The sequence below is a fragment of the Jaculus jaculus genome, chromosome 4 (genome assembly GCF_020740685.1).
Source record: "Jaculus jaculus isolate mJacJac1 chromosome 4, mJacJac1.mat.Y.cur, whole genome shotgun sequence".
In the NCBI taxonomy this organism is placed as follows: Eukaryota; Metazoa; Chordata; class Mammalia; order Rodentia; family Dipodidae; genus Jaculus; species Jaculus jaculus.
In genome coordinates, this window is record NC_059105.1 from 179,889,611 (window position 1) to 180,033,789 (window position 144,179).

The following is a 144,179-nucleotide window of genomic DNA, read 5'->3' on the forward strand; positions in this document are numbered from 1 at the left end:
GTTTCTCTTGTTTCCAAATCTGCTCTATGCTAGGAAGGGAGATGTATATTCCAAGGCTCTTAAAAGATAGTCCAAAATGAAAGGGCAATTATTACTATAACTTATGTAGTAACATGAGCTTCTCTACATATACTATTAGTTAACTGATGATAAAACACTGAATGTCTTCAATGTAAAGTCAGAAATAAGAAAAGTATTTGGTTATATTATTCCAACCCAACATTTCTTTGGAGGTCCTAATCAATGAATAATAAAAAAAATGAAGGCATATAGGGTAAAAATGCAAAGTTGACTCTATACGTGGATTATATAATTGCATAGAAAATTCAAGAAATCTATACTACTGGAAATAAGGAACTTAACACAATAAGGTAGTTTTGTGGACCAAATACTTGTGCCTCTCCAAACTGTATGTTGAAATCCTCACCCTCAATGTGATAGTATCAAGATGTGGTTTCTTTGGATAATTCACTTCGTGATAGCAGAGGCCTTATAAATGAGATAAGTACTTTTATAAAACACATGTGAGAAATTATTTCCTCTCTCAGACATGTAAGGATACAGGACAGCCATTTTCAATCCAAAAACAAAACAAAACAACATCAACAAAAAATCCACAAAAACTATTCTCACCAGAAACCAGATCCATAGGCACTTTGAACTTCCCAAACTTAAGAATTAAAATAAACTTGCTTAATCTATGCAGTATATGGCAAGCTATTATTGCATTTCCAACTAAGACAATAAGTTATTTTTTTCAGAATTGTGATTCTTAGATACACAGCAATCAATTAAGTAGAATCTAAAAACATTTAGAAATGGAAACTTCAAAGTATCAGAGAAAGATAAAAGAACTAGGTAAATGAAGAAATATACCACATTCATGGACTGAGTCAACCCAAACTCAGTATCAAAATATCAATTCTCCCACATTTATTTACAGAGTCAGCACAATCTCAATAAAAATTCCAAGAGGACGCTTTGTAGAAACGGATATAAAATTTTGTGAAACCCAAAAGGCCCAAAATATCCAAAGTAAACAGAGGAAAAGAATAAATTTGAAGGATCTATGCTATTGTTCTCATTTCTGTGTACAGCCACATCAATTCAATCATAAGGATGACAAGTAGATCATCAGGACAGAAAAAGGTCCATCTCTTTTGTGTTGACACTCATCTGGTACTTAGTAAGGACCTCAAAGCAATCCAATGAGCAAAGTCTTGTGAAGTATTTTTATGTATCTGCACATTTGTGTGTATGTATGTATGAGCATGCAAGGGTCTCCAACCAATGCAAACCAATTCCAAATACTTGAGCCCCTTTTAGTGTCTAGTTTTACATGGGTGTTGGGGAACTGTCAGGCTTTTCTGCAAGCAAGCACTTTTAACCACTGAGCCATTTTACCAGTCCTTTAAGCAATTCGCTCACTTTCACCTAAACATAACAGTTAAAACTATAAAGCTGCTATAGATAAATGGAGCGAATAAGTCGACAATTTGAGTGTATGAAGATTTCTAAGACAGAACAAAGTACTGAATGCAGCATATGCAGAATGCCCAATATGGCAAACAAGACAAAAATAATGTTGGGGCAAATGTGGGCATCCACTTGTTAAAGTATAGAATCATCTCCCTCAAGAAAATGGATGAGAAACTCCAGTATGCCAAGAATATAAGCACAACTGCTTTAGACAGACAGCAGGAGAGACCTGAAGCACTCCCACTCCAGCCCTGATGCAGCTAGCAACACCAAGTGCTCTGGAAAACAGAAATCTCTACAAAAAAAAAAAAAAAATGTGGTTTACCCCACTCGCTCACTTTAGAAAGGGGACTCTGGGGGGGCTGCACTACATGTGAAAGACAGAGCGATGTGAGGAGACTGCGTCTCCCTGGCAGCACCTAGGTGCTTACATCTTGTGCTGTTCCACTGCCCTCTGCTGGACCAACATCTCGCAAAATGTAACTAATGAATCTCCTGCGTTGCATTCACTTCAGGTGCTGGTTCTACACAGAATACCAGGCAACAGGAGATGAAAAAAAATATACACACACACATATACATAACTACATGCGTACATTTGAGACAATGAGAGAAAGAGGCAGAGAAAGTGAGAAAGAGAAAGAAAGAGAATGGGTGCACCAGGGCCTCTTGCCACTGAAACGAACTTAAGACACAAGCATCTCTTCGTGCATCTGGCTTTATGTGGGTACCTGGGAAATGAACTCAGGTCCTTAGGCCTTGCAGACATGTCCCTTAACCACTGAACCATCTCTCCATCCCCAGGTTCTATTTTGCAGGTAGACAAGGTAGCATTTGTTGCAGAGAAACAGGATATGGGTGAAGTACAGAAAGAGGAGAAATTAAAGATGAGTCCAAGTTTTAGCTCAGCAAACAGGTAGTGACATCAACTAAGATGGGAAGAACTGGTAGGGAAGCATGGATTTTTAAGTTTTATTTATTTAAATAGCTTATTTTTATTTGAGAAACAAAGAGGCAGATAGAGAGAATGGTCACACTGGAGCCTCTATCCACTGCAAACAAACTCTAGATGCATCTGGCTTATGTGGGTTCTGAGGAATCGAACCTAAATCCTTAGGCTTCACAGGCAAGCACCTTAACCACTCAGTCATCTCTCCCGCCTGGGAAACATAGATTTTTATTGCTCAATCAGTTACTGTAGTTGTACTGGCAGTACATGTAAAGTCAGTTTTGGGTTTTGCATGCTAGTACCTTGAGAAAATATATAATCAAACAAAAATAGAAGAAACTACCATGGTGGTAAGTTTGGACTCAACTTGTAAGATTTATTCATGGAATTTCATGTCTATGTTTTGTTTTTTTAAAAAAAAGTTATGTTATTTGCAAGGAGACTGTGGTAGCTTGATTCAGGTGTCCCCCATAAACTCAGGTGTTCTGACTGCTAGGTCCCCAGCTGATGGTAATTTGGAAATTAAAGCGGTGTTTTGTTGGGGGCGGGCTTATGGGTATTGTAACCAGCTTCCTCTTGCCAGTGTTTGGCATGCTTCCCTGTTGCCGATGTCCACCTGATATTGGTGAGGAGGTGATGTCCACCTTCTGCTCATGCCATCATTTACCCCCACCATCATGGAGCTTCCCCTCAAGTCTGCAAGACAAAATAACCCCCTTTCCCCCACAAGCTGTTCTTGGTTAGGTGTTTTCTGTCAGCAATGTGAACCTGACTGCAACAGGGACCGAGAGAGAGAGAGAGAGAGAGAGAGAGAGAGAGAGAGAGAGAGAGAGAGAGAGAGAGAGAGAGAGGGGGAGGGAGGGAGGGAGGGAGGGAGGGAGGGAGGGAGGGAGAGGGAGAGGGGGGGGGGAGAGGGGGGGGAGAGAGAGAGTGGGGGAGAGAGAGAGTGGGGGAGAGAGAGAGAGGGAGAGAGAGGGAGAGAGGGAAAGACAGACAGAGAGACAGACAGACGGGGGGGGTATATATAGATATGAGTGGATGCACCACAGCCTCCAGCCACTGCAATTTAACCCCAAGATGCATGTGTCACTTTGTGCATCTGGTTTTTCATGTTTATTTCTAAATTACTCTACAGTATATTTAGCCCAAATCGCCAGGGATAAATGACAAGATTTTTTCCAACTCCTGCCACCACTAAGATCCCCATCTTGATCCACTGTTAGGGTGCATACCCCAGAGTGGGATATCCTTAAATGTTGTAATTGGCTTCTAGGTTCTGAGACACCCAATTAAAAGCAGTTTATGGGAACAAAAGGTTTATTTTGGCTTAGAAGTTTCACCATGACAGAAAAGCATAGCAGACTGAGTGGGATCAGTCTTATCTACTGGGCTTGGAGCTGGGCCACTGGACTACAAAGCCCACGCCCAGCAGCACACCTCCACCAGCAAGGCTCCACCTCCACAGCAGCCACCAGCTGGCGACCACGAACTCAAAACTCAACAGTCTCTGGTGGAACAGCTCATTCAAAGGACCACAGTTAATTTGGCTAGATACTGTGAGATTCTTCTCCAAAACTGAAAGTACCAGTCATTAGCAGAGTACAAGCTATCCTCTGACTTCATATTAGAATTACGCAACCTATTTTTACCACCTATATGTTATCGTGTTTTGACTCTTAATTCTTACATTAAGTATTTTCATACTTGTTAGCCTCTAGGATTCTTTAAATTTTTGACTATTCATATTCCATCTTTGGGATTTCTAGTCATGGCTGTGGGCCTTCAAGATAGCCCATGATCGCTGGTGCATGATATTTACGTGCAAGTATATTTCCTTCCTACATCAAGTAGGCTGGCCTATAAAACCAACAGAATACCAAAGAACATACAGGATGTGAATTCTAAATATTAAGAGATACTATGTCTTCTGCCCTCCTCTTAGTAGACTCGCTCTGCAAGAAGCATACTGTCCTCTCCACACAGCTTTCTGGAGAGGGTCCATGAGCTAACCAACAGCCCCTAGCCAGCACCACCTGGCCAGTTGTGATGGTTAATCCTCATTGTTGACTAGATCTAGAATCACCAAGGATAATACAGAGGCATACCTCTATATGTGTCTGTGAGGGCATGCCCACAGACTTACCCTGAATGTGAATGACACCATCCCATGGGTCCCTATGGCCCTGGATGGAATAAAACAAGCAAAAGGAGAAAACCAGCCAAGCACTGAGCTACTTCCTGTCAGCCATAAGGCAAACTGTTTTCCTCTACCACATGTTCCCACCACCAAGATTTTTTACCCAAAAGCAGAAGGCTAAGCAACTGAATTCTCAAAAACTGTGGGCTAAAATAAGCCAACTCCTCCAAGTTGTTTAGATCAAGTATCACAGTAACACAAAAGCTAATGCATTAGTTGTATGAATGAGTATTCTTAAAAGGAAACCTTCCAATTTAAATCAAGCATTTAGGTCCATGTAAGCACAACAATCGTGTTGACCATAGTATCATGTGACGTTGCCACACAAAGCATGGAAGGCTATTCCTCTATGATCTTGATTCACTCAAACTGTCCTAATACTCTAGCCAACAGCACTGCAAGACAATTTTTATATAGCAAGACAGTCAACCAATATCCCACTGGTTTTGTTGGTGAAAAAAGAGGAGCACTGTTAATTTTATATTTTGAAAATGTCCAGACTGCCTTCTGAAAAATAAACATTTTACCCAGCTATAGCACTCCTAGGCATATATCCGAAGGAATCATCTCATTTCCTTATAAGTACGTGCTCAACCATGTTTATTGCTGCTCAATTTATAATAACTGGGAAATGGAACCAGCCTAGATATCCCTCAACTGATGAGTGGATAATGAAGATGTGGCACACACAATGGAGTTCTACTAAGCGGTAAAGAAAAATGAAGTTATGAAATTTGCAGACAAATGGATGGACCTGGAAAGTATTATACTAAGTGAGGTAACCCAGGCCCAGAAAGCCAAGCGCCACATGTTCTCTTTCATATGTGGATCCTAGCTACAGATGATTGGGCTTCTGCGTGAGAATGAAAATACTTAGTAGCAGAGGCCAGTAAGGTAAAAAGGAGACATAAAGGGAAGAGAAAGGAAGGGAGGAGGGTACTTAATAGGTTGATATTGTATATATGTAAGTACAATGATTGAGATGGGGAGGTAATATGATGGAGAATGGAATTTCAAAGGGGAAAGTGTGGGGGAGAGGGAGGGAATTACCATGGAATATTTTTTTATAATCATGGAAAATGCTAATAAAAGTTAAAAAAAAATAAAAATAAATAAATAAACAAAACAAACATTTTAGGGCTGTAGAGATGGCTTAGTTGTTAAGGCGCTTGCCTATGAAGCCTAAGATCCATGTTTAACTCTCCAGATCCCATGTAAGACAGCTGAACGAGGTGATGGAAGTGCACAAGTTGCACATGTGTACAAGGTGGTACATGGGTCTGGAATTTGACTGCAGTGGCTGGAGACCCTGGTGCACCAACTCTCTCTCATAAAAAAATGTACAATAATCACAACTGTCCTTCATTTTCTGGTCCATGGTCAAAGGGAGTGTAAACTAGTACTTAAGAGGTTTTTTTACAATCTTGACCACATAATATTTCCCTGTATTTTCTTCTAGAAAGTTTTACACTTCAATGGAGTTCAGGTTTAAGGTTACACTATAATCAGAGCAGATCTAGCATGCTCTTTTAGATCTTTTGAATTAAGGAAATTTTAAATTAAAAATATATAGCATCTCCCATTCTGTAATATAACATCTATGAAAAATCAATTTATTTGAGCTCATATTTCTAATGAGATTCCTACTATAGCCCTGCTATATATTTATTTGTTATTGAGGTGTTCCACTGTATTTTTATCCTTTAACTAGAAGTCCAAATCCCACAAAATGAACTACACATTCTTTTTTTTGTTTTTTTTTATTTTTAGATAAAGAGATAGAGAACTGGTGCACCAGGGGCTCAGCCACTCAAACTGAACCCCAGACGCTTACACCACCTAGTGGGCATGTGCGACCTTGTGGTTGCCTCATCTTTGTGCATCTGACTTATGGGGAATCTGCAGTCAAACATAGGTACTTAGGCTTCACAGGCAGTTGCCTTAACCACTAAATCAACTCTTCAGCCCTATGCATTCTTTAGATAAGTGAGTTTTGCAGTTTTCTGGGAACTCTCAAATTATTAATTTATTTGAATAACATTTTAAAAATGCACCATTTTTCCCACTGCTACAAAATGTAAACATCACTATTTTTACATAGCAAATGTTGCATACCATACATTATTTTATGCTTCTAGTTAGTCTTCCTTCCATTTTTCTTCCTTCTTTTTTTTCTGTTTTTCAAGGTAGGGTCTTACTCTAGCATGGACTGACCTGGAATTCACTTTGTATTCTCAAGAGTGGCCTCGAACTCATGGCGATCCTCCTACCTCTGCCTCCCAAGTGCTGGGATTAAAGGCACACTGACCACCATGCCTAGTCTTTTCTTTTTTTCTCGGTAGGTTCTCCTTCTAGCTCAGGCTGACCTGGAAATCATTATGTAAACTCAGGGTGGCCTTGAATTCACGGCAATCCTCCTACCTCTGCCTCCCAAGTGCTTCCTTCCTTTTATCTTACTGAGTAGCATATTATGGAATTGAACTGGTGTTTAAAAAACAAAGTGACAGGACTGGAGAGATGGCTTAGCAATTAAGTGCTTGCCTGTGAAGCCTAAAGACCCCGGTTCAAGGCTCGATTCCCCAGGACCCACATTAACCAGATGCACAAGGGGGCACACACATCTGGAGTTTGTCTGCGGTGGCTGGAGGCCCTGGCGTGCCCATTCATTCCCCCTCTCTCCCTCTCCCTCTCTCTCTCTCTCTCTCTCTCTCTCTCTCTGCCTCTTTCTCTCTCTGTCTGTCGCTCTCAAATAAATAAAAAAAAATAAACCAAAAAAAAATTTTTAAACAAAGTGACAAAAGCCAGGCACAGTGGCACACGCTTTTAATCCCAGCACTCAGGAGGCAGAGGTAGGAGGATTGCCGTGAGTTCAAGGCCACCCTGAGATGACAGAGTTAATTCCAGGTCAGCCTGGACCAGAGTGAGACCCTACCACGAAAAACCAAAAAAACAAAAAACAAGCAAACAACAACAACAAAAAAACACAAAGTGACCTCTGCCTCAGGATGCAGACAGTTAGAAATATCTAATTGCATATTTAAGGCCAACAAGAACAGCATGAACTTCATGCTCAAGACTTCATGCTAATAATACATAACAGACCTGGGACTGAAATAATTGGTCCAAAACTACCCTGAGAAAGAGAAGCGACTCCCCACCTCTGGCAGGTGAGCCTCACAGCTGGCAAGCTGGTGAAAGTGAAGGACATCACAGAAGACTTCTTTCATTGTAACTTGGGGCACACATCCTTGTACAGGCTCTTCCTTCACACTGGCTACCTGGCAGATACTGTACAGAAAGAACAGACAGACATGCCCTGCATGGCACAGAAATTAAAAAAATAAAAAATCTAAATTTGGGCTAGACAGATGCCTTAGCAGTTAAGGTGCTTACCTACAAAGCCAAAGGACCCAGAAGTTTAAAAAAGCTAAATTTACCTAAGAAGAAATTTACATATATTATTTTAAACTTTCAAAACTTAACTTAGGGAGTGTGATATACAGTCCAAAGGCGAAGGTTCTATTCGTAGCTCTGAATAAGCTTGGCATGCTGGTGCATGCATGCATGGAGGTAGAGACAGGATTATAAGTTCAAGGTCATCTGTAGCTAAATAGTGAGTTGGAGGCCAGACTAAGCTATGAAACAGTTTCAGAGAAAGGAAAAAAAAAAAAAAGACAAGAACCAAGCTCTGATGCTTTCATTGAAAGAAATCTCACTCTATGCAACATTCCCAACAAAATAAGAGGAAATACCTTCCAGCTTTTATCACCCCAAACCAGAACCAACAATGGCATTGGAAGAAAAATCCTAGGCCAATATCCCCCAGGGAACAACACAGATGCAAAAACCAACAACACAATTTTAGGAAGTCAAATCTGAGCAATGTTTGAAAATGGTAATATATAATTCATCTACAAAATGCAAAACTGTTCAAAAATCAGTATCATTCACCAAGGTAAGATCAAATTTAAAAACTACTTAATCATGCCAACAAATATAAGAAAAGTTAAATATTCAAGAGAAGTCTCAGTACCAAGGATTATAAAAAAAAACTACAGATGAATCTATAGGAGAAATTATTCTCTCAAAGATCAGAATGAAGGCAACTAGAATGTCCTATTTTATAATTTTGACTTTACACTCTAGACAGTTCAATGAGATGGGGAAAAAAAGATTAGAAAGAAGTGAAACTGCATGCTTTCAAGTGACATAACTCTTTGTAGAAAAATCTAAAGGGTAAACAAACCACTAGAATTCAAAATGACTTTAGCAAGATTGCAGGATACATGATCAGTAATATATGAAAAGTAAATTGTATTCCCATATATAAGGAATAAGCAACTGGAATTTGAAATTACAAAAATGATATACTCATAGCAAAACCCCATAAATACTTCACTCTAAATTTAACAAGATACATGCAGAATAAAAGAAATAAAAAGTAAGATATAGGGCTGGAGAGATAGCTTAGCAGTTAAGCGCTTGCCTGTGAAGCCTAAGGACCCCGGTTCCAGGCTCGGTTCCCCAGGTCCCACGTCAGCCAGATGCACAAGGGGGTGCACGCATCTGGAGTTCGTTTGCAGAGGCTGGAAGCCCTGGCGTGCCCATTCTCTCTCTCTCCCTCTATCTGTCTTTCTCCCTGTGTCTGTCGCTCTCAAATAAATAAATAATTTTTTTTTTTTTAAAGTAAGATATACTACATTCACAGATTTGAAGACTCACTCATGTTAGGATATAAGTTCTCTCTTAATTGATATTTAATTGACTAAGGCATTTCCAATCAAAATCCTAGCAAGCTCGTGTGTGTGTGTAATTTTAGTTAGTTGTAGTCAAAATTGGCAAAAAACACCCAGGAGCAGCCTGGGGGAGAAAAGGATTTATTTTGGCTTACAGACTCAAGGGGAAGCTCTATGTTGGCAGGGAAAAAACTATGGCATGAGCAGAGAATGGACATCACCTCCTAGCCAACATCTAAGTGGGCAACAGCAACAAGATAGTGTGCCAAACAACAGCAAAGGGAAGATGACTACAGTATCCAAAAGCCTGCCCCCAACAATATACTGTCTCCAGGAGACTCCAAGTCCCAAACTGCTACCAGCTGAGGACCTAGCATTCAGAACACATAAGTTTATGGGGGATACCTGACTCAAACCACCACATTCTGCCCCTGACCCCCATATACTGATAATCATCCATGATGTAAAATACAATGCATTCAGTCCAACTTTAAAAGTCCCCATAGTTTTTATCAATCCCAATGATGTTCAAACATCTCCATAGTCCAAGGTCTTTTGACTGTGCTGCTAAGACCAAAAAACAAACAAAAAACAACCTGTAATGGCACAGAACAAACATGCACACTGCAAAAGATGGTATTGATCACAGCAAATAAAAATTCAATCAATACAAGATTTAAAACAAATTTGTAGCTCCAAGTCTTGACAAGTGTAGCCACTGACAAGTCTCCAAGTGTAATAATTCTAACCAGTAATCAGTCTCTGGAATTTCAATTCTGTCCCTCCAGCTTGACTGCTCACAGCTCCAGGTACACTCCATCTGGTGCCAGTAGCTCTCCTTGGCAGCCATCCCACAGTGCTGGCATCTCCACTATAACCAATGGTTCATCCTCATGACCCCATTGGATCCCCACACAATCTAACAAGCCTGCTTCAGACTGCCCATAGCCATTTCAAAAACAACAACAACTCAGATCCATAATTTACTATTAGCAGACCAGAGACAAGGAGAGAGTGCAAAAAGGGAAACCAAAATGAAAGGGAAGAAGGAAGACAACCAGCCATGGCTTCTTTTCTAGCACTAGTTCTGATACTACCTCATATCTAATACTCCTCATAAATTCAAACTAAAAATTCCTGACATCATTCTCAGACATACTGAGAGCTAGAGAAATCCTTTTAATCTTTTTATATGAAATGAAAAAAAACCTCTCTTTACATTCATTTTTATTAAACAAATAAGGCTGGTAGTAAAACATTTTTATTATTTAATGCATAAACGTAAGTCCTTTTATTAGAGAAATTGTACATATTGGTGAATATGGTCAATGGTCATGTCTATGGGTTAATTCTTTAAAAAAAAAATCACAGCCACTAATTAGGATTCTCTGCCTTCTTCATTACATTGTGAAGTGTCTTGTGTAGTCATATTCTATTGTTGGAATGACAGCTTGTACAAATTTCAAAAAAATTAGAAGATACCTGAAGATCTTTAATTAAGGAAAATAAGATTTACAAATTGTTTTATGTTCAAAAGCTATACAGTACAATAATATATCAGACAAATATATTAAAAAATCTTTTATCAAGTTTATTAGTGAAATTCTATCATGCAACTAACACAAGGCTAACTTTAAGACTACCTGATTATCTGGTCCCATATTTGAATTTGAAATTTCTTAATGAATAATTCATATAGGTTCAACTACTTTGACAATTATGCAGACAAGACTGTCCATTTTAAATATAAAATCAATTCATTTACTTTGATCTTTTTGTTGGTCAAGTTTTCTAGAATTTGTATGAAGTTAAAAGTGAACCAGAAAAAAAAAATGCAAGCACTGTACTTAATGAAAAAACCAAGATAAAATGATTCTTCATAAAGGACTGAATCTAGTTTACATATTTACCATTCACAGAATATGCTATATTAAACTACTTTAATTTTCTTCTTGTATTGCAGCTAGAAGCATTACAAGCTTATTTAATTTTCCTTTGGAAACTAAGGACTCTATGAAAATATTCTAATATCCTAGTTAGCAAACAACACAGAGATGAAAAGTTATAAATAGCAAGATTCCAGAAATAAATAATTTGGACTGAAATTTCTTGGCATGTTTCAATGTCAAATCAACCCAAAGGTCCTCTGTGGAACACATACACTTTTATCAACGCAAAACTTATTTCTATATTTAAAACGTGAATATCGGTCTCTCAGTCGACATTTCACTGAGTGGTATGAACCATTACACCTCCAATACCAATCTAGTTTCAAATTAATGTACTTGATAGCTCAATTCTTCACTGTGGATGCTTGCTTATGGAGAAAAGCTTTTTAGGATATGGCAAATTTCTTACAAATTCATGTTAATTTGCTACTCTTGTGAACCCCAGAGAACTGAGGACCAAATCCATACCAAGATAGAAGAAAAGACAATTTACACAGAAGAAAAGTTAAAATGTTTTATTTTAAAAATACCTAAAGCAGAGGCTGGGGAGATGGCTTAGTGGTGCTTGCCTGCAAAGCCAAAGGACCTCGGTTCGATTCGCCAGTACCCACATAAGCCAGATGCACAAAGTGGCAGATGCATCTGGAGTTTGTATGCAGTGGCTGGAAGGCCTGGCAAACCCATTCTCTCTCTCTCTCTCTTTCTCTCTCTCACTCTGCCTCTTACCCTCTCTCAAATAAATAAATAAAAATAAATTAAAAATGTCTAAAGCATTTCTTGTACTTTGATATATAATTACTTGTTTAACTTGAATTCTTTACTACAGAGAGACCACAGGAGAACACATCCTATCATTATCATTACATTTACCTGGTTCTCCACATTTATGGTATTATGTTAAATTAGAAATATAATTAAGGAAAACATACACTTGTTACTCTAAATTAGCAGGTTACCTCAGTAACATGGTAGAGCTAACCAGTACTCAAAGAAACAAGTTTTCATTAAAGGAGTAGTATCACTTAACTTTCACAACACAACACATCTTAGATAAATTCACTTCCAACTAGGACTTCTAGATATGAGGAGCTAAAACAAGTTATAGGTACTATGTCAGGAAGGTTACACTAAATTTCCAAAAGAAAAAATGAAAAATTCTTAGATGCCATTTTGGCTCCAAGCATATATTTAGGTAAGGATACATATGAACACCAAGCTCTCCCCCTCCTTCTGCAACAGTCTCAATAATTTTCTTCATCACTTCAGCATGCCTAAAAGCAAAGAAGAATCTTATTAGCATAGGTCAATGAGATCAAAAAATAAAAAGCACTTTTTCATTTATAAAGAACCTATCTTAATTGCTGGGGAATAAATATTAATATAATATTCACCCTTCTATTTATTCTCTAACTCAGACAGTTGAGCCATGCTGACTATTTTACTGGGGCAGGGGGTAATATTAAAAAGTTATAACCATCACAATCAACACCATAAAATTGGTCATTTCTGATGATGGAAATAGAAAAGGGAGGTAGAAAACTAGAGGAGAAATTATGCCAAAGGATAAATGTGAAACAATGGTTGCTTGCTCTGAAAAGCATATATGATCAGGTTTTAAAAATCCCCCAAATGTGATTTTAAAGGTTATTTAGCTTAGAATAAAACTGTAACTAGGAAGGTGTCAAAAAACACTTATTATAACTAGGAAGTTGGTTTTATTTTCTTTGTATTATTATGTACAAAATTTCTGGCTTTACATGAAGAAGGTCTTAGCTAAAGTTTTTGTTTATACACACATCCACAGATAATTGATATTTACCCTAAGCTACAAAAAGCACTGGTATCAAAGCAATGTACAAAGAGACAATTTTTCATACACTTCCTGGCTTAAATGATGCTGCTTTAATTTTTATAACATATCAAAACAGGCAGTTACTCAAAAAGCCATGTGTGAGCACTAAGGTAGGCCATGGAAAAGTATATGTCCCCATTTCTTCTAGAGCCTCCAGCTTTCTTGTTATATTTATATCCCACTTCATAATGTAATCAGGTCTTTTTTAAAAATGTTTTTGTAATTACCAGTTATTTATTCCTTATTCTGAGCTGGGTAAAGAAAACTTACAACTCAGAAGGCGAAACAACTCTATTTGATATGAATCGTGTAAAAACTGGGGGCTGAAGAGATGGGGGCTTAGCGCTTAAGCAGCCTGCCTGCAAAGCCTAAGGACCCAGGTTCTATTCCCCAGTACCCATGTAAGCCAGATGAACACGATGCTGCATGTGTCCAGAGTGCATTTAAGCAGCCTGCCTGCAAAGCCTAAGGACCCAGGTTCTATTCCCTAGTACCCATGTAAGCAAGATGTACAGGATGGTGCATGTGTCCAGAGTGCATTTGCAGTGGCTGGAGGCCCTAGTGTGCCCATTCTCTTTCTCTCTCTGCCCCCTCTCAAATAAACATATAACTACTAAAATATTAAACTATAAGAGGAACCAACAGATTAACTGTCAAAAAAAGAAACACTTTAGATAACTCAAAATAAAAGCAGATGCTTCATAGGTTGTATTCTTGCACTCACTAAAAGAGGGGTAGAATAAATAATCTATCCATAAGATACCTCAGCCTGGGGCCCTATTTCTGGTCTGTACTGTGAATGGGGAAACAAGAAAGAACAAAGGAATTACCTTTCACAGAAATGTTAAAGTTCTTGCCATAAATAAATTAGAAAAGTGAAAAAGGCTTTCTCTGAAATCACACGATAGTATTAAAGGTTTTAAGCTTTGGTGCCCCCCCACCCCCTTGGGACAGGGTTTCATTGTGTAGCCTATGATCACCTCAAATTATGATCTAGTAATAGGTCTCAATCTACCAAGTGGAGTGCTTTACCACTATGTCTGCCTAAAAACAGGTTATTCTTTAACTAGAGGGTGAGGGAAGCTAAATCAATGTCTCAATGGATTGTTCAATGGCACATCAGTATTTTCACTGAAAGTAACCATGAGAACTGTTAACACAATCCAAAGAACTCTGCATGTAACTTTTTTGTAAGGAAGATTCTGAACAAATCATGTGCATACATTCAACTTCACTTTACTTCACCTTGTGAAAACATGACAGCACAAAGAAAATTCCAAAGTATACAATGCACTTAACTTGAGAAAGCTAAAGGTGTCCTAACTAAATAATAAAGGAGTAAAGAAACTCTTCAGATATCTCTTTCACTAAGCAGTAAGAAGATAGCCACTTGTCTGGAAAAAGCACAAGCTTAACTCTACACTCCATATTTACAAAAACATACATTTTTGCAGTAGTAACCGTGTCTAGAAGATGAGGGTTTAAATCCAAAACAGAGTCTTCTAAGCTAGTATGGCTGCTAAGAGGAATACGATGACCGACCAAGATCTACTCTATAACTAAATACACAAACAAAACTTCTAATGTATTATATATAAATTAGTCAAGTCTATCTGTTTTCTCACATATTTAACTAAACACAGAACTAAGAACATTTCTAAGTTACAAGAGAATTTTATTTGCATAAAACATAAAATTTTCTGCGTAGTATGTTTAGATTCCCAAATATGAAGCTCATGAAATGCATACACACAGACGCAAACCTTCCCTGTGGTAGTCTGGACGTCCCCAGTAGCCTGTACCAGGTAGTGCCAATTTGGGACATGGAACCTTGCTGAAGGAGTTGCTGAGGGTGGACTTTGGGGTGGTGTAGCCAACTTACCCCTTGTCAGAGCTGGTGTCACTCCTGTTGCTTTCTGCCCACTGCTGTGGTAAGAAGTGAGACCCATCCTGTGCTCTGCCATGTTTTTCTGCCATAATGAAACTTCCCCTCAAGACTAAAGCCTAAGTAATCCCTTCCCTTCCAGGGGCTGCTTTTGGTTGTATGTGTTTTTTACCACAATAACGAGACTCTAACTACAAAAATTCCTGTGTCCCCATGCACACATATATGTTACAAACCTGCATGGGTGAACTGAGCACATAGGAGGTGGTGGGAGATGAGGGTGATTTTCAATGGTTACTGTTTTCTTCACATGATCTTGACTGATGTCTTCATACATGTGCTCAACTGTTAAGGGCTGTCGTTGCTGAAAGCATTAAAAAAAAACTTGAAATTACTACTTTAAAACTTTTAGCCTAAAACTCAATGTTATGTTTACCTTCCCATTTTACATCATTTGTAATATATAACTAAAGAGTATTTAAAACCACCAAATTTGGGTGAATATTTATAATTTACTTAGAAAAAGGCAGAGGTGGGAGTAGTAGTCCAGGCTCTCTGACATTAGCTAACACTAAATGTAAAAAAGATGCCACAAAAAGACATTAATAGTTATTAAAATATTTTAAAACATAAAGAATTCAACCCTGGGCTGGAGAGATGGCTTGGCGGTTAAGCGCTTGCCTGTGAAGCCTAAGGACTCCGGTTCAAGGCCCATTTCCCCAGGACCCACATTAGCCAGATGCACAAGGGGGCGCACGCGTCTGGAGTTCATTTGCAGTGGCTGGAAGCCCTGGCGCACCCATTCCCTCTCTATCTGTCTCTTTCTCTCCCTCTCTCTCTGTCACTTTCAAATAAATAAATAAAAAATGAACAAAAAAAAAATTTAAAAAAAAAATAGTAATTCAACCCTTAAGCATTTTTATTTTCTTATGCCCTATTTATAGCTATAAGAATGATAGTTTAAACAAGTTAATCTTGGGCTGGAGAGATGGCTTAGTGGTTAAGCGCTTGCCTGTGAAGCCTAAGGACCCCGGTTCAAAGCTCGATTCTCCAGGACCCATGTTAGCCAGATGCACAAGGGGGCGCACGCATCTGGAGTTCGTTTGCAGTGGCTGTAGGCCCTGGCGCGCCCATTCTCTCTCTCTCTCTCCTCCTCCTCCTCTCTGTCATTCTCAAATAAATAAAATAAAAATAAACAAAAAGAAAAAGAAAACCAAAAAACAAGTTAATCTTATTTCAATTATTCTTTAATTGAACTTAGATTAACAAGTCTTAATGGGAATACATACATACATACATACATATATATGAGACATGATTATTTTGTAGATGCTTACATATCCAACAGATTTAACCCCAAATAAAATGTAATGAAATATACATAGTTCAATTTCTTTCATATTTTGAAGTGATAAATTTAGAAGGAAAGGAACAGAAATGTAACAGGTTTAGTTCTTTTAAGAATATTGCCACATTGAGGGCTGGAGAGATGGCTTAGCAGTTAAGCGCTTGCCTGGGAAGCCTAAGGACCCTGGTTCGAGGCTCGACTCCCCAGGACCCACGTTAGCCAGATGCATGTGTCTGGAGTTCGTTTGCAGTGGCTGGAGGCCCTGGCATGCCCATTCTCTCTCCCTCTCCCTATCTGCCTCTTTCTGCCCCTCTCTGTCTCTCTCAAATAAACAAACAAAAAATAACAACTAAAAAAAAAATTAAAAAAAAAAGAATATTGCCACATTGAAAATTTAGTTTATTCTAAATGAGAGTCATCAATCATAAGCTTGTCAAAGAATGATTCTAAAATAAGACTACATATACACATGGACTTAATGGAATTAAATTCAGCAATTTAAAATATTTGCGTTAACATATATTTTTCTCACTTTACCTCATCGTAGCCAAATAACCATAGTCGTGGTGTTTGATAATATTTATCGTAAGTGATGTACAGGTCATAAGTTCTGGTTTGTAAAATAGCATCTTCACCTCCAGCATCAGCTCTAGCTTTACAAGCCTCTACTGTTTTCCTGGTGTCAAGGGTAGCCTGTCACACATAGTGGAAAAAATTTAAGGCCATTAAAACATATGTGGCATTCTAGCAAAATAAACTTGCCCCACTACATAGTTATTAAGGCTGGCTTTATTAGTAAAAATGTTAACTCTCAGGTTCGTTCATTAAAAATTTACTTTAGGGCTGGAGAGATGGCTCAGCAGTTAAAGGCACTTGCTTGCAAGTTTGACGGCCTAGGTTCAATTCCCCAGTACCCACATAAAGACAGATGCACAAAGTGGGCACATGCATCTGGAGTTTGTTTGCAGCTGTAGTCCTGCCATGCCCATTCATCCTCTCTCCTCTCTCTCCCCCTTTCTCTTGAAAATGAATATTTTTAAAAAGTAACTTTTAAACATCAAATTTACAAACCTCATCTGTTTCCAACAATCCACTCTCTTCATATTCTGTTATAAAAAGGAATAAAAGGTTGTGTTAAACTTAACTTTTTAAGGCTTTAGAGTTTACAGTTTGAAATGTATCAGAACACTAGAATGAACTTTTTAACTTCTGACAATTTCATGGTCAGATCTGTAATTGTTGTAGATCTCAGTGTAAGAGTTTTCTTCTTTCCTTGCCAAATCCATAGCTTTTTTTTTTTTTTTTAACTTAAAAGAAGTACTATAAAGCTTCTCTTAGGCATACTGAAATTACCAGCATCAATACCACTGGTGGCAGGCCAGCCATTACTGAGAAAAAGGAGAGTTACTTGAACACAAGCACTGTGTATCACAGGAGGGGGCTCAGTAACAGATGGTTACTAAGGGACTATCAGCCACACGGACAGCATGCACAGCATAAACATGCTGGACAAAGGGATGACTGTCATGGAAGGAAGAGTAAAACAACAGGAGACTACATCATTTTACTGAGAATAACATGACATTTGTTTGGATAGAAGCACCCTCTGGGGTAGATAATGCTGCACCCAAATCCACAGGTTGTTAGAGAAAACTCCCAGTGTGGGGTACTTTCCAGCGAGCTGTTGGCTTGGGGGGCCTCTGAGGTCCCTAAAACAATACAGCCTTTTGCCAATGCTCTTGATTTCCCATAAGAACTAGATGGCCCTATTGCTGAAGACACCTCATGCTTTGGTTGCAGGACACTGAGAAATCAAGCTATAGCTAATGGAAGCCTCCTTCCTGTTCACTTACAGTCTTAACCAGCAGTGAATCCTGTAAGCTACACAACTGGGTAACCAGGTAAGATGTGCCTACTAGAGCAATAGTAGCATGTCTACTATGGAGATAACCAACTGCTGTTCGCTTGAATTTGAGGATCCCTCCACAGGAGGGCGTTAATACCTGATACTGAAAACCTGGTCAAAAACCTATACTGACTGAGAAGGTCTTAAGTCCTAGAAAAAAATGACAGCTGAGTGTTCAGCACCAAATGAGCCATCTCTCTCACACCCTTTGAGGCTCAGGGACCATGTGGAATAGGTAGCAAAACAAATGTAAGAACAAAAGGGAGGAATACTTTGGAATGCTGTCTTCTAAGTACAAAGTGACAGTGGCATTCATGACTTTACAGCAGCTGTGGTTACCTACCTAAGACTTGCATGATATTGGCCCAAAGGACCCCATCAACACACTGTCTTAGATGATAAAAAACGAGTACTCCTCACCCCTGCCCCAACCCCCCAAAAAAACATCAAAATAGAAGAGGGACTAGTTAGAAAGAAGAAGGGATGCAGTAGAGAAGATATGTAAGAGGGGGAACTTCTAAGACATTAAATTTTCCTGCCCTTCTTCCCATCTTACTAGCTGCTTTCCCAGTATCTCCTATGCTGGTTCCCTTTCATCTTTACCTAAGATAAATAAATAAATAATGAAAAAGCAGCATTTTAGTCTCTGTGCTAAAGGCTCAATCCTTGGACCTTGTCTCTACTTTATCACACCCTCTTAGTATGAGCTCACCATCTCAATGGCTTTAAATATTGATCAATCCACAACTTACTAGTACTGACTACAGACTTAGCTAGCTTTATTTTATGGCTACACTACATGACTGATGGGTACTGCAAATATACATGTCTAAAAATGACCGAACTCCTGTCTCATTTACATCCCAACATCCACTCCTGCAGCAAATTCCTTTGGTTCTACCCTGAAAATATGCCTATAATTCTGTTTCTCCTATCAATGTGATGATCCTAGCCCAGGCCACCATCACTTCTTGCCTATATCTCCTATTCCTTTTCAATCTATTATCACTATAGTTACAGAGATTTTGTTAAAATAGTAATGCATGTGACTTCTCTCCTAGAAAAACATTCTAATGGCTTTTTTTCTGTCGGTGAGTTAGTGAGGGCACGGTACGATCTGGCTGTCAGTACCTTTCTGACTCCACCTCTTTCAGGACAGTCGTACAAGTTTCCCTCCTCAGCACCTCTGCACTCTTCTCCCAGACAAACAATTAGTTTGTTCACTCACTTCCTATCAGTTCTACTCCCAGTGGTTTTTTTTTTTTTTGACCAACCCAACAAAATACTAAAACATTATGCCCCCAAATGCCCTTTCTCTTTTCTCCTTGATTTTTCTAATACTGATAAACATCTAACACCTTACCTATTTTGCTCATTTTTGTTGTATTCCCTACTCAGAATATAAGTTCAAGAGATTGTGTCTGCTACTGTCTCCAGCACCAGATTCATTCCTGATATTTAGCTACTGTTACCATACAAAAAATATTTATTGGAACAGATTAATGAAAATTACCTTTTATATTAAGTATCCTCTGCACAAAATTTTGAAGCAAAATTCCACAGATAGCAATTCTTTAACTTTATAAAAGGGAAATATAGCTAGCATACTAAAAGGCTTTAAGATACATAAGGCATTCCCACAGCCTACAATTTAACAGTGGTATAGTCACTAGATTCTCTCCACCCACTAAACAATACCAGAATAGACAACTATATGCCATTTAGACAGAGACAATTTAGAAAGAGTATTTGCGCATGGAAAAAGAAAATGGTTAAGTTCAGCTTCTATCAACCATGAGAAAGTCAAGTCAAAATAAAGCTGACCAAGTGGACTAAAGTTGAGATCTGGGCTGGAGGTTAGATATGGAAGTTCTAAACACAGACAAGCTATGCTGTCTCTGTCTCATTACGGTTTCCTTAAGGGATAGTAGTTTGACAGAAATAAGATTAAGTATCATACTAACCTTATGAATAGGTTTACAGTATTTCAAAGCCTTAAAATATTCTAGGAAACCACAATGATAAGCACTTAATCTTTAACATCACTTACAGTTCTCTAGGAACCAGTAGTTATATCCTGGCCCTTCATTATGACTGTTCTCTGCTTCCTGGTCCACTGCCGTGTGAATAGCCATTCACCATATACCCCAACTGCTACAAACACTGTCATTGTATCATGCCTTACCCGCTATAATTTTGTTTTATTTGTTAACTATTTGTGGGGCAGGGGAAAGAATATGAATGAAGAATGAAAATAAATGGGCATGCCAGAGTCCTTACCACTGTAAACAAACTCCAAATGTATGTGCCACTTTTTGCATCTGGTTTTATGTGGATACTGGGGAATCAAACCTAGACCATCTGGCTTTGCAAATAAGCTGTTTTTAACCACTGAACCATCTCTCCAGCCCTACTTCCCCACTATAATGGGCTGAAAGGCCCTAAAATTCTGAGTAAAAATAAATTTTTCCTTCACTGTTTCTGTCAGCCATTAGCAGCACAGGGTTGTGAAGGTAATACTCTGTTTTGCTCTAATAGTGGATTCTGATCTCTTGTAATAAATATTCAGAAACATAATAGTTCTTAACTGGTAACCCTTGAAGGTCTGTTCAGAATATTAGTGAACAAAGGGGGATTCCAATAGTTCTAAAGGCCCCATTAAGAATCACTATTTTAGCCAGGTGTGGTGATGTTCATCTACAATCACAGCACTCTCAATGGAACTAAATTCTTCATCCACATAAATTCCAAATATTCTAGTATCTATTGTCTATAGGGATTAAAACAATCTTAGAATACAAATACCTTCCATGTCTGCAGCTTCTCCCTCATCTTCCTCTTCATCCTCTTCACACAATGCTGAGCAATCTTGAAGTTTCATACTGTCCTTTGAAATTAATTATATCTGAAGTTACATATTTCTTTTAGTTCAAACACTTAGTACTAAACATTATCATTTAATGCACTATAAATTCATCTCCATTAAAATAAAGAGTAAAAAGGCAGGTTTTGCTCAAAAGTCAAATACACTGGGGGTGACAAACCCATATATCAATTGTTAAACACAAAATGTTAAATGATATGACTGAAAAGTATCAGAGATATTATAATACACATCAAAGTAATAATTTAGTTATTTTAAAGTAGATGCCACTTGGACTCTCAATGTAAACAATATTCTGAGTTAACTAATTAGTAGCAGAAAATTAGCTTGAAGTTACAAACATATGTTCATAATTTGAAAACTTATGTATTCATAAACCACAATACATTTATAATTTAAAGTGAATTAAAAATACTATAAGTTGTTAACAATATCTCAGGTGAATTAATTGAAAGTTATCAGACTTTACAATGATAACAGGAGATGTTCATTAAATTTCTTAATACTGTCTATCATAAAAGAGTAACACTAATTAATGATAGGCTTAATATAGTTATTCTGACAAAATTAAATTTCTGACAAAACAAAATTGATATAGTTAAGTGAATATTATATATAGGCACAGTACCACATGAGCTACATTTTACTTAGGGATGGTTTATTTTCCCTAGGAAACAAATCATGCTGGTACATACTCATAATTGACACAACAGAGCAAAAATTAACGACCAAGATTAACACTTAGATCAGATGGAATGTATTCTGAAGACCAAGTTATAACAGATATAACATATTCTAGTCATAAATTATTAAGTATTAGTCCTTTAGAGAAACATAAGGACATTTAGCATTGAAATAACCACTATTATTTTTCTTAATTTTTTTAAGTCAGGACTTTTAGCTTATTCAAACAGGAAACCCCAGCTACTTCGGAGACTAAAACAAGAAAACTGCAAGTTTAAGGCTTGCCTGAGCTACACAGCAAATTGAAGGCTAGCCTGGGCAACTTAGTGAGACCTTGTCTCAAAAAAAAAATAAAAAGAGGTCTGCAGATACAGCTCAATTACAAAGCACTTGCTTAACACTGTGACACCTTAGGTTCAATTTTCAGGACCACAAAAATGTAATCCACATTACTTTGCCATTTATCACTCTAAATGTAAAGCACACACATAAACAGCCAGAATAAACAAGATTTTTTGTAGCACCATAATCATTTTTGAGATTTCTTTAAGATCTACAAAGGGTAGAGATTCAAAAAGATAAAGTCCCAGGCCAATGAACTGAATGCTAATCTCACATAAAAAAATGGAAATAACAAAACTTATTTTACTTTCTTACAGCATGTGAGCATTTCTGTATGAACACAAGTGCTTTAAATAGTAACTGTTGTAGGAAATGTTTCCTTGGGACACTAGGAACACAATTATTCCCATCCAAATACTCCAGCCTCTAAGAGATTTGACTATTAAAATAAAATCTAAAAATTAAGAAAAGACATGATGCTTACTTCAGCAACATATAAACTAAAATTGGAACAATGTAGAGGGGACTAGTATGGCCCTGTGCAACTTCAAAAGATATTCCATATTTCTTTCTCCATTAAAAACATTAAGAGTAAAGGTATTCTGTATTTTTTTCATATTATTTCAAGAAACCATATAAACATATGAAGACAACTGAAATCATTCTGAGAAGAACTGATATATACAATTTGAATTAAATGAAAAATATCAGTACAAAATCTTCCCTATTTACATATATTTACTCTCAACTCAAAATTTACCTATTAGTCATTGAAAATGTCATACTTTTGGGTAATGCTTATACATTTAAAATTTGAAAAACAATTAAAAATAAGTATTACTAGTAACTGAAATTAGTAGCTAATATCAGTCACAGCCTCATTTCCTTTTCCTGGTAGTGGGATTATACCAGGGTCTGGAGTACGCTAGGCAAGTACTTTATAAGTGAGCAACATGCTCAGACCAAGAAATGGTTTTTTTAACCATACTACAAAATTAAGAAAGGTAAGATAAGTATTAGAGATCAGTAAAGTTTTAGCATGTTAATATAGAAAAGTGAGGGAAAAAATAACTCAAGTCTAAGAGTTTGATAATAATCAGTTTGGCTAAGTGTTAACAGTGATCTTAAAAATTGTATTCAGGCAGACTAGGAAGCTGGCTTTAGAAATTATTAGTTAGTTAACCAGTACCTTGCTTTCCAGTGTAATCTCCTTAACTGCTTCAGTTATTCCTGTAATACCTGTTTAAAAGTCAGCATAAAAATGTAACTAAAATTAGGTTATAAACATCCCATTTTACTTGAATAAAGCAATATAAAACACTAAAGTTATCTAAATACTCACAACTTCTGAAATAAGGCAGATAAAAATGACTTACTGAACCCTCAGTAACCAAAAAAAAAAAAAAAAAAAAAAGCCTCAAAATATAACAATGTTGTAGTATTCCATTAAAAACTAACTATGGGGCTGGAGAGAAGGCTTAGTAGTTAAGGCATTTGCCTGTGAAGCCAAAGGACCCAGGTTCAATTCCCCAGGACCCACATAAGCCAGATGCACAAGGGGCACATGCATCTGGAGTTGGGTTGCAGTGGTTACAGGCCCTGGCATGCCCACTCTCTCCCTCTCTCTTTCTATCTCTCTTCCATCTCTCTCTCTCTCTCTCTCTCTCTGCTTACAAGTAAGTAAATAAAATTAAATTATAAAAACAAACTATGGAAGTTAGGCACAACCAACAAGGAAAACCAAACTCCAATGAGTCTAACAAGGATGGTCTAATCTAGAGGTGCAATGCTGTCTGTGCTTGTGTCGTCCACCGCAAGGAAGCGAAGAGTAATGCTCTTTAGAGTGAAGAAGAAACTGACCTAAGAAGGTAGCTCCTTTGCCTATGAAGAGTCTTAGTTTTCTGTCTGCTTCCTTTCAATGAAGAGCAATAATTTCATGCCACATGGAAACTCAGACAATGTCTGGAGGCATTTCTGATTGTTCGAATTGGGGAAAACTACTGGAATCTCCTAGGTAGAGGCCAGAACTACTACTAAATATTCTACAAAGTACAGGAAATATTACAATAAAGAACTGTGTGTAGCTCCTAGCTTCCTTCCCATTGGCCAGCTTTCAAAATGCCAGAAGGTACTATGTAGGCTGGTAGGGGAGGAAAAGAAGGCTCACTAGTCTTATCCAGTGATGGACACTGCATGCTACATGACCAACCTGCCAGGCAAGAGTGCCCATTGATGCAATACTGCATGACTGTTATAAGAGTAACCAACTGCTTTCTGATTGGATTTGAGGCTCCTCAGAAGCCTCGTGCTAGAAATCTAGTACAAAGCTTGTGACTAGGGAGGTCACAGGCCCAAGAAATTATTGCTGTTATTTGACTAAATGGGTATGTTGTGTCCCATTCAAGCTGCTCTCAAATATTTACGCCTATAAATTAGGGCTGCTCTCAGGTCTGATAAGTGATGTTTTTCTTTTAAAAATATTTTTATTGGGGCTGGAGAGATGGCTTAGCGGTTAAGCGCTTGCCTGTGAAGCCTAAGGACCCCGGTTCGAGGCTTGCTTCCCCAGGTCCCACGTTAGCCAGATGCACAAGGGGGCGCACGCGTCTGGAGTTCGTTTGCAGAGGCTGGAAGCCCTGGCGCGCCCATTCTCTCTCTCCCTCTATCTGCCTTTCTCTCTGTGTCTGTTGCTCTCAAATAAATAAATAAATAAAAATTAAAAAAAATATATTTTTATTTATTTGTTAGAGAGAGAAAGACAGAGAAAATATGGGCATGCCAGAGAAAACAAACTCCAGACACATACACTGCTTTGTACATCTGGCTTTACGTGGGTGCTAGAGAATTAAACCCAGGCTGATAGGCTTTGCAAGCAAGTACCTTTAACCACTGACCCACCTCCCTAGCCCCAAAGCTTCTTTTTACAGTGGGCAGCAACTACTGAAGAGACTCAAAACTTAACGTGTTGAGAATGACTGTTGAATGCCATGAGATACTTACATCACCCCTCGAAGGCTCACGGCACATTACGGAAAAGGACACGGAAAGAATGGAAGAGCCAGAGGATGGGGAGGAGTGTTGTAGAAGGCTGTCCTCTAGACATGACATGAGCTTGCATTCATGACCTCATAGGGGCTGTTGTTATCTGTATAAAACCTGTAATACTGGACCTATCAATCTTCTGTCATGGATGGCAGAGGAGTTCATGAGGCCTTCATCCCTCCCTTAATGAGTTACTGGCTGCTAATGGTTGTTGGGCGAGAGGCAGACATTTTCTTCAGTGGTGGTTACCATGTTCTGGTAACCCCCACCCATGCTCATGTAAGCAACTCTAATTAAACTAAATTGATTTAAAAAGACATCAAAGAATAGTGACTAGTAGTTGGGAAGAAAGGGTTCAATAAGGGAGAGGATATAAGAGAAGGTGAGGGAAGTGTGCATTATCAAAATAATTATACATGCATACAAAAGTTGCATGTATATCTTAAATATATCTTAAAACAATAAGTTTTAAGATATATTTAGGGTTTCAAATAACCCATATAAACACACACTTAGAAAATGCTTAAACTGGCTGGAGAGATGGCGTAGCTATTAAGGCACTGGCCTGTGACATCTAAGGACCCCAGTTCAATTTCCCAGGACCCATGTAAGCCAGATACACAAGGTGGCACACACATCTGAAGTCAGTTTGCAGTGGCTGAAGTCCATGGCGTGTCCATTCTCTCACTTTACCAGCCTGCCCCTCCCCCCCGCAGCTGACTCTGGCACACCAGGACCTCCAGCTATTGCAATCAAACTCCAGATGCACACACCACCTTGTGTGCCTGACTTACATGGGACCCGGAGAGTCAAACATGAATCCTTAAGTTTCACAGGCAACTGCCTTAACTGCCAACCCATCTCTCCAGCCCAAATTCATTTTTTAATATTTATGCCATTTTTAATATTTATGACACAATTCCCATATAAAAATACTATGACATGTTTAAAGGATTCAACAATCTCCATCTTCATAATGCATTCAGTACTTAAAGCTTCTTTCAGTTGTCATTCAACAAATAATGGCTAAATATTTCTCCATGCCAGTTAAGAAAGATTTTAAACAAATTAATATGCAGTTGAGTAGCTTTGATTGGATTTATTTTTTCCCTCTTATTACTCAGAAATAACCATAGAAATCTGTATGATATAAATGATTTTATTCCATTTTTTCCAGTTAGAATTCCTATTTCCTTAAGGTTAAAGTCTATAGGACAAAACTGTGCCTTATATATAATCTTGTATTTTAACCTCACGACTATAATAAAAGATTGTTAAAAAGCTTAAAGTACTCTTAACTACACTCCTCTTACCTGTGTTATGATATGTATCTACCCATCCCCCGTCACCATCATCTTCTTCAATGATAGCTTCCAATTCATCTGAATACTCCATCTGTTTGCACCTTTTATAGCATGGCACTATAAAAAATGGCAAATGCAGCAACTAGTACACAATGTAAAAACAATCTACTAGAAAGAAGCAGCTTATTCCACAAAACAGATTTATACTATCAAGATCTTATGTGAACATATTTCACTTCTAATTAAATTAAGAGTTATGTTCAGCTCAAACATATATTTTAGTCACTTGAATTGTTCCCTAAGCTCTTTGTCAGAAGACAAGAAAGTAGACAGGCTCTGGTGTGAGCATTCTCTGTGTTCCTTTACCATGATGCTCTGTGAAGAACAGCAGGCTGAAGCCAGAGGACACTGATGAATTTCAGACTAGTGACACTAATGGCTTTATTCTCAAAATATCCAAGTACCATCTGTCACACTCAGAGGTAGTAGAGGTGACCTCTGGATTGTAAGGCTAAAGAAATTGACAGTACAAATTTTGTAATTCATAATTAAGTTCCAGTTACTTACCATGGATGAAACAGTTTCAAATTCAACAGCTAAACTTTACTTCCTTATGCAACACTGGTTCCAGTTTTTTCATATAGAAAATGTTATCAATTAATAAGTAGTATTATTATGTAACCCTAAAATTGACCAATCATAAGGTAAAAATATGATAGTCAAAAAATTGCTAATCTCCTGATTGAACAATCATAATATAAATTATTAATCATCAAACACATAATAGGAAAGTAAAAATCTGCTAGGTTTTTTGTTGTTGCTTTGTTTTGTGGTGCTTCAGATCAAAGCTACTGAGCTATATTCACAGCTATTTATTATTACTAGTCACAGGATTTGGAAAATGGGGGTCTTGTTTTCATATACATATAAAGTTCAGGCTGGCCTCAAAGTCCAGACAGTCCATCCTGCCTCTACCTCCTAGATGCTGGAATGATGCTATACCTGGCAATATGCTTTCTACAAATTTTTATGAATTACTTTCCCTTTTCCCTACATGAGGTAAATGCGAATAGAAATTAATACACTGTTATATGATTCTCTTAACTTCATATCAGTAAGAATATGCATGGATTTCTGCTGCTATTTTCAACATAGTGTGCAAAACTTACTAATGTATACAATGATAGAATTCTTACCATTTTTTGTCACCAAAAATTGTTTCCCTGTTGGTAGGTATGCCTTCACTTTCAATTCCTCCCCTGTGGCCCTTTAAAAAGAGTGAAAAGCACCAAAATACAAAACATATTTTAAAAGTCAAATATGAAATAAAAGATAGTACATGTACACCTCAAAACTACAAAATCTGTATTCCTGTGAAAACTGTTTTAGGACTGGTTGGAGATTATCTGACATTCAATGAAGTATGTCAGGGTACAGAAAAGCGTAACAGCAATATAAGTGAATTAAAAAACGCATGGAGTTGGAGAGATGGTTTAGTAGTTAAGGCATTAGTCTGCAAAGCCAAAGGATCCTGGTTCGATTCTCCAGGACCCACATAAGCCAGATGCACAAGTGGGCACAAGCATCTGGAGTTCATTTGCAGTGGCTAGAGGCCCTGGCATACCTCCTCTCTCTCTCTTTCTCCATCTTCCTCTCTCTCGAATAAATAAAAAATATATTTAAAAAAATGCAAGCTGACATAAAAGAATTTGTGTTTCGTATTGGACAAAAATGGTAAATAACAGAACTATTATGCTTGCCTCTAAACAAAAGGAAAAGGCTGGTCCTAGGCAAACTGTATCCTCTTGTATAATCTCTCATCTTTTAGTCCCAAAGTACTGCTCATCTTGTGATTATGGTGAGGGGGGGAAAGCTGTATGGCATTACATACAAAGTAGAGGGTTGGCAAGATACTTCTTCCTCAAGAAGGGACTGGAAAGGGTAATGAGGGAGAAAGGGAATATGATTAAAGTATACCAAATACTTGAATGAAAATTATAGGCCCTTCATTCTTTAAAAAAATTGTTTATAAAACTTTTCATTTTGTACAATGAATATAAGCTATCGTTTTGAATTCCTATTTAAAATTGGAAATAAAAGATAAAACATGGTTGAGTCACAGAGTACTACAGGACAGTAAATGTACACCTCAGAACTCTAACATGAGCTACTGATTAATCCTCATAACTATGAGGTAGGGAATATCAAAGTTCCACTTCATATAGTCAAGGAATTAAAGTCTAAAGAGGACCAAGTTGCTCAGTCACATGAAAAGAAGTCTAGATGACGCAGGATGAAGCCTCGTGATCCTAGAACTCCTACCATGTGGGTCAAAACCACGATAACATGTCTAAACTAGTGGGGCATCTGTCATTAAAGGTTTACCCAGATTCTTCTGTGGACTATATATGAGACTTGGCCAGAACTGAGGCAGCATGTGGAGTATGCACAGAATAAATGTGTAGACTTGAAATTCTGCTGCCTTTTCAAGCTTCATTTTATAATTCAAATCACAGATTTCAGCACAAGCCAAAGCCAAGTATCATCTGACAGCCGCTACTCTTCTTTCAAATAACCCTAATTGTCATTCAATAATATCAAGGCAATGCCTAAAGTTCTGAGGAAGTTAAAATAAGATCATCATAGTCCTTGTGCACCTGAATATAGTAGCATAGAAAGAATCTGTTTCTAGTACTGATTTAAAATTAATTATTCCTTGGCTCCAGTAATTCAGCCCAAAGGGTGGATACTGGCATGGGGAATGGCTGAGTTCTAAGTTACAATAGAACTATTTCAAGAACCATAATCTATAAAAATAGAACTTTAAACTAACACCTATTAAACAATACTGTCCCTCCCCCAAATTGGTGTACAAAGCAGATATCCAAACTACTTAGATAAGTAAAGGCTATAACAAAGAAATCACAATAAAGAAAATGCACAGCTATCATATTGAAGAAAATCTAAAAACAAACATAGTTTGGGAAGAAAATTTAGGAGAAACAGATACACTGGCACACACAGAAAAAAGCTTCTATGAGGCAAACTTGATTTTTAAAATTCGAAACAGAAACACAATCAGAAAATAAATGAAGCTGGTATTTTGGCATCTCTTAGTACATAAGGGTTAATGCCCTATGTGATAAAAAGCTGTGGCAACTACTTGAGGTATATATTACTATAAAAATGAAGGAAACAAGCTGGAGAGATGGCTTAGTGGTTAAGGCATTTGCCCGCAAAGCCAAAGGATACCAGTTCAATTCTCCAGGACCCATGCAAGCCAGATGCACAACGGGGCACATGCACCTGGAGTTCGTTTGCAGTGGCTAGAGGTCCTGGCACACCCATTCATTTTCTCTCTCTCCTTCTCTCAAATAAATAAATAAATAAAATATATTTTTTAAAATGAAGGAAACTACAGATGAAGGAATTTTCTAACTCTACTGGAAGAGGGTTAACTTGTCACCCTGATCTTCATACACTAATCTACTGTACAAATGGCCATAATTCTGAAGCCACCTTCAACTACCTTTTCTAATTTTCACCTAATACTTACCATTGCCATGTTGGACAGTGGTGGACTAAGTGATCTCCAGCTGCCACAAACTACTCAGGATTTGGAAAGCATATGAAAAAGAGCAGAAAAGAAAACTTGAACATCACTGAATAAAGAGTGCCCTGCATAACTTGGATACTTAATAAGCAATTAAAATGCAAACAGTACCAGACTTGCTTCATTAGTCTAAATATTTTCAATTATTTTGAATTTTGAAAATTATTTTTAAAATTTTTATAAAAATTTAAATTAAGTTTGGAAGAAAAACATTTTGAGTGCTATATTTTAATTCAATTTTTATCATCAAATCATATTCAAAATATGAAATTCCTAAAGTCAGGCTACAGAATTTCAAATACCAAAACCCATTTTATAACTAAACAAAACAGACTTGTTAGTGGCTAAAAGCCCAATGAAGGTCTTGGAAAAATTAGTTGGTACAGGTCTATAACACAAACCTACTCAAGTGTTTCACAATGTAAGTTTCTTCTTCCTCCTCTTTTGTATTTCTTTTTTTTTTATGTTGGGCTTAAACCCAGGTCCTTGGGCATGCTAAGCAAGAATTCTGCGGCTGAGCTACAACCACCTCCCCCAGCACTGTATTTTATTTTTAAAAAAATTTTTTTGCTCATTATTTATTTATTTACTTATTTATTTGAGTGTGACAGAGAAAGACACACCCACACACACAAACAGAGGGGGAGAGAGGGAGAGGGGGAAGGGGAGGGAAGGGGGAGGGAGAGGGAGAGGGAGAGGGAGCGAATGGACATGCCAGGGCTTCCAGCCACTGCTAACAAACTCCAGATGCGTGCACCCCCTTGTGCATCTGGCTAATGTGGGTCCTGGGGAATCGAGCCTCGAACCGGGGTCCTTAGGCTTCACAGGCAAGCACTTAACTGCAAAGCCATCTCTCTAGCCCATATTTTTAAAAATTTAAGTGATGGACAATTTGAAAGCTTTGTCAGATTTTTAAAGGAATCAGTATAACAAAGTACCAAACAATGGGGGAAAAAAATCTTAAGAGTTTTAGACTAACCCTGACAACACATACAGATTTAGGTTAGGGATATAAGCTCAGTTGGTAGAGTGGTTGGAGGAGGCAGATGTATTGTAAGTTCAAAGTCATCTTTAGTTACATGGTGAGTTCCAGACCAGCCGAGCTACCTGAGACTGACTAAAGGGAATGTGGAGAAACAAAGAAAAAAAGGAAAGGAAGAGAAGATAAAGAGAACAGAAGAGAAGAGGGAAGAGAAGGGGAGAGGAGAAAGGAAAGGAAAAGGGAATAAAAGGAAAACAAAAGAAAGGGGGAAAAGTTAAAGGCAAAAAAAAAAAAAAAGGTGTCCTCTAGCAAACATAATAATTTAACAAAATGCAAGCCCAAAAGTTACTAATAATGAAAACAGTAATACTGCTCTCAAAAGACACTAATTCTAGCTGGGCATGGTGGCGCACACCTTTAATCCCAGCACTCAGGAGGCAGAGGTAGGAGGATCGGCATGAGTTTGAGGCCACCCTGAGACTACATAGTGAATTCCAGATCAGCCTGGACCAGAGAGAGACCCTACCTCGAAAAACAACACACAAAAACAAAACACACACACACACACACACACACAGAAAGACACTAATTATCCAACAGTCGCTCTGGTAGTAACTATTAAAAAATAACAATATCACTGTGACGTAAAGCTACTTAAAATACAGTTGTTCTAATTAGCAATGGCCATTGTTACTTGCCTCAAATATTAAAATAACGTGTAAAATAAAGTCAAACTTCAAATTACTAATTTTGCTCGTAGTAGCTTTCTCTTAAAATGATTATTCTCCTGCGAGACTATCAATATATAATGCTAATCTGAAAGACAGTGAACATCTACATTTTGATGAGCAACATCATTCCTTAATTCATAGAGTTCTATTTAGATACACATCCAACCTTTATCCTAAACAAGACAATATTAGATACTGACTGCCCCTCTTTTTAAACATAAATACCTCCACTTCTCACAACGCAAACAAACAGATAGTGAGAACAAATTAATCAAATCAATTCAGTACATAGTATTTTTCAAAGTAAACCTCACCTTTCTATCTCCCCCCCCCCCCACGGCTGCACAATACAGATAAAGCCAGGGAATGCAAAACAGCATACTCTCACCTCTTCTCTTGATTTCAGATACAAGAAGAGCAAGTAAGTTCATGGGACCCTTACAAACAAAAACTGACTTCTACTTGGCATCCAAGGTATTAAACTCATGATGCCTAGGTCAGAACAGGCCCTTTCAGAGAATGTATAGCCTGAACATTCTACAGAAGGGAAAAAATGAGGCCTGGATCTAGACATCTCAATTCATTTGCTTAAATTAGTAATTAGAGAAGGTAGCTTTAGGTAAATGATCAGTTCAGTAAAAGCCATTCTTAGAACTCAGAATAACCTGGACTGAAGAAGGCTCACCATAACTGAAAACTAAAAGATCAGCTAATTTTCTAGCTTGAGATCTTGAAATTTTTAGCTGCAGTCTCACTATACAACAAGGCGTATTTCAAAATGTTCTTTCAAAACATGAATACAAAAAAATGAATACAAGTCTACTGCCAAAGAATAATCATTTCGGTAAAAGCTGAAGATCAAAAAAATAAATTACTTGCTTTTTATTAAGAACAAAATAAGTCTGATGCAACCATAACTATTCATAAAACTACAGTTTCCAGGGATAAGTTAAGTGAAAGAGAACTCTTGTAATACAGACTTGGTAAACAAGTGAAATGATTTCTCAAGTCATCATCCTAGGTGAAAATAAACTACAGACAGCCTAGCCTGTTTAAGAGCAACTTCACTATCATTTATTTAGACAAAGTGAACACATGATGAAATAAAACCGTTGTCAAGTATTAATATTTAAGGTAAATATTAAGAGAAAAACGAGTATGTAAGCAGTGACCAAAGTTTCCAAATACAATGTTAAAAAAATTCATATTTGGTAGAGACAGAGCCAAGCACTAAAGTCCATTACACAGTTCGATCTAATGTAAGTAACAGATGCATGAACTTCTAATTAAGAATCTTTCCCATTCCCTCTTACACCTTCATTTCTAAACAAAGGATAATTACAGGGAAATATGACAAGTGGCAAACTGAAGGGGAAATAAAACTCTCTATCTTGTCTTCTATGGGAAATAGAAATTGCCATATATCATTAATAGTCACAAAAATCTCATTGTACTCAAAAAGCTCAAGATGTTTTCTTGCAAAGTAGAAAAGACACCTAGTCTAATATAAATGTAAACATAAAGGCCTCAGAATATCTTCAACACTCACCTCTTCTGGGGTGATTACACCTGTTTCCTTAAATTTTGATTCCTAAAGAGAAAAAAAAGAGAATAACAGTTTAATTTACATTCTACTAAAGACGTATCTTAGGTGGCAACTACCTGTACAGGTATATATTGAATCCAGTGTATGTGCGCATGCACTTGTGTTGGTATGTGCTACATATGTATTACTGATATCTGACTACAAGGATATACAGGGATATAATGTAGAAAAGCTAAATGAAAATCATTGACACAATTTGATTAAGATTTTAATAAAGCACATTTGTGAAGAAAAATATGCAAAGGTTTAAATAAGCACGAAGTCTTACAGTAACCCTGTATGATGAACAACTTTTAAAAATTTTACAGCACTATTAATACATCCAAAGTCTTAAACTGAGTAACATTATGAATCAAAGGCAGATGTAATTTATTTCTGTTCTCTTTTTGTTTTAAAGACAATCTTGTTAGTAGCCCAGGCTGGCATATAACTCCTAATCTTCCTGTCTCGGCCTACCGACTGTTACAGGTTGTGCATCATCACACCTTGCAGCTTCCATGCTCTCCTCTAAAGTATGAACACTCTTTACTAAATTTTTCTAAATTTCCAGCTATGTGCAAGATTTTACAGTTATTACAAAACTGAAAAGACTTATTTAAGAACATGACGGTCATTCAACAAATACTTATGTAATGCTGCTATATGGCAGCAATATTAGAGGAAATGGGATACATAGGTCTGAATAAAATATTATCAAACTTATCTTTGTCCTCAAAAGGAGTTAAATTCTAGTTGAGGAAGAAAAGCCAAGTGGTAATAAGCATCAGAGCATGAATAGAAAATGAAATGAAATGAAAGTGTCAGGTGGCAGGGGAGAGATAACTATGAAAAACAAACAATAGAAGGCTGGGGAGTACATCCGGGTCAATGGGTAGCATTTGCTTGGCAAGCATGACTTGACTTTGATCTCCAGAAGCCAAGTCAGGCACAGTGGCAAGTGCATGTAATCCCAGTGCTCCAGAGGTGAAGACCAAGGCTCACTGGCCAGTTCCAGACCACTGAAACACCCTGTCTCAAAGGGTGGATAGTGCTCCTGAGTGACACCTGAGGTTGTCATCTGGCCTCTACACACCACACACACACACACACACACACACACACGGGGGAGGGGGACAGACACCATGTCTGTCTTGAGAAAGAGCATCTCAGGCTGAATAGAACAAATACAAAATCCATAGCAGCCAGGCGTGATGGTGAATGACTGTAATCCCAGCACCTGGGAGGCAAAGTTAGCAGGATCACCATGAGTTCCAGGCCACCCTGAGACTACACTGTGAATTCCAGGTCAGCCTGAACTAGAGTAAAACCCTACCTCAAAAAAAGAAAAAAAAGGGGGGGGGGGGAGGCGGGCTGGAGAGCTGGCTTAGTGGTTAAGGCACCTGCCTGTGAAGCCTAAGGACCAAGATTCAATTCTCCAGGTCCCACTTAAGCCAGATGCACATGGTGGCTTATGCGTCTGGAGTTCATTTGCAGTGGCTACAGGCCCTGGCGTGCCCATTCTTTCTCTCTCTGTCCCTCTCTGTCTCTAATAAATAAAATCTTTTTAAAAAGAGATTTAGCTCAGAGGTAGAGCATGTCCTTAGCAAGCAAAAGGGCTGGGTTCAGTCCCTACCACCCAAAACAAAATGAAACCAAACAAAATCCCATAGCCAGAGTCCGCTTTTTGAGTACTAAAGTAACTACTAAAGACTGGCTTAAGTAACTGTCATGTTGGGATCGAGTAGGAGGTGTGACTGGGACCACTACTGATCAAATAGAACATTGATGATCACTAAAAACGTTGGTCTATTTACTACATGGATGTTATCTAAACAAAATATGCCTTTTGTGAATTTTTCTTAAGAAGGCCATCATTTCTTTGCAAAGATTTCCTTTGCTTTCCTTCATCTAGTAGGGAGCTATAAGGATTCTTTATATAAAACGGTAGTTTGCACAACAGGGGTACAAGGAGCGGCCATGACTTCTGCTTTCTACTATGCTAAAATAGATTTCTTATATACTGATATTCTATCATTTCAGTTTGGTGAGCCAATGAGTCCACAAAACAACTGTACATTACAAGTTCAATTCAACGCAACTGGCCTATAAAATTCGTTAACATGCAAATTGGTGACGAATATCAAAACAAAAACAAAGCAAAAAGTGTCTGCCACTTGACTATTACTGCTCCCTTTTCATCAAGCCAAAACAAAGGCAAGAAAAAAAAAAAAAAGAATTGCACCCCAGAAGTTATGAAGATTGGGATGTAGTTCTAGAGACTTATCTCGGAAAATAGTCTGGTCAGTGCTTTATACCTAATGTGTCATGTTTTGCTGGAGAAATGTACAGTTTCCAGTATATTTTCAAAAACTGCATCCTCAGAAGGGCCAAGCTGCTTTCCTATCGCTTCAGTCCAAGCAGCCCGTTATAGCTACTTTAAAGCTTGGGGAAGAGAAGTTTAGCTGTAGTTTTTATTCAAAGTGACCGCGTTTATGTCACCATTCCCTGGGGCCCTCCGAAAACCTCGGTCCCAGCTTCACCTGATCCTTGAGATTTTTTCTATGCCACTTGGAAGGGGGAAAGTGATCATTAGCTCTTGACGTCATTTCTAATAACATATGTCTAAGCCCTTGTGTTCAGAGACTTCTCATGTTAGGGTTTAACTTTTTTTAGGGAAAAAAAAAAAAAAAAAAACACCTCTGCTCCCGACCACCTTTCAAGCAGATGTCCCCATATGGACAAGGAGAGGTGCGTGGGGGAGTGACACAGCGTCGTCGCTCAGGTTTGACCCAGTGCTGTGGATGGAGGGGGGATGAGCCTTGCCAGCCTTTCCTGCGCCGTGCACGACGCTGCACGTGGGCCCCGGGAGCCCCGCACCTCCTCTGCGTCGTCCCGGTCCCCGAGTCCGCCCGCAGCGGGGACCCGGAGCCCGCAGAGCCGCGCGCTTACCTTGAGCACCGGGGTCAGGTACTCGGCCACTTCCAGAGCCTTTCCCTTCACCGTGTTGATGACATTCTGCATGGCGCGGACGCGGAATCGGGCGGGCGGCCCCCCACCCCGACGCGGGGTGGGGTCGGGACGGCAGGCCGGACGGCGCGGACGTCACACTCCGCCCACAACCCCCCCACAAGCCGCGGACTCGCACGGGCCCCGGCGGTCCGCGACCACAGCGCGCACGCGCGCACACCGGCACGCACGGGCCGAGGACCCCACAGGGAGCGCCGGGCTGGGCCGGGGACGCGCGCACCGCTTTTCCGCTCGCGAGCTGCCTTCCGCCGCCGTCCCCTGCACTCACGCGCGCGCGCCCCTGGCGGCTTCCCCTTCCTCTCCTCACACTCCGCGCCTCCTCTCGGCTGCGCCGCCACCTGGACGTCACGTGACACGGGCCTCCCCGGCCACGTGACGCGGGCAAGGCCGCCGCTCCTCCCCCTCCCTCGCCGGAAGCGGAACGCCGAGCGCGCGCATGCGCCGTACTGGCGCCCGGAGCGCTCGTTCATTATGAATTTATTTTTTCCCTCCCCTGTCCCCATCTCTCCTCCCCCTCCCCCCCACGTCCCCCTCGGGTGAGTCGGCATCCAGCTTTGCGTTCCGTCGGCTCGGTGTCCCTCTCATGACCTTCCCCTCCACCCCTCCGCTTTTAATGGGACCCTCACGCGCTGCCGCGCCTACGACGGAGCTACACAGTCACCGCGGCATCGGCTCTGTGGCGTCCGTTCTCCCCCTGAGAACCTCGCCCCCGAGCCACTGAGGTAACAAGGTGCCCCGCGGGCCAGCCGACGCGCGTGCGCAGGAGGGGGCGGGTACACGGGGGAGGGGGAGGGCGTCGCGTGGGGCCCACTGCGCATGTGCGGTGAGACGGTTTTGTTTTTTTTTTTTTTTTTCTTCCTCTCCCCCTCCGCTCCGCCTTCCCAGTGCGCTGGGAACCACAGGTCTCCAGTGCGCCTGCGCGCAGCTGGGCTGCAGTTTGCGCTTTTCCTGGAGCTGCCCCGCCCACTGGTCCATTCAATGGGCCTACTTTGACGCTTTTTAGGCAAATAATGACCTGCCTCGAGTTACCTGTCCTAAGAGGGACCTGTTAACTCCTTCGAGTCTTAAGATTTTCATCTGTGTTGTGTGACCTACAGAGAGGTTCCACGTTCCAGCTGTTTCCATTGTGGTCCTACGTTAACCCGTATGGACAGCAAGTTGTGTTCCCAGCAAAAGTTATTTTTCCTACCCCGAAGAAGGATGAGCTGCCACGGAGGACAGACAAAGAACAGTTCCAAAAGCCATTCCTTTCAGAACAAAATTTCCAGTAAGAATAGATGGACTACCACCTCCCCCCAACACGCACAGTCAGTCCCAAGGTGTCCAACTCACGTGGCTGAGTCATCTTTTCCAAAGGGGCCAACCCTTTTCGAACCTCTAGGGTACCCCGTCTTCAGATCGTGACACTTTTCTTCCCTTTCTCCATAGTTTCTCCTCTACTCAACTTTCTTAGTTCTGATACAGCAGTAACCCAACATTTAATTTTTTTCCTTTTCTGTTAAGCACCATCCATAGTATTTGCCTTGTTCTTAATCTTTAGGTCTACGGACAAGGTTCCTCATGAAAGTATTCTTTTTAAGACAACTAAAAGACAGGGGGATGGAAAGAAAGTGCTGCAAGCGCCCGAGGTCATGCTCCTCAGCTATTTATACATTCCTGCTAGGCGTGGTATTCATTGCTTTAAGTTCAAGTCGCATCTTACTGGTAAAATACTCTGCCAACGAAGGTAAGACAGGCCATACATATGTATGGAGTACTTATTAATACACCTTATCTATCTTCCCTTTGGGTTCTTTGTGTGTAGAATAAAGTACCTTAAGTACTTTGCTTCATGTAAATGATAAAGCATGTTTAATTTTTATTATTCAACCTTCCATGCCTTGTCAAGAAAAATTTTTGACACTTGGTGAATTTAGGCCACTCAAGTACAAAAACCAAACTTTTTGTATACAGCATACATCTAATCACCACAGGTATTTTTGGGCCAATAGCAAAATGTATATTTATAGATAGCGTATATAGGAAATAGGATATATTTGTTTGGTTACTTGGCATTTGTGAGGCAACATTATAATTATTTTATCAGTGGGACATAATGAAAAGGTTTTGTGTGTGTGTGTGTATATATATATATACACACATATATATATATATATAATTAGATCTATTTTTTAATATAAGAATTTTAGCAAATACATTGAGTCACAAAACTGTATTGAGTATGTCTCACTAATTAGCAACACATCACATCATGACCTCATGAGATTAATGATAACCTGGGAAGTCACATGTGTATGTAAGTCTTGACTTCAGTTAATTTTTTTAAATTTATTTTTGTTCATTATTAATTTATTTGAGAGTGACAGACACAAAGGCAGGGAGAGAGAGAGAGAATGGGAGTGCCAGGGCCTCCAGGCACTGCAAAGGAACTCCAGATGTGTGCGCCCCCTTACGCATCTGGCTAATGTGGGTCCTGGGGAATCGAGCCTCAAACCAGGGTCCTTAGGCTTCACAGGCAAGCGCTTAACCACTAAGCCATCTCTCCAGCCCGACTTCAGTTAATTTTTATCTTCCAGGCCCCATTCTAAGTATTAGTAGTATAGTTCAAAGAGCATAAGACATAAAGACATCGTTAAGAACTCACAGTTCACTAGACGAGACAGAAATGTCATTGTAAACACATTACGAAACTACATTTTAGTAAGTGGTAATAGAAATATGTTGAAGATAACTAAGGTACTCTAAAGGAAGAAATAATATATTCTGTCTGGGAGAAGTTGGTGAGGAATGCATAGTGCTGAGGGAACGCTTCTGATTAAGTAACAGTTGAGCCTGAAGAAGACAAGGTAGATAGGTTTACAAATCAGACACAACAGCCTAGAAAGGAACAGACACATTAGGGAAAAAAAAGAGGAGGTGGAGAGAAGGCTTAGTGGTTAGAGGTGCTTGTATGCAAAGCTTGACATCCTGGGCACAATTCCTCAGTACCTACAAAGTGGTGCATGCATCTGGAGTTCATTTGTGGTGGCAAGAGGCCCATACTCTCTTCTCCCTCCCTCCTTCTCTCTACACCCCCTCTCTGCTTGCCTCTTTCTATCTGTCTCAAATCAATTAGTTAAATTTTTTTAAAAAATATGTTGTTAAAGATAATATGTACTTCAGAATTATTGAGCATAGCATGTAAGGACTTGGAGTAGAGAGTTAACTTGAGGGAAGGAATACATTGTTAAAGGCTTCCTATGCCCTGCCACAGAGCTGGAATTGTACTTCTAGATCCTAAAGTCTGGATGATAAGCTATACAGGAGGATAAAATAAGAGCTTGTGATGGTAGCTAGACAATAGAGGAAAAGACTTGAAAAAGGGTAACAGAAATTATTGCAAATTCAAGATATGGATGATAAAGACCAACAGCACTGTAGGAATATAGGATAGAGTCAAGAAGTATTCAGAACACAGAAAAGATGTGACTTGGATAATGTATTGAATGTGTAAATTGTAGAAGATAAAATACTGGATAGCTCAACAGTTTACGCTTTGAGGCAGTTTGATAATGATTTCAGCTAAGATAGGGACTATAAGGAGGAAGAGTAAGTTTGGTCAGATTCAAAGAAATTATAATTTTAGCTGTATACCTTTCATGCAGCCATGTCCTCATGAAATTAGTGCAATGTCCTAATTCACTATAATGTCCTATGGTGTCTAGTACTGAATGCTCATAAAGAAAAAATCAACTAAAGCAGTAAAAGGAAGTAGTTACTCATATAAATATATGTAGTGAACACTAAACTAAATGTTCCAAAATATCCATATAAGCATTATCACATTTAAATTGAAGACTCAAAGATCCAGGAGCTCATTTGTGAAGAATGGTAAAAATAAGAGACACAGGGAATTATAAGGAATGCCAACATTTAATTGGCATAGCAATGCTCAGTGGCATTAAGAAGAAGTTGTTAGAGGTGGGCTTGGTGTATACCTATAATCCCAGCGCTTGAGAGATGGAGCTAGAAGGACCATAAGTTTAAGGCAGCCTGGGCTACATAGGGAGCTTGTGGCAGGTCTGGGCTATAAGAGAAACTTAAAAAAAAAGAAAAAAAAAAAAGGCAAGGGAGTGACTGCCAAAGAAGAAAAAGATTATTAGATGCATTAGTTATTTTTCTCTCTCTCTCCTTTTCTTTTTATTTGTTTTTATCTATGTGTGTGGGCACACCCAGGTCTCTAGTTACTTCAAATGAGTGCCCCTCTAGCATTTATGTGAGTGGCTGAGGAACTGAGCCCAAGACAGCAGGCTTTGCGAGCATCTTTAACTGCTGAGTCATCTCCCCAGCATCTGGTTACTTTTCTTGTTGCTGTGGCAAAACACCTAACAGAAACAACTTAAGGAAAGGTTTGTTTTATCTCACAGTTTGAGAGGAATACAGTCCATGTTAGGGAAGGCATGAAGGTAGCAGTGTGAAGCAGCTGGTCATATTGTACCCACATTGAGGAAGTAGAGAGAAGTAAATGTGAATAATCAGTTTACTTTCTGCTTTTTCCTCTTATTTGATCTCATGCTGCTATCCAGGAAAGGTAGTTCCTCCCTTAGTTTGGGACTTCATTGACGAATACTGTCCTTTACAAAAAAGTGAAAAAGAATAAAGGTAGCTAATATATTAAATGAAGTTCAAAATTCAAAAAAGCAATGCCAAATGGAAGACATTTAATATAAGCAGAGTTAAATCTAGTTTCTTTTATTTGTTTTTATTAGATATGGACATATTTAGTATGTAAATAACACGTGTTGGTACCATCCTTTCCCTCCTCCCTGGCCTTTTTCTGAAGAGGCCCTCCTCATTTGGCATGTAGGTCAACCCCATGGGGATTGTGGGTCAGGCATTATGGGGCAACAGTCAGTTATGCGGGAGAGGCAATGTCTCTGTGCAAAAAGTCCCAACTTGTGGCTCTAACAATCTTCCTGCCCCCCTTCCACAAAATTCCCTGAGCCATGTTGGATGCATTTTAAGTCTACTTCAGCGATGGGCACTTAGGAGCCTCTGGATCTCTGCTGTGGTAGGTGTTGAGCGTCCTCAGTGTCTGTCTCCTTCACCCTTGTACTGATACCAGATTCGAATCTAGTTTGTAAATGAAAAAAAAACAAATCTTAAGTACATATCAACATATCTAGAATAAAATTTACAGTTAAAATTTTCTGTTGCATTTCAGAGAACAAGTATGACTATCTTCCAACTACTGTGAATGTGTGCTCAGAACTGGGGAAACTAGTTTTCTGTGTCCTTGTGTCACTCTGTGTTATAAAGAAAGGTGAGTCTTGATATATATGTTTGCTAAAAATTACAGAATCAAAAAAAAACAATGGTAGCACTGGAGGAACATTTATAATTTAGTCTAGTCCACACACGTTTTATAGGTAGAACAGGCTCAAAGAAAATCTTAGGCAGGGATGTGTTGAAAGGAGTAGCAGTAGGGGACTTACTTCGTTGTTGCCAACGCTGTATCTCCTCACATGCGCCTGTGATGGTTCTGCCCAGTAACTTAGTTTTTATTCCAATTCAGGATTGTTTTCACTCACTCTGCTTGTCTGACTTGATGTATGTTACATTGCAAAACAATTGCCATTTCCTACAACAAAACAGTGCACTGAACATACTGATTAATTGGGGGTGTTAATCTTTCCTCACATGTAGAATATTAGGCTTTTATGCAGTATAGAGGCTCTTACTATGTACTATTCTTCACCTCACTTCCCCAGTTATGGGTCTTTGCACTTTCTTTTTGAGCTTTCTTCCCTTGTAAAGTTAACTAATTTAGAGCACTAAAGAACTTATGTAAGAAGAGGTATTTTTGTGCTAAAGTGTTTCAATCAGGATGCATTTCTGGCTTGTTGAATACATTTCATTATTCCATGAAACTTCCATGTTACTTGCAGAACTTAAATGACTTTGTGTTCTTTGTCTGCATTTTATGTGCTCTGTTACACTATGCCCTCCTAAGTCTTTAGAAATCTGGAGCTGGTCAACTCACAGTAACGTTAGTAAAAAGTTAACTGTCTCTTGTTCCATAGCTATGAATTTTCATTATTAATTCCCTCCCCTCAAGGGAAAAGTAAAAATGTAAGAGCGTGACTTTTTGTTTAATCTTATTTGCTCTAAGTTGTTGAGATCTTCTTGGTCTCAGGCTTAGAGAATAAGAAAGTCCACAAGTGAGTCCCGAGCCACCTTAAGTAATACTTTCACTTTAACAGCAATTAGGATAGTCAGTACGACTGAGGGTGCTGCTGGTTGCCGTGGATGGAGCACAGCAGGTGGGTTAAAGACAGATTGCTACTATCCATGTGCTCTTGTTTCTGGAAGCTAGTACTCACTCATGGAGGCAACTTTGTAGGATTGTATCAGTAATCAGCTACAATGTGCTTTCTCTAAAAATGTAAGCATTCTCAGTCAAGGTCATTTATTGCCATATTTATTCCCATAGAAAATCATCAAAGTAGACATTTGAGATGTGCTTCCTGGAAGGAATTCTCTAATTTCATGAAATGGTCCATTCCTGGCTTTCTCTATTTCCTGGATAACTTGATTGTCTTCTATGTCTTATCCTATCTTCAACCTGTAAGTAAAACTATAACAGAAAAAAAAGAAAGTAATTAAAAAGGTACAGAGAGATGATTCTCAAAACTGATTTGTATTTTTGATCATTTCTTGCTTGTTTTAGTTTCTTGTTGCTCTCACTGGCCTTTTTGAAAAGTTCCCAGTTCTGTCTGAATATTGAATTATCTGTCACTTGCCAGATTATCCTCACTCTTAGCAATTGCTAACTGTGTTGACTGCTGTGGCAGAGCTGCTTCCAGACTCAAGGAATCAGAGCCCCTCCCTTTGTGTAACTTCAATCATCTATCTATAACCAGCCTCTAATCTCGGTCGTGACATCACCTTCACTCACACTTCCACAATTCTCTCAGGAAATTATACACTTGATCCAGTCTGTTAGCTACACCTGTATTAATGTAGCTTATCTACATTAAAAGCCATTTGTGTGGCTTTTTTTTTGTTTTATCGTTAATACACAAATTCTTTGAGAGGAGGGATTATATCATCCCCACAGTAAGACCATTTGTAACTGATGATACCAGGAATATTCCTCTCTCACAGCATCCTTTGTGTCAGTTTAGAAGGTATTGGTTTTTAGAATTAAAATTCAGTCTTCTCCTTTTACCTCTCAGTTTGGGTCACATGCATATCCCCTCATATTTTATAAAATGAAAGTTTCTATTGTGGCTGTGAAGTTTTTTGAGAATAAAAAAGCATTTTGATTACAAATGAGTTTTTTAAAAAATATATTTATTTATTTATTTGAAGAGGCAGGTAAAGAGAAAGAATAAGGGTGCTGGGGCCTCCAGCCACTGCAAATGAACTCCAGTCTCACACACCACCTTGTGCATCTAGCTTTATGTGGGTCCTGGGGGAATGGAACCTGGGTCTTTTGGCTTTACAGGCAAGTGCCTTAGCCACTAAGCCTTCTCTGCAGCCCACAAATGAGATTTTTATTGGCACTGATCCTCCATGTGAAACCTTGCAGATAAAATCAAGTTTTAGAATGGAATAAGAAGGGGGAGGCTCAGTAGAGTACTATAGTACAAGACAGCATTTGACACTGTTCCACAATATAGAACTAAGACCTCATCTTTTAGTTACTCCATCTGAAAAATAGAAGGAAAAACAAGCCAGCTCAAAGGCAGGGAGTGAAGTCACTTGAATACGAGAGCTACTTTCAGCTTTGCAATTCATGATGGTGATGAGTGCTCGTCAGTGTAAATTCTCATTCCTGCTTTGTTTATCAGATCTGAGCATTCCTGTATATACCAATTATTCGTCTTCTATAATAAACATTGCTTGTATTTTATTTGAAACCAACAGATTAAGTAAACTCTTAACCTTTCCTTCATGAATAGTACCAAAGCACATAGCAGCGTCCTTATTTTTCTTCAGTATTTATTGCTTTATTCTTCCTGATTGAATGCAACCACCGATATTATGAAACAAATCACATGACATACTATGTGCTCAATTTCTGTGCATGATTCTGTTTAAGAAATTAAATAGAGGTACATGGAGGTTTTAGGTCTAAGAATTGTGACTGCATTTTTTTATATAGTGTTGTCATGAGTTTTTAGAATCTGTCTTGCTAGCCAGGCTGCTTAGTCAATGTGTTTATACTGTTATTAATGTTATTCAAGATCACCACTACACTTACAGTGACTTTGCTCAACTCTTAACTTGGGGTTCACAAGCATTTGTCTTACTTTGTCTTACTCTGAGAAAACCAATTCATAGTCCAACTCAAGTAATAAATGCCTAGGAAAGTAAAAAAGCTGATCACCTTGATTTGATAATTACATATTATATCCATGTACCAAATTTTCTCTTTTATTTTTTTTTAATATTTATTTATTTGAGGGTGAGAGAGATGAAGAGACACATATATAGAGAGAGAGAATGAGCACACCAGGGCCTCCAGCCACTGCAAAGGACCTCCAGATGCATGCACCATCTTGTGTATCTGGCTTACATGGGTACTGGGGAATCAAACCTGGGTCCTTAGGCTTCATAGGCAACCACCTTAACCACTAAGCCATCTCTCTAGTCCCACTACTTTTATTTTTAAAGTATTTTTTTTCCCCCGGGGGAAAACAAACCCTCAGCTTAACACCAGTAAGTGGATACAACCTTTACAAAAAGTCCATCTCAAATGTACCAGATGAGATACTGGGTTATTTACATATGATGACAGGAAAACATTTTGATCAGCTGAAAACAAACTTTTTACAATTCCTTGACTACCTTAAAGTCAGAAAAAAATTAAGTAGGAACTAAAATTTATTTCACAAAAATATTGCTTATAACTCAACTGTGACACAACCCATCCAGTTATTTTCTCTCACTGTAGATACAGGTTACACATATAGTGTGTGTGTATGTATGCACACATAGAGCTATATGTCAAGCTTTTTTAGTTAAAAATATCTCAAGGGGCTGGAGAGATGGCTTAGTGGTTAAACGCTTGCCTATGAAGCCTAAGGACCCCAGTTTGAGGCTTGATTCCCCAGAACCCATGTAGACCAGATGCACAAGGAGGTGCATGCATCTGGAGTTCTTTTGCAGTAGCTGGAGGCCCTGGTGTGGCCATTCTCTCTCTCTCTTTCTCTTTCTCTCTTCCTCCCTCCCTCTCTCCCTCTTTCTCTCTCTATCTATTGCTCTCAAATAACTAAATAAAAATAAATACATTTTTGTAAATCTCAATATAAAATATATTCTTAAAATTATTGCTAGTTTTATTATGTTTACTTTATTATTTAGCTGTATTTGAGTCTTATTTACCGTTATTAGCAGCTATATAAAATCTTATATTCTTCATTGTTTGAGTTCTTGAGACAAGGTGTTTTACAATCTACTTCAGGCTAACCTTGAACTCAAGGTAGTCCTCCACCAACCTTCTGAATCTAGAATTGCAGATAGATACTACAACTCTTTGTAATCAGTTTATAATTGCAATAGCAAAGAGGAAATCAAGGTGAACTATGTCATAAAATGATTTTTTTTTATTATTTGTATTGCTTGATCCAGTTATAGGGACAAATGATTATATTTCATGCTCTGTGAGCAAAACAAACTGAAATTTTTAAAAACTGAAATATAACCATGATCACAAAGACAAGCCATGGTAAATTGTAGCTAACACATTTCTAAGTGCTTAGAATAACCAGGATCAAATTAAAGTTCTGTGTTCTGAATCATACCAGCTCAACCAGAAAATGGATTCAATTCCTAAAACAGAAAAGATGTTTAAATGTCTGCCTTAAGTTCTCTTGATGCTTAGATGAGCGTGGCAGAGTTTGTCCTCCTCACCCGTGCAAGTAGCTATAGGTGTGAAGGTATAGCACGGTAGTGGACTTGCTTGTCTGAGCCTGTTTAAGGTACAGCGTTTGATTTGCCAAACCAACCACACACAAACATACTCTACAGAGTCTACCAGGTACTTTGATATCTGTGAAAAGTATGCTTCATAGGGATGGTAACTGTTCATTTCTAGACCTAGAAATCTCTAGAGGTTATCAGTATTTCCAGATCTATATATAATTATTTGGACAGGCATTTCCTGAACTTAAACACATATTTTGAAAGTCTAGACAATAATTCAATCATATCTGTGTAAAGTTAACAAGCAATACAATTGTAATTTAATCCCCTAGTGAAATACCTGCCCTAATAACCCTCTGCTTTTTGCCTTGAAAGCTTTCTGTGTCAGGTAAACCACCAAGCTGGGGGATTGCTGAGCTCACTGCTTTGTTTGAATTGTAATTCTGTCTTCTTTTTCTTTCTAGGCCATGGCTGTTATCTTCTCAAATTTTAGCATTATAACAACAGCTCTTCTATTCAGGATAGTGCTGAAGTAAGTAATTTACCTTAGACGCATATGTCACACTTTAAAGTGGTCCAGCCTGATTTCAGATAATTTACTAAGCACCAAGCCCACAGAATCCCAAGGCCCGGGTTCTGTTCCTAATTGGCTTTGTGTATCAAGCACTATGTATTATAAAACATGTGGAGAGCAACTGTAGCACTAGCCTGTGCAAACCTCTGCCACAGGTATGTGGAATATCTTGAACCTCTCAAAAGGAAGATTGCCTTGTAGTTCATGGTTGAATGTTAAGAAACCAAGTTTTCTTTTTCCTCCTCCACCCAGTCAGTTAATTTGTTTGAGACAGAATCTTACTCTGTAGGGCAGGATGACCTTGAATTCCTTAAACAATCCTATAGTCTCAGCCCAGGTTTTCTACCAAAAACATCATGAGCTTTGTATGCATAATCTCTGTATACTAGTAGGAAGAGATCTTCAAGATTTTAATATGTTTGTACTTTGGAGTTGAAATGATAAAGAGAAACACATATTCTGTTTGTAACCATTTGATATGATACATGCAGACAGTTTGTGTGAGGAATATATTCAAATTATAACTAAGAAGAATCATGGGTTTAAAACTTTAAAAAACGCTGTTATCCAACCTTGGTCTCTTCAGGGGGACCATTGATAGTATAAACATTTCTCAGCAAATGATCTCTGCTGCAAAGCAAGGTTAGAATGTTCCAAGGCACACAAGTATATAGAGATGTACCACTAAATCACAATTTAATCTATTAGTAATAATGATGGGAAAAATAAAACTAACTCCTTATATTTGTTGTGCTTTTTTAAAATTTTACATTCTCCTTAATGTCGCTTTCTCTATATGCTAAGTGATAGGTATTCTTTCATAATTTATGTGGTTAAAAGGATGGATGGCTGGCACACCAAGAGGGTAAATATTTATTGAGTCTTTGGTGCATGTCAAATGTAAATTATGTAGAATTCTAGAAACATTTCCTTTTACTGTGAGGAAACATTCAATTTGATAGTTAAATGAGGGATTAGAAATATTATATGTGGTACCCTTTAATTATTAGAGTTCATTGATATTTGCTGTATCATGCTCATCATGTTCTTCAGTTTGGTTGTGATTTATAGAATTAATTTTGTCAGTAATCAAGAATGCTATTTCAAAAATGTTGTGAAGCATTTGAAATTAACATGAAATTCACTTTATAGGCTAAAAATATACTTCTAAGAAAATACATGGGAGTAATAATATATTAATTACTCTGATAAAATTAAAAATATACATCCATTAAGAAAAATATGGTTCCAACATATAACAAAATGTTTACTAGTTGAGTAAGGGAGTAGAGATCTCAAAGACATGATTTTTCACAGTAGACACTTCTTTTCCTATAAAAAGACATTTCACAAGTACATATAACATACCTGTTATGTAATATACAGATATTATTTCAAAGCTCCCTGAATTTTTAAAGAAAAGTGATAAAATATACATTGTCTGACTTGAAGTTGGTGAATCGTTCCAGCTACAGGTTGCAGTTCTAGGTGCCGGGTTTCGAGAGGGCTTATCTTAGCCATTGTAAGTGGGCAGCTCCGTAGAGTTCGGGGTATTGCACCTGGTATACATGACACTTGTCTTTCATCTCACAGAACTGGATACCTGTAGGTAGGCGGCGGGGTTTCTGTCTGCTTGCTTGTTCTGTCATCAAGGCTCATCAGTGTGGTTGGCATGAGACAGCAGATCCTGTGTAAGCTGCATGCTCCGTGATCTGTGTCTACCTCTCCTTTCAGTTTAAGATCAACACAGCTGCATTTTATGTTGTTTGTTTTGTCATTTATAGTGTGTGTGGTTTTTCCCTATCTAATGCTGTTTGTGGATCAGACAGTGGTCTGCTAGCACATGTTCATGTATTTTGTCATACCTCACTTTTTAATTTATTTTTAATTAAAACTGTTGCTTTATACATGATTTTAAGAGAGTTACAAAATACCTTTCCTATGCAGGTAAAAAATAAGACTACAGGGCTGGAGAGATGGCTTAGCGGTTAAGCGCTTGCCTATGAAGCCTAAGGACCCCAGTTCGAGGCTCGGTTTCCCAGGTCCCACGTTAGCCAGATGCACAAGGGGGCGCACGCGTCTGGAGTTCGTTTGCAGAGGCTGGAAGCCCTGGCGCGCCCATTCTCTCTCTCTCCCTCTATCTGTCTTTCTCTCTGTGTCTGTCGCTCTCAAATAAATAAATTAATTAATTAATTTAAAAAAAAAGACTACAGTAGTAGTGGGAGAAAACAAAAAGTAAGTCAGGATACTAATGTAAGGGTTATGTGGAGGAATCTGAAAGTGAAAAAAATAAAACATCACCACCTAGACATCCTCTAGTCTGTTCTACAGAAATCCTCTGTGAACATAGGGATGTGTTCTCTTGAGTGTGATCACTGGTTCAAAGCAGGAACTGTTGCTCTAGCACCTTAGCATAGTTGAATGCTTGAATTTGTTTTGGCTTTAGGAAATAACATCACTTAAAGATTGTGATTTTAGGGTAAAAGATCCAGCATTATTTTACCTACTTACTATATAAATTGCTCTGATTTCATCAAGGAGACACTATGGGAAAAGATCATTAAAAATTGCATTTTAGGGGGCTGGAGAGATGGCTTAGTGGTTAAGCGCTTGCCTGTGAAGCCTAAGGACCCCGGTTCGAGGCTTGGTTCCCCAGGTCCCACGTTAGCCAGATGCACAAGGGGGTGCATGCGTCTGGAGTTCATTTGCAGTGGCTGGAAGCCCTGGCTCGCCCATTCTCTCTCTCTCCCTCTATCTGTCTTTCTCTCTGTGTCTGTCACTCTCAAATAAATTTTTTTAAAAATTGCATTTTAGGGCTGGAGGGATGGCTTAGCAGCTAAGGTTTTTGCCTGCAAAGCCAAAGGATCCCAGTTCGACTCTCCAGGACCCAAAATAAGCCAGATGCACAAGGGGGCGCATGCATCTGGAGTTCCTTGCAGCAGCTGGAGGCCTTTGCATGCCCATTCTTCCCCCCCCCCCGCCTCTTTCTCTCTCAAATAAATAAATAAATAAAATATATTTAAAAATAAATTTAAAAAATGCATTTTATCACAATTACACTGGGTGTCCTAGAAATTATAGTAAAGTTAGGTACTATTAGAACAAGGAGAAAAATATTAGTAATGCCATTATTTTCTCCAAAATTATTACTTAACAAATGTTTATGATTTCTCATCATAAGACTATCACTGGTAACATATTCAGTGCTGCTAGGAAGTGTATTCTGTAGTTTTGTGAGAAAGCAATTGTGTGAGTTTTTTCACTTGTTTTCATGTTCTATTACCACCAAATATGGTAGAAACAATAAAATTGCACTAGTTTGATACAATTTGAATGTAACAACTTACTTACTAGGTAAAGTCATAATAGAGAATCATTATGTATCTCTAAGATCCCACAGGCTGGTTCTAGGACTCAAAGCTTGTGGATGCCCAAGTCTCTTTATTAAATGACACCACATTTGCATGTAACCTACCTACTGCATTGTCCTATCACTAATGAATACTAAGTAGTGTAGTACAAATGTTATATGTGTTTATATTTTATATTGTTTAGGGAATAATAAAGTATGCATGTGATCTTACTTCTTAAATACTATTTTCAACCTATAATGGAAAGTGCAGGGGAAAAACTCAAGGATATTGATGGCTGCCTGCATATGTAGTAGTTACCCCTTTATTGATGGGAGATACATTTCAGTGCCCACAGTAGTTACATAGAAGTATAGATAGGAGTGGAAACTGTGTAAGCTGTTTTTTTTTTCTTTATCTTATATACGACATACATATTTCCTGTCTGAACTACTTATTGCACACTGTGGCTATAATTTTTCCAGTTAGAGATGTGACATTGAAGCTAATAACAATTTGTTCTTATAGATCTTAGCAACCTCAGCATACATTTGTATCTTTCCCTATGAATTTTAAATCTTTGACCATCTCACTTAAAGGAAGCATTTCACAGCATCTCTCACATGTCTGAACTGTCAGAATCACTACTTTTGCACTATGGGGCCAATATTAAGTAAAACAGGGATTGCCTCCACACAAACACTATCTTTCTGATAACAGACACGTGCTGAATGATAGACAGGCAGGTCATGTACAGCACAGATACACAGGCAGAGAGATAATTCACATGGAGGCTAGGGCTAATCCAGTAGCCAGAGATTTTGTCATGCTTCTCAAAATAGTGGACAATTTAAAACATGTTTATTTCTAGGATTTTTTTTTCATATAGTATGTGCAGGTTTACATGGAAAGCAGAACTGCAGATGAGTGGCCAATACTGTGTGTTCTTGGGTAAATTGAATGAATTTACTTTAACTTAACATTGTAAAGTATAAACAAACACCTGGTCACCATTTCACTGTTGAGCTAGGTCTTTCTTTGAGTATTTGCAGTGTTTGCTGATTGGCTTATGTGAGACTGTAGTCATTGCACACCATCCATTTCTGTTTGCAGATACAATTTAAGTACATCAAATCTTTGGAAGTGCTTCTTTAAATAGAACCTATCTGTTGTAATTACCTTCTCATTGCTGGGACAATATACTCAACCAAAAGTAGTTGGTGGGAGGAAAGGGTTTATTTCAACTTACAGTTTGAAGAGGAACCTTCATGATGGCACAAGAAAGTAGGCATGAGCAGAGGCTACACATTACATTTTGCCACAGCAGGTGGAAGATAGCAGCAAAGGTAAGCTGAACTAGCGCTGGCAAGCTGGGGGCTAATAAACCTCAAGGTCTGCCTCCAGCAACACACCTTCTCCAGCAAGGCTCCACTCTCAAATTGCTACCAATTAGGAACCTAACATCCAAAACACATGAGTTTATGGGGGTCATCTGATTCAACCATCACATTCTGTCCCAGGCTTCCATAGACTCATTGCTATCTCAAGATGTAAAAACGCATTCAGTCCAACTGTAAAAGTCCCCATAGTTTTTTTAAATCCCACTGTTCAAACATCCCTAGTCCAAAGTCTCACAACTGTGAGCCTGTAAAATTATAACACACATCATATACACATAATGGCACAGAATCAACAATCACACTGCAAAAGATAGCATCAGGCAAATTGGCCAAGGAAAGATTGAACAAATGCAAGATCTAAAACAAGCAAAACAAATATCAAATCTTGAAACTCCACTTCTGGCACATAAAACCTGCAGATTGGTGGTGATCTCTCAGTTTCAACTGAATGGGGCTATAGTCTATAGTTTTGGGACTTTCATTTCTTTCTGTGCCATGTTCATCTGCTCAGACCAGTCCATTTCCTTTCAACTCACACAAACTTCCACTAGCCTAATCTTAACAAAGTTCTTCCCCTCATAAGTCAAACCTCCAGTTCACAGTTTCTACTGCATTTAAGGTCTTGCAACTCTCAACACAGCAGTCCGTCATGCTCTGCTTACAGCACTATAAAGCATCTCAGTCTACCACGGTTTCAAATACTTCTGCATTCCTCCCACAGATCAGTTCCAGAAGATCAGAAGCCACATAGTGAGGTTTCTAGCAACAACAACCTCACTCCTCTTGTGCCAATTTTCTGTTGTAGTTACCTTCTCATGGCTGAGACAGAACACCTGACCAAAAAGCAGCTGATGGGAGGAAAGGGTTTATTTCAGCTCTTAGTCTCGAGGCAGGAGAAAACATGGCACCAACAGAGGCTGGCATCACTTCCTTTCCACTGCAAGTGTAAGATAGCAGCAAAAGTGAGCTGAGTTAACACTGGCAAGCTGAGGGTTAACAAACTTCATGGTCTGCCACCAGTGACACACCTCCTCCAGCAAGGCTCCACCTCCCAAATTGTCAACAGCTAGAGAACAAACACCTAAACCACATGACTGTATGGGAGACATCTGATTTAAACCACCACACCATCTAAAACTTGCTTCTCTATCAACCCATTTACAGTTACCACGCCTATATGTAATTTTCAGGTAGCTTTTTTTCTGAGCAATTTGCATTTAGCTAGTCTTTCCAAAATCATCTATTTAGTTTTCATGAGAATATCAAGCTTTTTTAAAATAATTTATTAGTCATGTAATTGTTAAAATCTATCACAACTAATGAGGTCCTAGGGTGAAAACATTTAGGAGAAGGTACCTGTGCACAAACAGTTATCATGGGATCAGAAGCCCTGAGCCCTGTAGCTACACACATTCAGCTGTGAGCATCAGGCCCTGTTAAGCTGGGGCAGTGGAGGGTCAGTTAAGTGAACTCCTTTTGTGTTACGCCATCTGAACCAAAGAATAAACAAACCATAAATAACCAAGTCATCACTTATAAATGCACAAATCTTTGGCTGACTTTATAGAGTAGTTTAGGAAACTTCATAATCTTTTTCTGAAAATACACCATGTCTCCTCTTCGTGGCTTTTCCCATCTTCACCTAATTGGTCTTAAAGCATCAAGATTTTGTTCTCGGAGGTCTTGCAGACTACCTAGTGCTTCTCTTCCTTGTCCACATCGAGCATTCTTTTTGCTCTAGGATAAACTTTGTGAGAGTTGGAATGGATGTCCCTGTCGACTCAAGTGTGTAGTTAAAATTGAGTTTGCAGCTTCAGCTCCTGGCAGGAAAACTCCTGCTACAGGAGGGCATGTCACTGGGGAGGACCTGGGTTCCAGCCCAGCAGTATAGAGAGGAGTTTGGGCTCTGGGGGCCCTGCTTGCCACTGGTGTGCGTGCTTGCTGCTACAGCTGTATGCGGCAGTTTGGTGGGTTTTTCCTCTGCTGGGACCAGTGAAGGAAGCCAGCTTCTTCCACCACTGATGGAACTTGCCATGGATTTAGGAGGTAAAATAAATCCTTTCCTCCCCTAAACTATCTGGTTGACAATTCATCCCAGCAACCTTGGAGCTGACTACTACAGCCATCTCATTCAGTCTACAGTCATCTTCATTCAGAACAGATGTGCACTTTCAGGTGCCTCCGTGTGCTTCATGGGTCATGTCAACACTGCTGCCGTCAGGTAGCTCTCCTCATTACAGTGTAGCCTCCCTCGGGAGGAAAATGAAGCCTGTGTACTGCCCCAGTTCGCCTGATATATAACTGCTAACTAGATGTCTGTTGAGCTGAGCGAGTCATCAAAGTGGAAACACATCTTCTGTATTTCAAAGGTTTATTGTTACTCATTGTACTTGAATAAAGCATTTGTTGGTGTTTTATAAACGGAACTAGTACCCCAAATACAGGTTTTGTCCCTTCCCTTATCAACCAGCAGTTTGCTATGAATGGTTTATGATTTTGTAGGTCATGATACACGGCTTTGAGAAATCTCCTTTGTACAGGAAGTTTACCTGTATAGAAGATTGCTGATTCTCCTACACCAGGCTGAGAACTGCCGCTATAACTGAACATTAACATCACTTTAAAAGTGTCACAGGTCCAGGACAGCTCCGGGAGTGGGGGCTTGTTTAAACCTGAAAATTAAAAAGTAACCCAAAAAAGAAATTAGTGAAGCCTTTATGACACAGTAATGATAAAAATTTAAAAATAAATGTTAGGCACCAACAAGCTTCCTTTGAACTGAAATTGGAAATGTTAGCAAAAACTAGGTGTCATTTATTCAACCAAGTATTCCAAATTTCTGAGTTTTCCATATAAGCAAGTGACATAGCAAAACTCCAGTAAAACCTTGCTTTCTCATCTTTGGACAGGCGTCATCTAAGCTGGATACAGTGGGCTTCTCTCGTGATTCTGTTTCTGTCTATTGTGGCGCTAACTGCCAGCACAAAAGCTTCACAGCATAATTTGGCAGGACACGGATTTCATCACGATGCCTTCTTCAACCCATCCAATTCCTGCCTTCATTTCAGAAGTGAATGTTCCAGAAGGGACAATTGTACAGCAATGGAGTGGACTTTTCCTGAAGCTAAATGGAACACCACGGCCAGAATTTTCAGCCACATCCGTCTGGGCTTAGGCCATATTCTTATTATAGTCCAGTGTTTTGTTTCTTCGATGGCCAATATCTATAATGAAAAGATACTGAAGGAAGGGAACCAGGTCACTGAAAGCATCTTCATTCAGAACAGTAAACTCTACTTTTTTGGCATTGTCTTCAATGGGCTGACACTGGGCCTTCAGAGAAGTAACCGTGGTCAGATTCAGAACTGTGGCTTTTTTTACGGCCACAATGCATTTTCAGTAGCCCTCATTTTTGTTACTGCATTCCAGGGCCTTTCAGTGGCTTTCATTCTGAAGTTCCTGGATAACATGTTCCATGTCTTGATGGCCCAAGTCACCACGGTCATCATCACCACAGTGTCTGTCCTGGTCTTTGACTTCAGGCCCTCCTTGGACTTCTTCCTGGAAGCTCCATCAGTCCTCCTCTCCATATTTATTTATAATGCCAGCAAGTCTCAAAACGTGGAATGTGCGCCTAGGCAAGAAAGGATCCGAGATCTGAGTGGCAATCTATGGGAGCGTTCCAGTGGGGTAAGTTGTGAAAATAGGCTATGTTTCTTCTGAAACTTACAACACACTTAAAAAAAAAAAAAAAAAAAACTCAGCAGCAGATTATAAAAAAATGTATATGTGCTTACATTTTTTGACATGAAAATCAACATTCACTAGACTTCTGATGCTTGTGAAGACTGTAATCAGTCTCTCAAGGATTTTATATGTTGATTGTATTGTACAGTGTTACATAATCAAAAATCTGAAAGACAACTCAAAGCTCATTGGACCCCGTCTCCGTAGTCTTAGGATTAAAGAGATGAGGTAGGTAATTTACAAGTAGCAAGTGAAAGATCCAGTAATAGAGTTATAAGGTATAATTCTTAGTTTCTTGCTCTTCCTGCTGCACAGGAGTTGGGAAAGTAAGCCTCTTGATAAATCTTGTTTAATGGAAGACCTGGCTTCTTCATCTTCACTGTGGTTATTTAGACTCACAGTGTAGCAGAAGGGAAGGCCTTGTTTATTTCATCAAGAGATGGTTTTTAAAAAGACCTCTGTAGCGTGTGTGATGGTGCATGCCTTTAATCCCAGCACTCAGGAAACAGAGGTAGGAGGATTGCCATGAGTTCGAGGCCACCCTGAGACTACATAGTGAATTGGGCTAGATTAAGACCCTACCTTGGAAAAAAGAAAAAAGAAAAACCATCTCTAGGGCTGGAGAGATGGCTTAGCAGTTAAGGCTCTTGCCTACAAAGCCTATAGACCAGAGTTTGATTCCCTAGTACGTAGGTAAGCCAGCTGAACAAGGTGGCACATGCATCTGGAGTTCGTTTGCAATGTCTGGAGGCCTTGGCATGTGTGTTCTTTCTCATCTTCCCCCCACTCAAATAAATAAATAAAATATCCTTTATAAAAAAGACCTCTGTAGGAGGTGAATAATACTTTCTAGAAAAGATTGCTCATGCATATATACTAGTTTCTTATAATTGTTTGGAAAGGTCTTCATTCATTTTATGTAAATGAATACTGATCTTTTGGGGTTGAAGTAAGTAATTTGCTTTAAATGAAAAATGGAATGAACTCTTCTGTATACTTTTAGATTTGTAGTTTTCATGAACTCAAAGGTGAACTCTTTCACTCTTCAGGAAAATATGTTGCTTATCTTCCCAGGGTGTTATGTCTCTGAGTTGATGATGTAATAGATGAAGAAATCAGACCCTTTTGTTCAAAACCTCTGAACTAGCCAAAGGGTACACTCAGAAGTGCCTTACTCTTTCCATGAGCTGATAGTTCCGTTTTCAGTAAAATAAAATCAAATTAGGTCTGCTTACTAGTTTGTATGCTTTCCTCCCTCCTTCAGTCTTCTCCCCTTGAGACCAGCAGGTGGTGCTTCTTGCTTTGCTCTTGGTGAACCTGCATTCAAGGTCTGTTGAGTGCCTTTTACTTTTTAGTCACTTTATACAGTTTTCTACAGTAAACGTTCTCAATGTCTAACTTGTCCAGATTATGGCTACACCTACGTGAAATAAGCCTTTGATTTATATATTTAGTAATCCTTCTCATTAGTAATGGTCAAGAAAGCATCCATTCTAATTTTAATTATTGATTTCATGTGTTTCATTTTAGGATGGAGAGGAGCTGGAGAGACTTACCAAACCCAAGAGTGATGAGTCAGATGACGACGCTTTCTAATTGGTACCCACATACTTGGCAGCTCTGCAAACTGTGTTTATACTTGTAACATCTGCAGCATTTGTCTTCTCACTCTGATAAACTCTTTACATAAATCTAACCACTCCTGGACGGTTCTATCCAAACCTTGTAGTACCTAAAGGGTGACACGTGTCTAAGGACTAGAGCAGGAATGACAGCATAATGCCTGTATCAGTAGCACAGTACTGAACAGGTCAGCAGGATTGGTACAGGTTACTTTGCTTGTCCTCTAAGTTCCAGAAACCTTGTGGAAATCATGTTAAGTGGACCAAACCGTACAAACACCCAAATGGAGATCAGTTTGGCAGGTATTAACCATTAGGTACTAGTGTGCATGCCACAGTGTCCTCTATTTTTATATATCATTATAAATATTGTGTAGGTTGTCCCTCCAATTTTGAGATCTTAGATGTAGTTATTTCACTTTTAAAGTAATGAGACTGTAACTTCATACCTGGCTGTGCCATAGTCTTGGGATGAGGGTCTGTGTGAGATCTTTTGCTGAAAAAGCACATTTTCCAAAACAAAATTTCAGAATCGTGATTTTTAGGAATTCATGGGAAACTTTATTCTCAGCAATTTAGGATTTGGTTAAAAGCTATTTGCTCACGTCACAGTTACTGCTTGTTTTGTAAATCACTTAAACCATTGTGAGGTTTCCCTCCCTCTTCAGTTTGTACATTTTCAAAATCTTACATCACAACTTTTGTGTTTGTAGGTTTTGCAGAATTAATAAGGCATTTTATTTTGTGAGTTGTTAATTGAAGCTTGTGACTGTTATGTACTTGATATAATATCCTGCTTGCTAGAGTCAAGGCAAGGGTGTCAAAACTAATGTGGAAAAATTGCTTTTACAAAAATCTCTTTGTAAATACCTGTTGACTTTTAATGAAGCAGAATACTGTTACTGTACATCTAGGAAGGCCAGTCATCAAGAGCCATGTTGCAGAAACAGTTCATACTCATAAATAAGTACATGGTCTTTTTGTCAGGCACTTTTGCATGCTGCCAAATGACTCTTCTAGGTATAGCAGCCAGGTGACAGATAATTAACAAGTGAGAAAACAGAGTAATTTGTCCCAGGTCATATAGCTGGATGGTGATGGAAACAGACTTTAACTAATAAGCTTGTAATTATTCAAAGTCCTACACTGTAAATATGAATTATAAGATATCATACAGCCTTCACATTCCTTCTTTCTTCAGTTTTCATGTATTTGTATGTAAGATAATACTGTTATTGAATCCATCTGTCAACCCCAGAAAAACATAATTGCCAATAATTGGTAAACTTTTTTAATTAAAATAATTATTAAACATATTGTGTGTGTATATTCTGTCATGTGAGTTGGGATGTGGAGTTCTTTTAACTTTTAAAATATGAGGTAAAAACTATAACTTTTAAGGCTTTTTTTCTGTGAGTTAGTCATAACATCCAAGAATAGCAAAGTTCTTTACCTTATCATAGGCATTCTCACTAGTTAGATGAAATGGAAAATTATGTATACTAGAGTATTTAATTTTAGAGGTAATGAAAGCAATATATATGAGGAGCTCACTCTTAGGAAATATAGCGTACAAAACGTTTATCTTACAGAATAGATAAAATTACAAAAATATTCTTGCAGAAGTATTTCTTAAGGAATATACTAAATAGGATATTTTAGTAGTCCATGGAGTTTGGTTTTTCTTGTTTATAGTTACTTTTTTACAACCATCCTGTTTTGAAAAACTCATATGTTGCTCCAAAGGTTTGTTTGTGTCAACTTACTGAGAGGAGCCAGGAAAGGAGAGGAAGAAAGAGGAGGAATTAAGAAGTGAGGTTCTGACGACTGACGTGGACACACCGGAGTACTTCAGGGCCATCACTGTCTTGAGGAGACAGTTTGAAGGTGCTCTTAGAATGAACAGATTATGTAACAGAACAGTTGTCATATGGAAAGAAAAGTAGGCGTTCCCGCACTGGAGACCAAAATACAGTAAGATTGACCGGGGTGATCATTAAATTCCTTGCATGTATAAAAAGACCCTCTCAACAAAACATACTTTACAACCGTAGTAAATAAAGCAAGCGAGAATGTGTATATTGGCTATGAAAGGAAAAGAGAAGAAAAGGTGCCTTAGACCAAGATCCCAAAGCCCCAGCTACTCCATAGGTTTCGAAGCAAAAGGGACTCAGAGAAAATTCCTCTGCTTATAACTAAGTCTTCTCCTCCTCCTCTTCCTCTTCTTCTTTTTTCTTCTTTCCCCTCCTTCTTCTTCCTCCTTTTTTATTCTTGCTCCTCCTTTCTTCTTTCTTCCTCCTTTCTTCTTCCTCCTTCTTCCCCCCTTTTCTCCTTTCTCTTCTTCCTTCCTTCGTTTGTTTTTTGCCTCAGTCATTCCTTGGGTGGAAGCCTGACTGCTTGTGAGGTGGATTAGACAGCTGTGATCACTGCAGGGTGCTCTCACTCCCACAGGCCCACCCACGGAGAGACACACAGCCCATGTCCTTGCCTCCTTTTCCTTCTCTTTTTTAAATTTTTATTTATCTGCAAGCAGAGGGGGATGGGTATACCTGGACCTCTTGTCACTGCAAATGAACTCCAAATGCATGCCTCGCTTTGTGCATCTGGCTTTATGAGAATTGAACCTGGACCATCAGGTTTTGCAAGCAAGCAACTTTAACCACAGTTCATTCCTTTTTCTAACCTATGTCTAATTTTATCTTGATGTTCCAGGGAGAGACAAAGCAGAGAGGATTAAACACAATAAGTAAGAGAATGATTTTCTAAAGCTTAGAATGAACCTTCTGAATCAACAATAACATTAGCAGTCACTTTTTTGGCCTTATGTGATCAGAAGCAATAGTTGATCACAGCTCAGATCCCCAGTAGTTGGAAAACAGGCCCGCATTTGCCTATTTGGGTGCAGCTGTGTGTGATCTACTCTAAGAACACGAGAACAGCTTCCTGCCACAGGCCTAAAGGGGATGGGTAGGTGCTACTGTGTTAAGCGCTGAAATTAGCCAATATTAACTCCTTCCTTAAAAGTTGCCAGTCTTCAAAGTAGCTGCATGAGACAGGTGCCAGCAGTGCAGGTGTTGCCCACACAAGGAAACAGGATCCTGGGGCTCCTTAGTTTGCCATCTTACCTGTATCCTCTGCAAGGAATTTTTACTTTATGAAAACTTACTGTATATTTTGTCTTGAATTTTCACTCATTCTCTGTCTTGCGTAGTGACACATCTATTTACTTTTCCACTTGCAATAGTTTTTAGGGTCTGGAACCCTCCAGAAACTCCACACAGACTCTTAAAAAAAAAGTCTTGCCTCATAATTTTCCTATTACTCAATTTTAAATCAAGGGTGGCTTCTTTGAGGTTTTTGTTCATATTTTTAGTTTGCACACATTGGGTTAGAAAATAAAATTCACATTATTTTCTGTTAATTTTTTTTAATGTTTCCTTTACCATATTTGTGCATGATTCATGGGTACTTAAATAGAAGGCAAACTCTGTTTTCTTAGTACAGAATTTATTACAGGATGTCTGACACTTTCGTGTTATTATTTTTTGTACTATTTATTTTTGTGGGTTTTGGTATAGAAAGGTACATGCTAGTTATAAAGTTATAATTTAACTGATTTATACATGCCCTTAATTAAAACTCACCATTTTTCTCATTAAATGCTTTTTAATTTTAAGTTCTACTTACACAATACTGCTAGTAATATTGCAGGCATATTTTATAACATATGAAATATTAGTAATGTGGCTTATATGTCATTAGCATTAGTTATATATTTATAGCATACATATTTTTGATTAGCTTATTAAGTATAGTTTGGCTTGATTTTTAGAACACATTTAACTTTTTATATATAAAGTTAGTATCGTCTCCATATTTCAAACCAGTCTCGAAATTTCTTAAAATTGTTAAAATTTATTCTGCTTACATTTCTAGTCTAAGTATAGTGATTGTTATTGCATTTTTGAAAGAAAAATTACAACCTTATAAATGTATCGACTGCAATAATTAGTCACTGATCATTTTCATTGAAAAAAGAGAAACTTAAGATACTGTCTATGTTCCCAGCTATCACAAGTTCTGGGCATTATTTTGAGATCTTTTATGCTATATTTCATCTACTGAAATATTTGTGTTCTTCCATGAGTTAAGCAATAGCATTAAAAATAGCTGTAGCCTGGAGGCAGTAGTGCAGGAGTTACCCATGAGAAACTGTGTGGTGATAACTTAACATTCAAGCCAACAAATCACTTAAGGATCATTTAAAGAAATAATGGTAGGCTGGAGAGGTGCTTGCCTGCGAAGCCTGTCGACCCATGTTCTACCCTCCAGATCCCATGTTAGCCAGACACACAGAGGTGAGGCAAGCGCAAAGTGGCACATGCCCACTATGTGGCGCAAGTGTCTGGTTTCGATTTCAGTGGCCGAGGCCCTGAGGCACAAATTTTCTCTCTGTCTCTCTCTCTCTCTCTCTCTCTCTCTCTCTCTCTCTCCTGCTCTTTCTAAAATAAAATAAATTAAAATTTTAAAAAGTATTAAAAAAAAAAGAATGGTGTTAGCTGTAAGATGAAAAATGTGCTGGGATCAGGTTCTGTGGAGTGGCTATCAGTAACTTGCGGGGGGTGGGGGGTGGTCCTGGAGATAGCAGAGTCTCCCCTAGCACGGATCATCAGCTCTGACCAAGGTGGAAAACTGCTTTGGACCAGACCTCTCAGTTCTGTGGCTATTCGTCAAGAAGATTCCAGCTTGCAATGGAGAGATGTTTTAGGAGGAGCTCACCTACCCAGTACTCAGTCTTCCTGTTCTGTTAAAGAGTTGGGTACAATATAGCTTGAAAAGCTCCTGAAGCAAATAGGAAACTTTCTAAGTGATCAAAAGGCATTCTGCTTATTGGCAATGCACTTTCTTAGTGGGGTATAAAATAGTCATACCTGGAGAGATGGCTTAGCGGTTAAGCACTTGCCTGTGAAGCCTGTGGACCCCAGTTCAAGGCTCTATTCCCCTGCACCCATGTAAGCCAGATGCACAAGGTGGCGCATACATCTGGAGTTCGTTTGCAGTGGCTAGAGGCCCTGATGCACCCATTCTCTCTCTTTCTCTGTCTGTTGCTCTCAAATAAATAAAAATAAAGATAATTAAAAAAATAAAATAGTAGAACGTTCTTAGAACTGATGTGAGCATGGAGAGATGGTTCAGTCATCAAAAAGCATTTGCTGCTTAAGTGTGAGGGCCTGTCAAACCAGAATCACTTAAGTTCAACTCCCCAGTACACACATAAAAAGCCAGGCATGGCTACCACAGCTGGAACCCCAGTCCATGAGGGACAGAAACTAGAGAATTGCTGGTGCTCACTGGCAGACAGAAGCTCCAGGTTGAGAACGGGAGGAACCCATCTTGAAAGAAATACCAGCATGTGTAGTAAGAGGACACCAGCTGTTCTCTGGCCTCCACACACATGTGCATGTGTGTATATCACACAAGCACGCACAAACAACTGCTATCATAAGTTTGGTGAAATTTGGAAGTTCCTGTAAAACTTCTATGTCCCTTTTAAGTACAGTTTGAATTTTAGTTTATAATCCATATTATCATAACTAATTAAGCTTGATTTTTTTATATTTGTTTATTCTCAAGCAGAGAGAGAGAGTGATAGGAAGAGAAGAGAAAAAGAATGGGTGCACCAGGGCCTGTAGCCGCTACAGACAAACTCCAGAGGCATGTGACACTTTGTGCCTCTGGCTTATTTGGGTACTGGGGAATCAAACCTGTGACCTTAGGCTTCATAGGCAAGCACCTTAACCACTAAGCCCTCCCTCTAACCCAAAGATTAATTTCTGTATGATATGACTTCCTCATTCATAGCTTTTTTAAATGCTAATTCAGCTCTCAGAAAGAAGATATCTTCAAATGGAATTTACTTTTCTGAGGTTTTGGCTGATACGCTGCCCGAGATTTTGTGTATATATGTTTAGCACCTAAGAATTATTTATTTGCTCCTGTCAAGCACAGTCTCCACCTGAACCTCCACCCCACACACCAAGTGAGAAACAGCTGGACACCAGCGTGTTGTGTACTGCTTAAAAGTTGAGCCTGACCCCAGCCTCTTGCCGTCTCTTATCTGTCCAGTGGGACGGCGCCAGGGATGCCTTCTGCTGTGTAGGGTTCTGGTTGATGGGGTTGGGGGGTGAAGTGGGATTTTTGTAGGACCTTCCAGAGGCAGCTCTGTTTAGCTCTTCACCAGCCTCTCCCAGCACCTCTGGGAAAGGGACTCCATCATGAGTGTCTCCTATTCAGCTTTAAATTGTCCTTTCTTCTCAGTTCTCTGTCCCACTCATCATCAGTCTCCCTTTGCTCTACACTGATCTTGTCATGGGCTCATTGGGGGCTGGTACTGGATTTCTGGAAGGTCACGTGATCAGACTCCCCCTGCCCCAGGTTCCTTGGCTAAGGCCCTGTCTTGGCCTTCAGGGTCATCATTTAAGAAGCAGTCATTGCTCTGGCTGCCAGCCCTCCTTCCCGTTCCTTTTTGTTTTTGAAAACTGTCGTTGCTGTTGTTAATGTAGGTGTGCCCGCACTCCAGCTAGAAGTTGAGAGGTTCTGGGAGCTCTTCCCTTTCCTCTTTCATTTGGACCCATGAAGTGTTTGGTCCACAGTGTGGGTCTTGCGGTTAAGATGGCGGCGTAGCCAAAGCAGCCTAGGGGGGATAAAGACCAAAAAAACTCAGCAAAATACACACTTTTACTAAAAAGTGAGGTGTATAGGAAATTGAAGCGGCAGTGGAGAAGTAGAAGAGTTCCAGAGCATCTAGAGCCCGCTCAGGCGGGAAAAGCGGCTCTGGCAGCTCAGCCAACCGCCGCGGCCGCGGCGCACCAGAAAGCCGCCAGACTCGGGTCGAGCCGCAGAAAAAGCCAGGTGCGGGCGCTTCCCCTCACACCGCGCTCTCCGCAACTCGGGGAACGTGAGGGGAGAGCGGCAGCGAGCCGCGGAGGAGCAGACCGTGAGGTAGAAGAACACGTGGAGCAGCGAGAGAACCAGAGCAGCTGCGGCTCCCTCCCCTCCCCCACTGCCTGAGCCCAGCTCCAGCGAACAGAGCAGCGGCCTGGGACCCGGCCATGCCAACTTGGGCTGACAGCGGGACCCAAGCAGGAGCAGAGTTCGGCAGCAACATCAGCGGCTCCAGCACCGTAACAGCGGCCCCAGCAGCAGCAGACCCAGGAGTGGCAGCAGCAGCAGACTCGGCAGCAGCAGCTTCAGGGGGAGCAGCAGCAGCTTCAGCAGCAGTGGTGGCTCCAGCAGTGGCAGCTACAGCAGCAGCAGAGGCAGCAGCAGCAGTGGGTCCAGCAGCAACAACTTCAGCAGCAGTGGCTACAAACCCAGCAGGGGCAGCTTGAGCAGCAGCAGTTCTAGCAGCAGGGGTGCTGATCTACAGGGCCACACTTGCCAGGCTCGGTTTGCCCCTCAGGAAAAGCAAGTGCCCAGCTCCAGAAATCAGAACAGCAGCCTGACAACCCAGGCAGCAACTTGACTGAGACCAAAATCATCCAAGGTAACTGGGATTGCACCAGGGAAGGGTCTCACTTGGTCACAAGCTGACTTGGATCCCTCAACAGACCAGAAATCTTAACCTCTTTGTTGATAGAGGATCTGGTCATTATAATAACTACTCTTGCATACATACTCCGGGCTGTTTTTGATTGAATGTGTACAGTGTTTAGTTAAATTTTAGAATCTACCTATATTTTATTCCACTCAGCCTGCTTGAATACTCCTATAGCAGGGAAACTCAACCCCTAAGAACATCTTTGTAGATACTCTGAGAGTCTTAGGAGCCACACCTAACACCTTAAGGTCCTACCCTGAAAATATATTACATCAAATCAATTGATACAGCTAAGAATACACAGCTAGCTAGAAAATCCAAGCATTAACTTAATCCAAGATGCAAAAATATATACATTATAACACAAGAAACACTAAAAAGCAAGACGATGTAAATCCACCTGAAAGTATTAATGCATCAGAAATGTCCTCCAGTGAGAAAGAGTTAGAGGAAATGCCTGAGAAAGAGTTCAAAAGAATGATTATAAATATGTTCAAAGAGGTCAAAGAACACATCAAAACAATCAAAGAGGAAATCAAAGGAATCAAAGAAGATGCAGGACACAATTTAATGAAATAAAGAAGGCAATACAAGACATAAATAAGGAAATAGAAATAATAAAGAAAAACCAGTCAGAATTACTAGCAATGAAGAACACAGTTAATGAAATAAAAAACTCTAGAAAATCTCACCAGTAGGGTGGATGAGGGAGAGGACAGAATATCTAAGCTAGAAGACCAGGTGGCAGACCTAATGCAGTCCAACAAAGAGAAAGACAAACTTATAGAAAAGTATGAGTGGGAATTTCAAGATATTCGGGACACTATGAAAAGATCCAATATAAGAATTCAGGGTATAGTAGAAGGAGAAGAACTCCACTCCAGAGGCATAGTAGGCGTCTTCAACAAAATCATAGAAGAAAATTTCCCCCAAATTGGGAAAGAGGTGCCAATGCAGATACAGGAAGCCTTTAGAACCACAGCCAGACAAAACCCAGAAAGAACCTCTCCTAGGCATATTATAATCAAACTTCCAAACACACACACCAAAGAAAAAATATTGAAAGCAGTTAGACAGAAAAATCAAGTTACCTACAAAAGCAAGCCCATCAGGATTACAGCAGATTATTCAACACAAACTTTTAAAGCCAGAAGGGCTTGGAGTGATTGATATATTCCAAGTTCTGAAAGATAACAACTGTCAACCAAGGTTACTTTATCCTGCAAAGTTATCCATTCAAATAGATGGAGAAAGAAAGACATTCCATGACAAAAGCAGGTTAAAGGAGTATTTGAAGACAAAACCAGCTCCACAGTGTGGGTCTTTCAAAACCGGAGGGGCTCTCCTCTGCCTTCTGGGAAAGAGAAGGGCGTAGATGGCTCTCTTGCTCTCCTCCAGTGCTTCTCCTTCTTTAATCTTTTACAGATACCCTGTTTCTCAGAAAACTGAGTCTCACACAAATCCACTGATTCTCTTGATCGGCCTCCTTAGGCTGCCGAGGCTGCGTAGTGTCAAGGTCATCTCTGTGCTTGCACTGCTGGGAGCCAGGCTCCTGGTGATTTTGTACTTCCTCATGAGCCAAACCACAGTTTCTGAATGTCCCGGGGAAATGTCTAGCCTCCTGTGTATCACTGGACTTTTCTTATTTTTAGCTGCTTTCTGTCCAGTTTTTTCTCATGAAGTATTTTGTAAAGCGTCCATGCACCCTAAATGGTGCTCTTCAATGTGATGAACAGTGGTCACCGTGTGCCGGGCAAACAATTTGAAGGGACTACACTGAGACCGAGGTAATTTATGTGCTTGGAAATGGAACAAAATTCCCATTTCTTTTTTGTATCTATGGACTGGATCTCCACAGAGCTTTCTTTCCTAAGCCAATAAGCACGTGGGTCACATAAGGCTCTTGTGTAAAGAGACAGTTTTATTTTGTTGTTGTTGTTTTGGTTTGGTTTTTTGAGGTAGGGTTTCACTCTAGCTCAGGCTGACCTGGAATTCACTGTGTAGTCTCAGGGTGGCCTCAAACTCATGGCAATCCTCCGACCTCTGCCTCCCAAGTGCTGGGATTAAAGGCGTGCGCCACCACGCCCGGCTTGTAAAGAGACTGTTGTAGTCACCTTGTTGCTGGGGCAAAATATCCAACCCAAAGCAGCTGGTGAGAGGAAAGTTTTTACTTTGCCTACAGTCTTAAGGGGAAGCTTCACGATGGCAGGAGAAAGCATGTCACAAGCTGAGGCTGGCCATGACCTCTGCCACAGCAGGTGGCAAACAGCAGCGACAGAATGAGCTGAGCACTGGCAAGTGGGAGCTGGCTATAACACCCCAAAGCCCATGCCCAACAGCACACCTCCTCCAACACGGCTCCACTGCCCAAGTCGCCACCAACTGGGTACAAAGCATTCATAACACATGAGTTCATACGAGACATCGAATTCAAGCCACCACAGGACACATCCAGACGTTGACCTGGGCCACTCAAATACTGGGAAGGTTAAACCTGCCTGAGGAAAAACGCATTTCCTTTGTCTCCTCCTTGTCACAGCCCTCAGAGAAGGTGATGAATGACATTTTTGCCTGGTTCCCTTGGATGAGGCCGCTCAGACATTCCTCTCTGGGACAAGCCCTGTGGCCTGCGTCCAGGCCTCCTCTGTGCCTCCCTTCTGGGGTCCCTCTGTGAGTGGCCTCTGCTCTCCTCCACTTCTGCCTGCACGCACCTGCTTCTCCTTCTTGCCTGAGCCCTTTCGCATGGGTTTTGCTAGCACTGGTTATGGCTTTAGACATAAATCTGGACTCATCAAACTCAAGAGTCCTTCCTGTCCTGCCTTTGATACGTGTCTTGGTCATCCAACTCGTCCTCATGGCAGTCAGAAATCTTCTTAAATTTACTGTGAAGCTTATAGCTGTTGGGTGACTGGCTGGCTGCCTCGCAAGGGCTCCTCCGAGTCAGTCTTGGAAGCAGAGCGGATTTCATTTTTGCATTTGCATTAGAGACGTTCCCTTTCTCTTTCATTTCTCTCTTAAAATTTTTATTGCCGGGCGTGGTGGCACACACCTTTAATTCCAGCACTCGGGAGGCAGAGGTAGGAGGATCGCCATGAGTTCAAGGCCACCCTGAGACTACAGAGTGAATTCCAGGTCAGCCTGAGCTAGAGTGAGACCCTACCTTGAAAAACCAAAAAAAAAAAAAAAACAATATTTATTTGACAGAGGGAGAGAGAGATTGAGAGAATGGCGCACCAGGGCCTATAGCCACTGCAAACGAATTCCAGACGCATGTGCCCCCTTGTGCATCTGGCTAATGTGGGTCCTGGGAAGTTCAACCTGAGTCCTTTGGCTTTGCAGGCAGATGCCTTAATTGCTAAGCCATCCCTCCAGCCTCCTTTCATTTCTCTTTGTTGGTATTTGTCTCTGCTCCTAATCTTTCCCTTTCTCTGTCTTCTACTCTTCCAATACCTCTTAATGTAGGCCACTCCCCAGTGCGGCACTTCTCCTACTGTGAGGAGCCAAACATGGAGCCAGTAGCCTGGAGACCTTTACTCACAGGGCTCTTTTTGGATGGACTCTAAGATCCAAAACCAACTTCAAAAGGGCCTTGGATATCCAGCACTACCCGACAGAGTTGAGCCCATCTGGAATGTGTTAGAAAGTTGAGAACTGGGTTTTGATACAAGTCCAGAGAGGTGCAGTGACCACTGCCTCACCATCACAGACTGAAGAGGTTCTTGAGAGCTTCCTTTCACTCCCAGGGACCCGGTTCAGAAACCTAGCCCAGTGGCATAGAACTGGGGCTCATAGATGGTGGCACCTGACTCTGGCTTTGAGTTCTTGGACCCTTTTGTACCTTGAGAGATGCCTCTAGAGAAAGTCCCTGGTTTTCACCAGCAGCCTGAGGTGGCCAGCTGTCCTTGAAGTGGACTTGTTCTGTTTTGCAGACACTCACTTAGAAGATTCAATTTGGTTGTGGTTGAAGGATGAGCATCTTGACTTGTCAGAAGACAACTTTTCAGCGTTCTAGAACAGCTCCTGCACCTTCTCTTTGAGGACTGAGGTGTGGAACAGACCTGTGAAGACTGTACACTTGCCAGTAGTTCTGCCCATTGCAACAGTGGTTTCTGTAGTTTCCTCAGTTACACTGGCCTTGGGGATAAGAACTTTGGTTGCACCCATGGAAGTACTAGGGCCTCCCCTAATCTCTTGTGCCCTCACAGAACTCTTGATACACTCAGAGATGGTTGCTGTTAATGATCTGGAGAATATGATCTAGGATGAGACCTAGAAGCCAGCCTTTGCTTCCTGGAAGGAGAGACAGATCAACTTTGGGTCTGAGGCTTTGAAAATAAGAGAAAGAGAGAGAAAGAGATCTGGATGCAGATATTGAGGGAGAACAAGGAGATCCAGATTTCTTTTCGACATCTCTGAAGAACGTGAGTTTTGAGTATTACCTTAGAATAACGATTCAACTTGCACTGGATCCAGACCTGGCCTCCCAAGTAACACAAGCTCCTCCAACTTACCCCAATCACAAGGTGTAATTCCGCTCACATCCCACCCCAACCCTCAAAGCAGCTACAGCTACAGTCTTGCAAAGGTCAGATTTTTCTAGTTACATTATTGATAAATGAGATTTTGTACTTTATATTACTTTCTATAGTCATTCAGTACAAATGTCAGATTGTCTGGAAAGTAATTGACTCACCTTTAAAAAAATTTTTTTTTCTGTTTATTTTTATTTATTTATTTGGAGCGACAGACAGAGAAAGAGGCAGACAGAGAGAGAGAGGATGGGTGTGCCAGGGCCTCCAGCCACTGCAAATAAACTCCAGACACGTGCGCCCCCTTGTGCATCTAGCTAACATGGGTCCTGGGGAATCGAGCCTTGAACCGGGGTCCTTAGGCTTCACAGGCAAGCACTTAACCACTAAGCCACCTCTCCAGCCCACCTTTTTTTTTTCACCAGAAATCTCATGTGACATTTACTGTTGCTAAGAAGGTAAAGGTTTCCTACTCTAGTATTTCACTCCATAAATGCTAAAAGTAGTCATAAGTGTCACAGAGTTAGATAGGAACTTAGATATCCATTCTGACTTCCTCGAGACCCAGTGGCCTTTCTGTAACACACTGATTTACAACTGGAAACCAACATCACTAGTCCTGTGGTATGAGCTTCATGAAAGAGCCTCATTCACAGCAGATCTATCATAACTGTGTTAGGCTGACATTTCAAAAGTCTAAGAGGTTAATTGTTCTCTGTTTTATCTGTGCAGATGTTTCCTGAAAACATTTGTACTGTAATCTTTTCCTTGAACAATCACAGTTTTTTTTAAATCATTTTTATTATTTATTTGAGAGTGACAAACAGAAGGAGAGAGAGACAGAGAGAGAGAGAGATAACAGGCACGCCAGGGCCTCCAGCTACTGCAAACGAACTCCAGACGTGTGCACCCCTTTGTGCATCTGCCTAACGTGGGTCCTGGGGAATTGAGCCTGGAACTGGGGTCCTTAGGCTTCACAGGCAAGTGCTTAACTGCTAAGCCATCTCTCCAGCCCTGAACAATCATAGTTTTTACTCACCAATTGATACGAAAATAAAATACATAAAATATGTATTTTATAAAATTGTGCATATCCGAATAATAGCTATTATTAAATAAAGAAATACTACTATCCATATTCAGTACCATCATTTACCACCAGGTTGACTCTAGCTAGAGCAACAAAGAATTATTTTAAAGGTCTTTCTGGCTTACCTTAAAGTTTCAATAACAACTCATGAATAGGGAAAAGTTTGCTATTTATTTAAGTTTGGAAGAACACTAACAGAAAAAGGCAGGGAACGTAGAAGTGTGGAAGAACTCCTTTATATAGGTGGCCACACCTGGCTTTAGCAGCTGGAGGGAAACTGGCTGTACCTGGGTTACATATTTCTGTTCAGTAAGGGTATCCATGGTGGTAACTTTCATGGTGACGATAGTCATCCTGGTAGCCATCCTGGTATCCTTGGTGGTAACTATGGTAGCCATAGCCTGCATATTCATCTTCTGGGCAGCGCATCCCCAGTGACTGCTGGATGGCCATTTCCTGTCTCCGAAGTTGCATTGAGTCGATTAAGTCATACACAATCACCATGGACCACATAGGAGAGGGATACCAAGACTTGACATTTCCATCTTTTCCAACCAGAAGCATGGAGAAATATTCTGGGCTCACTTGAAAATAGTTACGAATGTCTTTCACCAAATGGGCTGGTACGTCTTCTCTCTCTATAGTGGCACTTCCTAGAATAGCATTAGGATAGTTGTTAGTGGATGGAAAAGCCAGAGCTCATAAAAATATCAAAGCAAGAAGAAACCCCTATGAGGATACAGAGAAGACCTGTGGACCTGTCCTCTTTAGCTCAAAATACAGCTAAACCCACTGCGACTTTTCCTACTGGAGGTTAGGTATACCTGCTATTCTGCAAAATGTTACAAAATAGAGCACCCCAATTTAATCCCACCAATATCAACTTCTTTAAAATTTGTCATTGGCAAAGATAATGATATTGTTTCTATGCCTATGCTCATTTTTAACTAGATTCATTCTTTGCAACGTTTTCCTTCTGAGGGTTGTCTTGACAATGAGAACCTTATTTCGTTGTCAAAGGTGAAAAATAGCAATCATGTTAAAATCTAGATGACTAACAATTATGATGAGTGACAAAGAGAAAGGGAATTGAGTTTCTAGGGATTCTCCTTCGGCATGGCGCCAGATAGTTAACATGCACCGTCATTGAAGGAGTGCGGCTATACAGGCAGGGGCTGAACTTGCCCTACTGAAAGCTTTCACCAATACTCACTTCGTATAGTTTTTCTGAGCCTCCCCTTGCATTTCCTTATCTGTTGAATGATAATCAAGGGATACATACTGTATGTGTCATAACACTATTATGAGGATTAAATGATTATAAATATTTCATAAAGCAGACAGCACTATGTAGACAAAAAACATTTTAGCTAACAAAATGGATAATTTTACTGTCACTTTGAGTAATTTCATATTTAAAAAAATTAGTTCCTGTGCTCCACGGCATATTGCACACACATAATTCATGTACACATATGCACACAGGGTGGAGGAGTCAGTGAACATTGTCAGTTTATGTAGTACACTCTCTGCTTGCATATAGGTTGATGTTTTTTTAACTGAACTTAATACTAGTTCATAGTGTTTCAAAATAACAGCATATTACCATTAATAGGGAACAGTTCCAAAACGCCCCCAACTTCCTCTCCAACACCCAAAAGCTTCAGAATAGTTATGTGACGCAAACCTAATGCAGAAAAGGAATGCCACAAAATTAGAGGAAAGATTTTAAAGACATCTTTAACTTCCAAGAACATGATAACTGTTAATTAAAATCTCTAAAATCTGAAAAGATTACTAAAAGATAGTAACTTAAGTAGGATAATCTATTTACTATGAAACTATGAAACAATAGCTGGGTGTGGTGGCCTATACCTTTAGTCACAGCTCTCAGGATGCAAAGGTAGGAGGATCCTTGTGATTCCAAGGCCAGCCTGGGACTACAGAATGAGTTCCAGGTCAGCCTAGACTATAGAGTGAGACTGTATCTCAAAAAGACTAACTAGGGCCGGGCATGGTGGTGCACGCCTTTAATCCCAGCACTGGGGAGGCAGAGGTAGCAGGATCGCTGTGAGTTTGAGGCCATCCTAAGACTACATAGTGAGTTCCAGGTCAGCCTGGGCTAGTGTGAAACCCTACCTCAAAACAAACAAACAAAAAAAGACTAATAGGGCCAGAGAGATAGTTTAGTGGTTAAGGCACTTGTCTGCAAAGCCAAAGGACCAAGTTTTGATTCTCCAGGACCCACGTAAGCCAGATGCACAAAGTGGAACATGTGTCTCATTTTCAGCAGCTAAAGGCCCTGGCATGCCAATTCTCTCTCTCTCTCTCCCATAAATAAATAAGAATTAAAACTAGCTAAATACTAAAAAAAGAAAGAACTGTGGAAAAGGAAGTTACAGATTTTAGCATTAATAAGAATCAGGATTTTTTTTAATTGTATGTTTAATGGGTTTTTTTGTAGACTGAAATAGAGGAATTTGTTCTTAAAGTGATTATAAAATGATAAAAATGAAACTACTGAAATCAAACATTCTATTATGATCTAAAGCTTAGTGATCAGCATTCTGAAAAAAGAAAAGTCAAGCCTGAAGTTTTCACAGCTTTTATGTATAACTTAATTTCCTTTCAGAGAAAAAAACAGCAGGCCCCATCCATGGTGATGGTTAAGATCTAGCTGCACCATGTTTTTTTTCTGCCTTAAGTGGCAGATCCTTAGTCCTAATTTAAAGACTGACTATGAAGGGGAAATCTTGGCAGACACAGCTTGCCATCCTCAGCTAAAGTTTCAGCTAAGGCGGGAAGGTCATGCCTCTGTAGCTTGCTGGAATTCTTTTGAAGATGAAGCCTACACGAAGGGATTCATGAGGAAGAAATTCGGAAGGGAAGCCTAGTCACCGTAAGAGCAGGGAACCAGTAATGAAATCACCCGTGGTGTTTGTTGTCCAGGAGAGAAAATTAAAACTGCTGTGGCAGGGTTCCTCAAAGGAGGTGCTGAAATTCAAGCAAAATGCCATTCTCCTACTTTTTTCTTTTTGTTTTTTCTTTGTCTTTTCCCTTTCCCAGAAAAGTTAATCATTCTGTTCTAAATATTGGTTATTAATATTTTCAAAAGAGAAGGCCATAATTTTAATATTGCTAAAAAAACATGATTAGTTCACATTTCCTGTTGTTACAAGAGGGCTTGCTGTGCTGATCTGAAAAATCAAAACACCAACTAATAGCTGCTAAAATGGCGTCTTCAGAGAGGGGGGGCATTATTTTGTGTTGTTTGCTTATTTTATTTTAATATTTTATTTTTATTTATTTATTATTTGACAGAGAAAGAAGGAGAGGGAGAAAGAGAGAATGGGCGCGCCAGGGCCTCCAGCCACTGCCAACGAAATCCAGACGTGTGCGCCCTGTTGTGCATCTGGCTAACGTGGGTCCTGGGGAATGGAACCTGGGTCCTTTGGCTTGCAGGCAAACACCATAACAGCTAACCCATCCCTCCAGCCCAGCTTGCTTATTTTTTTGAGATAGGGTCTCAACTACATAGCCCAGGCTTGTCTGGGACTCACAAGCCCCTGGCCCGAGCTGCCACAGTTCTGAGATCACTAAATGTGTGCTTCACCAAACTAGGATTGCATTTTCTATTTCAACTGTAGTGCATCTTTAACATCTCTAAAAACATCTTTATTAGCGATCACTATTGATGGCTTTCAATAATTTAGTATACACTTAAGAATATTGACACAAATATTCTAAGTTGATAGAAAGTATTAACCTGGGTAACAGGTGTGAAAGTAAAAATGGAATTGAGGAATAGTTTTATCATTTTGAGCTTGTTTCTGTCTTTGTGTGTGTGTGTGTGTGTGTGTGTGTGTGTGTGTGTGTGTGTGTGTGTATTAGCAGAGAGGTTGATGTCAGGTCTTTGTCTTTCACTCTTTACATTATTTATTTATTGTTTTTGGGTTTTTTTTTGTTGTTGTTTTTTTTGTTTTTGAGGTAGGGACTCACTCCAGCTCAGGCTGACCTGGAATCCACTACGTAGTCTCAGGGTGGCCTTGAGCTCACCGTGATCCTCCTACCTCTGCCTCCTGAGTGCTGGGGTTAGAGGCGTGCGCCACCACGCCCACTTTCACTTTGTTTATTAAGACAAGGTCGTCCTTGAGCCCACAGCTTACTGATCCAGCTAGCTAGTTTGCCCCAGGCATGTACTGCTTCATGATAACTAGGACTACAGGTGGTGCACCATGCCGACCCCGCATTTACATACGTGCTGAGGACATGCACTCCGGCCCTCAAGCTTGTACAACAAGAACTTTAGAGATGGAGCCATCTCTTCAGCCCCCTTATTTCACATCTTAAAACTGAAAAACATTTGAGATTTACAGATATTGGGCCACAATTCCTTCACAAAACAAAACTTATACATCAAGTGCAGTTTTGTAAGTAATACATGATTCTTCTTACTACCAGTATCAAACAGTCCTAATTCATTTGTGTTCCAAGTGATGAGTTTTTTTAAAAAATTTTTAAGCTTTATTTATTTATTTATTTATTTATTTGAGAGAGAAAGAGAAAGAGGCAGAGAGAGGGAGAGAGAGAATGGGTGCACCAGGGCCTCCAACCACTGCAAAGGAACTTCAGATGCATGCGACCCCCTTGTGCATCTGGTTTACGTAGGTCCTGGGGAATCGAACTGAGGTCCTTTGGCTTTGCAGGCAAACGCCTTAACTGCTAAGCCTTCTCTCCAGCCCTTAAATGATGAATTTTTAATCAGTGTTCCCAAGTTACTCCTCCCTATGTCTAGTGACTCAAAGTGGCCCCTGTCCACACAGCTCATAGGATTTCCCTTGTGACTCTGTCACCATCTGTCTTCACACTGAGCTTAGTCAGTTTTGTGGACTAGCAGTCTATGGCGAGGTTCCAAATCATACTGGCATCCGGGCGTGGGGGCACACGCCTTTAATCCCAGCACTTGGGAGGCAGAGGTAAGAGAATCGCCATGAGTTCAAGGCCAGCCTGAGACTCCATAGTGAATTCCAGGTCAGCCTGGGCTACAGTGAGACCCTACCTCAAAAAACATAACAAAAAAAAAAAATCATACTGGCTCCTTCAGTCCATTGTATGATGTGCAGAAAAGATTTTTTTTAATACATAGGGAGTCACAACAGTGGGGAGAAAAGAAACAGTTTTTTCTCTTTTGCTGGCTTAAAAACAAGGTTCTGAACTAGGCAAGAGGGTGCCTGCCTATAATTGCAGCATTCAGGAGGATGAGGCAGGAGAATTTAGGGATATATAGCAAAAGTCTGTCTCCAAAAACAAGACACCAACAAAAACAGAAGGTTCTGTTTAGCAGACCTAACTGCCTTTTCTGTGCCATTATAAAAACCTTTTAGAATAATATATATATAGTGATATATATATGATATATTTCATCATCATGAGACAGGTTTTAAAAAAATTTAACAGGCCAGGCGTGGTGGCACACGCCTTTAATCCAGCACTCGGGAGGCAGAGGTAGGAGGATCGCCGTGAGTTCGAGGCCACCCTGAGACTCCATAGTGAATTCCAGGTCAGCCTGGGCTAGAGTGAAACCTTACCTCAAAAAAAAAAAAAAAAAATTAAACAGAAAGATAACAGATAATAGAAGTCAAATGTTAGATGCTTTCAATCTTTTTGTTACACTTCAATGAAGAATATAAAAAGGAAGAATATTGAAAAAAATTTAACTGAAACTTCACTGAAAGCAATTGAGACTCATCAGAACAGACTATGTATGGGAATTTATAGCCTGGGCTTGGATGGGTATTTAGATGACCTAAGCCTCTATATTCCATTTTAGAACTGCCCAGGAAGAGAGTCATATGGTACAGCAGAAATGAAGTGGCTTCTCGCTCACCAAAATTGCATGCCTGACCACTGAGGGCAGAGAGCTGCTGTGAATAAGCCCAGTCTTCATCATTAGGAGCAGAGATCACCAGCAACCGCCTCCTCCATCGGAACCTGGGAGAGAAGCAGAAAGCCACCATTATTGCTTCAAACAGCAGAGGCCAGTGTAAGAAAGCAGAGTAACCTTCGCTGTTGGTTTTTTCCATTCCCAGAATAAAAATCACCGGCCTACAGATCTATCCCACAGCTCCTCGGGGTCATTAAGCTTTACCACACTCATGTACGTGATCTGTCGTGACCCCACGGTCTGCCTACTTTGGTGCTTGTATAGCGTGTCAGGTATGAGTCTGTGGTCACCGTGTTGGACGAGGTCACTTGGGGTGAAATGACGCTCTCAGCTATAATGAATACTGGCCAAAATTACTACCAGCACCAATTCAGAACCACAGACAAGAGTTGAAGAGAACTCAAGTCTTGGGAGTTTCCCCTTGAGGGAGGTTTTTTTGTTGTTGTTGTTAATATTTTATTTTTCTTTATTTGAGAGACAGGGAGAGAAATAAGCAGAGAGAGAGAAAGAGAGGGAGAGGGAGAAAGAGAGAGAGAGGGAGAATGGGTGCGCCAGGTCCTCCAGCCGCTGCAAATGAATTCCAGACGCGTGCGCCCCTTGTGCATCTGGCTTACATGGGTCCTGGGGAACTGAACCTGGGTCCTTTGGCCTTTCAGGCAAGCACCTTAACCACTAAGCAATTTCTCCATCTCTCTAGTGAGTTTTTTTTTTTTTTAATGAATGTATAAACAAGAAAAAGAAAACTAAATTGTAAATAGATGGCAGTGATAGGATGAATGAAAATCTGAAAGCAGTCATGAAAAAGGGTTCCGGGGTGGGGGGGGAAAGCCCACATACCTTCCTCAGTAGCTGCTGCTTATTCTAGAGGCAAATACAAGTTCTAAACTACGCCTGATTGCCATCAGTAAGAAATAACATGGAACATCTCAGTGGAAGGTACAAAAAGACCTTGTGCCATGGATTTGGGCTAAGCTTAGGTATACTGTAATAAGCTTGGTTTCTGCTTTTAACAGCTCTGTCATGGGTGGCCAGTAGAAAGAGCTTTTGTCTCACAGCTAAGAAACTCAAATTCAAGCTTTGTCACCACTGCCTTTTGGGTGTTCTTGAGTCTATCACCCAGTTCACCTAAGTCTCACTTTTCTCTTACTTCTGGCATTGAAAACAACACTGTTTCCTTCAAAAGGGTGTTAGAAGATTTAAACTCTGAAGCAGTCTGTTATCCACACGACGACATGAATATAGGAAATCATGCCTTAATTTTCAGGCTTCCAGATTAAAGACCTTTGTCTATTTATTTTATTTTATTTATTTATTTGAGAGCAATAGACAGAGAGAAAGAGGCCGATAGATAGAGAATGGGCACTCCAGGGCCTCCAGCCACTGCAAATGAACTCCAGACGCATGCATCCCCTTGTGCATCTGGCTAACGTGGGTCCTGGGGAATCGAGCCTCTAACCGGAGTCCTTAGGCTTCACAGGCAAGTGCTTAACAGTTAAGTCATCTATCCAGCCCAAGACTTTTGTCTATTAACAGACAGTGGACATTGTGCCCTGCAATTCAATAAGATAAACTATTTAACTCTTACATGTGTCACTTCATAGCTCTCTTACTACACAGTTAGTGCTCCTTGCCAGAACTCAGGGAAAGCATGCTTCACTTTCTCCTGTTTATAGAGGACAACATGAAGCTTAGAAAGTGAGTCACTCGTGGTGGTGCACGCCTTTGATGCCAGCACTCGGGAGGCAGAGGTAGGAGGATCCCTGTGAGTTCGAGGCTACCCTGAGACTACAGAGTGGATTCCGGGTCAGCCTGAGCTACTGAGAAAAAAAAAAAAAGTGAGTCACTAGCTGAACTAGTAAATAAAATCTAAAATAGTGCCAAAATATGGACTTCTCTGACTTCCTGTGGAGACCCTAGCCTGCCCCGCTCAGAGGTGGTATTGATGTTTGGCTCATGCTTCCAGGGTGCCCAGTAAGGCACTGAAGGACAAACTATGTGGCCATGGGTCCAATGCACAGAGTTGTCTCAAAGTCAAGAAGGAGTTTTCCTTCCTACTTTGGGTTCAAGCAACCAGCGGGGTGTTAAGACACTTGCTGAGCCGCCAGCCAGCCAGCCAGTTGTAGGCCTGGCTTCTCTCCTTGTGCCTAATCCTGGCTCCCAAGTGTACGTAGTTTTCAAATCCCCAAAGAAAATGGCCTCTGGGGGTGGGGGAGGGGGACAGTGGTTTGGGTGAATGAGAGAAAATGATAGTCTGATGAAATTCAACCTCCAAATGGATGCCTGTCCCAAGACTTGCCAAGGACTTACAGTGCCGCTCGCTGTGACATGACATTCACATCCTCTGCTTGTTTTCCTTCAAAGAGAAAGAAGAGCAAAAACCTCTCTGCCGAGGACAGGGCTGTGAAATCCTGGGAAAGGGAACAGTGACGCTGTTGGGTCACAAGCCCGTTCTCCTGGACTTCCCTGCTTCCTTAGGAGGTGTGCCAGGCCAGAGCTGGCTCATAGCCAGCATCTACCCAGGCCAGCCTTTGTGGCCTGCATGGAGCCCTTGGGTGTCCTGGAGGGAGCTATTTTGGTGAGGTCTGTTTGGGCTTGTTTACCTGTATGCACCATGAATGCAGGCCAACGGGACAGGAGGGTGGATTCCCTGCCCCAGACACGACACACGGAAGGCTCCTGGCCCTAAGTGATGATTCTACATCCCACAGTGGGATCTCGGCCCATAGCTTAAGGCGCTGACGGAAAATAACTTTTAATGTATATGACAAAAATTAACTCCTGACCACATGCTCATTTGAGGCAAGTTGTTTTTCTGTCACTCTAACTGATCAGTAAATGAAGCCCCTGGGAGCAGTGTGTGTGTGTGTGTGTGTGTGTGTGTGTGTGTGTGTGTGTGTGTGTGTTTCTCATGACTGGCATTTCCAAATTAGTGTGTATTTGCCAATTCTCTGGGGTTTCTGTCTTGGGGAGAGGTAATTATAGCCTGAACCACATTGCTAAAGACCAGACTTGGCTTCAGGGTCGGGTGAGCTAAAAACCAGGCTGTGCAGTAACAACTCAGCAAAGGTGAAGGAAAATTCCAATTTACATACTGGTTTGAACTGGGTTGATTTTCGTTGGCTTCTTGTTGTGTTTGCCTGGGTTTGAGTTCTGAAGTGTTTAGTTAATCTCTCTCATTTCACCCTTGATGACAAAATTCTGAGTTTCTGTCCAGTACTGTATATGGATTACTTATGTTCTGCTAGCTCCTGAGCCTTCATGACCTTTAACAAAATGACCCTTCACAATGCTTTTAAGAACAGGTACCCATGCATTATAAACATATTGCAGATGGGAAGAGTCAAGCCCAAAATGACTAAGTAATTAGCCAAAGTCTTGCAATCCATGAATGAAAAAAACCAGGATTCAAACACAGCGCTGGCTTACTCCTGCCTTTAAGTAATACATTAAGTCATTTTAATTTTGTTTTTTGTTTTTTGTTTTTTGAGGTAGGGTCTCATTCTAGCTCAGGCTGACCTGGAATTCACTCTGTAGTCTCAGGGTGGCCTCGAACTCAGAGCGATTGTCCTACCTCTGCCTCCCGAGTGCTGGGATTAAAGGTATGCATCACCACGCCTGGCTTAGTCATTATAATTTTTAAAATCAGTGATAATTATGGTCTTATGAGGATAGGCACAGGCTAGACACAGTGATAGGACTGCTAAACAGTAACCATAGCTCACGTTGGATTTCCATAATATACATATGTTCTTGAAACACTGATGAACAGAAGCCACGGCTTTTATGTTAGAGAAAAGATGTTCTTAATGTATATTAGGACCTTATCTAGTTCAAATAATTTTAGATGAGAAATACTTGTATATGTCTTAAGAATCAAATAAATCCCAAATTCAAATCAATAATTAGCCTGGCTATATCAATGACCTTCTCATTCCCAGGAAAAAAGCCCCAACAAGATGCATGCACAGTGATTAGAAAAAGTCACTTGCCCTAGGAAGCAAAGAAGAATCTCACAGGAAATCGATGGCTACAGAGCTCACAGCTGGCTTGGTCTCTGGTTGAGAGGGAGTCAGGTAGCTTTGTTAAGTTGTTTAGGGTGCCTGGGCCCAAAAATCAAAGGCAGGAATGTCTGCCCTTGCAATCTCCACTTTGCTAGAGGTCAAAGGATGATCTGACTTATCTCTTGCCTACAGGAGTCTTTTAGATCTGTTTTGTCTACAAATAACCCGAGCCCCTCTTGGGGGGGGGGTTCCCTTTTCTAGCATTTATATCTAATCCTGACACTGTGGTTGGTCAAGTTCAGCTCCAAGAACTTGGTGTCATGGCTGGCCTCTTCCTGAGCCACCCTCCAGCCCAGGCCAACCAGCTGCTCTTGGGTTCATTGAGCCTGAAGGGGAAGGCTGCCACAGTAATGGTGTAAATAGATGCGTGCCAGGGATTCCCACGTGGGCTCGCTACCCTCTCCTGCCCCTCACAATGCAAGAGTCTTCTGCATTTCCTTCTCTCTCCTTCTCTTCATCTAAAGTCTCTCTAAACCTTAGCCTCTGGTCTATGGATTTTAATTCTTTAAATTCATAAGAATCCAAGGTACGCGAAATTTATTGGCACGTTGGCCTATTGGTATATTGGCAAGGAACCCCAAAATTCCCATTTCATGGTTTTAAGTAATATCAATGGGTTGGATAGTTATTTTAGAAGATGAGCAATCTGCATCTTTGACTGGGATGGTTCAGTGGGAATGTGTTATTAGTCCTTGAAAAATCAGATCTAAGGAAAAGTTACTAGGGAACCAAAACCATAATACAGGGCTGGAGAAATGGCTTAGCAGTTAAGGTGCTTGCCTGCAAAGCATAGGGACCCATGTTTGACTCCCCAGGTCCCATGTAAGCCAGATGCACAAGGCAGCACATGCACAAGGTCGCACATGTGCACAAGGAGGTGCACACATCTGGAGTTCGATTACAGTGGTTGGAGACCCTGGTGTGCCAGTTCTCTTCCTCTCTTTCTCCCACCCTCTTATTCTTGCTCTCACTCTTACTCTCATTAAAAAAAAAAAAAAAAAAAAACCTTTATACAATCACACGATGTCTTCAAAAGGAGCATCAGAGAAGACTCACATTGAGAAGTTGTTCGGGGGCCACTGGCTTCTGGCACCAACGTTAGCTCAGTAATGAGAAATAGTTGATCAATGTCCATTGGTCTTGCTGCTTTATAGCAATATTACAGCTTTTAGGTCATGGCATTGTCATGGGAATTAAACAAGAATATAGGTATCCACCACTTTTCTTGCGTCTGTAATAGAATGCCTGACATACTCAAATTGAAGGAGGAAAGGTTTACTTTCACTCACGGTTTGAGGGTGCAGTCCATCATGGCATGGAAGGTGTGGTGGTAGGAAGGGCCTGTGGCTGGGACAGAGGAAGCGAGCAACTGCTTGCTAACATGTTGACGGATCGGGAGGCAGAGAGAGGACAAAAAGCAGGTCTGGCCTATAAACCTTAAGTTCTATGCCCCAGAGATAAACTTCCTTCAACTCATCCTTACCTCCCAAATGGTCCACAACCTCCCAAATAGCGCTTGCTTCAGGGCACCACATCATTAGCGTACAGGGAATGTTTTATATCCCTTGCTTGGTGCAGAGATGAGCACACAGCAACCCTGGACTTGCTACCATTACTTTCTCCTTATGTCTGAGAGAGTTTTGTCTTTTTTTTTTTTTTTTAAATGAGAGCAAGCAAGTGAGAAAGAATTGGTATGCTAGGGCCTTCAGCCACTGCAATGAAACTCCAGATGCGAGTATCCCCTCATGCACACATGCAACATTGCATGCTTGCATCACTGAGCGTCTGGCTAACATGGGACCTGAAGCGTCAAACATGATCCCCAGGCTTTGCATGCAAGCACCTTAACTGCTAAGCTGCCTCTCCAGCCTGAGAGAGAGATTTTCAAGGCAGGCGAGTTGATAAGCACCGAGACAACCTAGCTATGAGGTGGCAGACTGCAAACATATGAAAACAAAATCCTTGCACTTTAGTCATCAGGAATCCCAAGACTCCTGAATCCACAGGAATCTAATTATCTAGTTAGTCATCACTGAAGGCTTGAGTTGGACTAATGTCAGGAGAATGTGCTTTTATAGACCTACGTGAAAATTCAGCCCAAGTAACACACATTTAACACTGAACCTTTGGGCAATTGCTTGCTTGTTTTATGGAGGGTGGTGTTTATATGAGGTCTCACTGATTTTATTTATTAAGCATGGAATTCTGTGGAGTTTTCATCCAACATCAAGAAAGACATGGAGAAAAGAAGAAATTTTCTCATTGCTTAATATTTTTTTTGCACTCTTCTCTGGTTATACTTCACTAAAGTTGCTGTAAAATGGCTTTCAGTAGACAATACTCCCCAAAGAATCAAGGAGCCAGGTCAAGAAGACTCCTCCTTCTAAGGTCTTAGTGAGGCTTTTGCTGTATTCCACAGAGTTGTAAGGAAAAAGCAGAAACTCAACTACAGTGTGACAAGCCCGGTTTGAAAGTGGAAGGGATATAATAATTATGTAAGATAAAGATACCATATGCATAGGTTTTTTAAAATTCACTAGCTGAATAAATCTCACAGACGTTCAGAATCCAATACTCCATATCAGGAAAGAGAAAAGAAATGTCACCAAACCAACCTTCATACTTGGAACTGGTCCTAGCCAGCCTTACCTTACAACCAAAGCCTCCTTCTGCCTGGGTGAGACTATGCCCAGTTGGCAGAGTGCTGAGAAATAATCAAGCCCACTCCATAAGCCTACGCAACGCTGCATTTCTTTAGCCATCTCTGACCTCATGTGGAGCAATTTGCACAAGCCCCTCTCAGGAGTGCAGAGGTGAGGGGTATACCTGGATAGGAAGTTCTCCAAGGACTGCCTCTTGTCCTCCTTGCAAACAATGCCCTCCCTCTTCTGCTTCTCCATGTCATGGATGCGAGACTGGAAAGTATCGACCAGATCAAACACAGACTTCATTGCTATCGGCACCTCATAGTATTGCTGTTTAAGAAAGCACAGCATGCATATGATGTATAGGTACATTTTAGAGGCTAAAGAAGCAGACGATTCAGGAGGGGTCTAGGGACATCTTTTGTATTGGAGCCTGGAAAGCTCACTGATTTATAAATGGCTCTTCAGCAATAGTTCACACTGTCGATAGTTTGAGGTTCGGAATCTGTTAAGCAATTGCTATACTTAGAAGGAATTATTCTTCTCTTACTGAAAATAAAGTCCATACCTTCCTCAGTAGATGAATCCCAGGTTCACATCCCTACTTCTGGCACTAATCTGGCTCTTGTTCATGATACAGCCAGAAAAGGGAGGAAATGTTATACTTATGAAAGGGATGGCATGTTAAGAGTTTGTCAACTGGACTTGAGAGATGGCTTAGCTGTTAAGGCACTTGCCTGCAAAGCCTAAGGACCCAGATTCAACTGCCCAGAACCCACATAAGCCAGATGTGCAAGGAGGCACATGCATCTGGAGTTTGTTTGCAGTGGCTCGAGGCCCTGAAATACCCATTCATTCTTTCTCATAAATAAATAAAAATAAAATATAAAAAAGGAGTTTGTCATCTGAGGGAAAAGGGTAATTTCCCATCAAAGGCTGTTTTATAGCCCCTGGGATTTTTTTTTCTTTTTTATTGAGTGAACATCACTTACCATTAGGTTATATTTGATTACATGTTCTCAGAAACATGATAGGATACAACTTAAAGGCAATGAAATTCTACTTTCTGGGTCATAGCTATCTGGACTTACAAAGGCCACCTGAAGCAGATGTAGGTCCTGCTGAAAAAAACCAACCAGTGCTTCCTTACCCCAATGGAAATCTACTTTAGAGATCATCTGGTCCTACCTCTCATATCAGAGATGGGACAATGCAGGTACAGAATGCATTAATGGAGCCATCTCTCTCCAGCACCCCAGAAATACTGCAAGGTAAGTTAGCTATTCTAAAAATAAAATAGTCTTCCCCTAAAGATCCTCATGAAAGTACACAAGGGTCAGGAAGATGCTGGGCTTTACAGCCAGTCTCTATAGGAATGAAATTAATACTAACTGGTTAAGCTTGGGCAATGTACTCATCCATCCTAGGCCTTGTATCTTTTTTCCCATTGTGAAATAAGAACAATACTAGCCTTTACCTTAGGACTTTGAGACAAGGATTGCAAAGAACTGGGTGGGGTTCTTGGCATAAGGAAAACACTAAATAAAATTAGAAATTTTTATTATTGCTGTGTCTATGTAACAAGATTTTAAAATTATTTATTTATTTGAGAAGGAGAGAGAGAAGAAGAGGCAGATAGAACGGGCATGCCAGGGGCCTCTAGCCATTGCAAACAAACTCCAGATACATGTGCCTCCTTGTGCTTACGTGGGTATTGGGGAATCAAACCTGGGTTCTTAGGCTTCACAGGCAAGCGCCTAACCACTAAGCCATCTCTCCAGCCCTATAACATGATTCTGCATAGTGAAAAAACTCTGTCCCTAAGCACATGAAGAAACTAAGTATCAAAACCCTATAATCTTCTTCCATGTTCTTTCAGGAAGTTAACTTTCAGACCCTTCCTAAAGAGACCTATACTAAGAATGGGTTTCTTGAAGGGCATAAACACATCTTCACCTTTAATTCCTAGCTACTTAACTAGAATTTGATGAATGCTCAGCATTGAAACTACAGAAAAATGTAGTCTGAGTCAAGTAGCTGGGTCATCAAAGGTCAGTTTCAACAATTCATAGGGCAGCTGAAATATGTGGGCTATTTCTCACCCTTACCATTTTGGAATAATCTGTGTTTTCTCATACATGTAAGTGGACTCACTGAGCAAATGGGATCATAGTCGCTGTTCTGAGGAATGGCATTGCAGACCCTGTGGCCAGAACCTGTACCTTGACTCTCAGATCCACATCTGTCAGCACCATGAAGAAGTCATTGTAGGTCATCCCATATTCCTTCCTCAGCTCCCCGATGAGATGCTGGTCGACCAAGTCATCATCATCCACCACACGCATGGGTTTTTCATTATCTTAAAGCAAATGAAATGTGAATGAAGATGAGTGTAGCGAGACAGCAATCAGTGAGACAAGACTGAGTGGAGGCTTTGGACCTATATCTAGCTCAAATCAGGCAACTCTTTCTTAGTTTCATATGCTCAACTCACATTATAGGTGAACAGAAGTTCCAGTGTGAATTAATAGATATGGAAACAAAACAAATCCATAAAATAGTTTTGAAAGCTACTTCTATAAAGTTGAGGAAAACTTCATGTCTTCCCATGCTCTTCATAGTGAATCAGAAGGGTTTGTTTCTCAGAGAGCACAATTTATCACAGACACTGAGAAAGAGACAGGGCTTGCCCAACATCACAGTGCTCACTAAAATAAAGTCAAAGGACTCAGCATGCAGCACTCTTTATACTACCCAAATGCCTCAGCATCATGGTTAGAGAGTCCAAGATTTTTTTTTTCCTTGTTTTTTTCAAGGTAGGGTCTCATTCTAGCCCAGGCTGACCTGGAATTCATTATGGAGTCTCAGGGTGGCCTCAAACTCACAGCAATCCTCCTACCTCTGCCTCCCAAGTGCTGGGATTAAAGGTGTGTGCCACCACACGTCTGGCTGAGTCCAAGTTTTAAACAAAAGTTTGTTCCAGCTTGTGAGGGATGGCTAAGTGGCTAAGGTGCTTGCCTGAGGAGCCTAAAGACCCAGATTCAAGTCCCCAGTAGCTACGTAAGCCAGACACACAAAATGGCACGTGCTTCTGGAGTTCTTTGCAGTGGCTGGAACCCTGGTGAGCCCATCCTCTCTGTCTGTCTCTCTTTTATGTATCTCCCTTTTTCTGCTTCCAAATAAATCAATATATAAAATTTTTTTAAAAAAATCGTTCTAACTGGCAAGAAACCAATTTCATAGTTTATTTTTTTCCTATCAAGTAAAAGATTTTTCTGAAATAATTTAGCCAAGCATTAGAAATTAAATAATTTTTCTCCTAGATTACTAAAAAGTCTATATGCTTGGCCTGAACAGAAAAATCTGCCAGAGGACAACTGAAAGCACACTGGTGGACTCTGAATTCAGTTAGGATAGGGCACCTCTACAGAAGGACAAGCTGCACTGGGCAAATCTGAAGAAAGTTCCTGTGAGGCCAGTTCACGTGGCCACAGGTCGCTGTGATACTCTACATTCTGTTCCAATGAGGTCTAGTGAAGAGTGAGGGCCTCTTCATTCAGAACAAGCCACACAATGTAGGCACCTTCCTAAGCTCACCCAAGTCCTATCTAAGCACGTCGGTGCTCATGAAGTGTGCCAAGACTTAGAAAAGTACATGAGCCTGGTGTGGTGGCGCACGCCTTTAATCCCAGCACTCAGGAGGCAGAGGTAGGAGTATCACCGTGAGTTCAAGGCCACCCTGAGACTAATAATGAAGTCCAGTTCAGCCAGGGTTAGAGTAAAATCCCTGCCTAAAAAAAAAAAAAAAAAAAAAAAAGGAAGGAAGAAAAGTATATGCTTGCGAGGAAAAATCTTCAAGAAACATTTTTTTACTAAGAAAAAAGCACAGCCAGGTGTAGTGGTACACATCTGTAATCATGCCACTCAGGAGGCTGAGGCAGGAGGATGGCATGTTTAAGGCCAACCTGGTCTGTAGAGCAAATTCTATGATAGGATAGATAACTTAGTGGACCCTGTTTAAAAAATAAAAAAAATCCCCCTTAAAAAATAGGAGAAAATATAAATGTAAATAATAATACATATGTGTATATATGTAGATGTCTATATAACGCTATATTTTCTGTAAAAGAAAAATCAGTATTTGATTTAATCTGCCCTTGCATAAGATGCACTAAGTGAATCAAAAAGGAACCTCTTATTGCCCACAGATAGCAGGGGATAACAGGGCAAAAGGGTTAGTAATGCATTCAAGATTTGCCTATGTGTACCTGCTAATATAAATAAAACATAATTATTACTTATGGGAAAAGAAGTTAAAGGTTAAAATACCTTTGTATACTCCTCACCTAGCCAAAAAAAAAAAAAAAAATCCTATTCATTTGCCAAGGCTTCCATTAGTCAGTTCAAATTTCCTTTTTTTTTTTTTTTTTTTTTTTTTGGTTTTTTGAGGTAAGGTCTCACTCTGGCCCAGGCTGCACTAGAATTCACTATGTAGTCTCAGGGTGGCCTCGAACCCATGCGATCCTCCTACCTCTGCCTCCCAAGTGCTGGGATTAAAGACGTGTGCCACCACGCCTGGCTAAAATTTTTTAATATAATATTTTCTCTGATGATGACAGTTGTAAGAGCTTAACTTCTTTTTTTATACACATATATGTGCATAATTTGTTCACACTTTTTATTAACATTTTCCATGATTTAAAAAATATCCCATGGTAATACCCTCCCTCCCCCCCACCCTGCACTTTCCCCTTTAAAATTCCATTCTCCATCATATTACCTCCCATGTGTATAATTTAAATTTAGGTTTCCCATATGAGAGAAAATATGTGAAATTTATCATTCTAAAATCAGCTTATTTCACTTAACATAATGATTTCCACTTGCATCCATTTCCCTGCAAATATCATGGTTTCATTTTTTCTTAGTGGCTGCATAAAATTCTGCTGTGCATATATGCGCCACACACACACTTCCCTCATCCACTCATCTGCTGGCGAGGAAAAGCTTATCTTGCTACTGCATTCACCAAACACCTGTTTTGCACATGTTCCTTCAGTACTTTACACCCCTTCATTATCAGGGTTGACACACATGATGCCAGAGGGGGGAGGTCGGATCCGCCAACAGGCAGTAGGCGGTCGGCTCCGTATCCTGTCTAGACCCATTGGTAGTGCCTGACCGTCAGACTGCATAATACAAAGGGGCATCTGGACAGCGTATGGGCCATTCACCCGCCTCTCTTCCCTGCTCAGAGCAGTAGGGCCTCGAGAACACAGCTTCCAGACACTGCCACTTCACCACCGAAGAAAAGAGCTGTTGGGGGCAATTTTTCAGGACTATCAAAGGGAAGCAGGAATTTTGGATTTTCATAGATCCTGATGACTTTTTTGTCTTCTCCATAAAAATATAATTCTCTCCATTGAGATCATAGCCGAAAAACATTTTAGGCTGGAATGTCAAGTTAATTCATCCAAGTGTATCCCTCAAATAATTTATTTACACTGTGCTCTCTTATATTTCACCTCCTATATAAGAATATATTCTTATATTCTACTTTTATTAGCTTTTAATTTTTTTTTCGAGGTAGGGTCTTGCTTTAGCCAAGGCTGACCTGAAATTAACTATGTAGTCTCAGGATGACCTCGAACTCATGGCAATCCTCCTACCCCTGTCTCCCAAGTGCTGAGATTAAAGTGCATGCCACCACACCCAGCTAAATTTCTTTTTTTAATCAATTTTCCTCTAACTCCTTGAAAAGAAATATTCAAGTTCTTAATTTAGGGATCAAATGCCAATGTAAAATATTTTTCATGTCTATATTTTGCTAGGAAAAAGAGCTGCTTGCTGTGTCCTATCCTTTTAGTTCTGTTTTCATTCTTTAATAAAGTACTGTTAACTAGCAACTTCTTCCTGAAAAACTTGTCTAGATCTGTTTACTTAATTTTTTTTTATTTATTTGAGAGTGACAGACACAGAGAGAAAGACAGATAGAGGGAGAGAGAGAATGGGCACGCCAGGGCTTCCAGCCTCTGCAAACGAACTCCAGACGCGTGCGCCCCCTTGTGCATCTGGCTAACGTGGGACCTGGGGAACCAAGCCTCGAACCGGGATCCTTAGGCTTCACAGGCAAGCGCTTAACCGCTAAGCCATCTCTCCAGCCCCTGTTTACTTAAAATATTCCTCAAATTCTTATACGTAGTGCCATTTAAGTACCACTAACAACAAAGGATGTCTTTATTAGTCTGTATGAAGCTCTCAGGCACAATATACGCCATGTTATAAAAACCAGATGGGCGTTGGAATTTGCCCAAATGTAGGTGACTTTCTTTAGACGTAGGTCTGAAACCTTCAGGTAAGTTTCCTGGTGGCTGTAGGCCCATCATAGATGATCCAACTACATTTAGGAAGACAAACCAGCCGGGGAGCACTACCCACACACTAGCTGGATAGGCATTGGCTTTCAAAGCTCAGTGAAAGGCCTGGAAAAGTGTAGAGTGCTTGGTTTATTTTTAGGGAAAAGTAAGGCCATCAGATAGATTTCCAGCTGAAAATCTTACAAGACCAGTGTTTGGTTCACTGAGACCATGGCTCAGGCCAATTCTTATTTTCCCATGGCTGACTCCCAGCCCTGGCCGAAAGTATTCAGACTTTCCCATAAGGGTAACCTGGGACACAACATAAGGAGAGAAAAGCCTTCCAGGAATTAGATAAGAAACAAAGGAAAGTCCTGCCCACTCCAAATCAGGTTCCCACTGTCACTCAGGGAGGCAAAAATGCGAATCACAATACTCTAGTTCCAAAAAGTCAGGGAGGGGGACAAAATAAAACACTTCAGCACTTTACAGTTCATATTCAATCCAGATGTCCAGAAAATAGCAGGATTGTGCTACACATTTGCCAAGGCAGCACCAGATGTTTATAATAGGACCAAACAGAGATGGGGGTAGGAGATGTAATGACTTTTCCAAACACCTCTGAACTAAGAACTAGAGCCACTGTGGGAGAGGTGGTGGCCGGCGCACCGGGCACTGGGAACACCTGGCCTGGGGGACTCTCCTCCAGCTAGCAGCAGCCCTTCCTCTGCACATCTGGAGGACAGTGAAGACCACTGGGTCACGCTACTATACGCAGCTCCAGGAAACAAATGGCTTGAATCCCTGCTAGCCACGAAATATGGCTTGATGGCATTTGTATTTGGGACTCTTTTTTTCCTTTTATCACCAAGAGTAGTAATGCAGTCTAACCCACTTGAGACGGTTCATGAATCAACCTTCGACCATTCAAAAGAAAGCAATTGTAGTTATTTTGTCACTAGAGGTACTCTTGTGAGAAACTGTCAATCTGCAGACAGCTGCCAGATCAAGTGCTGGAGATGAGGTCTCACATTAAGTATTCCAATGACGACACTTCAAACAATGCACAATTTTGGCTGCAGGGATGGCTTAGCAGTTAAGGTGTTTGCCTGCAAAGCCAAAGGACCCAGGTTCTATTCCCCAGGACCTACATTAGCTAGATGTACAAGGGGGCACATGTGCCTGGAGTTCATTTGCAGTGGCTGGAAGCCCTGGTGGGCCCATTCTCTCTCTCTCTCCCTCTTTCTCTGTTAAATAAATTAAGAAAAAAATTAAATATCTTTAAAAATGCACAATTTAGAAAGCTAGTTCATACTTGAATCAAGTCATCATGGAATAATTACTGACAGATGCATTCATTTTCACCAAGATCATAGGTCAGAAAAATCTATGAGCTGTGTTACTGAGTGAAAAATGTTAGTAGGGAAAATATTTTTACATTCTTTCAGATATTTCCAGAAGATAAACATTCATGAAAATATGGAAAAAATTATGCAAATAATGAAATGAGAATAAAAAAATTGTTATAATTAGCCAGGCGTGGTGGCGCACGCCTTTAATCTTAGCATTTGGGAGGCAGAGGTAGGATTGCCATGAGTTCAAGGCCACCCTGAGACGACAGAGTGAATTCCAGGTCAGCCTGAGCTAAAGTGAAACCCTACCTCAAAAAACAAATAAATAAATTGTTATAATTAAACAAAGGCACAAAATAAATGTAAAGAAAAGGTCTTAAAAATAAAGTTTTCGAGCCGGGCGTGGTGGCACACGCCTTTAATCCCAGCACTTGGGAGGCAGAGGTAGGAGGATTGCTGAGAGTTCGAGGCCACCCTGAGACTATATAGTGAATTCCAGGTCAGCCTGAGCCAGAGTGAGACCCTACCTCGAAAAACAAAACAAACAAACAAAAAATAACAATAATAAAATAAATAAATAAAGTTTTAGAGACACCATTAGAGAAGACACTTTTGGGTCAGATTCTGGCCTTCTGAATCAAGGGGAGTCTTGCAACACAACCTGAGGACTGCAACAATCAGACTGCAGATACCCATGGCTGAGCCACATGATCTAGCGGCCCACACGCATCATTAATGTGAAACATTGTGAAAGCTCGAAACCCATCCCTTTTTGTCTACTCTCCAAAAGGTTTTGGGTGCAATTCAACCCATATTTTCAGTGACTTTTCATTTAGCTTAACAGTTTCTCTCAACCCTAGTTAATTCCCTGTCCTGGCTTGCCAGTGTGCAACAGTCTGACGGGTCCCCATGCATGTGAGTCACCTGCAGGCCTGTTGGACTGTGCTGCTCACGGGCAAGAAGATTCGGGGCCCAGGAGAAAGGGGCTGGATACTCTGATTCCCTCCAACCCCTAGTGTATTGCTCTCCTCAATTTGTCCTTACAGATTTTCAGGCAAGAAGAGAGTAACGTGCATATTTTTCATATTAAAGTTCAGGATACTGAAGCCAGAACCCTCTTAACATGGTTGGGTCAAGAGATAGGCTAGCTCATCTCTTTTTACAACACCTCGTGGGCCCTCGAAACATCTGAGGGATCCTTTGGACTACCCCCAAAGACCTCTCCCGTGACATGTGTCCCACCTTAGATACTGAGAGGAAAGGTGCAATAATTAAAATGTGTCAGAGAACCTAGCTGGAAGTGGTCAATTTTCATGGTACTGTTGTTGACCGGGCCAAAGATGGTGATCACAGACAGCTTCCTGGTGGCCATCTTACAGAAGCTTTCCAGATACTCATCTCGCTGCTGCACGTACATGCTGTTCTCAGCCTTGGGAGCGGTGATGAGCTGCAGGCGGGGAGAACGAGCAAACATTAGTACATCGTGCTAGATTCGCACTGAGGCCGAGCTTAGAGCTGACCGGAGGAGAGATGCCTAAATAACGCTCTGCTCTCTTAGAGCCTCGTCCATATAATCAATGCCAAAAAAACCACATTTGTACAGGCTTATTAAAAAATAGTAACTCAGAAGCTAGGCGTGGTGGTGCACGCCTTTAATCCTAGCACTGCGGGGGGTGGGGGAGGCAGATGTAGGAAGATCACTGTGAGTTCGAAGCCATCCTGAGACTATGTAGTGAATTTCAAGTCAGCCTGAGCTAGAGTGTGACCCTGCCTCAGAAAACCAAAAAAAAAAAAAAAAAAGTAACTCCAGCTGGAGAGATGGCTTAGCGGTTAAGGCGTTTGCCTGCAAAGCCAAAGGACCTCGGTTTGATTCCCCCCAGGACCCACATAAGCCAGATGCCTAGTGGGCCTATGCGTCTGGAGTTCATTTGCAGTGGCTGGAGGACCTGGTGAGCCCATTCTCTCTCACTCTCTCTCAAATAAATACATAACAATAAAGTTTAAAAAAAAACAGTAACTCTAAGAAAGCTGGGCGTGGTGGTGCACGCCTTTAATCCCAGCACTCGGCAGGCAGAGTAGGAGGATTGCCATGAGTTCAAGGCCATCCTGAGACTACAGAGTGAATTCCAGGTCAGCATGGGCTAGAGTGAGACCCTACCTCGAAAAGCCAAAAAACAAACCTCAAATCTCCAAATAGCTTTCTACTCACTTCTTTTATTTACCTTCATTATATCTCAGTTTTCTATTTGTAAACTTCATACAAGAATTTTCCATCTTTCCCAATTCTGTTGTGACTATTGCATCAATTTTTGGCATGCAATAATTATCTGCCTTCCCTCATTGTGATCTTCATTATCCTAATTGGCTAATGATATACTTCTTAATTCAGTGGTTACATTTTTTCCATACTCCACAGTGTTGTGAGAGCTTCATTGTCAGGCTTTTTGGATTGTTACTTAGAACTTTTATGAAGCAACCTTGCAGAAAATTTTTATGATGACCTTTTAGCCTATATTTTTTGCCACATAGATAATATATATATCATCACACTGGACCTGCCTAGGTGGCTTTTGATCTTGGAGTCCTTCTTCCAAACCAAGATGGTTTTAACTGTTATAGTTTAGATTTCTCTGTAAGCCAGACCTGGAATTTTTCTTCAGAACCCTGTTTTATCTTTTCTTTTTGACTCCTAACTTCCTCTTGGGAAAAAGATAGAGGTGCTTAGAGCTATTTCAATCACTAACTATTTGAGAAACTATTTTTCATTGTTTTGGCTAAGGTAAAGATGCTTCAGGTTTTTTTGTTTGGCTTTTTTTTTTGGTACTCTCTCTGTCACTTTCATATGGCTAACATAAAAGCTTCTTGACTCCCTTGATTATTTTAGTTGCCTTTTTAAGCTTCTCAATGTCACAGCTAGCTTTTCCTGAGCTGAACTGTTTCCTACACTCCACAAATGGCCAGCATGATGCTGGTCACTGTGGAGGTGGGAGGATATTCTGATGACCATCAGGACCTTTTTGATTTCTTATAGCCAAAGGAGCTCTTGGGGCTGATGTTTGCAATGAATATGATCCATTCACCCTTTGTTGACTTGCCTCTGGGCTTTTGAGGCAGGCCTTTATAATTTTTTTCCTATAAGCAATTTCTTGCATTTTGCCATATTTAAATGTATCAGCTACTTTTTTATTTACTTGCCTCAGATTATAAACTATTCCAAAACTCTGGTCTATTAGTTTAGCGTATTTCACAGTTTAATATATGATCCCCATGCTAGAAACTCTTCCAAATGTTTTATCAAAATGAACCAGCCCTAAATTGACCTTACTGTTTATTTTCATCTGTCAGAGTTGTTTATTGCTACCTGCAGGCTTTCCCTGTCAGGAGTCTCTTTGAGCAAATACTCTCCCTTAAGGAAATTAAAATGTATTTAACAGCCTTGGACTAGAATATTAGCAAAGTTTTTCTGGGATAAACTTTTTTTGATTTTTATTTTATTTCCCCGATTGTTATTTATTTTAAATAGACATATTCTAATTCATTTTTAATTGTATGCTTATATGCCAGTTCACATTGATGTGGTGGGTGGCCAGGAAATGTTTGCTTTAGAAGTGTAATTGCTAAGTGAAAAATAATAAAATTTCCCAGTTTATTCATCGATTCTCACTTAGCCTTAAGAAAAAAAAAAAATGGGGCTGGAGAGATAGCTTAGCTGTTAAGGTGCTTGCCTGCATAGCCTAAGGACCCAGGTTCAATTCCCCAATACCCACATAAGCCAGATGCTTGAGGCCCTGGTGCACCCATTCTCTATCTCCCCCCTTTCTCTCTCTCTCTTTCTCAGCAAATAAATAAAAAAATTTTAAAAATGAAATGGTTCTAAAAATATAGGGTAGTCACATTTGTGGTCTATTAATGTGTTTTCAATGAGCAATATGGGTTTTGAAATAAATGACAGATGGCAGATAATTTTCAAGGTTTATAATTTTTAAAAGTTATTTAAAAATTTAAATGTTTATTTTACTTATTTGTATACCCAGAGAAAGAGATGGACAGAAGACAGAATATAGAAAGAGAGAGAGAGAGGGAGAATATGGGCATACCAGGGCCTCTAGCCTCTGCAAACGAACTCCAGACGCGTGCGCCTCTGGCTTTACATGAGTACTAGGAAATCAAACCTGGGTCCTTAGGTTTTTACACACAAGTGCCTCAACCACTGGGCCATCTCTCTAGCCCTAAAGGTGTGTTTTAACTTGGCATATTTTAGGTTTTGCTTTCTTGGTTCATTTTTGCTCATATACAAAATGTCTTTTTAAGTAAGAACATAAAGTGGTGAAAAGAAAGGTAAGAGAAGATGATGTGCTATTAATAATTTTGGACTAAGGGACCCTACTTATAACCTGCTTAGAGGGGATTCTAGGCCAGCACTCCATATTATGCATGATGAATCGTTTCTGGCCTCTATAACTTCAAATCGATACACAGACTTCAATTTATTGCCTCATTCTTTGTCATGATAGGCCCTGATGCAACCAGATTTTAAGAGTTCTCAAAGCGTCCTCCAGTCTTCTCCCCCTGGGCATGTATAATTAAGAATTCCAGACAGGATATAATCACAGACACAGCACACAGTAGTGTTGGGCCATGAATACCCAGCAGAAATCTCCAGTAAATAAAATCCTCGGGGACTCATGTCACCTCATGCTTTTGCTAAAGGTGCCTTAACCCACCAGTGATGTGACCTTCATTGAGTGTGACTCACTTCCCGGCTTCCGGACCTTTCAGGACTGTGCTCCCAAGCCTCTCTTGCAAATGTTCTTTCTATTCCTCCCTTTCATGAAGGCTTGGCCATCCCTTCCCCATCACTAGACGTGTCTAAATTGTGCAAAGAGGGAACTTTGAGCAGAGAGGAACGGAGGAAGGGGAAATCCAGTAAAAGTAGGAGCAATGGCGTTTTTGTTGTAGTTCAACCCCTGGCCAGCCTGCAGCCTTAACAAAGCCGTCATGACCCTCACTTTTGGCAGCTTCACCATGCAACAACCTCTGTGCCAACACCATAAAGTTGCAGGAAATTAGCAATATGTACACATACCTCTCGGGGCTGTGGCCCCAAGCGCACTTGTGTCTGTTGCCTCTGATTAGTTCATCCATTATACTTTCTCTGTCACCCCTTCCAGCTTCCTACACCCACCCCACGACCTTATGTCAGCTACTTCTTCTCCTTTTTTAAAAAAACTTTTTCGTTTAGTTTTATTTATTAATTTGATAGTGACAGACACAGAGAGAAAGGCAGATGGAGAGAGAGGGAATTGGCGCACCAGGGCCTCCAGCCATTGCAAACAAACACCAGACGTGTGCGCCCCCTTGTGCATCTGCTAACGTGTGACCTGGGGAATGGAGCCTCGAACCCAGGTCCTTAGGCTGCACAGGCAAGTGCTTAACTGCTAAGTCACCTCTCCAGCCCTACTTCCTCTTCTTAATTAGAGTCCAGATGCATCTCCTTTATGGTTCATGAGTTCAAATGGTGAAAGCATGCCTGCTGGCTGGTCCATATGCCTCATGATACAGATTTCAATCCATCTGGAGAGGAAGGGTATGCTGGAACATGGGGACGCCTGGGTATGATTTTATAGGCCCAGCCCAAAAAACAGTTGGAAAGCCCTTCTGCCTGTCACATTTATCTGCTCCTCAGAGTTAGCAAGGAGAAAACAGAGGTGCTGATCACCTGACACACTGCAGGGGCCCTATCCTTGTATATTGACATCCCCATCACTGTTCTTCTCCATCTCGGCAGCATTAGAAACAGAATTTAAAATGCAAACCACTTCCAGTCTCCTCTTCCCAAAAGCAGCATCAGAGGACTAAGTCCTCAGTGAAAACCGCTTGTCAGCTATCTGGTCTCTTTCCAGCGTGGTGGCAGTAAATAAGGCAGGTGTCATGACTTTGATATCAAATTGTGATCCTATTCATGGTTCTGTCCTGATGGGTACATTGGTTCAGTGAGCCTCAGGAGAGAGGAAAGCCTGGATGCATAAGTAAAGGGAGTGAATGGGAATGTGAAGAAGTTGGAGGAAGGCATTTTAAGCCTCAGATTATTCTAAATACCGTGTAAGGCTCAAACACTAGATTTTTACATGATTCCAGAAAATAGCTTTCAAGCTAGTAGTCTGCAGTGTAAAACAGAGCCTTAAATCCCCTTCTAAAATTAAATCAAATAAGTGGGTTGCCATCCCAATATCCAGGCCTTGGAAGCAATGCTGCAAATATTAACCTACTGAAATGACAGGAGACTCAGATGCCAAATGGAGCTGAAAGTTGCACTTGAACTTATGCCATTCAGAAAGCTGAGCTCCCTTGGTAACTGACAAACAGGTAGACCTCAAAGCACCAAATGATGGCTTGTCAGTTATCCTCCACACAGTCCAATGCGTTTTGTGATAAACACTATACCTACACTCTCAGCGGAGTCAGCCCCAAACAGACAGCAAGCCATCTGAAGGAGTGGGTGAGTGGATTGCGTTTATCCTTCTCCACAGACTGTCTGGAAAGCCAGACTTGAGCTGGGCAGGAATTGCTCAGAAACTCCACCTAAAATCGTGACAATGTCTGTGTCTTGCCACTTATTTTGGGAACTCAGAGTTCAAAATGATGTTTTAAACCTTCATATTTATGAACCAACTGGGTGATTCTCTAATTTCTTTTTCACCCTTATGACATGGGAAGATCATATACAATGGAAGACAGAAGGAAGTGTGACTCAGCTTTGAATTTTAAATTTTATTTTGTTCATTTTTATTTATTTATTTGAGAGTGACAGAGAGAGAGAGAGAGAGAGAGAGAGAGAGAAAGAGGCAGATAGAGAGAGAATGGGTGCACCAGGGCTCCCAGCCACTGCAAATGAACTCCATATGTGTGTGCCCCCTTGTACATCTGGCTAACGTGGGTCCTGGGGAATCGAGCCTTGAACCAGGGTCCTTAGGCTTCATAGGCAAGCGCTTAACCGCTAAACCATCTCTCCAGCCCAGCTTTGAACTTTAAACTCAAACAAAAGTGAGTTCTAATATCTTAAACAATCTAAGCTTTGGTTTTCTATCTGTAAAATGGAGCCAATAGATCATTCTTCATAGGATGATTGTTAGAATGAAACCATGGCTTCAGCAATGCACCTTGCATACAGAGTGTGCCTTTTAAAAATATTTTTAAAATTTATTTTAATTTATTTGTTTATTTGACAGAGAAAGAGGGAGAGAGAGAGATAAAGAGAGAATGGGCACACCAGGGCCTCCAGCCACGGCAAATGAACTCCAGATGTGTGTGCCCCCTTGAGCATGTGGCTAATGTGGGTACTGGAGAATCAAACCCGGGTCTTTTGGCTTTTCAGACAAACGCCTTAACTACTAAGCCATCCCTCCAGCCCATACATCATGCCTTTTTGACTGGCTAAGAGACAAGGGCTTGAAGGATTGAACTCTGGTCTACAAACAGGACATGCTGTTACATGTTGTAACCTGCACAAGACCCATAGAGCGCTGGGTCCATCAGCGTTTCAGCATGGATGGTGGAGGAGGGCAGGCGGCCTCCATCCTTCCCTAAGGAGTTACAGGCAGCTCGTGCTGGTTGGGGGAGTAGGAAACATTTTCTGCAGTGGTGTAGCCACTGGCGGGGCTCATGTGCTCTGGTAAATAACCCCCCCCCCAACACACACACCCCTGCGTTCATGCTGGCAACCATAATTAAACTCAGTAAGTTACACCCACACATAGGAAGAAAGGATATCAGAGTAAAAGAGGGACAAACAGAGAAGAATCAGGGGTTCAGCTGAAGAAGGGGGCTAAGAGAATGTAATGGGAGGGGGTTGTGATTGAAATACACTGTATATATATCTATATAGAAGCATTTGTCCAACCACCACTTACTACAGTCGTTGCCAGGGTTTCTATAAGTAATTGGTTAAATGGTAGTTATGTGATGTTTTCACATCTAAAGAACTGGATAAATGAATGCAAAGCACCAGGGGCTGCACAATAAATTAGAGCCAGAGATTAAGTTACTGAAAAGCTGGAGAGATGAGCCAACAAGCCTGCCCCGTTTCTTGGACTGCAAGCCTGCTCCTAGTTTCAGTACACCGGGTTAAGTTGAGGCCAGTTAGAAATAAATGTTCCCAGCCATCCTTGGACAGCTCAAGACCGCTCAGCTTTAATGAATATTAATTGAATCACGAAGCTTCCTGAATAACATCAGCAGAGTTTGATGGAAAAAGTTAGTGGAAAGGGGATTAATTGCACCAGTAATGACTTTCACCCAGAAACCCTAGTCTCCTCCCTGTCTGCTGAAGGTTGTTATGTTTTGTTTGTATATCATGTTAATTTTAACTGGTCTTTTCTGATCTATTCTCTTTTCATACATCATTAGCTCTTCACAAAGCACATCTGTGATATGATCATCAGCTGGTCACACACAGGATCCTGTTGGGTTTTTTATTTTTTTTTTCTGTCTAATAACAAACCTGATTCTCTGGCTAGTTCCAAAGAGCCAACACTGCCAGGAGCAATTCCAGCTGGTTTCTGTTTCGCCTCATATGACATCAGCAGAGGCTGTCCTTTGAGCTTCATTTGCTAGCAATTTATGACCAGGGGTACTGTTAAAAGCAGAAAATCCCCAGCCGGGCACTCAGATCCCTAACTGAGGGAATGGAGAGAAGGCAGAAGAAATTGAAAGCAAGGCTAACATCAGGGGTAGAGAATTGAAAACTCTTTAACATGTCTTCACCAGCTAGGGGCAATGGGTTGTATTTGCCAGATGGGTGCACAATTACAGCCTTGACATCTTACCCTTGATTACTTTTTTCTCTGCCTAAAACTTTCGCCTGCTTTGTTGACTAAATGGACAGAACTGTATGAGCATTGGGGTGGTGGGCGGTGGGAGGGGGCTACAACACAGAGTCCCCAGGTACTCAAGAGGAAATCAATGCAGCTCGGGGGCAACGCTGTCATGCCTTAAAGAGAGCAGTTGCCCCCGTTTGAACAAATGTCTAGGTGAGTTTAGAATCAGTGATTCTTTTGGTTCTAATTGGAACACTTCCATTTTCGTTCATGGACTCTGGGAACAATCAAGATGCTGATAGACTCCTTTAACGAATAGCCTACCATCTGATAACCTAATAGTAAAAATTGTAGCAATATACCAAAGGTACAGGATAACACACACACACACACACACACACACACACACACACACTCACTTACTTAGGATCAACCAGAACTTGGGCTCTGTTCTAATCTATAGCTCCATTGTTAATGGCTATAGGGCTAAAGAGTTTGCAATGTGCTCCACCCAGAATAAGCACCACAAAGATTTTTACATTCCAATATACATTTAAGAAGTTTCATTTAGTGAAACCAGTAAAGATACACAGTCACCAGAGTCCCTGTGCTCAGGTATGAATCCAAATTTAGGCCAAGATTAGGAAAATCTAGAAGATTCTCTGAGAAATGCCTTAAGAGAAGAGCACCTATTCTCTTCTGCAGGGCAAACAGTAGGCATGGGAGGAAGCTCGTGCCCTTCGTAGGAGGGGCATTGTCACAGTGGCCTGACATGGTCCAGGTATCAGAGAAAAGCATTCCAGGTTCACACCGCCCAATATTACTTGTTACATGATTACAGTGGCAGCCTGGTGTTAATGGGTGGCATTAAAAAGCCAAGAGAAAAAGTCTTGGAGGAGCACTAAAAGATGGAAGGGGAGATGTGGATAAAAGAAGGAACTAATTTCATGTGGCTGACGACACATTTAGGATGAATTTATTCTTGCTCAAGTCCTTCTTTAGTTTCCCATAGATTCTGTTTCCATCTTATAGCTCATAGCAAGTTCCTGGGGTAAATCCATCCCTTGCTCAACACTCAACAGTATTCAGAATGTGGGACAAGGCAGAAGAGGGGGCAGCTTACTTCCTGTTCCACCATGTGTGCACACACACATCCATTGGGTGCAGCCTCGGGGAAAACTGACAGCTGACTCCAGATTCTGAAGCATCTCTAGGGTACCAGAAACTAGAGCAATCAACTCAGCTCCCCACCCTTCAACTCCATGGATCTTCCTGGTAAGTCGGGCAGTGATGGAGGAGGCAGCCTTCACGGGGTGAAGATGTCTGCCCACTGGTTTTATGTGTTCATGAGGGTCACACCAGCCAGGACCCTTCCTCGCTCCCATTCAGCCCTGCTCTCCATCCACACAGCCTTACTGCCCTATGAGGCTTCTGGTGTTTACAGAGACCTGATTAGGAAGAAAGGAACTCCATGCTTCCAGTTCCTCAGTTCTAATAGAGAAAGACAGAAATGCCACTTGTGAGTTGGAACTATAGCCAGTGCATTCATTCTATTTGGGGCACTCCTTCATTCTTTCTATTCTTTGAACCTGGTAAAAGGGGGGTGTGTCCTAATATATGCCTTGGAAGGGAGGAGGAGGAACAGAGGTGGTACCTGCCAGGTTTGGAAGGAGCTGACAAAGTGTCCCCCTCAGGTCTAGAGTCTTCAGTCACAGACTCTGTCACTTAGGGCTGTGGCAGATGTCACAGATAATCAAAATGGAAAAGAGCTACTGGTCTACCCGTTCCATCTAACCCAACCTGACTGACGTTCCTGACATGGGGTTGGGGGCAGTCTCAACCCCTGCTTGACATCCAGAGTGTAAATTTATAAACCTTCAGGAAAAACACAACTGTGACCTGCTTCGTCCCACAGAACACCACCAAGGAGAACGGAGATCACTTACCAGTAGTCTTCTTTTACCCTCGAAAGACCCGAGCAGGTCACTGACTGACTTCTTGGGGCTTGGAGCCAGATGTTTCGCGGTGGGCTTCGGATAGCCATCCTGCTCTGTTTTACCTGCCTTCTTCTTCTTCTTCTTCTTCTCCTTCTCCTGTTTGCTCTTCTTCTCAGCCTTCCTCATTTGCTTCTCACTCTTGAGTAGCTTGTCTGGTTTCTCATTCTTGCCCTTCTTTTTCTTCTCTTTCTCGGGGTTCTCCAGCTTTCCACGCTTTTTTGACTCCTTCGCACTTTGGGAGGGCACGTTGCCCACCCGAAGCTCCTCCTCCAGCTGCGAGGCAGTAGGCCTGCTGAGCTCCTCTTTATCCTCACACTCATTGCTAAGGACTTTGTCCTGGGTCTTCTTTTTGGGGAGTTTCTTTGCTGCTTTGTGAGGGCCCAGCACCACACTCGGGTCCTGAGGTCCAGGTCCTCGCCTGTCTGTGTGGTTGTCCCGGAAACGGCCCGGGCCAGTGGTTCTTATACTGGGATCCCAGACGGTAGTGGGAGGGACAGATGTGAAGTTCTCAAGGCTGGTGGTCTTGCCGGGCCTCCTGGTGGCCTGGAACCTCTCTTTCTGCTGCTCCTTCCGGGGTGGAGGGTAGAGATGCTCTGAGACTGGGGGTCCCCTGGCAGTGGTCACCTCAGCTGTTGCCGGAAGCCTCTGAGAGATTGAGAAGGAGGGTACCCTGAGGGTCCAGGGTCTCTGCGTGGTTGGGAAGGCAGTAGTGGTTGTAGGTCTTGTGGCTGCTGTTACCACCCGGGACATGGTCCGTGGGGCTGTTGTGGCTGGAGCAGGAGGAAGGGTGGTGGCTCTTGGGGTTGGGGGAGGCGGGGGACTAGCTGTCTTGGTGGTGGCCAGTTTTCTCAGCACCTTCCCCCGAGGCTCTCTGGTTGGGGGAGCCTGTATTCTCCTCAGGTCCTCTTTCCTCCTCTCACTGCCCAGGCCTGGGCTTCTGGCTCCTCCACCACCATCATTGCCCTCTTCCACCACCTGGCCCTCCAGACCCGAGGCCTTGCACTTTTGGACAAAGCCCTTTTGCCTGATTTTCTCAATCCTGCGGATGGGGCCTTGGTCAATGACCTCGTATATGGCCTCCAGCCTGACTGGGTAAGGATAGCGTTCCTCCACCTGCAGCGTCTTCTTCAAGAGCACCATGCCAAATTTGCCCTTTTCCAGCTTCAGGAAACTCATCAGCTTCGGGATAAGGCTGGGGTCCAGGGACTGCTCCAGGATCTGGCCCTCGCTGGTGATTCTCCTTGTCTTGCCCTCTTCTTCACCGGCCTGGTGAAGCAGCACGATCTGCTGGATGTGCCTTTCGGCCAGCTCGCAGTACACGTCGTCCTTCAGGAGGCTCATCATGAGGCGGAAGTAGCCCTCCGAGGCGTGAGGGGCCGAGATCACCCACACTCTGCTCTTGCCTGCAAAGCCAGCCAGGATGTTGGGAGAGCCGGAGCCAGCCGGGAACCGCTGCATTCTCGACCGGGGATTAGACCCTTCATCTCGGACCATCTCACGTGGAGAGCTCCTGCCTGTGGGTCTCAGCTCTGGCTTTAGATGTGTGCTGTCCATGCCCAGGGAGGCTGGCAACATGGTCGGGTGAGCCAGTCTCAACATGGGCACACTTCTCCTTCTTGGGAGAGGCTGGAGATTTGGCTCTTCCAGAGTGGGTTTCTCAATTCTGGGAGACTTCCCTGTGTGCCTCAGAAGCCGAGCTGGTCTGCGGCTGTCTGTAGACACCAAAGGCACTTTCTTCCCTCCGTGGCTCCCTCTATCAGAGGCAGGGGGGCGAGGTTCTGATCCACACACCAGCCACATTGTCATCAACATGGTGAGATGGGGTCCCATTTTCCACATCATTGTGTAATCCACTTGGGGATGCAAGAAGAATCATAATATTAAAAGAGAGAGAAGGGGGAGAGGAAGGAATAAGAAAGAAAATCAGTGAACTGTTAACAGTGCTGGTCATGACCATGGGGACGGGCAAGGAGAAGAAGGTAGAGAAAAAAATAAAAGCAGGAAGAAGGTGAGAAAATGAAAATAGGATGTGATCCCTGCTGCTTTCAAGCTCCTGTGATTGCCGGTGATTAGCAGAGACAGTTACAAGAAGCAGGAAACCCAACAGCGCCCCAGCCAGCTTTGCACTGTTTTAACGACCTCTGGATGCTCCCGAGAAAACGCGGTTGAAAGCCCATTAGTTAAGACAATAATTCACATTTCCTTTCTTAATAAGCAACAGACAAATGAGCAAAACATACCAAAGACAGAAAGGAGTGCACACTTACACGATGGCTCATGGAGATGGAATGCAGAGGGTTTCAGAAGAAACCTGCAGTTTGGTTCCCAGGACACTGCCTTCCCAGCACTTGGTCTCCTCCTCGTAGGTTGAGGGCGAGCAATGCAAAAGGGGTGTGCTGTACTTCCAGCTCGCAAAGCGGCCCGAGGGGCTCAGCCTGCTCTCCACCGAGAGCTGAGTCGTTTTTTGTTTTACCTTCTGAACCAGGGTGATGAGGGACAGGGAGCTGTTCTTGTTCGTCTTCGAATCTCCATTTGTCTGCACTTTTCTCCTGGGTCTTGTGTGTGACAGTCCCTTGTGGCCACACGGAGGTCCCTTCAAGTGGAGTCCTAGCAATTACTGAATCTGGATTTTTTTTCTCCCCTCTGCAGCATTCCAGGACCTTTCTTATCACCCTTTCTCCCACAGTCCTGCCTGCCTGGGAGTCCCTTTGTTTCCCAGCTTAAGAGCACTGGGATTAATAAGTTTTCCAGGCTGAGGGAACAGACGGGAATGTTGGAAAAGAACTCCTCACCTCCCTCCCTGCCTTCCTTTACTTCCCTCCTCCTTTTACTTCTTCCCACCTTCTTTTCCTTCTGCTTCTATTTCTTCTTCCTCATCTGGATTCAGTCCCAGAAATGTCAGGGCTGCCTCAGGTTTGTTCCAAAACCGAACTCCAAACAACAACAGCAGCCTCTGGAAATCAAGGGAACTTTACTAAGAATGCCCCAGATCAGCCAAGCACGCCTCCTTCCCATTCCAGCACATGGAAAGTCGGTGGAGAGTGGCGGAGTGGACTGGCTGAGAAGGGAGAGGGCTGCGCTTTGGGCTGGGGGGACGTTTTGAAACTCTACACATCATCATAAATCACTACAGAACAGGATGACTGAGAAGTTAACCCTTTCCCAGCCAAGCCCTCCTCATGTTGCACTCGGAAAGGGGGGAGAGGTCCTCACATGTCTGCATCTGACTGCTCGGGTCTCCTAGAGGCAGATGCTCGTGTGGGTTAAGGTGCTTGCCTGTGCATATCCAGGCCATAGGCATCTATTTAGGGGTCCACGCGTGCATTTGTATCTCTTTCCCCTTGCCTTATGCTTTTAGTTTGAGGTTGGAAAAGCCCATGGAAAACATGACTAGGTTGTTTTTATATTATGCTAATTGAGGATCATATTACTTGTTCTTGGTCCTCTGTTCTCTGTTGGCATGGAAGGAAGCTGGTAAAAGGTTAGAAATGCAGGCAACAGCTTCTGTCCCCCGACACTGTGGGTGAATATTATATCAGGGAGTGGACATTGTGGACTCCAACATCAGTGCTCCGTGTGTGTGTGTGTGTGTGTGTGTGTGTGTGTGTGTGGTAATATTTGGCTCTCCTGAGGTGTGAAGGTGTCTGGAGGGCTTTAAGCATCCCTTAGAAGTATGCACATGAGGTCCTCCAGAGAAACTGACGACCGAGGTAGCTTTGCTTCCTACCTCCTGGGTGGGTCATCAACACTTCGCTTTTAGTGTGATTCGGAGACGCCTCGGGTTGTGCGGGTATTTCTCCCAATATCGCCAAGTGAATGCTAACTGTTACCAGTGGAAGCGAGTTGGTGTCCTCCGAAGCCTCCTTGTGGGCGAGGCCGTGCTGGGGGCTCCTCTCAGGGGTCAGAACCCGGGCCCTGCTCTCCGCCACCAGCCCCACCTCTCCAGGTCACACTTGACTTTCCTTCGCACAGTCCCCAAGCACAGAGCTGAGACGTCGACGTGGGAGACTGAAGGCCGAGCTCTCACGACACGGCCTGAAGTCGGTCCGAGAAGCACGCTGGACGAGGACACCCCGCCTCCGTCTTTTCCTGCCCGCGCCTCTCCCTTCGTTCGCGCCTCTCTGCTCCTTTGGGCGTCCCATGTTCACAGAAGAGTGCATTTGATCTGAAGCACAGTACTTACACGGTCACAGCCCTGCTTCTGAAGCAGTTCTACTTCTGCCTTTCTCGAAGGTCCTCAAGTCCTGCCTTGCTCCCTGCATTCTCACCGGGGGCCGTTACAAGCCTCCCAGCTAAGCGCGCAGGGAAAGCGCAGCACGGGGCCTGCGGTGGCCCGGGAAGTCGCCGCTCTTCCTGGGGCCTGCAACTGTCTACCGCGGACTTGGGCCACTAGATGGCGCACTACACCCACGAGCAAGGGCACACCTGCCTGCGCTCACTCCCCTAACGCCCAGCCCGCGGGCAAGATGGGGCTTCTCTTGCTAGCTCAGGATTTTTCCATCTTGAAATGTAAACCCTCACCGGGGACCTCGGAAAATCTCCTCAGGGAAGTTTGGGAAGCACGTGCCTAGCAGGAGCCATTAGGGGACAAGTTCACATCCACCATTTCTGGAGATGCCTATAATGGTCCACGACTTGCCAAGATCTCGATTTCTAGTTCACAATTTAATAGTTCCATGTTAGAAAGTCCTTCATTGATCGTTTCGTTTTCTTTTCCGCAACCTGAGAAAGAAACCGCCACTTAGTGTGGGGGTGGAGGCAGATCTGGAGGAGAGATTGATGTTGAGTTGATGCCGACGCAGAGAAAAGTAAAAGGATACAATTTAAAGAGTTGACCTTATAAATGCTAATTTAGGAATTCAGTGGTAGGAAAATGCCTGATACTGACTGCATAGCAATTTAGCAGGAGGGAGGGAAAGAATTGCTTTAGAGAGATGAGGGTGGCAGGTAACTAACTGATAAAAGTTGGAGCTAGGTAAGTGGGCAGCCAGAAAAACAGTATTGTTCACTGGTTAGACCCATCCTGGCCTAGGGCTCTGTTGATCTGCGACCCCAAGCACGGCAGAGAAAGAAACCAAGGCAGGCGGTGCTTTTGTCTAAAAGACCAATGTTGTTCTACTGCCTGAAAAGAATTATTTGCTTAATAGAAAACAAGAAGAAAAAAGAAAAGATGGGGTGCGGGGCCCTCTAAGTGCTACAATGACCTCTCTTGCTCTGGATTCTGCTGTCCTCAGAAGGAAAGTTAGCAGAGCCATTGCACCACAGCCCTGAGACAAACACAAGTACTGAGCACGTCAGGGACATGGCTGGCTTTCCTTCCCACTTGCAGACCTGGTCATAGTCACATGCTCTTCCTAGCTGTGCACAGTCTAAGAGGAGCTAAAGAAATAAACACGGGGGGGGGGGGGGGAGAGGGAGGGGGCAGGTGGAGGCGGGAGGGAAGCCCACCATGACCACCATGACCACCAACTCAGGAGGCTGAGGCAGCCCAGTGAGGTGCTGAGAGAAGATAAGCTCATAAGAAACACTTGATATCGGCTCCAGGATACTGATAAAGACACGTGTGTAATTTAAACGTGAAAAAAGTATGCTTCTTCAAAAAAAAAATTAGTTACCTGATGGGATAATGTCCAAAACTCTTGAAAAGAACAAACACTACTTTCTTTTGTTTTTTTTTTAAAAAAATCTTATAATTACTTCTGGATTTGTTGGAAAGCGTTGAAGGCACATTTTTGTCCCCCCCAGAAAGAAGCTTGTTTAATTAAGAAGATACTGATTTTATAATTAGAGAAAATTGAAGGCCTTTACTATAGCAGAAATTAAGCAGCTATATGAATGACCTAATGGCTCATTTTAAATCTCTGGGATCAGGACTGGAGAAATCGTTCAGGGGTTAAAGGTGCATGCTATAGCCAGGCATGGTGGCACATGCCCTTAATCTCAGCACTCAGGGAAGCAGAGATAAAAGGATTACTGTGAGTTTGAGGCCATCCTGAGACTACATATTGAAATCCAGGTCAGCCTGGACTAGAGCAAGACCCTACCATGAAAAAAAAAAAAAAAAAAAAGTGCATGCTCTACAAGTTTGTCAACTGGAGTTCAAATTCTCAGCACCCATGTAAAGCTGGACTCAAAAGCAGCACATATGTGCCATCCTAACATGCCCATGCCAATGGGAGGCAGAGCTTTCAGGCCAGCCTGGCCTTCTGAGTGGCCAAAGCAACAAGACAGATCCTCCCTCAAACAAGGCTGGAGCAGAGTACTAACACCTCAACTTCGTCCTCTAACAACCTACACACGTGCCCCGCCCCCCCCCCCCACAAATAAATAACTAACTGGACAAATCAGTGATTCAACTGGGGGGTGCTGGTGCACTCCCTTAATCCCAGCACTTGAGAGGTTAAGAGGACTGTTGTCAGTTTGAGGACACCCTGAGACTACACAGTGAATTCAGCCTGGGCTACAGCGAGACCTACCTCAAAAAAAAAAAAAAAAAGTGATTCAAAGTTCAGATTCATAGAGGTATGGACTTTCATTTTGTGGGGGGTGGTGGCTTCATTAGCTATTTGATGCATATGAAAGATTTCTATCAAGTCCATTTGCAGGGGAATATTCTTGTATAGCCAAGAATAGGGAGATAATATAATTTCTCGCCCTCCTCTCTCTTTTTCCCCTTTCCTTTTCTCAAATGTTTGCTTGAAGTGCAAACTGCACCAGGAATGACAGTCAGGCAGACAGTCTCTCCCTAGAAGCTCACAACCTGCCAGAGAAGATAAACAAATATTGCATCCTATTCTCTTCAGCAGTGCAGTCCATTTTCTCTTCATGGAAGACTTCAGGGCCAGCTCTGCAGTGCGCATCTAGTCAGAGTCCACTCCTGTTGGAGTCTTTGCTTCCATGAAGAACAACAGCCTTTCCACCGAACACCCAGAGCAACACCTGTGTGAAAGCTGCACCACCCTGCTTGCTGGAATGCTCTACAGCCCATGAGAGTCCCCAAATACTCTGGCAGGCTGTGTTGGACTGCCCGCTCATCCTCTTGTCCTTGTTTCTCTACCCTCCACTGCGCCTCTGCCTCCTGCACCTGTCTTTCAAGGCAGGATCACCATGCTTTTTTTTTCTTGGGTTACATCACTGTGCTGATCTTGCATTGCAGGTTTTGACCACGAGAACTCAAGACTACCAATTCATCAGAAAATGCGAGCCAACAAAATGACAGGTTAGCCTATGAATATTTTCTCAGTGCCAGGCGCTATCATTGGGAACATGGACATAAAACCTCCCTTGGCCTTGGGCAGCCTAGAGTCTAGTAAGGGCAAATAGATCACCAGAATAGAAATGAGTACAGTCATCCCTCCTCATCTGAGGTTCCTTCTTCTTCTTCCTCCTCCTCCTCCTCCTTCTTCTTTTTCTTGAAGTTTCAGTTACTTGTGGCTAACCAAAGTTTAAAAATGTTAAATGGAAAAATTGTAGAAATAAGAAATTCATGGTCTGGAGGGATGGCTTAGTGGTTAAGGCGCTTGCCTGCAAAGCCAAAGGACCCAGGTTTGATTCCCCAGGACCCACGTTAGCCAGATGCACAAGGCGGTGCATGCTTCTGGAGTTCGTTTGCAGTGGCTGGAGGCCCTGGTGCACCCATTCTCTCTCTTTCTCTGTCAAATGAATAAATAAAACATGTATTTTTTAAAAAGAAATTCATAACGTTTAGCTTGAGTATCATTTTGAGTGGGTGGAATGAAGTCTCACACCCTGCTTTTTCCTTCCTGAGCATGCCTCTTCTCTTTGTTCAGTACATGCACAAGGCCTACACTGCCTGTCCACTGGCAACTTAGCAGCCACGCTGATGACCAGTGGGATGCTCATATTCATATTGTACTGAGTAATGTGCCCAGAGTATAAGGAGGGGCGATACTGGCAATTGAGATATGGCAAAAGAGAGGCCATGAAATACTTCCATTAGGTGGAAACGTGATTGTTCTTGAATGAATGAAAAATGTGTGCTGAGATTGTCAAGTCTGATGAGAATGACTATTCTATTCTTGAAAACATGAAGGAAAAAAAGGGCATTGCTGTTTTATGTTGCATCTGACACTGCAAAAGTTGCCCCCACCATGCCTAACAGGTTCATTTGATATGAAAAAGCACTAAATCTTCGAGTGTATGCACAGGACAGAGCTGTATATTCAGGGTGAAGTACTATCTATCTGTGACTCGAGACATCCATTGTAGAGCACTAGACATCTTGAAACATTTGCTCCATAGGGGAACTATATACCTATACCTATATCTATACCTAGGCACGTGTTTGAAAGAGAGTTTTAAATGGGACTAGAGCAATGGCTTAGCAATTAAGATGCTTGCCTGCAAAGCCTAAGGACCCAGGTTCCATTCTCCAGTACCCACATAAGCCAGATGCACAAGGCGGTGCATGCACCTGGAGTTTGTTTGCAGTGGTTAGAGGCCCTGGTGTGCCCATTCTCTCTCTCTTTCAAATAAATAAACAAAATATAAAGGGGGAAAGGACTGAAAGGTGGTGAATTAAAGAAGGTCACTTTAAATGCTTCAAAGATAATGGTTCTAGAAGAATGGAGGAACAAGTCACTCATGTACTGGAAGAGGGATAGAACATCACATACGGTGAGGGTTTCACAAGTGTGTCCTAAAAGAACAATGCTCAAGGCTTTGCAGTAAGGACCTGGCATTGCTGCTGTAGTTCTCAAAGGGGTAGTTACAGACACTGCCTGGAGAAAAGAGTAGGCCAGCATGGATGGCAGCAGGAGGAGTTCAGAAAGTACGGCAGGGATGGAGAGATGGCTTTGTGGGTAAGGCACTTGCCTGCAAACTCCCGTGCGAAGCTCCAGGTCCCACGTAGCCAGACGCACAGCGATGCAAGCATGTAATGTCACACATGTGCCACAAGGGGGCGCATGCACCTGGAGCTCGTTCACGGGGTCTGAAAGGCTCTGGTGCTAAGTACCAAATACAGGGAGAAGCTATTAGAAAGCAGGAACCTCTCCCGGGAAGTTTTGTCACAGTTTGGCCCATTTGCCACACAGTTAGAAGCCAGAGCAGAGTCTACGCTTGCTGGGGTGGCCTCTGTTGGTGCTTGTCTCTGTGCCTTCCCAAGCCTTGCCAATGCTCTTTGGGGACCACCCGCCCTTCACCACCCATCCTCCAAACGGCGGTTACTTTACTTTTCCTGAGATGTGTTTCATGCTCGCTGTAAATTCCTCAGCAGTTTCCTCACTGCCCACACGTTAAATTTCAACATCTGAATGAGGCTCACCTTCCATAATCTGTTCTGCCTGCCAACTCTGCAAACTAGGTCTCGCACCATTCCTGGGACATCATGTCATGCCTTGGCATCTGTGGTTGCCATATTCCTTCCATCTGGAAAGCCCCTCCCCTCTGCACCTGCTTGCATAACTCCTATTCACCCTCCAAGCCTCTACTTGAATGTCATGACACCACTTGGAAGAATTTTCTGAGCCCTCCCAAAATGGAGCAAAACTGGAACCCTTCCCTGTTTAATTACCCCATGGTTTTCAGTCTGTCCCCTTACCATAAACATTAGGCAATTTGAAAGCACAAACTACGTTCAGAATTTAACACAGTGATGAGCAGACAGTAAACTTGTAATTACAGTATGCTCAGTGAATAAGTGATATAACGAATACATGCAAATACTTCTCCACCAAACAGCATTTTAACATGAACCAAGATCTTTTTTCTACTTTAGTCAGAAGATGAAAATCAATGGTCAAATAATCGCTGATACGTATTAAATATAAATATGAGCATCTCTGATTACACCTAGGTATTTGTATTTCTTTACAGTCATCCAAGGTCAGCATGACTTAAATATATTTGTGTCGATGTAACCCACATATCCAAGCATATATACATGTGTATATACTTTGTACATGCATGCACACATGAAGTCTAGACTTATATGGCCCATTCTTGGCATTAAATTTTTCACACACTTGTAAGGAGTAGTGTTCTTTCTCAACATATATAATATATATATTTTTTTAACTCTGCGGCCCTTTTCGCAGTCCTTTCAGATGGCTTCCATGTGCCCAATCATACATGATGACATGACATAGTGAGATCTCCTGGGTGAGGTAATGCAGGACATCACAGTTCTGTTTTTCTCTGTCTTCAGTATCTGGCTGTGAGAGAAGCCCAGTGCCTGCCATCTGGGAAACACCGATGATCTACCTGCACAGGCGAGGGAAATGAGCCGTGGGCTTGTCTTCCTTGTCAGCCAGCCACTTAGGTGGCATTCTCCCCAGCTCCATTCCGGATTCCACTGTCAGCGGCCCTTACGTGCTCGTGTTGCTAGGCAAGTGCTGTGCCATTGAGCTATATGCCCAGCACATTTGCCGATTTAACTTTTATTTATTTATTTTTATGAGGTTGGCCTTCAACTTGAAAAGTGCTTGCATTTGTTTTCTTCCTGCCTTATCCTCCCAAGCAGCTGGGATTACAGAACTTCACCCCCGGGCTCCCAATCAACTTTGTGACTGTCATCTCTTAAGAGCAGCAGCCGGGCGTGGTGGCGCACGCCTTTGATCCCAGTACTTGGGAGGCAGAGGTAGGAGGATCGCTGTGAGTTTGAGGCCACCCTGAGACTACAAAGTGAATTCCAGGTCAGCCTGGACCAGAGTGAGACCCTACCTCGAAAAACCAGAGAGAGAGAAAGAGAGAGAGAGACACCCCAAAAAACCAGAAGTCTCCAGCAAAGCTGTTTCCAAATTTATGATTTACAGAAAGTAAATTAGTGAGATACGTGTCTACTGTCATTTTATGACTGGGGATGATTTGCTATGTGGCTATTGATGTGTAGGTACGTGGGGGGGGGGTCACATATGTGTCACAGCACTTGTACAGAGGCCAGAGGACAACTTCTGGGCACTGACCCTTGCATTCCATGTCTTTCTTAGGCAGGGTCTCTCCTTGTTGCTGCTTGTTGGATAGGCTCGCTGGCCTTTAGGATTCTGGGAACTTTTCTTGCCTCTGTGTCCCATTGTTGTACTTAGCTTCATGTTGCTGGGAGAAAGCACCTGACCAAAACCAGCTGGGGAAAGGATTCATTTGGGCTTACAGTCTCACCAGGAAGCTTCCAGATGGCAGAGCTCAGGCTGGACGTCATGTCCTTGCCAACATCGGGTGGACAACAGCAGGAGAGGGAGATGAACTCTGGCAAGGGGGAGCCAGCTGTAACATCCTTAATTCCCGCCCTCCAATAACACACCTCCTCCAGAAAGACAATTGCCATTAGCTGGGGACCATGCATTCCAGCAGTCATCTGTGGGGGAACTTTTCCAATTAGAAGCCAGGCATGAATTCAAGGAATAAGATACGGAGACTCAGGTTCAAAAAGATCTTCCTTCCTCAAGTGAGCATAGACTTCAAAGTTTTCCCGGTTACAACTAGCTGGGAAATAATGACTCTGGCAGTAATGATGGAAGCCTGCTGAGATGTGAGGTTGGATCAAGCTGACAGGACTCAAGAAATGGTCTATGTGGGGGTAGAGGCGTATACCTGATATGGTAACAGGCTTGATTTCTGGCTAAGCATACAAAATGGCCACAGTCTGCTATTCAGCACTCCTTAGGCCCGTGAGATCACTGTACAGAGTGTTCCCGTGCAAATCCACCACCCCGGGGTGAAGAAAGTGCTGCGCCCTGCCCTGAATTGACCCTGGAGCCACCACCTTGAGACAGTGGGCAGCGTCATGAAGGGCTGCCGTGTTAGACCTCCGTGGAGTTTCTCGCAGAGACGATGTGGTCTTGAAAAGAAAATCTCCTGAGAGTCTGAACGTGGGCTTTATGAATTTACTGAAATTATCAAGGGGATGGTGGCCTGCACTTGTAACTCCCAGCATGTTGGAGGTTGAAGTGGGAAGAGGTGAGCTCCTGGCTACTCTGGACTACCCAGTGAAATCCTGTATCAATGAAAGAAAAAAAAAAAAAAAAAAACCAACCAAACAACAACAAAAACACTCCTGGAATTCTGAGGCATGTAGTCAGACCTCTGAGGGTCCAACCAACGGTGACCATGCGCCAAGGCACAGCACACCACCGGGCCTCGGAGCCCAGTGAGAGAGCAGCGGAACCGAGATGCACAGATTTCATTCATTAAGGATTTTAACCACATGGTTATAAAAACAGCTCGCCTGAATCCAAATTTAAAATTAGATGGAAAGAATTTGTTTCATTTTACCACGTTAGACTTAAATTAACCTGCCACACATGCAGCTTGCTTGTTTTGTTGGGTTTTGATGGCTGTTGTTTTTGATAGCTTGTATGGGACAGGAAGAAGATTGTGGTTCAATTTTTTAAAAATATTTTTAACTTTATTTATTTATTTGAGAGAAAGAGGAAGAAAGAGAGAGAGAGAGAGAGAGAGAGAGAGAGAGAAAGAGAGAGAGAGAGAGAGGAGAGAGGGGGAATGGGTGTGCCAGGGCCTCCAGCCACTGCAACCAACTCCAGACACATGCGCCACCTTGTGCATCTGGCTTATGTGGGTCCTGGAGAATTGAACTGGGATCCGTTGGCTTTGCAGGCAAATGCCTTAACCACTAAGCCAACTCTCCAGACCCCCCCCCCACCGTTTTATTTTTAAGAACAAATAACCTATTGTACTTTGGAAAGACTGTGGCTTAAATTTTATTTTATTTCTTTTTTTTTTTTCATTCTTTTTTGAGGTAGGGTCTTGCTGTAGCCCAGGCTGACCTGGAATTTACTATGTAGTCTCAGGGTGGCCTCAAACTCACATGATCCTTCTACCTCCTCCTCCCAGGGAATGGGATTAAAGGCATGTGCCACCACATCCAGCTCTCTCATTTTATTTTTAACTTAATGGTCAGTCAAAATAGATGGCCACTTGAAACATGACACATGGCACATGCACACCTAGCCTCACCAATGGAGGGAGGTGGCTGGAGGCAGTAAGAGCTGTTTGAAAAGGTGATACAAGAGGACTTCCTTAGCAGAGAACTTAAATGTTGAGTAGCTAAATGAGTACATTACCTTGAAGTTAAGGCACTTGCCTGCAAAACCACAGGACCCAAGTTCAATTCCCCGGGACCTGCATAAACCAGATACACAAGGTGGTGCATGTGTCTGGAGTTCATTTGCAATGGGTGGATGCCCTAGTATGCCCATTCTCTCTCTCTGTCTCTCTTTTTGCAAATTATATATATATATATATATACACACACACACACACACACACACACACACATACATACATACATGGAGGAAGAGAGAGAGCAGGTTCTGCAATTCTGTGGTCACTGTGAATACTATGCACAAGCCGATGCAGTACTAGCCCTGGCTTCCTTTTGGTAGAAAAAAAAAATGAAATGCTCATTATCATATTGTTGTCTAAGTCAGTGTAGAGAGCAAGTGTTACCATAACACAAAAATATTTACTAATAAACTGTACACTTACAAAATTAGTTTCCAAATGTTCTTCTCCTTGTAACAACTCTTGCCTATCAACTGGGGCTTCTCTGTCAAAAAGGAAATGGCCAAAACCCACTATAATCATATGCAGTGACATTAAGAAAAAAAAAAAACATAATGAAAAACCAATTAGTACTCTAAGTGACAATTAGAAGAAAATAAATGATAAAACTGATGAAATGGTTGAAAATCCATTGAGTATGTCTAAAAACATAACATTTGGATTGTGCTGGAAAAGTACAATGATGAGTCATGTTATTAAGTAATTTTGTTGGGAAAGTTTTAGTTTCCCCAAATGAACAACTGAGTCCCTCATCAGCCTAAGAACTTAGTGCTTTCTTTATGCTGTGGATTCATATAAGGTAGATAATGTGATTTCACCACACAAAAGAACAAATGCGCCTTTCAACTGCAACTCAATGTGTTAGAAGTGAAACAAAAACTTTGTAATTTTCTCTTCAATTTTAAGGCAAAGTTTTAAAGAAACTGTATGTTCTACAACATTTAATGTCTACTGTGATGGCTTTGTCAGAGTGGCTTTCCTTCAGGATTGAAAAGCAAATGTCTATCAGCTGAGGGAGGAAGGGCTATCCCTCTTTATCAGAAACTTCTTAGAAATCTAAGATAATTCTGGGTTGGAGAGATGGCATAATGATTAAGGAGCTTGCCTGCAAAGCCAAAGAACCCAAGTTCAGTTCCCCAGTACCTATGTTAGCCAGATGCACAAGGGGATGCATGTGTCTGGAGTTTGCCACGGCCAAAGTCCCTGACATGTCCATTCTCTCTCTCTGTTTACCTGCCTATTTCTCTCTCTCTCCCTCAAATAAAAATTTTTAAGAAGCCAGGCGTGGTGGCGCACGCCTTTAATCCCAGCACTCAGGAGGCAGAGGTAGGAGGATCGCAGTGAGTTCGAGGCTACCCTGAGACTACAGAGTGAATTCCAAGTCAGCCTGGGCTAGGGTGAGACCCTATCTCAAAAAACAAAAAAAGGACTGGAGAGATGGTTTAGCACTTAAGGCGCTTGCCTGCAAAGTCAAAGGATCTAACCCAGGTTATATTCCACAGGACCCACGTAAGCCAGGTGCATAAGGTGACACACACGTCTGGAGTTCGTTTGCAGTGGCTGCATGCTCTGGTGCACCCATTATTTCTCCCTCTCTCTGCCTCTTTCTTTCTTGTTTTCTAATAAATAAATAAAAATAAAATATAAAAAGGAAAGAAACGCCGGGTGTGGTGGCACACACCTTTAATCCCAGCACTCGGGAGGCAGAGGTAGGATGATTACTGTGAGTTCAAGGCCACCCTGAGACTACATAGTGAATTCCAGGACAGCCTGGGCCAGAGTGAGACCCTACCCCAAAAAACCAAACAAAAAAAAAGAAATATAAGATAATTTAATTCATGAATTAAAGGAAAAACAGCTTATGCAAGGTCAGGCTCTGAGTCTGGGTGAAGAGGTTTAATATTTTTAGGGGACTCAACGTTGTTCAGCCCAGGCATTTCTCTTGAGCTATGTCTGTGACTATTCCATGCCCTGGCCTCTTGATCTACTTCTAGTACTTTGGGGTCCAGCACATCATCTTGAGGACTGAAGCCTAATTCAATCACTGCCATTCTCACAGGTATCTTCTAGGTTTTTCTTCCAAAAAAAAAAAAAAAAAGCTGTGGAAGTGCACTGGACATGCATTTCCAGTTTACTAGAAGCAACTTCGCTTGTCTCTGCTCAGGAAATCCAGGCCCGAGGGGCAGGTTTTGGCGGGACTTGGGAGACAGGTTCAGGTAGGACAGAGCGACAAAGGCAGACTAGAGCCCAGAGGCGAGTCCTAAGTGCCAAACCGCTCTCCCACACTTTCATGGTGCATTCATTCCTATCTGTCACAGAATTCATGGCCTTGGGTCTTGGCCATACAAGACCTTTTGACCCAGGCAGCAAGATAAAGTTACTGGAGACCTGGCCCTGAGGTGCTGTTCTACTGTTCTCCTCCAGGGGCGCTCGGGAGCCTCACACTTGCTCAAAGCGGAGAAAGGGCTCAGCCTCTGGAAGCCTCCTCATTAAGCAGTGCCTTCAGGCCCCGGGGCTCATTTTGAGGAGTTGGTTGCTTATCTGGAGGAAGAGGATTTAAAACCCTCTAACTTAAAATGTTTCCAAAGCTTATCTGAATGATTTGCTAGCATTTTCCTTGTCTGCTGGTAAATCCAGTCCAGATGTTTTCTTTCTTTCTTTTTTTTTTTATTTGATGGGATAACCTAGGACATAATCTTTAGCTACCTATCTTGCTCCTAGTTAATTAGTTCTCCTTGCCTTGGGAATAAATAGAACATTAAGTAAATGTGAGTCCGAACCCCAGGAGCTGTTGTGTGGGACATACCAAGACAGTGTCTCATACTCTCTGGAGTGCATCATGGGAATGTGAGGGAGGGAGAGCAGAAAAAAGGAGTCCCTTTTCTCTGTGTCTGTCATCCAGACACCCTGTGAGGGCTGGCAAAAAAAAAGTGTTCTGGTTCTCCAAATATTCATTGGCATATGTGTGTATCATAAAATTATGTTTGAGGTTTATAGTCTTTTTTTTTTTTAATTAGCATCTGTTATTCTCTTTTAGTCCAGAAGTTCTGAGCACAGCTGGGCAGAGTGACTTGTCTTTCCCTCGGCATCTCTACTGAGTCACAGACGAAGCCTGTCATCTGTCAGAGGTTTGGCAATGGTCTGACCCGGCTGCCACTCATCTCCCACAGTGGTTTGGGCTCTGAGAGGCTCCTGTGGGGAAGGTCGGGGTCAGCTTGATCTGTGCACCCAGCCCCTGGTGGTTCCAGGAGTAGAAATGGTTCATGGAGGTTCTCTGATCAGCTGTTATTGAACGTTCGAGGTCAAGTCCAGAGCGAGGAGTACTGCAAAGGGCCTGCCTTGTATTTTCTAGAACTGAGAGTCATAGCAGTCCAGCTTTCAGAGCAACTATTTATACATCCTGGCATCTCACTTCCTTATTTCTCAGACATGAGAGTATAGATAATGTGACCTGGACTGTGGCAAATGTAGTCACAAATAGTTCTTGATTTTCACCAAAAAAAAATACACCTTCTGGCTCCATTGGATGAGCCCTTTATTATTCTGGTAGGGAAGTTTATTTTCTATATATCTCAGTAAAGCTCTCTCTCTCTCTCTCTCTCTCTGCAAAGTCTTCCCCATTCCCGTTCCCAGAGACCCTTAAATAGTCTTTCTGGGCTGGAGAGATGGCTTAGTAGTTAAGGCGCTTGTCTGCGAAGGCTAAGGACCCATGTTCAACTCCCTAGATCCCACATGAGCCAGAGACACAAAGGTGATGCAAGCTCAAGGTGGCGCACATGCCCACTAGGTGGCACAAACATCTGGAGTTCAATTTTAGTGGCTGAGGCCCTGGCGTGCCAGTTTTCTCCCTCTCTGTTTCTCTCTCTCTCTTTCTCTCTCTCTGTTGCTCTCTTTAAAAAAAAATATTTAAATGGTCTTTCCTTGTTTTTGTTGTTTTTACTGCTAATTGCTACAATCCTATGGATTGGAGGCTTGCATAAAGCAGAGCCTTGAGAAGAAAAAATGTAAAACTTCATGACAACATTTTATTCTGGAACTCAGAAGAAATCCCAGATGCTACTTGAGGTGGACACAGGCCAACAAATTCTTTGTCACATCTTTCAGAGTTCAAGTCTTAAAAATCAAACCTGAATCTCTTAGATCTACACACCCAGTCATTCACTCTCTCATTTCTTCATTCAGTGCCATTCATATGGTACCATTTTTTGAAGCAGAGCTCAGGACAACAGCTAAACTTCCCACTTAGGTTCTTCCAGGGCAAGCCCACAGTCCCTAAGCTAAGCCAGACCTCCACTCCCTCCATTGACCTTTGTGTACCCATCTCGCTACCAGAATCCCACCACAATGGCAGAGTCTAGGTGTAGTCTGCCATCTTGGTAATCACACATGGAGAAGTGTGCTGAGGTCCTTAGGCTTCACAGGCAGGCGCTTAACCACTGAGCCATCTCTCCAGCCCCTTCCATGCTTTTTCCAAATTCTACACTGTCCTTGACTTCACTATTCACAATAACAAAACTTTACCCTAAGTCAGGGCTTAGTAAAACACTATACAAGAGATAAGGGATTTGAAAAAAAAATTATCATTTTTATTTATTTATTTGACAGAGACAAAAAAAAAAAAAGGAGAGAGAGAGAGAGAGAATGGGCACATCAGGGCCTTCAGGCACTGCAAATAAAACTCCAGATTCATGTGTTTCCTAGTACATCTGGTTTATGTGGGTCTTGGGGAATCAAACCTGCCATGGACTGGCAAAGCCTGGACCACTAGTCTGAGGGAAAACAGGGCCTTGGAAGGTTGGCAAGGAGTCGGCGAAGTGACAAACAGACACACACACAAGGTGAATGTATCTGAGTGTATTTTACTGAAGTAGAGCATCAGGTTATATATAATTCCGGCTGCATAAGTTTAGCTTTTGTTTATCCATGTGGTACAACTTCTATGAACAGCCTGCTTCAAGAATCAAGTATTTTAAACAAAAGTTCTGGTAGGGCAACTTCATAACTCTAATATATTTTCTTCCTTGAGCCATGCCATAAGGATGTAGGTGTATCAAATCCTGCCTTCTCATAATCGAATCCCAGTTGTTTCCTAATGCTTTCTCTTTGTGCTTTTGTAAGCAAGCACCAAGGGGGCTCGACCTAGCAAGTCTGTCCACAAAAGTTAAAGATTACCAAGAAACATGCTTGTCACCATTGTTTACTAGCGTATCCCTCTTCCTATATACTCCTGTATAAGGTAATAATAGTTCATCAGTTGGTTCTGGTCCTCAGAATTCTGACTGTGGCTTGAAAGAACAGCAGGGTCTTCGGAGGAAATGTCACACCATCAGGTGACACAATTTTTGGAAACTGTTCCATATCTAATTTTTACTAAATTGTGAAAGAACATCATGCTGCTGTCATGCGTCAGGAACAGAACGGTAGTAATGAAGAAAACAGCTATTAGAGAGCAGCAAAAAGCCTGGAGAATGCACGTCCTTTCAGGAGGCTTTCTTTCCTGAGTCTGTTGGCTTTAAAGTCAAGTGCTTTAACCACTAAGCATCTCTCCAGCCCCAAGACAGGAGATTAAAAAAAAAACAACATAAGAACATTGCTATATTTGAGATACCAGTCTGAATGAAGCAGATAAAAATTATATATTAAGTATATGGTACAGACAGAGGTTCGCAAGAAAGAAGAGATTTACCTGTCACTAAAAAAAAGTGGCTTTTTCTTATAAGACTAATAAGAAAAGCTATACCAAATTGATGGATCTTCTTACCCATGACAAAGAAGCAAGTAGTCTAGCCTCAAAGAGTTAACTAGCCATCTTATTATTGGAAATCTGTACAGAGACATCATTACCAGAAAAACTTAGAATCTTATTGTGATATGACCAAAATCTATGCATTTTGAATGAAATTTAAGAAGAGTGACAGCCAGACTTGTCTTATAATTTATAAATTTTATATAATCCATTGTTTGAAATATCTGTTAATAAACTCCATGAGATGTATTTTAAAAAGTGATTGAGTACTATGTATACAGGCAAAACATGACAACTGTTTTGGGGGGTAATCGTTATTAATACCTCTAACACACTGGGGAATGATTTTATTAAGAGTGGCTAAGGCAGATTTTTGTTTTTGTCTTGAGGCAGGCTGGCCAGGAACTCAGGCAAGTTGTCTTTGCCTTTCAAGTGACTGGACTATTACAGCCAACAGGATTCTTCCATTTCCATAATCTCTCAAAATACTTTGCAATTTATGAGCTGCCACATTGGGTAGAATTTTGTTGTTCCCAATAATCCTCTATGTAGGTTGAAGGATGCCTAGGATATAAATTCAGTAACTTATGATATAAACAAAAATTTCTATCTTTAATATGTAAATATTGAAAACCAAATTATGAGAACCAATCATCTATTGAGTATTTATGTTTAGAAGTAAAGCTTTTTTTTAAATTTTTTTTTTTTTTTTTTTGAGGTAGTCTCGCTTTAGCCCAGACTGACCTGGAGGTTTGGAAGTCACTATGTAGTCTCAGGGTGGCCTTGAACTCATAGTGATCCTCCTACCTCTGCCTCCCAAATGCTGGGATTAAAGGCGTGCACCACCATGCCCAGCTCAAAGCATATTGTTTTAAAATACAAAATAAACTAAGCCATCAAACATCTCTCAATAAATTTGTGATTTTATTTATTTTATTTATTTTTATTTTTTATTTATTTGAGAGCAACAGACACAGAGAGAAAGACAGATAGAGGGAGAGAGAGAGAATGGGCGCGCCAGGGCTTCCAGCCTCTGCAAACGAACTCCAGACGCGTGTGCCCCCTTGTGCATCTGGCTAACGTGGGACCTGGGGAACCGAGCCTCGAACCGGGGTCCTTAGGCTTCACAGGCAAGCGCTTAACCGCTAAGCCTTCTATCCAGCCCAATTTGTGATTTTAAATCTAAGGAATCTTTATGAATATCTTTAGGGTTTTAAATAAGTTTAAAACTAGCAAAACAATGACCAAACCTTTTTTTGGAAGGGTCACTTAAGCTTAACAGCCTTCAGAGCAAAACCACATGCACAAGTAAATGTCACAAAAATCAAGACAGTATACTTTTCTTTTCATTTAAAATTTTTTTATTTTTAAATTTCTATTAACATTTTCCATGATTATAAAAAATATCCCATGGTAATTCTCTCCCTGCTCCTCCCCCCACTTTCCCCTTTGAAATTCCATTCTCCATCATATTACCTCCCCATCACAATCATTGTACTTACATATATACAATATCAACCTATTAAGTACCCTCCTCCCTTCCTTTCTCTTCCCTTTATGTCTCCTTTTTAATTTACTGGCCTCTGCTACTAAGTATTTTCCTTCTCATGCAGAAGGCCAATCATCTGTAGCTAGGATCCACATATGAGACAGAACATGTGGCGCTTGGCTTTCTGGGCCTGGGTTACCTCACTTAGTATAATCCTTTCCAGGTACATCCATTTTTCTGAAAATTTCATAACTTCATTTTTCTTTACCGCTGAGTAGAACTCCATTGTATAAATGTGCCACATCTTCATTATCCACTCATCAGTTGAGGGACTTCTAGGCTGGTTCCATTTCTCAGCTATTATAAATTGAGCAGCAATAAACATGGTTGAGCACATACTTCTAAGGAAATGAGATGAGTCCTTTGGATATATGCCTAGGAGTGCTATAGCTGGGTCATATGGTAGATCAATCTTTAGCTGTTTTAGGAACCTCCACACTGATTTCCACAATGGCTGGACCAGATTGCATTCCCACCAGCAGTGTAGAAGGGTTTCTTTTTTTCCACATCCCCGCCAACATTTATGATCATTTGTTTTCATGATGGTGGCCAATCTGACAGGAGTGAGATGGAATATCAATGTAGTTTTAATCTGCATTCCCCTGATGACTAGTGACATAGAACATTTTTTTAGATGCTTATAGGCCATTCGTATTTCTTCCTTTGAGAATGCTCTATTTAGCTCCATAGCCCATTTTTTGATTGGCTTGTTTGATTCCTTATTATTTAACTTTTTGAGTTCTTTGTATATCCTAGATATTAATCCTCTATCAGATATATAGCTGGCGAAGATTTTTTTCCCATTCTGTAGGTTGCCTCTTTGCTTTTTTCAAGGACAGTATAATTTTTGTAGTCATGGCACTTGAACTCAGAGCTTCACACATATTAGGCAACCAGTTTACCACTGAGCTATATTTTTAGCCCTTTTTTTGTATGTTATCTTGATACAGGGTCTCATTAGGTCATTTAAGCAGGCCTTGAACTCACTTACTAGCCCAAACTAGCTTTGAATGGTGATCTTTCTGTCTCAGCCTCCCAAATAGCTGGGTAACAGGCCTATGCCACCAAGCCTAGCTCGTTTTACTTTTTGTGATACCTGTAGAAGTAAATGATTCACAGTTACTGTGGCAGACAGCGTCAGGTTCGCTGAGATGAGCTTCCAGACCAGGCACAGTTATGGAGGAAGGGACATTTATTGCCACTCAGCTCTGGTGAATGCCTCCTGGTGGACTGCACAGTGACTGGAATGTATGAGAGAGGGAGACATTCAAATAAATAAGTAAGTAAGTAAGTAAGTAAGTAAGTAAATAAATACTAAATAAATAAATAAAACCAACTAGTAGTTCAAGGGCCAGGGTCACTAGCATAACAAGCCATTTTTTAGAGACCTAGCCAGAGTCCCAGGAACTTTCCCAAGGGTAGCTAGCGCCTCAGAGACTTATTGACTTCCTAGTAGGTTCTACCTTGAAAAGTTTACCTACTTAGGTCCAAACTGTCAACACAGGAATCGCTGGGAGATACATTTCAAACATCGTGTTCAAGCCAGGGCCTTACAAAGAATAACGTGAACTCCGGGATTGGAACACAGCAATAGCTAGCTAGCTTCATATGGCATGGCCACACAAGTTGTCCACCTTAATGTGTTTTGTTCCTCTGAACATTCTCACAAGTACTATTTATCCCCTACGGTGCAGATTAGAGACTTTTCCAGGGCCGCCAGCCGTTTGCCCCCAGAGCGCGATGTTACCAGCAGCGTTCATCCTAAGATTGCACACACGTGGTACATGCCGGCCTCCAGCAGGGGCAGCAGAGAGCAGAGGTCGGCAAGGATGGATGTGGGCAGAAGGGGCAATTTGAAAGGAAGATGACGTACACAGAAGTGCTCCAAGGTCCTGACTCTCAATATAGGTGTCAGCCTAAAGGCCATTCTCTTCTGAATTTGTAAAATATTTTTAAGCTATTTTCAAGCACAGCCAGAACAGAGACAGAGAAAATGGGCACACCAGGGCCTCCAGCTGCTGCAAATGAATTCCAGATGCATGTGCCACTTTTTGCATCTGGCTTTTATGAGAGTACTAGGGAAGTGAACCAGGGTCACTAGGCATTGCAGGCAAGCTCCTTAACTGCTGAGCCATCTCTCCAGCCCACTTCTGATTTTTTTTTAAAATTCTTTCTTTCTTTGAGAGAGGGAGAGGCAGATATGTAGAGAGAATTGGTCACACCAGGGCCTCTAGCCACTGCATATGAACTCCAGACACATAAGCCACTTTATGCATCTGGCTTTACATGGGTACTTGGGACTTGAACCTGGGTCTTTTGGCTTTGCTGGTAAGTGCTTTGACCACTAAGCCATCTTTCCAGGCCCCATTTTTGGATTTAATTTTTTTTTGTTTTATTTTTATTCATTTATTTGAGAGCAAGAGAGAGAGAAAGAGAAAGAAAGAGAGAGAGAGAGAATGGGCACGCCAGGGCCTCCAGCCACTGCACACGAACTCCAAATGCATGTGCCACCTTGTACATTTGGCTTACATAGGTCCTGGGGAATTGAGCCTTGAACAGAGGTCCTTAGGCTTCACCGGCAAGTGCTTAACCACTAAACCATCTGTCTAGCCCCCCATTTTAGGACTTGTATAAATTTTTAATTTTTGTTTATTTTTATTTATGAGAGACAGAGAAAGAGGGAGAGGGTAAGGAAGAGAATGGGCATGCTAGGGCCTCCAGCCACTGCAAACAAACTCCAGATGCATGTGCCACCTTGTGCATCTGGCTTACGTGGGTCCAGGGGAATCGAGCCTCGAACCCGGGTCCTTGGGCTTCACAAGCAAGCACTTAACCTCTAAGCCATCTCTCCAGCCCCATTTTTGGATTTTTTAAAATACAAATTTATTTTGTACTCCCAAATACTTATGTTTTAAAAAAATAAATAACAAACATTAACAAATCAAAACTCAAGTAGTGCACTCTCACAGTCACAGGCTGCAGCGACACCAGGGCTGGAGGGAAGCACAGGAGATGGTTTATAGCATAACTGACCAAATAAGTTCTAACTTGATTTCCACTTGTGCAGATGCACAAATTAGAATTTCTCTGGAATTTGTGCTTGCAGAATTAATGTCTATGTGAACATCCATATCAATTCAAAATGTTCATGAATATATATTTGGCCTCTAAACTGTCCTATCTCTTTGGCACTGTTTTTTTTTTTTTTTTTTTTTTTTTTTTTTTTTTTTTTTGTTCTTTTCTCTTTCTACCACACACCGAAGACAGGGCAAGAATAGTTGTGAAGTTCACTGGGGTCCAAGGCGGGTGGCAACGTAGACTCTGCTCATGCCCTCCCCATTCTGGTCACAGAACACTGCTTCTAGCTTGGGGAAGGTAATGAAGGGAGGAGCTTATGCAGTGGAGCAGCAAAGTTGTGTGCGTTTCAGGAAAGAAAAACTGGAGTCAGCACGAGGCGCAGTCACATTGACACTATCTATTCTGGAACAAATTCACAGAACTCTTTTCCACTCCTCAAACATGCTAGAAAAACAATGATCTCATTTGAGGGAGCAGACAGTGGTTAGATGGGGACTACATCAGACAAGCTTCCTGAAAAGAAAGAGAAGAATAATAATCAACATCTGATTTTCATAAATCCTTAAAAAGTTTCCAAGAAAATAACCAGTAACTCTTGTCTCCTCCATTCTTCTTCCAGCGCTAGTTCAAAGAACATCAAATAAAATCCACACATATGTTTAGATAGTTGAGAAGTTTCTCCCTATATTTTTGGTCCTCTGCCCAAGCGGAGCTTTTTTAAAATATTTTTTGAAAATTTTTCAGTCATTTGACACTTATTTTCATCCCTTTGGCAAATTATTCATTTCTGATTCCAACTTAGCACACTTGGGTCCAGTTCCTCTTCTTCGACTTAAAGTAGAGAGGCTGGATTTTGCCAGGAATGAGGTATAGCTTTTAGGTTTCTCTCTCTCTCTCTCTCTCTCTCTCTCTCTCTCTCTCTCTCTCTCTCTCTCTCTCCCTCTCTCTCTCTCTCTTCTCTCTGTGGAGAGGACCTCTGTACAGGGATCTACAGTGTCAGGAAGCCCAAACAGGCAAGGTCAAGGGCAAAGTGGACCAGGAATTAGAAATAATTTCCAGGCTAATTAAATGTAACCCCTCTGTGGCCTCACCTCCTTGGAATTAGAGGGGACCATGGTAAGTACCCCTTCCCCATGCTCTCCTTGATTGTGAATATGCGGTGTTTAATTCTATGTACTGAAGTCTCCATTTATAACTGCTTAGGATCTTTAGAAATAAGAAAAGAAAATTGTTCAAAGTTCTCTGGGAAGATATGAAAATACTTAATTGCTTCAAAGAAATCTTCTTTGATGAGTGAATGAAAGCAATATCTTTTAGCATGCCAAGTAGAAATAGAAGCAGTGTGATTCTCAGAAGAGAAGGGTCAGAGAGGACATGGAGGTTTGGGGAGGAGGTATGAAAAGGAAGTGGAACTCTTGGGGAGCCAGTCATGCTATGGTTGGTTGTTGGGAAAATAGAAGGTACCTGGTGATGGACGCATCTCTGCCCAGTGTAGAAATAGGCACAAAAATTCAGAATTAGCTGTTTCCTAGATGGCCACATATCCAGGCCACGTAGTCTTGTGTGGTCTGGAAAGGAGCAGAATTCAAGCACAGGGCAAAAAGACTTTCTGATTGCCAGGGATGGTGACATGATGGTCTTGGATGCTCAGGCAGAAATATTACACCAAGAACATGGCATGGTGGGCTAACCCATTTCTACTTATATACTAGATGTCCCCATGATTTCTTAGGAAAAAACTTACACATCTCAGTTTTCTTGGTTATTTTCCTTTCCTTCAATACTTTTTATCAAAATTTTATTTGAATTTCTTCTCTTTAAGCTACCTTGCTTCCCGTATTTTCATTTTGAGATAATTTAATCTTTTGTCCATTTTTTTTTTTCCTGCAGCTATTCAACACTCTTAATTTCCTCCTAGCTTCTGGTTTTGTTTCATTTAACTGAGTTTGGCTGGGTCTGTTTCTAGTTTTTCTTCATAAATGTCTGATTCACCCCAAATACTGATAAACTATGTTTGAACAAGAGAGAGAATAAATCTTGTGACTGCATTTCAGCCATGGAAACACAGAGAAAGTAAATTTGCAAATGTATGAAGGCAGGTGCAAGGGTGTCTTGTGAGGCATGTTAAGGAAGCCAGTGGGGCCGGGGTAGGGGAGCAAGGACACTGCACTTATTCATGTGGACTCTGTTTCAGGATGTTTTATAGTATTAACTATTTTGTTTTCAATACAACCCCTAGAGCAAAATATGATTAGCCTCATTTTGTAAATGAGGAAGTAGGCACAGACTAGCTAAGTAATCGACTAACACCTGCATGGAAAGTAAAGCCAGAGAGTAATTGTCCTCCAACTTCTTAAAGAGGTGAAGGGGGAGAAGAGGGATAGGGAGGGGGAGGGACAGGGCCCTAGCTCACCTTCTTGTGGAATCTTACCAAAGTGAGAGGAGCAAATGAGGTCTCTCATACCCATCATTTTTTAAATCTTTAATTGTTGGGGGGCGTGTAGAGGGATGGCTTAGCATTTAAGGCATTTGCCTGCAAAGCCAAAGGACCCAGGTTCGATTCCCCAGGATCCACGTTATCCAGATGCACAAGGGGTGCATACATCTGGAATTTGTTTGCAGTGGCTGGAGGCCCTGATGTGCCCATTCTCTCTCCCCTCCCCCTCTCCCTTCCTCTTTCTCTGTCAAATAAATAAAAGTAATATTTTATCAGAGAGAGAAAGAGAGAACTGGTGTGCCATGGCCTCCTGCCTCTGTAATTGAACTACAGACATGTGTGCCATCTTTTACACTTGTACACCTTGCGTGCTTGTGTCACATTGTATGTCTGCTTATGAGGGACCTGGAAATTAGAACATGAGTCCTTAGGCTTCGCAGGCAAGTGCCTTAACCACTAAACCATCTCTCCAGCCCCTATCTTTTTTTTTGTCAAAGATTTAAAAATATATTTTATTTATTTGAAAGAGAGAGAAAGAGAGAGAGAATGGATGCGCCAGTGCCTCTGGCCACTGCAAATGAACTTCAGATGCATGCACCACCTTGTGCATCTGACTTTACATGGTTACTGGGTCCTTTGCTTTTGTAGGCAAGAACCTTAATTGCTAAGCCATCTTTCCAGCCCTTAACACAGGTTTTTTGTTGTTGGTGTTAACATATATATTATTACAGGTTATGCTCTTTGCTCCCCTTGCCCCTGTTTCTGTTTCCCTGGGAACCTCCTCAGTGAAATTATGGTATTCACTGGGGTGTCATAAAGGCCCCAGTAAGTTCCTGTGGGGATACCAGGGCACTGTACCTCAGGATATTCCTACCCACTCTGTGGCTCTTAAAATCCTGCCACTCCCTCTTCTGCAATGTTCCCTGAGAGATGCAGGTCTGGTGGCAATCTGATTTAGTGCTGAGTTCTCTGTGGCCTCTGGATTTCTGCTTTGATGGGTTTTGATTGATCACTGTGTCATCGCGCTGAAGCTAGTAGTATGAGCAGTATTCATGTCATCAATGCCTTGGACAGCATGGGCAAAAGAGAACTGGCCCCAGTTCATTAATGACACATCTGACTTAGAGAAGAAAGCCTGGCTCTGGGGAGAACATTATAGGGTAATGCCTCTACCTGTCAGCCCCAGTCTTTTATTAAGAGGCATATAAGGAAATGATTAACAAACTTACATGTGAAAGGTACATTAAGATACAATAACTTCTTTGTATCTTATGCTAGGATACACTGGGGATTTAGTAAGAACTTAAACAAGATCATTATGACCTAAAAACAAGAGCACTGTGACTTAACTTAGCAAACAGACAACAGTGTGAAAAATAGTGTGATTTGTATGGGAAAAGCATTGAGAAACTTGTGGACTTCGTCCATAGCATGTGGTCAACAGTTCACCTGAGAATACTTGGAATGTGTTCACTTGAGAATGCTTTCTCCCTTCCCCCTGCTACGCAGGACAAAAGGATGTAGTGCACTTGTCCCCTGTCCTCCTGCTATAGAATCAGTCTCCAACAGGTGCTTCCTTTGCAATTTCTCCTGGAGCTCGGCAGGTGTGGTAGAGGTGACACATCTTATTTTTACTTTTATTTTTTTGGTTTTTCAAGGTAGGGTCTCACTCTAGCCCAGGCTGACCTGGAACTCACTATGTAGTCTCAGGCTGGCCTCGAACTCACAGCGATCCTCCCACCTCTGCCTCCCGAGTGCTGGGATTAAAGGTGTGTGCCACCACGCCCGGCGAGGTGACACATCTTGTCGTGGGCAGTTGGCTACCTGGTTTTCTTATCACTGAGTCTTGGTTTTCCTCCTCTGTCTTCTGTAAAACAAAGCAGATTCTCCAAACAAGAATGAGAGAAGCCTGGGTTAAATTATTTGAGAGACTTTTTGGTATACAAGCCCACTCTTCTCCAGAGAGCAGTAAGGACTTCTCTCTGAAGTCTATGAGTTTCCTCCATGGGATTCTGACTTGATTGCCAGTATCAGGTGTGAGCTTTCTCCCACTGAGCAGGCCAAATGTCCAATCAGAGACGAGTTGGTTACCCACAGAGGCTGTTGCCACTATTGCACAGGTGTGTGCTTCTTGACTAGCTGGTTGATTTTGTATTCTGCAGGGTCCCCTGCTTCCAGAAGCTCTCATGAGTCTTTCCAGTACCACAGGGGCTCTGCAGGAGGGAGTAGTTTCCCTTTGGGTTCCAGAACCTCATACCTAATTCCATTCCTGAGGGCTTTGCCCTTTATGACCTAATCACCTCCTGAAAGATCTCACCTTCTAATCCCATCGCCTTGGCAGTTAGGATTTCAAGTATGAATTGGAGACAGACACAAGCATTGAGACCGCAGCAGACCCTCAATATTCCTGCCAGCACTACATTCCCCTGCATTCTTTGATGCCAGCAAAGTACTGTTTTACTTTCTGTCACTACAAATTACTTGAATTTTTGTTGTTATTTTTTTTTTTTTATTTATGGTTTTTCGAGGTAGGGTCTCATTCTAGCCCAGGCTGACCCGGAATTGAATTTTTCTAGAATCTTAGATAGAGTTTAATCATAAACCATGTACTTTTTTTCATACATTTTCTTTCACTCTGGATTATTTTAATACATTTGCTGCATGTATTAATAGTTTACTTTTTATGGTTGAGTAAGTACCATGCCATTGCATGGAAATACCACAGTTTGGCCATTCATCTGTTGTTAAATATTAGAGTTATCTACAGATTTAGAGTACTAGAAATAAAACTACTATGCCTACTTGTACAAATCTTCATGTAGACATAGATTCTCAGTTTCTTATATAAATATCTACAAAAGGAATGGTTGTATCATAGAGTAAATATATTCTTAATTTTAAAAAGAAGCTGAAAGATTATTTTCCAAAGAACATTCCCACAGCAGGTTTTATATCTTCATTAACACTTGCTACATCAGTCTTTTTAATTTCGGTTTTTCTAATAAGTTTGCCTATTAAAACTGGGCAGGGACTGGAGGGATGGCTTAGCGTTTAAGGCATTTGCTTGCAAGGCCAAAGGACCCAGTTCAATTCCCCAGGACCCACATTAGCCAGATGCACAAGGTGGTGCATGTGTCTGGAGTTTGTTTGTAGTGTACTAGAGGCCCTGGAGCACCCATTCTCTCTCTCTCTCTCTCTCTCTCTCTCTATGTCAAATAAATAAAAATAATTTTTAAAAAAATGGGTCATTGAGGCTAGAAAGATGGCTTAGTGGTTAAGGCGTTTGCCTGTGAAGCCTAAGGATTCATGTTTGACCCTCTAGATCCCACAAAAGCCAGTCACACAAAGGTGAGGCAAATGCAAAGTCACACATGTCCACTAGCTCACACAAGTATCTGGAGTTCAATTATAGTGGCTGAGGCCTTGGGCATACCAATTCTCTCTCTCTCTCTAAAATAAAAAAATGGGCAGTTGGTTTTCATATTAGTTGACTTTTGTTAATTCTTCATAAAATATCTCTCAAGTTGATAAAGTCCTTTTTAGATTTTCAAATTATTTCATCCTGATCTGTAGCTTGTTTTTCATTCTTTTAACAATGTTTTCCTAAGATATTGTGCTTACTTTTATTCATTTATTTGAAAGGGGTCAGGTAGATAGATAGATGAGAGAAAGAGAGAGGGAGAGAGAGAGAGAGAGAGAGAGAGAGAGAGAGAGAGAGAGAGAGAGAGAGAGAGAATGGGCATGCCAGGGCCTCTAACCACTGCAAATGAACTCCAGAAACTTGTATATCTGGCTTATGTGGGTACTGGGGAATAGAACCTGGGTCCTTAGGCTTCTTAGGCAAGTGCTTTAACATCTAAGCCATCTCTTCAGCCATAAGCCAGATGCACAAGTTGGTGCATATGTCTGGAGGTCATTTGCAGTAGCTGGAGGCTCTGGTATACCTATTCACTCTCTCTCTCAAAATAAGTAAAGAATTAAAATAAAATAAAATTCTTTCTGCTTTTACTTTGCCTAAACATACCCAATTATTTTTAGCAAATCTGCTTTCCTTTGTTTGTTATATTGGATAATTATGCACATTAGTCTTTGAATAGTAAGCAAGCGTCAAATTCCTGGGATGAATCTAGATTGGCTATGATATGTTATCCCTTATATATATTGTTGAGTTCATATTGCTAATACTATGTTCAGAATTTTTGCACCTATTTTCACAAGAGATATTATTCTATAGTTTTTAATTTTAGGATATCTTTGTCAAGTTTTGATATCAAGGGAATGCTGGTCTTATATAATTGGGTAAAATATGTTTATCTTCCTATTGTAATTTTTGACAGAGTTTGAGAAAGGTTGGTGTTAAGTCTTGTCTAAATATTTGGTAGAATTCACCAGTAACACCATACAGTCTTTTTTTTTTTTTTTTTTTTTTAATTTGAGAGCGACAGACACAGAGAGAAAGACAGATAGAGGGAGAGAGAGAGAATGGGCGCGCCAGGGCTTCCAGCCACTGCAAATGAACTCCAGACGCGTGCGCCCCCTTGTGCATCTGGCTAACGTGGGACCTGGGGAACCGAGCCTCGAACCGGGGTCCTTAGGCTTCACAGGCAAGCGCTTAACCGCTAAGCCATCTCTCCAGCCCCATACAGTCTTGAACTTGGAGGTTTCTATCTCATTGCTTCTTTTATTACAGATCTATTTAGAGCTTCTATTTATTTTTTGAGTCCATTTTGATAACTCTTCACCCACTGGTTATGTAGGAGTGTATTATTTACACTTATATATGAATTCCTCATTTTTCTGCTCTTGGCATTTTTTAATGTTTTCTAATTTAATTAATTAATTTATTTGAGAGAGTGAGAGAGGGAAGGAGAGAGAGAGAGAGAGAAAGGGAGAGAATGGGCACACCAGAGCCTCCAGCCACTGCAAATGAACTCCAGATGCATGTACCACCTTGTGCATCTGGCTTACATGGATCTTGGGGAATTGAAACTGGGTCCTTTAGCTTTGCAAGCAAGCACCTTAACCACTAATCCATCTCTCTAGCCCTGCTATTGGTTTTTTAAATTGAATTCCATGATAGTTAGGGAACATATTTCATATGTTGTCCAACACTTATAAATTATTGATTATTTATTTATTTATTTATTTTGTTTTTGGTATTTCAAGGCAGGGTTTCACTCTATCTCAGGCTGACCTGGAATTCACTAAGTAGTATCAGGTGGCCTTGAGCTCATGGTACTCCTCCTACCTCTGCCTCCCAAATTCTGGAATTAAAAGCGTACACCACCATGCCCGGCTTCAATTTACTGGTCTTGATACATTGTGCAAGCCAGGCCTAAGTGGATGTGGACTCTGCTCTCTGTGCAGGTCAAACTATCCTCTAGTGTGCTAGAGTTTCCTTTGAAGCCAAGTAAGCTTGTGCAGCCAATGAGGGCCAAACCTGGCTCTTCTTCCTGCCCATGACCACAAATCGCTTGGCTACGATAATGTTGTCAATGCCTTTGTTTCTCTGGTTGGTGGAGTTGAAGGGTCCCCTATGAGATGCACTCAGTTGGTTGATGGAAATGTCACGGCTACATTTATGTTACTTTATGGAAGCTGCTTGACAAAATTCAAGTAAGAGCTAAGAAGAGATGGTTGCATTTCTAAAGGTGACCTTTTCCATTATAGATTTTATTATTTGACACTCAGTCAAATCTCTTTCACTAGCCTTGTAAAATTAGAACACATGTCAGTAACTCTTTATCCAGAACACAGTCGTATTTCCTGGCCTCTGTAAACACCTTAAGATGTTTTAGGGAGTTTTTCTTCTACACAGAGATTAACAAAAAAAAGGTGTACTCAACTATTTTCAGGTAAGTATGATTGAAAGCCTGATTTATAGCTGGTTACCTCAGTACATGGCTAAGTCAAGCCAATGAAGTTGGAAGCCAGGTTTGGACTCTGCAGAAAGGGGAAATAGAGTGGGTAAACAGAACATGTGGGTACACAGAACAGTCTATAAATGCCTTCCTTGGCATCTTGTGTAGTCATGGTCAGGCCAAAGAACTCATAGGAATTCTGTTTTCACCACTTGGAAACAAGAAAATTCAATTCAGCTTTTAAGTATCCTGTGATATTTGCCACAAGTAAAAAGGTCCTATTTTCCTTTCATTGCTTTTCTTTGGCAGCTACCACTAAGTTCAGGGGTTGCCTTGAATATGATTGTGTTTGGCCCATGATTTTTCCCTGGCTCAGCAAGCCAGGAATATAAATTAAACATTTCCTTTGAAAAGTTCAAATATATATTAAAATCAATTTAAAGGAATTAACATCTAGTTACCAGCTATGTACAAGAAAGAATTATATAAACAAACAGAATTTTTAAGTTATAAATTTCTACACCTATCTAGACCACTGTTTATTACTAAATTCAACTCTTACCATCACTTACTTAATGAATTATAATTCTAGTGCAAACTCTGAGATCTCAATTTCCAAATGATCTACAGTTATAGCTAGAGAACCACAGTGGTGGACAGTCTGTAGAGGCTACTCATGAATAGACACAGATGTCACCTCATGTCTCTCTCTCTCTGCTTCCCTCACCAATATGGCACTCGGTGTGCAAAACCAGGAGGACAAGGAAGAGAAAATGGCATTGTTGAACTGCTCCTGTTTGGCTATCTTTCTGCCTAGCATCAATTTTGGTTGGGGGAGGAGTTGAGCTCTAACATCCAAGAGCTCTGAGGCACAAGTCCTCACTGCAGCTTTCATTCACTTTGTGACCTTCTGAAGTCCCTTAACTTGACTGCTTCCCCACCTCTTTCTCAGCAAAGCAAGATGACTGCCTTAGGCAGCCTTACTGTTTTCCAAAGCTCAAGATCTTAGCACCAGAAGATAGTGCCAAAATCTATGGTATGAAATATTAAATCATGAATATAAAATAGAAATTACAGGGGCCAGAGAGATGGATTAACAGTTAAGGCACTTACCTGTAAAGCCAAAGGACCTAGGTTCTGTTCCCTACTACCCATGTAAAGCCAGATGCACAAGGTAGGGCATGTGTCTGGAATTCATTTGCAGTGGCTGGAAGCCCTGACATGCCCATTCTTTACCCCCTCCGCTCTCTCTAATAAGTAAAATGAACTTTTAAAAAACTTCTAAAATAGGAAAACCAAAAAGTCATGAGGTAAAAACTGTTTTCTTCTTCCATTGCACATGGATTTGAGAAGCACAGAATACTACAAATGGATGGCAAAGGTTTGTTTTGGAATCAGGGCTGGCTCAGCTAGCACCTCCTCCCATGGCAGCAGATTTTCTCCATTCGTCAGCACTGCCATCTAGTTGGGTTCATCAGCGCAGTTACTAGTCACCAACTTGAGCGTTGGAAGAATTTCTGGAGAGATGGCTCAGGGGTTAAGGGGCTTCCCTGTAAAGCCTAACAGCCCAGATTTGATTCCCCAGTAAAACATAAAGCCATATGCACAAAATGGCATATGTGTCTGGAGTTAATTTGCATCAGTTAGAAGCCCTGTTGGGCCCATTCTCCCTCTCTTTCTTTTATCTCTTCTCTCTCTTATCTCTTCCCTTGTAAATAAAGAAATAAACTTTGTAAAAGAATTATTTTAAAAAATATTACCTCAATAGAAATTTGGCTATCACACACTGGTGACTGGAAAATGACATACTCAGTCCATGTGTGGTTTCTAGTGATAGATGTTAAAGAAAAGCCACTTGACCTGACCCACCCAGAATTACCTTTGAGCTCTCCTCTCAGGTGCCTATTCTTCTGAATGAAGACATGCCACAATCCCCAGCACCATTTGTAACACACTCATAGGTGACAGCGGAGTCACCCTGTAGGTTAGGGAGAGTACCCTAAAAGCAAAGCAGTAGAGAACTGGGTTTCCCAGCTGTGGCACATTAGTGCTCCTTGGAACCTTAGTTCACATGTGAAGATGGTCAACTTCAGCACAGGGAAGATATGCCGGATGCTCTATTGTCTGCCTTTAAAGTCTCTCTTTTATACTGTTACAGTGTTTGGAGTATTTTTAAATATATTTTATTTTTCTTCACTTATTTGAGAGGGAGGAAGGTGGGGGGAGAGAGAGAGAGAATGGGTACACCAGGGCCTCCAGCCACTGCAAATGAACTCCAGATGCATGTGCCACCTTGTGCATATGTCTTACGTGGATCCTGGGGGATAGAATCTGGGTCCTTTGGCTTTGCAGGCAAGTGCCTTGACCTCTGAACCATCTCTCCAGCCCTGTTTGGAGTATTTTATGCTCAACTCCCCAGATTCAACCCAAGATCACCACTTTGTAGTGAATGAGGCATGAGTGAATTATGTGTCCTTGGATGTTCTTTTTTAAAATGGGAACCAAAGTGCTGCCAACCTCAAAGAGTTGCAGCGAGACCTTAGGTACTTGATATGTTCAAAGCTAAACAAAAACAGCCAAGGATCTGAGCACCTAACACAGAGTAAGCACTATGGAAGGACAAACTACTATCACACTAGCCTTCAAAGGGGACAAACTCTTGATAAGATTCAACGTTTCTCAGGTAGATTGAAAGATAATCAAATTTATAACTGATTTCCTTGTAGAATTCATAATCTTTTATTACCACCTGGATTTCTTCCTATCTATTTTTTCTATGATCTTTTTTCGTTTTGTTTTGTTTTTTTTTTGTTTATTCGAGGTAGGGTCTCACTCTAGCTCAAGCTGACCTGGAATTCACGATGTATCCTCAGGATGGCCTTGAACTCACGGAGATCCTCCTACCTCTGCCTCCCAAACACAGTGATTAAAGGTGTGTGCCAACACGCCCAACATCTGCTCTTTTTAAAGTTAAAACAAATAGGATGTTTTCATTGTTGAGACAATTAGTAGCTGTTACTATAGTGTCCCCCCTTTCTATCTTTGGGTCTGCTGAGGAAGGGAAGCCAGCTATAGGCCTGCATCTACGATGTTCCTCCCCTCATGGAACCTCTCTGGTTCAAACAATGTTAGCACTATTCCAGTGAAGGCCAGTCTTATCCTACACACCAGACAGATCTGTGTCTGCCTAGGGATTGACAGCAGCGATGCCATTGCTGAGCCACAAACCAAACAAAGCTTGTAGAGCTTAGGCATTTAGACAATAGCTGAATTACAAGGGCAATGTTCCGTAGGGACCATGTTTATTTTTGCAGACCTAGACAGTGGAATAGTGATGTCTTTGAAAACAATTGTCCTTACTGTTTTGAGATGTGTCTTTCGTTGACAGCAGAGAATTCCCAACAGGGGGAGAATACAGGCTTTATGTCAATGTCCCCAGGATAGCCTGATGGACTGTAATTTGCAATCCTCCACATCTCCTATAGGATACCAATAGGGACTGCTGTTACCAGTTTTTTTTTTTTTTTTTCAAATGAAAAGTTGGCCCAGGTAGTATGATGTTGTTTTGATCAGCAATTCAGCCAAACAAGGAGATTATTGCAAACTCAGACAGATGGAAAGTTTCCCAGGGATGCTGAGTATGGCCAGAGGATATGGTGTGATGCGAGATTAGATGCCTTGCCAAATAGAATGTCCCACAGTCGGTTGGTTTCAAGTGAAGCACAGATTTTATAGCCCAAGGACCAGCCCCGCCTGGGTTCCAACTGGCAACAGGGGATGTATTGGACTGGCAAGCGTTCCAAATACACCTCAAAGTCCCCTTCTCCTGGGATTGTTCATCATGCCCAGAAGGAGAAAAAGACTAATACAAGCAATTCTCCTTAATATTCATATCTGAATGTGATCTCCTAGCCTTGACTCCAGAGTCATTCACTGAGATCTGAAAAAGAAAGTAGGCACAACCCAGCCTCCCTCCCAAAGGCAGATCAATCCCACAAAGCCACCACACTCATCACCTGTTCCACTGCCTTCTCCCGGTCACAAAGCTAGGCTGCTGCTCCTCCCCGAACCAACAGTTCAGTTACATGCAGCAAAGTATGAGGTTCTGCTATTCCGAACTGCTAGGTTGCAATCTGGAAATTCGAGGCCCTGGGGTGGGATTTAAAATTCTTTGTTTTTCACTACTTTCTGACTTTGTGAACAAGTTATACAATCTCTTAAATTTCAATTTATAAGAGAGAGATGACATAGCTATGTCCTTACTGGGCTGCTATGGGCATTTGGTAAGCTGGAAGTCTTCCACTATGCTTGGCATACAGTAAGGGCTCAGCATATGTTACTTGTGTGGTATTGCGGGCAACCCAGACACATGTGAGAGAGCATAGTAGGTCCTTTAAAGCTCAACCAGGGTTCTATGGTTTAAAAAACACAAACTCAACTAGCTTTTGTTGGGTGAACACAGTTGAGTTTTCCCCTGCTTCCCTTGGGCACCAGCCACTCCATGCCAACTTCTTCCATCACAGGGTCGCTGGCTGGAGAGAATGCAATGAATGCCGAGGCTGGATGTCCACTAGAACTAGTGCACACTCGTGCTGAAAGCCGTGACCCAGATGGACAATAAAGCCAATGGGGCAAGACTTCCAAGAAGGTCACAGCTAGGACCCAGGGTGGAAGTGAGACTGAGGTAACGAGCAAGCCCAGGGCGTCCTTTCCCCAAGGGCTGGAGGTGCTGGAAATGACAGCAAGCTGACCCCAGCTAATGGCAGACAGAAAAGCTTCTTTTGAGGTTCACCAAGAACTGGCCTGTGACTCCTTCTCGGTGAGATGTGAACGTTCAAGCTCAACTTCCAGACGTGCGGAGCCGCTGCTGCCCTCACTTTCCTTCCTCCCACCTCCAGGATCCCATCAACTCACAGCTCCTGGGGAGCAGATAGAACAGGGAATTCAATTTCTTCGCATTTGGAGACTCAGAGAAACAATTTGTTTTATAACCACAAATAAAACACCAAAGTGTTTTCCCTTCTCTCCCTGAAACTATACTGCAATTTAAACACAGTAGGTATGTACGTCCATAAATGAAATCAAGGGTCTTAGTGTTTGTCTCTAGATCTCCAGTTGTTAGCTTTCATACTTTTCCCCTTTGCAACCGTTCTGATGTATGGGGTTGTGTGCTGACATCTTACCACGTATGTTCCATCCAAGATAACATCCTTAGCCTTTTATCCTTTATTATTCTTTTTTTTTTTTTTTTTGGTTTTTCAAGGTACGGTCTCACTCTAGCCCAGGCTGACCTGGAATTCACTATGGAGTCTCAGGGTGGCCTCAAACTCACGGGGATCCTCCTACCTCTGCCTCCCGAGTGCTGGGATTAAAGGTGTGTGCCACCACACCTCTCCCTATTTCTTACTGTCCCCTTTCTACTTTCATGTCATCTATGTATATGAGACAAAATATAGTTGAGAACAGGCTGTGCCTTGCCTTAAGTTACTCCATACTGTGTAAAAAAGCTGTGGTTGGTCAGAACGTGCCTTGCTTTGAGAGACGCCCCCTTACAAGCCCGATTTGACTCCATTTTGAGAGTAAAGGCCGAGGCAGAATGATTCAGCATGTTGTTCTTTGCACAGGTAATGCTAACTGTCTATTGCCACCCACAAGGCATGGACTGATAAACAACATTCCTCAAAGTGAAATAGGCCCCGTCCTCTAAATTGACCACAGTACGTTGGGACTATAAAAGCACAGGCGCACTTTAAAATCCTATCGGGGCCGGGCGTGGTGGCGCATGCCTTTAATCCCAGCACTCGGGAGGCAGAGGTAGGAGGATTGCCGAGAGTTCGAGGCCACCCTGAGACTACATAGTGAATTCCAGGTCAGCCTGAGCCAGAGTGAGACCCTACCTCAAAAAACAAAAAAACAAAAACAAAACAAAACAAAAATCCTATTGGGGGGGCTGCAGAGATGGCTTCACGGTTAAGGTGCTTGCTGGCAAAGCCAAAGGCTCCAGGTTCGATTCCCCAGCACCCATGTAAAACCAGATGCACAAAGTGGCACAGGCATCTGGAGTTCATTTTCAATGGCTAGAGGCCCTGGCACACCCATTCTCTCTCTCTATTTGCCACTCACACTGTCTCTCTCTCTCTGTAAAAAATAAATAAAAATTTTAAAGAAACATTTAAAAATCCTCTCCGAACTTCTCTGACACAGCAGACTGAAGCTAGAGGGTGCAGCTCGTTTCCTGACCCCCATGGCTCTCTACTCTGACTCTGCAGTATCGCCAGACCTCCAGGGGATTAGCTATCTGCCCTTCCACGCCTCGAGACCCTTACACTCCTGTCACCCTCCCAGATGCCTTTGACACTCTCAGGTGTGTTTGACACTCCTTAAACACAGCAACTGCCTCTTTAACCCTTCCTAACCATTCTGTGGCCTCCATATAGACACATTTGCAGTGTGATATGTAATGTGTGACCTGAGAGTTAGTAAAAATGGAATTAAGGAACCTGTGTTTGCCCCAGCCTGTCTACCCAGGAAACTGAGACTACTTGGAAAATTGCTGCCAATGAAGCCACCATACCTTGCCAATGTATTGTTATTCAATAAATTTTGACATTGTTGGAAGACATAAACATGTTTCAACGTTTCTCATAAATGTATGGGACTCAGAACACAGCACACACAAACACACACTTAAAACTGAATGCCACTTGTGAGAAGAAAAACACAACCATACAATATTTGTCTTTCTGAATTTTTCTCTTTTATTTTCAGAGCTTTCAGCTCACCAGCTCACCATTGTATGGAGAAAGAAGTATATTTTCAAGTTCGGCAGATGGTGGCTTAAGATTGCAAGGCTAACCTGAAATCGTTTGTTTTCCCCGTAAGAGTTAAAGGAATGTTGGTATTGGCCAGAAACCTAGTAAAGAAAGAGAAGGCTTTCTTCTGGGTGACTTTCAAATCCACATGTTGAAAAAGCAAATGCTCACACCCATTGCTGCAGTCCCTCACACCTGTATTAGGCAAGCAGTTTACTCCCTGGTCACAGCGATTTACCATGCTTCAAAGGCTTCCTCTACTGCTCACTCGGGCTTGCTGGAGGTCTCCCACCTACAGTGGTCTCAGTACCGCATCCTTTGAGAGCAGACAGCTGTGTGGATGTCAGAGTTAAAAAGACCTTGGTTTATTTTCTCACCCCATCATGTAGGCTTTGCTGTTACTTAATCAGTGCTTTTTTTTGCTTCTGTTTTGTGGCTCCCTAATTCTGCAACTATCCTTTCTTAAGCTCTTTAAATATGAATTACTTATACCTTCCCCTTTCTACTTCTCAAATGCTAAGGACCTATCTTGCTGGAAACATTTCCAGGATCCAGATATGTAGGAATATGTATCATCTATCTATGTGCCATTTAGGAATGAAGGGCTAGTTGGACGCAGAGGTCACATGGGGCACAAGAAAATAAAGGCCCCAAATAGGCTGAACAGGAGAGGCAAGACTAATTTTAATTTAGGCTCATAAAGATAGACCAGATGCAGAGGCTGCAAAGAAGTCACCAGTGGATGTGGGGGCGCATGCCATTAATCCCAGCACTCAGGAGGCAGAGGTAGGGGGATAGCCATGAGTTCGAGGCCAGCCTGAGAGTCCACAGTGAATTCCAGGTCAGCCTGAGCTAGAGTGAGACCCTACCTCGAAAAATCAAAAATAATAATAAAAAAAGAAGTCACAACTGAAACCATGGTTCAAAGCAGGAGCACAGGGTCAATTTCAGAAGTAAATTACCAAGGAAAGACAACTTCCATGAAATGAATACCCTCCCAGGTACCTGGCACTCTGCTTGATGCTTACACACATCAGAGCTTTGGTGCACTTAATGTCTGTGATCCTATGCACCACAGTAACCGAGGCTCATAAGAAGTCCCTTGGCCATATTAGACTTTGGACCTGTGTCTCTGCAATCACAAGCCATCATTTCCCCAGGGTTCTACCTGACACTGGACAGGTTTCTGACATACTAGGTCTAGCTAGTCCTTCTCACAAGGGGGCTTGGTCCAAGGGTGGTGTACTGCACACTGTCCTCACTCCTTCTCCAGGGAAGCTCTTCCCTATGTAGGAGGCACATAGAGAATCACTACCTCAGCCTAATTTCTCTCATCATCTTCCAGGCCAGACAAGCCTTGTATTTGAATCATTCTTTCAGGAAAGGAGAATCAAGGACTGCTTGCCAGCCCTGGAGTCAGACCACCTGGTCCTTCATTTCAGCCTGGTTACCAGTTGCTTGACCTTGGACAGATTTCTTACCAGCTACACAGTTAAACTTCAGTTTTCTCCTATACAAAGTAAAAATAAAAATATATGGTTGATTAGTTATTGCTATTTTAAGTATTAGATGAGATCACATGGTCAAAGTATTAGTTCATCACATATGCTAAGTAAGCAACTACTGAATGCCCATTATCATTATTGCTATTAGTACAAAGTATCTTTATGTCTATTTTTAGGAAATATGTATCCTCAGAGTATTATTTAAGTCAAAACCAGCCTATCCAAGAGCTTTAATTAACCAGATCACCCATGGAGGGATTTTCTGGTGAGTCAACCAATTACATTGAATCTTCTCTTTGGGATTCTGTCTTTCAAATACTGCTAGCCTGGGCTAGAGAGATGACTTAGCAGTTAAGACACTTTCCTGTGAAGCCTAAGGACCCAGGTTCAACTCTCCAGGTCCCACGTAAGCCAGACACGTATGGTGGCTCACGAGTCTGGAGTTTGTTTGCCGTGGCTAGAGGCCCTGGTGCACCTATTCTCACACACACCCTCTTCCCCTTCCTGTCTAAATAAATAAATATCTTAAAAAATAAATAAGTACTATTATCCTTTTGGAAGGGAAATTTGCCCACCTCAGGGAACATTTGTCAATGTTTAGAAGAATATTTATCGTTGTAATAAGAAGGAGACTATGCAAAGAATTTTAGGCTCATAAAAACCATGGGTACTTCCATATATCCTAAAATGCACAGAATTATCTGGCCCAAAATGTCAGTACTAAGGCTGCAAAACACCAGGGCTGAGAAGATGAAGATGTTTAAGCAGGAGAAGGAAAAAAGTAAAGGTTACCTAAATTATTTATACATATTTTTTACTTTTTATATAATCTCTCCTTACTTCATAAATGTGCTGATCTCTTTTCAACTGAATATACATAGATGATAGATAGATAGATAGATAGATAGATAGATAGATAGATAGATAGATAGATATTTCCATAGAGTTGTACTCTATTTGGCAGCAATCATAGATTCTGAGAAATGGGTCTCTGGGCAATTTTTTAAAAATATTTTTATTTACTTACTTGGGAGAGAAGCAAAGGGGAGAGGGGAGAGAGAGAGAGTATAGAAACACTAGGACTTCTTGCCACTGCAAACAAACTCCAGATGCATGTGCCACTTTGTGCATCTGGCTGTATATGGATACTGGTGAAACAAACCCAGACTTTTAACCATTGAGCAATCTTTCCAGACCCTGGACCATTTTATTTTGGTGTTTGAACATCATAGAGATTGCTTACATAAATTAGAGCAGCTGTGACAACATTTTATTAGAAGAAGTAATTTTATTAAATCATCATGTATACAGTCCAATAGTTGCTGAAATATCATTGTGCAGAGCTTGACTGCCCATGTATATGTATATGACTTCTATGTATATTTCTAAAGACATTATCTGTTACAAAAATTACCTGTTTTCTCAAGGTTTGGTTAATCTGTTTTTACATCCCTCTTGCTATAGCTATTTTTGGATGGTGAATGATTCTCAGTTGTCTGGTTATAGTTATAAATGAGAGTTTATACCCATGACCTGAACTCTGAACATTTGATGCGTGGATCCCAAGCACTGGAGATAGAAGTGTGCAGTCTGAAGAACTGTAGTTTTCTAAAGCTTCCAGATCATTTGGAGACATGGGTGGGATGGGGAGGGGAGAGATGCCTAAATGAGTCATTATCAGAAGCTGGAATGGCTTTCCTGGTTACAAACGACGCTCTCTGCCAAGGTACATTTCTTTAGATGAAAACAGACATTGAATGGTATCTTTGCTGGCACAACTATCATGTCTCAGGAATAGCTCTGAGCACTGATAATATAATCATGAGCAAATCAGAGCAATCCCCTAACCTGGTGGAATTTATATTCCACAACCTCGCTACTCAGAGCAGCAGAAATGTGTAGCTATTTAAATGAATTAAAATCAAATCTAAACTTCAGTTCCATTGTGCTAGGCATATTTTAAGTTCCCAACAGGTGTATGTGGCTAAGAGCTACTTTGCTAGCTAGAGAGGCATTTCCATGAACACAAAACGTTCTGTTGGATAGCAAAGTATTATACTTAGTGAAGTAACCCTGGCCCAGAAAGCCAAACGTCACATGTTCTCTCTCATATGTGGATCCTAGCTACAAGTGATTGGACTTCTACGTGAGTAAGAAGAAAACTCAGTAGCAGAGGCTAATAAGCTAGAAAGGAGATAGAAAGGGAGGAAGAGGGGACTTCATAGGATGGTATTGTATATTTAAGTAGAAGAACAGATTAATGGGGATGAAAAGGCCTAAGTGAGGTCAGGAGAATGGATTGAGTAAAGGAAATGTGGAGGGAGGGCTAATCAAAATCTAAGAGGATAAAAATAAGTCATATGGAAACCTACTATTTTGGACAATGGAACACTCAGGAGCCATAGATTGTTACTAGAAAATTTTCAGTGCTAGGGGTGGGATACCTTCCAGTGAGTTGTTGGCCAGGGAGGTCCATGATACACAAAACATTACAGGCCATCTTTGAGGTCCTTGGTTTCCCACCAGAAATAGATGGTAAGACCCTATTTCTGAAGACTCCACATACTTGGGTTGCTAGGCCACTGAGAAATCCTGCTGGAGCTGGGCTGAAAACCTCTTCCATGTAGACCAGCTGACAGAAAGCTGGAAAAAAGCCATGCTGT

General features: G+C 41.4%; 3 protein-coding genes, 1 long non-coding RNA gene and 1 pseudogene across 5 annotated transcripts; 3 read left to right on the plus strand and 2 right to left on the minus strand.

Moving 5' to 3' along the window:
* Positions 1-10,571: 10,571 nt before the first annotated feature.
* On the minus strand, positions 10,572-36,570 carry Atg3 (autophagy related 3). Its single transcript, XM_004672314.3, has 12 exons — positions 36,415-36,570; positions 33,430-33,471; positions 30,111-30,160; positions 27,751-27,821; positions 26,564-26,671; positions 23,401-23,450; positions 21,107-21,188; positions 17,467-17,501; positions 16,933-17,088; positions 15,284-15,411; positions 12,513-12,581; positions 10,572-10,843 (listed from the first exon to the last, which is right to left on the minus strand). The coding sequence occupies exons 1-12, from the start codon at positions 36,484-36,486 to the stop codon at positions 10,762-10,764; spliced, it is 945 nt and encodes a 314-aa protein (XP_004672371.1). The 5' UTR covers positions 36,487-36,570; the 3' UTR covers positions 10,572-10,761.
* Positions 13,856-13,975, plus strand: LOC123460525 (annotated as a pseudogene).
* Positions 36,571-36,930: 360 nt separating the features above from the next.
* Slc35a5 (solute carrier family 35 member A5) lies at positions 36,931-58,413 on the plus strand. Of its 2 annotated transcripts, XM_004672324.3 has the most exons (7): positions 36,931-37,214; positions 38,033-38,218; positions 41,696-41,794; positions 42,965-43,098; positions 46,869-46,936; positions 54,638-55,418; positions 57,006-58,413. In XM_004672324.3, the coding sequence occupies exons 2-7, from the start codon at positions 38,053-38,055 to the stop codon at positions 57,069-57,071; spliced, it is 1,314 nt and encodes a 437-aa protein (XP_004672381.1). In that variant the 5' UTR covers positions 36,931-37,214; positions 38,033-38,052; the 3' UTR covers positions 57,072-58,413. The 2 variants fall into 2 exon arrangements, with proteins under 2 accessions (XP_004672381.1, XP_045004120.1); XM_045148185.1 differs by lacking the exons at positions 36,931-37,214; positions 42,965-43,098 and having other exon boundaries at positions 38,198-38,218.
* Positions 58,414-70,468: 12,055 nt separating this feature from the next.
* Positions 70,469-104,718, minus strand: Ccdc80 (coiled-coil domain containing 80). Its single transcript, XM_045147055.1, has 8 exons — positions 103,755-104,718; positions 101,437-103,340; positions 91,965-92,121; positions 85,189-85,325; positions 83,148-83,296; positions 76,204-76,307; positions 71,923-72,003; positions 70,469-70,969 (listed from the first exon to the last, which is right to left on the minus strand). The coding sequence occupies exons 2-8, from the start codon at positions 103,327-103,329 to the stop codon at positions 70,623-70,625; spliced, it is 2,868 nt and encodes a 955-aa protein (XP_045002990.1). The 5' UTR covers positions 103,330-103,340; positions 103,755-104,718; the 3' UTR covers positions 70,469-70,622.
* A 21,131-nt stretch (positions 104,719-125,849) lies between these two features.
* LOC123460195 lies at positions 125,850-141,766 on the plus strand. Its single transcript, XR_006636848.1, has 3 exons — positions 125,850-126,017; positions 139,968-140,076; positions 141,693-141,766. It is a non-coding gene; the product is annotated as an uncharacterized LOC123460195 (long non-coding RNA).
* The last annotated feature ends 2,413 nt before the right edge of the window (positions 141,767-144,179 follow it).

Excerpts from the sequence above, each read along its gene's own strand:
- Atg3 (XM_004672314.3), bottom strand. The coding sequence starts at position 36,486 with ATGCAGAATGTCATCAACACGGTGAAGGGAAAGGCTCTGGAAGTGGCC. Across the intron at positions 17,502-21,106 it reads AGAAGCTGCAGACATGGAAG|AATATGAAGAGAGTGGATTG; the intron begins GTATTTGTATTC and ends TTTTTATAACAG. Across the intron at positions 15,412-16,932 it reads GGTTATTTGGCTACGATGAG|CAACGACAGCCCTTAACAGT; the intron begins GTAAAGTGAGAA and ends TAATGCTTTCAG.
- Slc35a5 (XM_004672324.3), top strand. The coding sequence starts at position 38,053 with ATGAAAGTATTCTTTTTAAGACAACTAAAAGACAGGGGGATGGAAAGA. Across the intron at positions 38,219-41,695 it reads AAAATACTCTGCCAACGAAG|AGAACAAGTATGACTATCTT; the intron begins GTAAGACAGGCC and ends GTTGCATTTCAG. Across the intron at positions 46,937-54,637 it reads CTATTCAGGATAGTGCTGAA|GCGTCATCTAAGCTGGATAC; the intron begins GTAAGTAATTTA and ends ATCTTTGGACAG.
- Ccdc80 (XM_045147055.1), bottom strand. The coding sequence starts at position 103,329 with ATGATGTGGAAAATGGGACCCCATCTCACCATGTTGATGACAATGTGG. Across the intron at positions 92,122-101,436 it reads AGGGTAAAAGAAGACTACTG|CTCATCACCGCTCCCAAGGC; the intron begins GTAAGTGATCTC and ends CCCCGCCTGCAG. Across the intron at positions 72,004-76,203 it reads TGGTCAGGCATGCAATTTTG|GTTTGCGTCACATAACTATT; the intron begins GTGAGCGAGAAG and ends TTTCTGCATTAG.